Genomic DNA, 144,179 nt, shown 5'->3' with positions numbered 1-144,179 from the left:
GGATGTGCTGACACCAAATATTACAAGACGCACACACCTTCTTGTTTGATGTTGCAGCAGGACACATGACTGTTAAGGAGAGAGCCTGTTTGTTGATGAGACAGAACATGTCAGCCTTATGTTTTCACTGTATTGAATGTAATGCTAGAGCATGTGTTTGCCAATTTCTGTTTTAAGCATATTAGAGCTGTAATGTGGGTTACAGCCGAGGAGCTGCTTTCCACAACTTTCTTGTTCCCATCTTAAAAAAGCAAATAATAAGAAACGGGAAAACAAAACCCATGTCTTTGTAACATCTGAATGGAGTGTGTTGGTCTCCTTTCCACCATCCATGTATGGTCAGCAGGATTAATACTCCGGCCAAGGTGAGGCCTTGTGACATACAGGCTTGTATTCAATGCAGTGTTGAGCGGATTGTTCTGTCAGCACAAGGAATTCTCCCTGTGCAATCAAATGATATCTCCCTCTGCTTTCCCTGTGTGACCCCTAAATCTGTTCTGGGTTTCCCCATAAACCTCCGGAGCAGATGTAGGAATGGAACAGAGCAGTGGTTCCCCATGGGCTAAGTACTGCAAACCCATTTTTTTGAAAAGCCAGGCCATGGAACCCCTTCTTTTGAAAACACTGATATCTCTGTGGTAGTTTTTGTTATGTGAATGGTGCCACCATACCCTTCAACATGTCGCAATGCAAAACTGGGACGTGTGTTTTCCAGGCCATGCTCCCGTGTGAGCCACATGACCCATGCAAGAGCACAGCCCCCCCCCCCGAATGGGATATCCTGGACAGTTGATGAGTATGTGCCACGGACCCCCTGGGTGGGTTTACACAGACGGCCTGGGGTTTGTGGACCACCGGATGGGAACCACAGGTGTAGTGTGTGTGCAGGGGTGGGGAATCCCACAGTGCTAGTGCTAATGTTTGCAGTAGTGAAACTATTTTGTTGACTACTGCTCATACATACTGGTTTCTTTCCCACCTCTACCTCCTTTTTTACATGGCACATTACATGGCAGCAAAAATACTTGCCACTCTGCTTACAGGCACTGGAGTTCCACACAAATTCCCGATGTGCTACATGCACCACTATTAGCACACCTGCTTAACAACTCTTCTGCATTATGAAACAGATGAGCAGTGACAACTGACAGCCAGTGACTTGAGATACAGTGACTTGTGCATTGGCTTAGATAGATAGATAGATAGATAGATAGATATATAGAGATATAGATAGATGATACATAGAGAGAGAGAGAGAGAGAGAGAGAGAGAGAGAGAGAGAGATGATGATAGATAGATAGATAGATAGATAGATAGATAGATGATAGATAGATAGATGATAGATAGATAGATGATAGATAGATAGATAGATAGATAGATAGATAGATGAGATAGATAGATGATAGATAGATAGATAGATAGATAGATAGATAGATGATAGATAGATGATAGATGATAGATGATAGAGATGATAGATAGATAGATAGATAGATAGATAGATAGATAGATAGATAGATATAGATAGATGATAGATGATAGATAGATAGATAGATAGATAGATAGATAGATGATAGATAGATAGATAGATGATAGATTAGATAGATAGATAGATAGATAGATAGATAGATAGATAGATAGATAGCCCAAGACATGACACTAATGTTCACTGAAGTTCTGGGGCTGCCATATTTTGAAGAGCAAAAAAGAGGACACATTTGCCGACTTCTACTTTTCACTATGGATCACCATGATGACTCTCATTTTACATACCCATGAGAAAAAGACTGTGTTCTGGAAAAAGAGAACCTATAGCAACCCTATCTACCTCACAGGGTTGTTGTGAAACTAAAATGCAACTCAGATCTCCTTGAAGGATGGACAAGATACAAGTATAGCACATTCACTGTCTCCTGGATATAGCAATGCCCTTTGAGCAATCATATGAGGAAAGGAGACATGTAAATCTATGCCTGCCTTTGAGCATGTCAAATTTTTGAGCTGCAGAACTAAGCAAGCCGGAGGGCACTGTTGGTCTGCAATGTTGTCATTTTTCCTTTGAGGGAGGAGGACAAGGAGCAGGGGAGAAAGAGACATTTTATCTTTTCCACCGAATTATGCTCTAGTCTGCTAAACATAAAACAGAATCATGTGTGTAATTGGAAACGTAATGCTCAGCTAGCAGTCGGGACAATCAATGGCTTTGTCATCTATTTACCATGAAAATGCTTCAGAAATGTAGGATGAATTAATATTCAGACTACCTTGCAGCCTGGCCAACATTCCAGACACATACAGAAATAGGCGCATAGGCGATGGCCACATGTAAAATCCCAGAGGAAAAGCCCTTTCATGCTTAGCACCATTACACCACACACCGCTCCCCTTATAAGGCAAACAAAAGAATGGTATGTAGACTCCCGACCACAGGCTGTAATAATGTGCAGATGCTCTGCTCTTTTCCAGCTTCAGACCACATGCATCTGCTTATTTAATTCAGTTGCAGTAACAGTTGTAGCCCTCAATTAATGTTCTTAATGTTCCTAGAATGCTTTCTCCAGAATCTGCTCTGTGTGAAATACTAACTGCCTGAATGCTTGAGTTTTTCTACACCACATCCACCCTGGAAAAAATTCTGGGAACAGGCTTACTGAATGAATGAATGAATAAATAAATAAATAAATAACCCTCTGCGCCGAGGTGTTCAGAGCATGACTGTCCTCTGATGAAAGCTGCCTTGCCCACCTAGCTCATTAAAGACAATTTGCTAAGAGAAAGTAGATTGTATAAATTAGATCAGTAGAAACCTGACCAAATATGAGCTTTTAATACACTGCTAAGTCGCTGTTGCAACCATAAAGTGGGCCTGATTCAGGAAAATGCAACCAGTGCTGTGTGGCAGCGGCTGAAAACACAATCCTTTATTTTACTTTATTATCGCTAAAACATTTATATTGTGGAATAAATGCTCTGATGAGGCAGCAGGCAAAAACGGCAAAAATAAAAACTATTTTAAACAGCAGTTTAGTCCTTTTAAAATTAGCAATGAAACAACAAAAATTTTGGAAGGCGTTTTTTGAACTAGGCAAAATGACCAGCCAAAACCTCTCCAGGCGTCCTCCCATGTATATGGGGGAGCACCCTTTAAATGCCCTGTCTGCAATCCAGACCAAAAACACTGTATCCAAAAATATCCAAAACTAGAATTGTAGCTCTGAGGCCGCCTGGAAAGCTGCGGCTGCTGTGCTACTCCACACGTCAGCTGTTAGGCAAGGAGGCTGAGCAGCCTAAGCAAAGCCGCGCTGTGCCTCCAGTCTCTTCAGGGTTTCCTCTGCCCTCACTGATGCCCTCTTTGGGCTCCAGGGACAGTCTCCTTGCAAGCCACTAGGACTCTCCAGCTCTATCTGCAGGAGTTGAATGTATTTGTTTATTTCCTGGTGCCACATATATATGTGAGAGTTGATTGAGGCTGTACTTAGATCTGATTCTAGCACTCTTCCTGGCTGGAAGTGCTAGTAATAATGCTACTGGCTGCAGTGCGGCTGAAACTAGCTAGTCATGGGGGAGGGGGGCTCTGTGCCCACAATTTGGGACGTAGCGTTATCTGGACATTGGCTCCAACAAAGGCGAGTCATTGAGGATAAAGCGAAATGGGATGATTTCGGTGTTACATTGTTTCCAGTCATTATATTAATAAATCCCATAGCCTCCCTAGACCACCAGCACCCCTAAAAGCAATATGGTGGGGCTACCTCCAATAATGAGAATGATGACAGTAGAACTCACTTTATGTTTATTGACACTTTATTTTATTCAGCAGACATGTTGTTCTTTTCATATTTATTTCTTTTTGTTGTTGTTTTATACAAACATTGGTCCGTCATACATAACGGTGTAGAACAAAAACAGCAGTCTTGCCGCGGCACCTTAAAGACTAACAAATTTTATCATGGTATAACATTTTTCGGTGGACCAGAACTCACTTCATCAGGTGCACGGAGTGTCATTCTCCAGTTAACACCAATGAAATGCCGAAGTGCAGCCAGTGACAATTCAATCAGCACTTAATATATATGCAAAACGACCCTTCGCAACGTCAGAAATCGGCGATGACACTCTGCAGGCGGCCCTGCTCCTACACAGAGCAGGTTCCTTCGCAGGGATTCTTAAAATCAGCTTTGCAGCTGAGTTGCTCTCACTCTTACCAGAGAGGTGAACAGCACGATCCAATATGCGTTTACTTACTCCTGGGGAAATTGCGCACAGGATCCCATCTCGGGGAGGTGAATCTCAGCGTTCAGTGAAATGGGACGTCACGGTATACAGAAGGGAGGGGGCGCGGTGGGCAAAAAAAGCCCCAAACCCCACCTCTAGCTCGCAGGAGCCCGCCTGCCTGCCCCTTATGGACCCTTTTGCGCAAGCGCGGGAGGAAAGAGAGGCGGGCTGCCGCGTCCGCCGGCGCTGCGCGCACGCGCACTGGACTGGGGGGATAGGCCTCGCTCGCTCGCCTGACTCGGCTCCGCCGGAGGGGCGGGCGGAAAAAGGGGGGCGCGCGCGCGCACGGAGGGAAAAAGAGAGAGAGAGAAGGGAAAAGAAAAGAGGCTGCTCCATGACTCCCGGCCCTGAGAGCGCGGGCGCGCGCCGCGGCCGGAGCATGAGCGGCTGCCGCCGAGTGTGAGGGGCTCGCGGGTGGGGAGGGGCGCCGGGTTCCCTCCCCGCCCCGCCGAGGGAGCCGGGAAGCGAGCGATGGTGCGGGGTGGCCGGGGGGATGGAAGCTGCGGCGCGGCTGAGGCGAGGCTGCCCTGCCGCCTCCGCCCCTTCCTCCTCCTCCTCCTCCTGCTGTCGGCGGCGGCGGTGGCCTCCGAGGCTCCGGGGGGGTCCGTCGAGGCGCCCCTTCCCGGGCCCGGCCTGAGCGTCTACATGAGCCAGGAGGAGGTGCGGCGCCTCATCGGTGAGTGAGGGGCGGCGGCTGCCTCTCCGCGTGCGCGCCTGGCTGCGAGGGGGGGAGGGGCCCCGCGGTGTCTCCGTCCAGGCTCGGCTTCCTCCGGGAGGGGGATCCCGAGAGGGCCGTGCGGCGGCGGGCGGGGGGCGTCTGGCCAGGCACCCCCTTCCCCGCCTCTCCCCGCCTGGTCCTGCCTTCGTTCCTTGTACGGCCTTGCTCTGCTAATGCCGCTCAGCGACTCGCCTGCTTGCCAGGGCTTTATGAGAGGGGGCTGGGTTTGGGTTTCGGGGTGGAAACAAAATACGTGGCTGGGGGAGGGAGAAGGGGGGGACCTAATGGCTTCAAATGTGCTTCACGGTGCACATTCCCAAATCCGCGCTTTGCAACTGCCCGGGTGAGGCGCTGACATTCTCCACCCAAAAAGCCACCCCAACCACTTCATGGTGGAGGAGGAGGGAGCGGGAGAAGCCTAGAACCAAGGCCAGCAGCAGCAGCAGCAGCAGACTTTCCTTGGCGGGTGGGTGTGTTTTGCAAATAGGGACGGTCGCACTCAGTTCAGACTCAAGCCCTTTTACGTGCTACAGGGGTTGGTTTCTGGTACTGCTTGTACAGTGCATACACAATAAATTATTTTATGCAGCTGTGCCCTAGAAGTTCATGCTGGGAGATGCTAAATCCTTAAGACTTGACTTTATACACTTTATATGTTAATTTGTTTATCTTGTTCCTAGCATATTGACTGCTTTATGAAACATACCAAAATATGGCAGATTTTGCCTACACTCCAAAGTGAACAACACTGAAATGCTTAAGTAAATGTGTTTTTGGATGGAAGGGTCAGTGATGGCCTTCATTTTGTCACCCTAGTCCTCCTTAAACCTTGTTAATGGAATACAATAAATTTGTGAAATCTCAGTCTAAAACACAAGTCACAGAAATAAAATTTTACGTGCCATAACACATCAATTTATTCTGATATGTATTTTCAAAAAATGAATTTGAAAACATTTGAATGGCACATTGTATATCCAGATACCTATTATTGAAGCTGTTGATTTGTACATGAAGTAATGAATATTCGCAGACTCTTACAAAGACATATTTTACTCAGGAGTAAGCAGTCCTGCGAATATGTCTGCAAAAGTTACAAGCTCAAAATAATAATTATTAACTCATTTGTTCAGGTAAACATTAATGTTCCTCCCCCTGTCTCTTCTACATTACAAAAATTAAAATATAACTGTCTGGTTTTCTCTTTGAAATGCTTACTTGCCACAGGTGACTAGACAAGTGTATATTTATGAGTCTCTGGTTAACTAGATGTTGGGATGGAGAGAAAGGATAATTAAAGTAAGCAATCTTAAACTGAAATTTGCCAATACATAAAGGAAGTTTGATGTAGGTGATTTTATGTCTGTCAAAGAAAGAAACACTTTTTCACATTTTGTTTATAAATTTGCTACAGTATAACAGTGTTCTCTATACAAGTCTTATTTTCATAGCTTGGAAATTTATATTATTAACAACATTTAGTTTTTAGCCAGATGCTTGTCTTTAGATCAGCTGGCTTGCTCTCCTGATGCTGCCTTAAACTAGGTAATTTGTCTGAGGTCACAGAGGCTTTCTATAGTTTCTAGGGGGGCTGAGAATAGGTTTTGACCAGGATGTCATGGAAGAAAAGAACCACTTATGTGGAGGAAGGTGCTAATCGTGATTAAATAAGAAACTGACAGAAGATGGATTCATGTTAAATTTTGTAGGATGGGTATACAGTGGTACCTCGGGTTACATACACTTCAGGTTACAGACTCTGCTAACCCAGAAATATTGCTTCAGGTTAAGAACTTTGTTTCAGGATGAGAACAGAAATTGTGCTCCGGCGGCGTGGCAGCAGCAGCAGGAGGCCCCATTAGCTAAAGTGGTGCTTCAGGTTAAGAACAGTTTCATGTTAGGTACAGTCCTCCGGAACGAATTAAGTACTTAACCTGAGGTACCACTGTAACTGCAGAAAGAGGGGTGTTACAATGTGTTCCTATATGTTTGCCTGGCAGTTCTACTTGATAGGGTTGTGTATATCTCAGACTCATCGGATTGGGACTAGGTACACACAATGTCTTGTGGGAAAGTTTTCACAGTTGTGAATGGATAAAATATTCTTCATAGAATCATAGAGTAAGAAATGACTGAAAGAATGATCTAGTCCAGCCTCTTGCCATGCAGGAATCTGCAGCTGTCCCATGTGCGAATTGAACCTGTGACTGTGGCATTATCAGCACCATGCTCTGACCAACTGAGCTATCCAGTGGTGTAAATCCACTCCAGTCTTGTGTAGGTGTACACAAGGCACTTTAGGACTTCCCAGTTAGACTGATGTGGCAACTTCAAATGTTCATAACTTCTCTCTTTTAAAGCTATCAAACAATGGTTGCAGGACACTATTTTCTCTGGTAGGTCCCTAAGATTATTACAAGACCTCCTTTACTCACACCTTTGTAATCCTAGTAACGTAATTGTCTTCACTTTTTCAAACTTACCGTATCTACGGAACAAGGATGATGGAAATCATTACAAAACCAGAACCTTTAAGGTTCTAAAAACAGCTTGGGGGGGGGGGTCCAGGCATGTCAGTAGTACTTCTGCCTGTACATCGCCGGTTGCCTGTTCCTGTTGCATATCTATGCTATTTACTTCAGCTATAACTCTGCTTTCCTGGGGACTTGTGCAGAGAATATTGTATCACAGAGAAATTATAAAACAAAAAGTGAAAAGGCTTGTTTTCTTTATAATTCTTGCTATAGTTGTCGTAGCCTCTCTTCACCTAACATTTTCAAAGCCATCCTATCTCTTAGTTGATACATTGCAACTTACCGCTCAGATGGTATTGGGGAGTCTTCTGGTAATAATGTACTGCAAAGTTTTAATTAAAGATAGGTACAGTATCTAATGATTTATGCACAGGTACTGAAAGTTGTTTCTGGAGTACTTGCAGTTTCCCTTTCAGCAGCTTTCATTACTGAATACCCAAACAGCTTATAAAATGCTCTTTTGGGGGGCAAAAGCTGGGAGGGAAACTCAGAAAAGCTCTAGCATATGTTCACATCTCTTATCACTGCCTGATAAATTGTATCCAAATGCCCACTCAACTGAGCTGTTTTAACCTGATTTTCAGCTGTTCTCTTAACCCATGGCAGTCACCTGGGCACCACATTCTTGCCTCTCCAGTGGAAAGGCATTTCAGGGTGCTGCAGTTGTTGAGAGACTAATTTATTGAATTGGTGTGTGAGGAAACAGAATATTTGTTGGTGTAGCACCAAACAATGGTTTAGCATTCTAATGTGTGAAGAGAGCCAATGCTTGTTAGGTGTCTTATTTTCCATTAAGTTTGAATAAAGTGCTGAATAAAGTACCGTACTTACGTACTATCTATATTTATTGTTCTATTTTGATCTGAAAATATGGCTGTTAATTTGAATTAAGTGCTTCTCTTAACAAAATATGAAGATACTGCACATTGAAAGACTTGCAGCTTTTAGTGTATAAGGCTAAGGTGTTTTTAAAATCTTTTGAATACTTAACCTTTTGATTTTTTGTATGTTACCATCTCATCAGTTGTATGGTCCTACTTGAATATATCTGCCTGGAGTTGTGTGATATATTGCAGAACAATTATTTCTTAGCTGAAAACTGTCCTTTAACATAGTGCTCAGGGAGAAAAGATGACTATGCAGTAACAATTACTGAAGGCAAAAACAACCTTGAGGAAGGAGCTTACTTTGTTAAGTTGACTGTCTGTATCTTCTTTGAGGATGCTCCAGCTTATTAAATATCTAAGTCTGAGATGGTAGAGACAGATGCTAAAATGGCTGAATATGTTTTCCAGTTGTACAAAGGAGCTGTGCATGATACAGATGTGTTTCACGGTTCCCATTGCTCTTGATGAGGCAGCCTATATCCATCTGGGATCACGAGGCAGAGTGGAACTCAAGCTTAGATAAAGATCATTTTGTGCAGATTAGAGTGCCTGGATAAATTCCAGAGGCCAAATTGTTAGGGCATGAAGAAAATTAATGCTGGCCAGAACTTCATTCTGATGCCCACAAATTTGAAATATGCTTACCAACTCTAGATGTAAAAGTATGTTGATGCAGCAGAATGAATCTTTGGCAGTATTTGTTGTCATGGGATGAGCAATGACACACCAGGACCTGAAAGAACTTTAAATCTTTATTGTACTTTTGCTCTGAATTGTTGTTGTTATTTAGTCGTGTCCGACTCTTCGTGACCCCATGTGCCAGAGCACACCAGGCACTCCTATCTTCCACTGCCTCCCACAGTTTGGTCAAACTCATGTTTGTAACTTCGAGAACACTGTCCAACTATCTTGTCCTCTGCCGTCCCCTTCTCCTTGTGCCCTCCATCTTTCCCAGCATCAGGGTCTTTTCCAGGAAGTCTTCTCTTCTCATGAGGTGGCTTGCTCTGAATATTCATGCCTAAAGAATTTTGAAAGGATGAATGTTTACTATATTTCTGAACACTCAGTAGTCTAATAAAATATATCATTTTACTAATTCAGTGCTGATGGTTTATTACACTGTCGTGATTTCTCTCCCCCTTCATGGTTCATAAATTTTAGTGCAGTGTGCTGTTTTTGAGTATGTTTTATATAATGTGGACAATTGCTTTTAGAGTCGGTGCCAAACTTCAGAATTCTCAGACACAGTCATTGGATTTTAAAGTGAGGACTCCAGAAGGGACTGGAGGCTCTAAAACCTTTTGTGTGCTCAGTTACTCTATGTGATGGTGCCTACAGGATGCAGTGTCTAGTGTGTATTTTCAGTAAGTGGTTCATATTTCTTCTGGACCTGTGAATGACACTATAGGGGTGGGAATCTACTCCTGAAGGACTGTAGTAGATGCAGAGGTCTCTAAGTCCCTTTGTATTCTTGGTGACCTTGTTCAACCCACTAAAGTGCCTAGAGTAGCATTCCCCAACCTGGTGCCCTCTAATCTTTAGGACTACAGTTCTCATCATCCCTGACCATGCTTTATGGGGCTGATGGGAGTTGGAAGCCAGTACAGCTGGAGGGCACTAGGTTGGAAAAGCCTTGTCTTGAGTCTGATTAATAATTACTGAAATTTGAAGAATAACTGATTGATTATGAGATGTCCAGTGGTTGTCTTTGTAATTAATAATGGATTTTAAAATTTGAAACTAATTTGTTATGCTTTGCCTTCAGATAGATTGTGTCTGTACAATTCTAGCTATATAGCCCAGCAAAAACTAGCATGATGCTTGTGTGCACAGTGGTGTCCTTGAGGTTCACTTGATTCCCATGAAACCTCTAAGCCTACCCCCTCACTGTCCCCCTTTTCTCTTTGGAAAAAGTACATAGAGCTGAAGAAGGAAGTTGTAAGAGGTGCACTTTCTCACTTCCTCTTTCAGCTCTGTGTTTTTAATGGTTCCGATTAATTCTCCTTGACTTTTATTCGGATTGCTTGGAAAAGTGAAGTACATGTGTGTGCTCTGTCTCTTGATTTCAGGGGGCGGGGAGTGATTTATGGAAGTCAATTCCCCATGTTACGTATCTGACATGCAGTAAATATTTTGGTCAAACGTACCCATAGGCAATGTAACTTAGATGTGCGAAAAAAGAGCAAAGATAGGGGCAGCATAATATAAGACAATTTGATATCTGCTTGCCTGTTTTTAAAAGATGCAAAAAGCAACATGAAATTAGTCAGAGTTATCTAGTTCTTAGATCCAGGATCTCTTCCTTAGCTTCCTTTAATTAGCTGTGAAAGGCTGTGTACACACCATACATTCAAACTTTAATCTCCCTCCCCCCAAAAAAGAATCCTGGGAACTGTAGTGAAGGGGGCTGAGAATTGCAACTGTCTTCAAGGTAAACTACAGCTCCCAAGATTCTTTGGAGATGAGAAATCTGCTTTAAATGTATGGTGCACAGCCTAAATGATGTAGAATGTCTTCTATTTAGCGTGATTTGTTGCAGCGGGCACAACTAACAACCCTGCCCTAATACCTCATAGTAAACAAATTTATTCAGTCATGAATTGCATTGTAGTGGATGGGAAGAGAAACAAAGACATTCTGAAGGGTCCCTTTGGCACTACTGTGGCAACTGAAGACATGAATTTTAGCTACATTAGGATTTTTGTTCCTATGTTTTGTGTATTCAATAGTATCCATGAGAATTTATATTTGTTGTGTTTCTTCTTAGTTTGTGCCAGAAGTTCTCAAATCTCTTGTTACATTTATGTCTCAACTACGAAACTTGGTGAAGCTCAAACAAAATCAATTGGTTGGGAGCAGCATAAATTTTCATGATGATGTAAGCCCCAAGGAAACAAAACCGAGAAATCAGTTGGCTGCTGGCCTTGCACAGCATCAAGTGAGAGAGGAAAGGGACATATTTGTGCAGTTTCCACCTTCTCATACCATAAGATGCACACATGAACTGGATTGCAAAATAGAAGTTGGAAATACCTTCTGCTCCATGAGAATAGAATTGTGAACTGTTAGGATCGTGCCAGTTCCTGTAGGTCAGTCAGTGGGTATTAGCTCTTGCTATGCATGGTTGTTGGTAAGATGTGAATTGTAGCAGAATATGTAAGTCAAAGGAAGGTGATTAATGTAATGAATGTGATTTTGTGCATACTTGGTTAAGAGGAAAACTTGTATTGCATGTTTCCAAGTCCACATACAAAGGCTTTCTTAGAAAAGTCCCATCTGAATGATTATGGATGATAGCTTAAATTTCTGATAACGCATTCCTAACTTTTAAAAAGCTACCCACTTTCTAAAAAGAAAGGTAAACTGGCACATAGAAATTGTTTTAATTTACAGGAGACACAAGGAACATAAGCATTAAAGATGAAGATAATACTAGAATTTCTTCTAGTAATTCAAACTCTGCTGAACGTTTAGAAAATGAAACCCACCAATTGTCTGTCTTGCTCCTCAAGAGGGGAGTTCTCACAAGAGCCCCTCTTAAATAAACAAAAATCACTTTCCCATGCTAATTGAGGAGAGCTTTTTGTATTTTCTAAAACTGCAAAGATTTAAAGCTCTTTTATGCAAGAGCCCCTTGAAAAAGCCACGGTTTTGTTAAGGCTTCTAGAGTGACATGATCCAGTTTTGTAATGAATACAAGGGTTCCTCAGCATCCTTCATTCTAAGAATGAAATCCCTGCCTCTCCTTGTCTGCTTCATAATGTGTTATGTTAAAATCTTTAAAGAATGACCTTGTATTTCTGTGGTATGGCATAAGCCTACCTTCTTGTTCTATGCTTGATTTAATTTATTCTCTCTGGTTTATGTCCAAGTGTGGAGCACAAAGATATATGTTAATGTGATTTAGGGTTTGCCTGTGCAAAACAGTGTTTCCTCTTAAAATCTAAAGCAAAAAAAAGCAGGCCTTGTCATGTGGTTTGCTTTAAGTTAGGTAAGATCCAGTAACAAGAAACTAGATCCTTGAGCCTTAAGCTTTCTATATATGAGCTTGCTTAATGGGGTCTGCAAGTCAGAAGAGTTTTAAAGTAGATTTGTTTAGTTGATTCCAGAAAAGTTTTTCTTTATGCCAGTTAAATAACTTACTCAATTATTATTCTGTTGTTTTGTCTGCAGTTGATCAGAGAGTCTGTGTACACATTTCCTTGGACATTCATAACTTTTTGTAGTGTTTTCCTTATCTTCTTCCATACTAGACATGACTTAGCCCATAGTTACGTATTTCAGAGCAGCTTTTTAAAACAACAACTACTACTACAACCAAACATTGACACACACCCCTTAGCCTCATCAGAGCTGTGGGGAAGAGGAATGCTTTAATCCTTTGCTCCTGCTGTGGTCCCAATTGGAACTGATGTGGGATTGGAGGAGACTGCACCATCTATACACAATAGCAGGAAAGTTTCCATTGATGCTAAGGACTCATGAATCTATTCTACCTGAGATTTTATCATTTCCAAAGCCTGGTTTGCATGCTGTTTATAATAAAGGTTTATTCTAGGCTTATTGCTCAGAGTGCTCCCATTCCACAACAAGCCAGGCTCTGGCTTGTTTCCTCCCCCATTAAGGAGTAGAGAAGGAGGTGTTTGGGTGGGGGTTGTAGTTGATTTTAAACATTCCTTTAAATGTTGAAGGTAAATTGGGTCAAACTGACTTAACTGGCACTGAATGTTAGATTTCTTCCTCTTAAACAAGTAATCTTTATTTCTTGTTTACTAAATTGCCTGTGGCTGTAGCTTAGCTTTTAACTTCATTTCCATCCCCCTCTTTGTTTTAAACATGTTTTAGGTATTGATGCAGAACTTTATTATGTGAGAAATGACCTGATCAATCACTACGCTCTGTCCTTTAATCTGCTGGTACCAAGTGAGACGAACAGCCTCCATTTCAGTTGGCATTCCAAGGCCAAGGTAAGCACCAACTATTATTTTATGTAGATGAATTAAGCAACAGTATTTATTGTGTGGCACTGGAGGGCTTAACCAGGGTGGGTAACCTAAGACTGAAGCTACATGTGTAAGGTGTGCTACAGCTGGTATAACACACTGCAGCTTTGTCTGTAGCAGTTGTGGTGGGGTTTTGAGACCCTTTGCTGCCTGGAGCAGTTTCATGGATTCTGTCCACCCCCTCTTCAGCTTCAAGCATGGAGCTGGGGGAAGAAAGCAGAAGTCCATGAACTTGTGCAGAATGTGCAGCGTGTGTCCATGATCAACATCCCATTCTTAAATATTGTCCATTTGGAAGTAAACTCCATTGCACCCATAAAACCCCAGTGTACACTTACCAGGGAGAAAGTATCATTGAACACAGTGGGATTTATTTCTTATTAGACATACACTAGGATTGCACTTTAGAAGTATAGTGTGTGAGAAGGCTTTTCTCTTCATTTCATAGGCTTGATTCAAATGACTTGTCCTAAACACAGTTTGGTTTTCATGAATGAGCTTTAGGCTTGTGTGCTGCTTCATCTTTAAATACATAAGAGTCCCTCCCTCCCTGTTTCTCAGTAGCTATAGTTTGCCCAATTCAGATACCTGTAAACCATAATTTTGCCTTGAGTTCAGGATTGGAAACCATACAACATGTATTAAATGGTATCAGTACACACATGAGTCAGAAAAGTTGTTTGACATTTAAAAGGATAGCTGGCTTTTGGTTTTAATATTTAAATATAATTCAAACTGGTATTTTGGCATCCAACTTAATAAAGCTGAAATATTAACTGTTCTGGCAGTATTGAAAACTAGGTCTTTAGGTAGATCTCTGGGGGTGAATGGAAATGTGTTTTTCTGGCAGAAAGTGATTCCCTCCTGTCACTTTGTATTGGTCATCTCCACATCTTGATATGGTTTAGTATCTGTTCTGCTTACAGATCCCTTTTTCTGGTTTTGATCCAGATTCTACCCTTCCCCCTAATAATTGCTTGGTTGAGATGCACGTAGATTAAGGCAATGTCTGATTTCATCCTCTGAATTTACCTTGTTCATTTTTGTTGGACACTTAGCAACATGCTTCTGATAATTTGGTTCTTAATTTATCTCAAGTAGAAATCAGTGCAAATACATACCCTTTTAGTGAGCATATTTTCTTTTTGGCTTGTTCTGCACATCATTACAGATTGAATATAAACTGGGATTTCAGGTTGATAATCTATTGGCTATGGATATGCCACAAGCAAATATTTCTGAACAAGGAGAAGTCCCTCGTACTTTATCAGGTAAGAAGTCTTTCATTACACAAACTGTAATGCTATGTGCTGATGGGGATACCTTCACTGCCTTGATTCATGTGTTGGTAACCTCACGGTTGAACTACTGTAATGTGCTTCATGTGTTTTTTCTTTTGGGATTGATCTGCACACTGCAGCTGGTGCAGAGCACGTGTGACCCAGTTGTGGAGTGAAGTACCTGAATGTGCAGATATTACTCACATGCTGAGGGAATTGCCCTGGCTGCCAGTTAGCTACTAGGGTGTGCTCAAGGTCAGCTATTAGCATATGATCCTTGGAAGAAGGAATGTAACGTCTGTAATAAAATTAATATAAATCCCTGGACAACTCAGGTCCAGGTTTATTTAATGGACCGCCTACCCATGTATAGGACTGTAAGATCACTTTGATTCTGTGGAGAAATTTTACTTGTAGCACCAAACCCTACAGAATATCACAAGGCAGTGACCCCAAAATGGACATTTCCTCCACCTATTGCACATGCACCGTGGAATGCCCTTCCTTCTGAAATACAGTGGACCCTCTGGATATGAACTTAATTCATTCCAGGGGTCTGTGCGTACCCCAAAAAGTCCACATCTAGTGGGTTTACTGCATTCGCAACCTGAAAGTTACATTACCCAAAGGTAATGTAACCTGAGGGTCCACTGTATGTGAAGCACCATCCCATCAGTTTTTTCAGATGTGTTGAAAAACGTACATCAGGCTTTCCCTGACTTGTAAAACTGGACCCTGTTCTTCCAAGATTTCTCTTATCTGTTTTCAAGTCTGTATTTTTGAGATTTGCTTAGAGATTTTAAGTATTAAGCTGTTTGGGGGGGAAATATAATAAAAATAAGCTAATTATACTTGGAGTTGACCTATTGAAATGAGTAGACTCAAGTAACTTCATTGATTTTAGTGGGTCCGCTTTGAGTATGTTAGTTGAAACCCTATATAAGCCATTGTCAAGTTTCAAATCTTGGTTTCTTAATCTTTGAAAAGAATTCAGTGTTTTATGTGGATAGGTAAGTTATTGTCCATGTGCCAATTTTGAAATTCCTAGTTTTATGAATACAATGTTTATAAAGTCAATGTGTTATACCTGTGTGTTGGGGGGGGGCATTTACATATTCATATATTGAAGGTGGTCTGTATATCACTATTTTGTACAATAAAATTAATTTGAAAAGAAGGGATTAGAGAAAAGGATGATTTGAATATAAACCGTAGTTTGTTTAGCCGAAGTGCGGTTTGTCTAAATTCAAGCCAAATTCATGGAAAATACAACTGTCAATAGCTCCTAATTCTGTTGGTTATATACTGTCTCCAATATCAGTGTTAATGTTAGTGGCAGTGGCTGAATAGCAACCACTGGAAAGCAAGAGTGAGTGAAGGCTGTTGCACTCATGTCCTGCTTGTGGCCTCTCACAGGCATCTGGTTAGCCACTCTGGGAACCAGGATACCAGACTAGAAAGGACTTTGGTCTCATCTAGCAGGGCTATTCTTAACTTTCTTAAGGAACAGGAAAGGAGGAATCAAGAAATTGTGTCAGTTTTTAAAATTAGTTTTAAAAGTTACCCTGAGAGCATTTTTGGCTAAAGGTATAAATGCCTTAATTTTTTTAAAAAAAGCTGTAACAAAGGAATTAATAATACTCAGGAGTTAAGGCAGTTTTGCACTGCTGATTTAAAGTGTGTGGTTTTTCATTTTATCATTTAAAAACATGTATGTATGTGGCTTTTCTATTTACAGTGTTTCGGGTGGAACTCTCTTGCACAGGCAGATTAGACTCTGATGTTACGGTACTAATGCAGCTCAACATGACCGTTAATGCTTCCAAAAATATCACAGTCTTAAATTTCAAACGAAGGAAAATGTGCTACAAAAGTAAGACATTTTTATTCACTGTTCATATTAAAGGGGCAATACAGCTTTGTAATTTTTTTCACTTGCATTGCACACAGCTAGAGTCCCTCCACCACCACCCTTTTCCTCTTCTTTCCCTTCCCACCCAGCACCAGAGAAAGCAAGTGTGTAGGAGCTGCCACCAGTGTTGGGAGCTGTAATTTGCCTAGTTGGAAGCAGACATTTCAGATCTGTTTAGATTGGCTTTGAGAGTACTGGACAGACCTGATTGAGCAGTGTGAGGTGAGGGATGTTGGGGTCAGGGGTGTACTGGAGCAGAGAATGTGTCAAAAAGAGCTTCCAATAAATGTGGACAAAAGAATTTCTACAAAGCTTAAAGAAAGTGCAGATGAAAGAGAATATAATACCCAATAACTGCGGTGAAGACTGTAATTGTCTCTAAATGCCATACTCTATAAAACATGGGAGTTTTGCTGCAAACTTAGTAATATTGGCCTATTAAGGGGTTGAAAGAAAAGCACAAACTTTTGAAAAGGCTTGGCCACTGTTTACTGATTTTTGAAAACATTGTTAAATGCTCAATACTAACGTAATTGATTTAATATATTATGAAGTTCCAATATTTTCTTCTTTGACTGCAACTTGTATATTATTTTTGTTGAATTTTAAAGGAATTTTTTTGTATATTGTGATACGATGTTTAAACTTGTTGGCTTATTGTATGTTTGTAAAGATGTCGGCAACATTATTTATTTAAACCCTTTTTATCCTGTTCTTTATTGCAAAAAGCAATTCCATATTCAAAAAAACAGCGTAAAAACCAACATGAAATGGCATAAAGCAAGGCAATCCCAAACTGATGCAATCTGACAATACATTTCCGCAGAGGTCTGGGCAAATAACCAAGGCTCTACGTGGCGTGGAGCTTCCAACAATGTGTGTGCCAGTTGTATTTCAGAGGGAAGGCAATTCCAAAGCTGAGATGCCACCACCAAGAAGGCTCTCCCTGCTGCACTTCTAGCTAAACCTCAGTAAATTTATCAAGCCCAGGCAATCTTGGTACAGGGTCTGGCCTTTAAGGGGAGCAGGTGATTTTAGGGCTTTGCTTACCAGTACTAAAACTTTGCAGCAGTATCTCAGTAAAAGGGATATTTTGTTAACCAGAAAGGATCATTACTAGCATTGGGAATGCAGGAAATCAATATTTAAACCAAGACGCATGACTGGAAACAGAAGCTACCTATAACCAATATGCTTCAGACCTCTAGAAAGGTGGAGACCTAGGGAAGGGTTAACATAATTGGCTACATTTACATGGCCTGAGAAAGTGTGGGTCGCACGGTGGATTTGAAATACAGTAAATAAATTTCTTCTTGATAGCATCTACTCATGGGTATAAATAGTTGCAGTGATTACAGGAAAGCTTGAAAGTTAAATATTGTGTTCCCATGAAACACAAAGGATGAAATACAAATGTATCCATGTGCTAAATCTACCCCCGTTCTGTTGTTGGGTTTTACATCTGAAAGTTCAGCTTATGCTCTTTAATGGGCACATGTTTAAACGAGGGTCAACCATCGGCAGCTAGCATTGTATTTATTTTTTATTTCAAGGCAAGTAAAAGGACCAGTCTCCATGCTACTGAAATCTTGTGGTTGGTGTTACTATGTGGTATGTTACTTCCTCCTTATAGTAGGTGAACTACATTGAATTCTTAGGTTTGCCAGATCTTGATAGACTTTTTTTGATCTGGTATTGATAGAAGATGGAATAAAGTGTTCTTCTGTCCATTGTCTTGGTATGAAAAGTAAAACTCAGAGGAAAAGTGATATCAAATATCCCTTTTTATCCCTTTTGTCTTTAGAACCTGAGCTAGAAGTAAAACCACCAGTATTGGACAAAAATAGCAGCAAAGCTATTTGTAAGTAAATGTGTTTCGTATTTTTAAATGAAATATACCTGAAAGCATTATTCGTATGCAGCATACAGGAGAGGTTGAGGATCTTTGTCATTTTCTTTTAAAATCATCAGTCTACATAATTCAAACACATTTCTTCCCCTTCTGCTGTTAGATAAGGAAAATTGGTCAGTTTTTTAAGAGACAGACTTTTTGTTCATTAATGGAAATTAAAAAGTATAAATGCCCAGCAGCTTGTACTTTCGCATTTTTGTATTTCATGCTTCTTTTATTGATTATTGTGTTGTGAACCAGGTACTCCACCAAGCAGATCTGTAAGAGATTAGTTTTGCTATCAGCCTTTTTATGCAATGTATTTTTGAATTTGCATGTTACATGGCTGAATATTTTGGTATATGAATTGAATTCCTGTGAACAGTAAATAGAGAGAAGGCAACTTGCTAGTGAAGATATTATATTACAAAAAAACTCCATTGGCCTTTTGGTGGAAGCAATTTCATAATTTTTTCATGTTGAGTTATTAGCATAATTAGCTGAGTTCTTTGTAGTGGAGGGCATCTCTCTGTCCTTGGTACTCATCAGAGTCTTCTATTTTTGTACTTCAAGGAAAACAAGGCTTAGAGAAGACTTTAATGTAGAGGTTTTGTATCTAAAGGCTATGATGTTTAGTTTTTCTAGGCATCTCTTAGTGACTGTTTTCAATATTTTATATTTAGACTTCTAAAACTAATCTTGGAAGTCACTTTTTTCCTTCACCATAAGCTTAAATTATATACTGCAGTATAATAGGAAAATAAAAATAAACATGTTACTTAGTCATTTGTATGTGAACTTAGCTGAAGCTGGCAGATGTTATATCCATTTTGTTGCAGTAATGCTTTGCTCTTCCATTTCAGTTGATCCTGTAAATGCAGCTCCCACCACTTCTACGCGTGTGTTTTATATCAGTGTAGGAGTTTGCTGTGCAGTCATATTCCTGGTAGCAATAATACTAGCTGTTTTGCATCTTCACAGTATGAAGAGAATAGAATTGGAAGACAGGTAAAGAAAAAAACATGGACTTCAATTTTCTTTCCAGTTTTCATGTTTGAGACGTTATATGGACTTCTTGATGCACTAAAGGTAGCTCCTAGGCTTTGGCAGAGTTGACATTGAGAACTTAATGTCAGTGCAGTATATAACATATTTTTCAATGTTCCCAGATAATGCAATACAAGACTTACTAAGTTATCAGGCTGCTAGCGATGTTGGCTTAATACTACCTCAAGTTTCAAAGGCAGTATGTCTCTGAATACCAGTTGCAGGGGAACACAAGTGGGAGAATACTATTGCATTCATGTCCTCCTGTTTGTGGACTTCACATAGCCATCTGGCTAGCCTCTGTGAAAACAGGTTGCTAGCTACATGGGTGTTGAGCCTAAGCTAGTGGGGCTGCTCTAAGGGACTGGCATATTCTGTGAAATAGATTTAAGATTAATCATAATAGATTCAAAATAGCACTGGTTAAGGAATGCTGATAGTTCTTGGGATTCTCCCACCCCTAGATTCTCTCCATTTAAATAATATTCTTAAACTTCATTTCCTTACTTACAATCTGCACAGCCCTAACAGTTGGACTGAAAATGAAGATTCTTGGAGCAAGGGGTGATTTATTGGGGTGGGGGGAGATCCTCTAACATCACTGAATAATACTTGAAAATATGTTTTAAAATGTGTGGCTGTTACTCCTTTTTAAAAAATAGATGCATTTCTTTATTGTGGTCGTAGTCAATCTACAAAGACAGGTGCAAATACTCAATAGAGGTCGTCCCCCCCAAGTGCTATATATGCACAGTCCAACTGCTTTTCTCTGTTGGGGACATAAACAAGAACATTCTGACTTCTGTTGTACATATCACTAGCTAAACTCTGGAAAAATGCTTGGCCCAGTATAGTTTCCCTTACATCTGTTCTAATTTATTTGAAACCTATAACACATCAGAACTCAATCTACAAACTTAAAAGTTTGGACTTTTCTCGCTACGCTACAGATTTTGTCCTTTTCGGCAAGATTTGCAATAGTTAAAGGGTTAAAGTTGGAATTGCTTAAATTACGGTTGATTTGATTGAAAATGTTATTAATCAAAATGCTGTTTGATTTCTTTTTCGTGTTTTGATATTCATTTAAAGTATTACAAGCTTTTGACATTTTTGCTATATTCAGGTTGAGATTTGGAGAAGTCTGGGTTCGTTAATCTTTTTTAACTGCACAACTGAAGTGGTATCTTAGCCTCAGCAGAAGTTAAATGGTTGAAAATTAGAAAATGATTGTGTTTTCTTTTCCAAAACAGCATTAGTGACAGCAGTAGTTCTCAGGGCTTATCTCAGCCCTCAACGCAAACAACACAGTACCTGAGAGCTGACACACCAAACAACGCAACACCAATTACTAGTAAGTGTTAATCTAATTACAGATACCCACATACCTCAACTTTCTATGTATGAGTGTTAGTCATAGTGATCTAAGAGATCATACTGATGTTGACTAGCAGGAAAATGTGTGAAAAGTCTGGAGTTGGCATCCTAGTGACCTTTGTTTCTCTGGGCTATAAGATCACAATACGGCACATTGTATGAGAAACGGGATTCTCAGCCCATAGAGAACCCTGAATTTTTTTCAAAGGCTCCTCCCTGATTCTCCTATATAAATGTTCAATCCCCCTGAAGGAGCTAACACAGGGATGACATGGTTTTGCCAAGTGCATGTAGCTCTGCCTGGAGTGTCTGTTTCATTGCTAGATCTCAGCCTGCACTTATTTTCAGACTGCTGGAAAAACACTTAATGTGTACGGGTAGGATGATGACCTGCAAGTCATTTTTTCTGTGTGTTCTTCTGTGCTGCCTCAGATTATTGACATGTCCATGCCCTTCTCCTTTGTGAGACTGCAGCAGACACTGTTGCCATGTGTTCAAACTCTTCTCTGTATATCTAAGGACTAGAATGCATAATTGTTAATTTTCACCATACTTTTAAATTGGTTGAATCAATTGACTTGGATCCTAAAATAAGTTAACTTCAGTAAGCTCATGAAGGACAATTTGCTGCCCCCACCCGTATTCCTGCAAAAAGACTGGGGGATCCCCCTGAATGATGTGGGTTCGGGCGTAGGGGGAAAAGAAATGTTTCCTGTCCCATTACACTCTGAGTGCCCATCCCACAATTTCAAGAGGTTCCCAGAATGTAGCACAATACTACAAATGGTCCCAAAGTGGGTTGAATGATAGCATCCATCATCACTGTTTGTGTAAGTAATAGGGAGCTTTCTTATCAGTGGATTTGGCTGTGTTCTAACTTCATTGTTAGAGGCAGTTGTTGTTGTTGTTGTTTAGTCATTTAGTCGTGTCCGACTCTTCGTGACCCCATGGACCAGAGCATGCCAGGCACTCCTGTCTTCCACTGCCTCCCGCAGTTTGGTCAGACTCATGCTGGTAGCTTCAAGAACACTATCCAACCATCTCGTCCTCTGTCGTCCCCTTCTCCTTGTGCCCTCCATCTTTCCCAACATCAGGGTCTTTTCCAGGGAGTCTTGTCTTCTCATGAGATGGCCAAAGTATTGAAGTCTCAGCTTCAGGATCTGTCCTTCCAGTGAGCACTCAGGGCTGATTTCCTTAAGAATGGATAGGTTTGATCTTCTTGCAGTCCATGGGACTCTCAAGAGTCTCCTCCAGCACCATAATTCAAAAGCATCAGTTCTTCGACGATCAGCCTCCTTTATGGTCCAACTCTCACTTCCATACATCACTACTGGGAAAACCATAGCTTTAACTATACGGACCTTTGTTGGCAAGGTGATGTCTCTGCTTTTTAATATGCTGTCTAGGTTTGTCATTGCTTTGTTAGAGGCAGTATGCAATGCTAATTGCAGGGAATCACAGATGGGAAGATTACTGTTTCACTTGTGTTCTGTTTGTGGGCCTCTAGATGGTGTTGGGCTATAGCCTCCATCATCCCCAGACAGTGTGGCCAAATATTCTGTGCTACTGTTCTTGGGGCAACAGTTCCTTAGACTGCACTGCTGTTAGTAGTTTCTCTTTGACACTTCCCTATTATGGGGCAGCAAGGTAACCATTAAGATGTGCTAGATCAGAAACTGATTGAAAGGACAATGCCCTAGCAATTTCATACAATTAGGATAATGTTTGATTCTAAAAAACCTCAAGGAGGTTTCGAAAAACAGTAATATCTATGAGTGTCTAGATCGTCTGAGCCCATTAGACTAGAATGGAATACCAGCAAGAAACGGTTCTTGGAAGTAAAGGATCAGTCTCTGCAACTGCAGCTCTTTGAGACATTGGGAAGAATTGGGGCAGGAGAGTATTTCGTTTATGTAACCTTTCCTCCTGCTGAAGAGACCTCTCAGTTTGTTGCTATGAATGTTCCAGATTGACCAGCTGCATAAAGCTTCGCCCAGTCTACATAAACAAAAGTCCTTGTGAAAGGCGTTGGAACATTTCTTACTAGAAACCAAAATAATTTTGAGATGCTTTACTTTACCAATTTTTAAAAAATTATAAACACAGGATTCACTTTTCATATAGCAATGTCTTCTAAAGCCCAGAAGAGGGCAATGTGTTTGCTTTCTTGTTTGTTTCAATCTTGTAATGTGTATGATACTCAGTAATTAACCAGAAGATCATTATTCTTATTGCATCCTGTGGCAAAACATTAAATACTTACAAGGTACTATCCAGGGCCATAGGTTTCTTTTCCTGCATGTTTTATTTGCAGCATACTTTCATCTCTAGAAAATGATGAATACTCCTATTTACATTTGGTATTTATATTGGTATTGTTTGGATCTGCTGGCTCCTCAGGTTATCCTACTTTACGAATAGAGAAGAATGACCTTAAAAGTGTAACGTTGATGGAGGCAAAGGCTAAAGTAAAGGACATAGCAATCTCCAGAGAGAGGATAACATTAAAAGACGTTCTTCAAGAAGGTACGAATAAACAGTTCCTCATATGTGTCAATATGCAATCAATCAGATGATATGCTTTTCATTTTTCTTGGCCTTTTCTATGGATTGTTGATACCTCAAATGACTGGTGGTAGTTATAAGTAGAGTGGATTGTTTAAATAGCCAACAAAAAAATGGGCATGTTTCTAACAATGATGTCTAAGAATGGTTCAGCCATTATTTCTAATCTAGGCTAATGTGTCTGATAAGTGTGCAATTCCATTTTTAAGAGGTTAGGTGTGTAGGATTATGTTTTGTACATAATGATTTTATCCATACTGTTTTTGAAAAGCAATACCATATTCATTGCTGCTTATCCTGGGTATAGGGAATATACATCTTATTTCCCCGAAATCTTGGTAATGTGCTTAATGAAACTAAACTGGGGAAAACAGGGCCTCGTTTTATTTTTTCCTAATCTTCTGGTCAGTCTTGTAAACCAGCATATTTTTTAAGGTTTGATCAGTTTCTCTACTAATCTGTGGGCTACATTTTTGCAGGTAAGCTTACTAATCCACAATGTTAGCAAAAGAGGGTTTCACGAAAATGTTAAAACTTCTATTGCTTATGTTGGCAATCTCCCTTTGAACTCCTCTAAACTAGATTGACAAATAATGGTTCAAGTGCCAACTACAAAAAGGTTGATGAAATGCTGAACAAAGAGGCCATGGATGGATGTGAAGTTTCATAAGAGGAGAGTCCACTGCTAACCTTGATTTCCCTTCACTGTTGATTTACTGAATGTGTATACAAATTTCTGTTGACCTCATTTTCTTCGTTCATTGCTCTCATCCTCAGGCACATTTGGTCGAATTTTCCATGGAATGCTAATAGAAGAAAAAGACCCTACTAAAGAAAAGCAGATGTTTGTAAAAACAGTAAAAGGTAGGCTTTCAGCATGACTTTTGTTCAGCGTTAGGCAGGTTATAGGATAGTCATTGCTTCTGCAAAACAGTTCTTTCTTAGATGTATTGAAAAATGAATGTTGGGGCAAAACCTCTTCCACAATCGCAGAATTCCAACAGGTCGCGTTCTAGTAATTTTTCTGCCTCTGGCTTCAGTTTATTGAATTGGGTGTGTATATTTCAGGTATGTATTTTGAACCAAACATGGAGACCCCCTAAGAAGTAAAGAGGGGGTGGTTTGGTGAGCTAGTACATACTTGGGAGACGGCTGGCTTCCATTGAGCCTTGGGAAAATATATGGTTGAGGGAAGACCATTCCATAGTCTAGTAGGTTAGCTCTGCAGCTTGGGAGATAAAAGGGGACACAGGGGGAAAAAAAGGCCTGAATGGTAAGTAAAGAGGGACCGTAGCACTAGCTAATTTTTGTCTAGTGTGGAATGTGAAGCTCATAGCCCCGAGGAGAGAGGAAGTTACAGGTCCCAACATCTAAAAATGAGTGAACTATTTTGAATGTTCAGCTGATTGCCAGAATTCACTGGTCCTTTTTCACATGAAGCTTCATCTCATGGCCCCTCATCTCAGTCCCCTCAGAAGTTTTGTGGAAGGACAAGGAAGGCAAGCCACTGCCTTAAGTTTATTATAAAGATTTAGTGACCACAGACCGTGGCTGAATGCAAGTTCCCAAGTCCAGATTCTGGCATCTCTTTAAAAGATTTGGAGTATCAAGGCTGAGGGAAAGACCTTGGAGAGGTACTACTGGCCATAACAAAAAGTTTGTGAACTACGTGGATCGTCGTTCTAAGGCAGCTTCATATGTTCCTCTCTGTGATCTCTCCCCACAGTCTCTTAAAAGGGACTGTGACAGCCTTTTCCTTTTTACCCACCACACTGCAACATTTTGTCAATTTCATCTTAAGCTATGTGACCCATGCTTAAGTCCTATTGAAAATAGTGGGACCTAGTTCACAAAGTCTAACTTAAATCCCATTGATTTCAATAGGATTTTTAATGCAATTAACTTGGTCTGGATCTTGTTCATCAAGAATGTTTAATATCTTAGTATGTGATTTTGCTATTTGAGGATTTTGGATTTTATGTGTGTCTGTCTGTTAGCTGTTTTTTTGTTTGTTTTTTTGCCTATGCAAATTTGTTCTAACAAGCTTTTGGCTTTTTAGATCAGGCCTCAGAAGTTCAAGTGACAATGATGTTAACAGAAAGCTGTAAACTCAGAGGTCTTCATCACAGGTTAGCGCTCTTCAAAATGAAAGCAAAGTTGTTTTAATTTGTATTTGGGAATTTGATGGCTTATCACCTAAAGTTTAGTTTCACAACAGTCTATTGAAAACAGTTATTAATTATTGCTTATTCTGCAAAAACACTTCACTAGACTTCAGTTTTAGTCTTCATGTGAGCCATCTTCAGTGGGCAAAGTGCAACTTGAAGGTGCCTGGAATTGAAGTGTACTTTGCATATGCTTCATTCAAGAATTCTCAAATAACGAATTTGGCCTATAATGCAATTGCGAAAAGCTATTTGGCTATGATTGCGAGCAGTGTTTGTGCTTAAAAAAGGGGGTATACATTTTCCTAAATTATAAATCAAGGAAATGGGATACATGGTGGTAATTGTGCAGTACAATGGACCCTCTGGACACAAACTTAATTTGTTCTGAGGGTCCGTATTTACCCTGAAAAGTCTGCATCTTGAAGCACCGCTTCTGTGCACGTGCACAGCGTGATAGAGTGCTTCTGCGCATGCGCGCGCAGCAAAACCCAGAAGTATACACTTCTGGGTTTGCCGCGTTCGCAACCCAAAGGTTACATTAGCCGAAGGTAACGTAACCCTAGGGTCCCCTGTACAATTGTGGGACTATTGGTTGAACAGCTAATGGAATCCACCACCAACCAGAACTATATTTCTTTCAGAAATCTGCTTCCCATTACTCACGTTTGTATAGAGGAAGGAGAAAAACCGATGGTACTCTTGCCTTATATGAACTGGGGGAATCTCAAGCTGTTTTTGCGACAGTGCAAACTGGTAGAAGCTAACAATCCTCAGGTAAGAAGTGGCTAATCTAGAATATAAAATGGTTGGTCACCAATTTAGATTTAATTAAAATTCAAACTGTCAAGATCATGGTGAATTTCCAAGGGATTCATAGGTATGAAAAACTCATTCAGTAGAACAGCCTTTGCCAACCTGGTGCCCTCCAGAAGTGTTGGACTGCAGTCCCATCGACCCCAGCACAAAGCTCATGGGAGTTGCAGTCCAAAACACCCAAAGGACACCAGGTCAGTGAAAGCATCAGTAGAGCCTTAGAAAACAGACATGGTAACAATATTTTAACAACAATTTGCTTTAATGTTTCATTCTCTGCTTAAATACATGTTGCTTCTTAATTACAAACATAGAAAAGTAGTGTGATAACAAGGGGAAGGCTGAAACATCAAGTGTAATCCTAATATTCCCAGTCCTGCTAGGGCAGCTTCTCAAAATTGTCTTAATCTCTTCTGCTTCCCAGATTAGGAAAGCCAACATTTGTGTTTTCAGGGGCCACATTGTTCTTCAGAGGGCCACCAGCATATGTTGGGCCATTCCATCACAAGAGGCTTGTGACACAGTAGATGTCATCTAGCAGGAAGAGCTTCACAGTATGTGCTTGTTTACATACTCCTGCATCTCAGGATGCTGAATTATATGCCCAGTGCATATAATCAGACTCCTGTGCCTTGTGAAAGCTAGAACCGAGCAGATCACAGTGACTTGCACCTAACACACAAAGGGTTCTGTTCTCCCTTCTCACAGAAGTGGTAGCAGGAAATGCAGCAGAAATTTTGTTAACTCTGGTTTTTGCCACTATGAAAGCAAATTAGATATGGTGTCCCTGAGTTTTGGGACAAGCACCAGCAGTTTTCATTTTATTGGAAGGACAGCCTCTTTGGATCTCAGTTTTTCAGTGAAAATTGACAGTAAGAAAAGCTTGTACTTTGGACAGGTAGCAAATAATGACTAAGCTAGGATTTTTTATTCAAGCATATTTATTTTTTAAAAAATTAGCTCCACCTTTTCATTTCAAGGAGGTTTGTAATTGTAATCTCTATTTCTATAGGCAATTTCACAACAAGATCTTGTACATATGGCTATTCAGATTGCCTGTGGAATGAGCTACTTGTCCCGAAGAGAGGTCATTCACAAAGACCTGGCTGCTAGAAATTGTGTGTAAGTACTGAAGTGTAAAGGGCTAAAGACACTCAGTTGGGGGCAATGTAAAATGCTCCTCTAACAGGTCTTCTGTCCATTCACTGTACAAGTCACTCTTTCCCATTGCAAGCTGATAGCTGCACCTGCAGCATAATAAAGAGATGCCTGCAGAGAGCACCAGAAATCAAAGTATGAGGTACCACAGCACTAGAAGAACTTAGTAGGTATCGGCCAGCATCTACCATATTTGTGGAAAATATGACCATGTTGTTTTAGGTTGCTTATGCAAATGAATTGTTGTCTTTGTTTGCAATTATTCCATAAAAAGCCAGTTCCAAATGTTTTCTCTCAATATAATGTGACAAGAAACAGAAACTATGCTTGAGATATTTTAGATAGGGGGTGCTTTGATTCTTAGCATTTGGGCCACTAGGGCCACCCCCCTTGTCTTAATAGGGAAAGCTAAGGTTCACAGTTGCCTTTATGCAATACCATTTTTGGGCATCTGTCCCTCATTTGTTAAGAATTTGTAGTAGTTGACCGTTGGCAATAGGCTACATTCCTGCACATGCTGGAGCAATGAAATAGGAAGGTATCACGCTACCAATATGCAGTTTGTTAGGTTTTTATTTAAAAAGAAAAAAAAAGTTTAAAATGACATCAAAGTTCTTGATACATGTCTTACTCCAAATTGTTTTTGCACTAGGCATAGTAGGCTAGAGTATGTCTAAAAATGCATTGTCATTTCCTGAGTGTCACCTAGGTAGTGCTGCAAATGTGACATAATATGACTGTAAAGAGCTTAACTTACCCATCTAAGTGGTTGTCTGTGTGTATTTTAATATACAGCATTGATGATGCACTTCAGGTGAAGATTACAGACAATGCCCTGTCCAGAGATCTATTTCCCATGGATTATCATTGCCTCGGAGACAATGAAAACAGGCCAGTGCGGTGGATGGCTCTTGAAAGTTTGGTTAACAATGAGTTTTCCGGCGCTAGTGATGTGGTAAGTTAAGATATGGTAGCAGGACAAAAACATAGGGCAGGAATCAACTATTGAGTGCCATCAGGCTTTGGATTGTTCTACAGCACTTCCTCCCTCCTTCCTCCCCCCACAACCCCCAAGATTGGCTCTGGGTTGGTCAGGAGAACCCCAGAACAGCAAATGAGGAGAGGAGATGTGGGAATCGTTCTGTCCTGCAAGTCAAAATGCTTGCCTTGATTGAACAATTGCACGATGTAGAATTCCTCCCGTGTATTTTTAAATTAAAACAACAATGAGAGTTGTAAAAATCTTCATACAGAACAACTTACTTGTTAGGTAAGTAGCCTTTGGATAAACAGCAAACCCACACTGAATATCCTAGTATTCATTTTAATAAGTTAAGTTTGAGGAGATTATAGAAAAAGAAATTTGAGGCTAACAGAACTGGCAGTGGTATCCAGCGTTGATCATACCCAGGGTAGACCCATTGAAATCAGTAGGCATACTCTAGGTATGACCACTGGAGTTTAGTGGCATGATAATAGGAAATAATACACACACCACAAGTGTTGAATCCTTTAAAAATATGTGCAATTCATATTGAGACATCCACCACAGTTTTGTATTTTGAAGTCATAGCTGAGTAAAAGCAGTAACACAAATACCTCTGGTAACTATTTGTAGGTCTGATAGGCCATTTTATGCCACAGCAGTTTGCTTTCAAGCTTTATTTGAAATAAAAGATGGACTGAGCCCCTTATTTGCAAGAAAGTGATACTTGTTTGAAAGAAATATGAAACATTCCTAAAATCTAACCAGTTATTATATGTGATACTCTTTCCAGTGGTCTTTTGGAGTAACCTTATGGGAACTGATGACTTTGGGACAAACCCCATATGTAGATATTGACCCCTTTGAGATGGCAGCCTATCTAAAAGATGGATACAGGATAGCTCAGCCAATCAACTGTCCTGATGAATTGTAAGTGACTGTTAGAGTTGCATAATAATTCTTAAGATTGTGTATGTAGGTGGAAAAGAATGTCTATGATTAGTCGGTGCGAACTAATAAGAACTACTGTGTTTGAAAGGATTATACATTCTACATTAATTGGACTTCATTTGGGTATAGGAGGGTTCGGCACGATGCGCTTGTGCATGGCAACACGTCAATTGGATGCTCGTAAATGGGAGGCTGCCTGTATGTTGGCATTTCTATCCCTCTGTGTCTTGAAGACTGGGAAATATGGTGTGATTAGTGAAGTCCTCAGAAGTGATCAAAAGAATGACATTAGATACATGCAGTAAAGTGCAACTCATACTCTTGACTCAGTGAGGACCATGTGGGGAACAACTGAATAGGTGGAGAATATGTCCTGTTTCTTATATGTGTGATACAAATTACTGTGGCTGACGTTGTAGTAGTCTGTGGTTCCTCTTCCACTTGTTCTGTTGCTATGGAATAAAGTTCTATCCCTCCATTCATTGCTGAAGTGCTTTGTCACAATTCATGGTTCCTTCTTTTGGGGACATAAGCAGTTAATCTCAGTCTTAAATTGACTCATACTGATGCTAGTGGTGTTTCAGGTTCTTTTTTATCATACTCCTTGGAACTACTCTGTTAGGAGTTGAGGCTGCTTTTAAAAGGAAGATTGTGAAGTTGCATGTAATTTTACATTTCCTAAAACCGTTCATGCATACATGCACATATATAGCACTAAATCTTCTGAGAAATCATTACAGTTTCTTACTTAGTAACCCTCAAAAACTATACTAATCTGACCACTTGAGGCTTAAATTTTGAGCCTGTTATGCACTGAAGCAAAACTTAGTCATTAGATCCCTATCCTGGTTCAGTTTCTGCCCACTGTATTCCAGAGGTAAGCAGTTATTTTTAAGTCTGTGCTAAAGTTAGTTTGCTATAAGCTGCTGATAAAGATGTTTCTAACAAAACACATAAATTTAAAGTGGATGTTAAATATCTTGCAAAAACTTCAAATACTGAAAAGAAAAGAAATCTGAAAAGAACAGAGAAGATAAGCTGTGTTCTTTAAAAGGGTAACCAACTATGAGACATTAGGTTGGGGAGTATCTTCACTAGACGTCACCTGCCGTAGATTTCTAATTTTCACCCAGGTGAAAATGTGAAATACTTTCCACGTTGCTAAGGTCTCCAATACTTACCACACATTAAAGCGTGTGGCAGGGGATGAAAATATCACACTTTTAAATACCTTTACTTACTGTGTGTTAATTTGTTGGAAGCTGCCCAGAGTGGCTGCGGGTAACCCAGTCAGATGGGTGGCATATAAATAAGGAACTATTACTCTGTTACTAAACCTGTGGCCAAAGGGCTTACCACTTGTGTCAAGCTTACTTACCTTTGTTTGTTTTTTTTTTTTATCGTCCAGATTTGCTGTGATGGCTTGCTGCTGGGCACTGGACCCCGAGGAGAGACCTAAATTTCAGCAGCTGGTGCAGTGCCTCACCGAATTCCATGCAGCATTGGGAGCCTATGTCTGATGCCAGGCATACACACTCTGCTCTACTTGGAAAGAGACGCTGTGTCCATGTAACAGTGAAACGTGGCGTTTGCATCTATTTATATACACTATAACGTCTATCTAAAACACATTATTTGGAAGTAGGCTTCACTGATTTCAGTGGATTTTTCACACTGGGATCAGATCACTGGGATCAGGGAGCCCATGTGTGAAGCAGAGACACTAACTAGAAGATTGCCTTCTTCCAAAATCACTGTGCCTTAACAAAGCAGTCTGGCGTTTTTTGTAAGGTTAGCTTATATTCTACTTGTCACTTAAGTGGAAATCAGACATTTTTAATTTCCCAACCTGAAACATAAGTATAAGAGACTGGAATGTGAATTGGATGAATTTTTGGCACTGTTAAAGAAGATGCAAACTTAATTTCACAGGTGCTTGAACTGATGTATGGGGGCATTTGTGTAAAAATCTAAAGTAGCAAAAAGAATTTCTCCTTCCCCCACACCCCAAAAAAGACTTGTGCTGCAGCTTAAACTATTTAAAATGACTTGACTGGTTTTGGTGTTCAGGTTTGTAGTTGGAATAGCCTTTTTTTTTTAAGTATCCATTGCTTTTTTTTAAAGACGACAGCACAATATGGTTGGAACCACAAGTGGCCTTTTTATTATGTTTTAATCCCATTCTTAAACAATGGTTGGGGGGGGGCGAAGCTTACCTCCAAGATGCATCATTCCCCTTTTAAAAGTGACAGACAGTTCTACGAAGCTGTTTCCAGTTTACCTCAAGAGTAAAATGGAGCCTCATGTTGCAAGGCTAAAACCGCTTAGAGGTTTTTTTCTGCAATCAAGCGGTATATAAATTTTATGGAAAAAAGAAAAGTGCTAGAGGCCTTCAGAGAAGTGCCAAAGCAGCCCTCTATTAAGAGCCTTTCACCTCGGACTGTAGAATGCAGATTTTCTTGTTAAAAAGGTACTGGTTTATGTGTTTAGGATTTTTTATGACCTGAAAAGGAATTAAATATATAAATATATAAATATATTTGTAAATCCGCATTTGAAGAGTAAAAATATCTGTATATTATGAGTTAATGAGAAACTTCATCCCTGATATTGTGGGGTTGTATCAAGCTTACCATGTGATTATGCATTAATCAGCACTTGATGCAAATTCTGGGGATGGCTGTAAAGCCACTTGATCATCTCTTGAGCATAGAAGCCGTCACAGATAATGAGAAATGTTATTTCTCTGATCCTGTACTGATTTATTATGCCTACAGAGTTAACGTATGCTGATTGCTGACTCAAGTATTTTTTTCATATATGAATAACTGCTCTGCCTTTTGTTTGAAAGGCTTGCAGTCACATGGCACAGATGAACAAACTTTGAAACTGTAGACTGTTATGGATAAATCATCGCTATCATGAAACACCTACCCAAATGAGGCTGGTCAAACAGCTCAGTCTGGGCTGTGCCACTGTGCACAGAAAAGCTTGCAGGACCAGCAGAGGCATGCATATATCTGGTACTGGCCTGCTGTTCCACCCTCATCTTATGTACATTTACTTTTTCCCCAGTGTCTAACCCTCAGTGTGTTTACTTGGTGAATCATCTTCAGTTAACCTTTCCTTCAAATTTCCTATACAGTCGTACCTTGGTTTTTGAACAGCTTAGTTCTCAAACGTTTTGGCTCCCCTGAGCGCTGCAAACCCGGAAGTGACTATTCCAGTTTGCAAACTATTTTTGGAAGCCGAACATCCGACAGGGGTTCCGTGGCTTCCGATTGGCTGCAGGAGCTTCCTGCAGCCAATCAGAAGCCACGCTTTGAGTTCCAAACATTTTGAAAATTGAACGTACCTCTGGAACGGATTCCATTCTACTTCCAAGGTATGACTGTATTAGTGGTGCCCATGCTAGAATGGCCACAAAGGGATGGATGAACAATTCATGTTGAAGATACAGCAAATAGGTGCTGGAGAAACCTCAAACTAAGTGGAAAACAAATGTGATAATTTTGACACAGCACTGTTTCCACACATACCTAGAGAAAGCAAACAGAAAAAGGGAGGAGGCACCGCAAACTGACATCTCACAATATCGGGCGTTGGGGAAAACAAACTCTCTTACACTGCTCACTCCTCCTCCTGGTGGTCGGCTGCTACCAATTCAGGCAGTTTGGGTATTACAACCCTATCCTCCAACCACCAGCCAAAGGGACACATTGCAGCTAAATAACTTGTTGCTGCCACAGGGACTGCATTATCAACACTGTACTGCCACCTATGGCTCAAGCAGTGTGCTACAGTAATGTCTGCTGCCACCACTGGCCGAAGATCAGTATTACACCAGCAAAATACAGCACCATCAAACAAGACACAGGGCTCATCCACACTTTAGTTTGGTCAGTGTTTTATTTTGTTTGCCTCATGATTTCTAGGCAGAGGTCTGGGGTTCATTTTTGTTTTCATTTGGTCCATTGCTTTCGCCAGGAAAACTCACTGTTAACTGCTGAATCGAAACAAGTGTCAATCTGCAGACAACCCGAGTGACATTTGTTACAATTCAGCAGTAAATGTGGTTTTCCTGGCCAAAGCAGCTGGGCAAACGAAAAACCTCCTGGACTTGTGCATAGGGACCTGTCCCTTGACCTGTGGAGGAGCCCGTAACTATATTGCATCAACAAGATGGTTTACTTTCTAATATTACAATACAGCAGCAACAACAAACTGAGGTACCTTACGCTGATACAGCACAACAAAGAACAGCAGCAAAATAATTCAGCAGTCATTTCAGACCTCATCAGAAAATTGAAAGAAGCTCTGGCAACTGAAATTGCAGCAGAGTTGAGACAAGAACACCTGCTTTGGAAACTCCAAACTTTCAACCAGACAAGTGCCAATAGCACAGAACCTGGGATACCTATGGACTACGCTTATACACAGCAGCAAAGCACTTTGGAGTGATGGAAGTTGTTATCCAACAAAAACTGGAGGGTCCACAGATTCCTAAGTCCTGCTGTAGCTTCTTACTGGCTTTCAACTGGAACAGGAGCCTGATCAACATCTTATCTCTTAATCCTCTTTCCTGATATGCAGCATGTGCCAAAGAACCACAGAACAGAACAGAAGTCCCCAGCATCATCACCTGGGACTGTCCCTTCAGGAGGGGGCAAATTCACCTCCTAGGCCCAAAAGTTTCCTTCGTTTGAAGGAAGCAGTCTTTTTTTCTTTTCTTTTTTAATCCTTGAATCAGAAAGACAGGGGGTCCTATACTTTGTAATTGCAATAGGGAATATATTCTGATTTTGTACATTTGTTGTGTACATATATTGTACATATATTCTGATTTTGTACATTTGTTGTGGTATAGCAGGGTTGTAGAACAAAATTCAGTGAACAGGAGGAGAGAGATGGAGCACATAGATCTATAATGGTTTACTTTATGTACTATGAACAAGGATCCAGATCAGAAGCTGTATTAAGTGAGTGCTTTAGAAGCCTAATACATCTGAGAGCATTTGCAATTTGTGGTTTTCCAGAGTAATGAATGCTCATCTAAAGCTCTAGTCAACATATTTTTCTATTGCCTTTAATAGAAATGGAGCTAGGCCAACATTAAGCACTTCTGAAAAATTCCATCCTACGTGGTTAGTTCTAGCTCCAGGGCAGCAATGCTTCTTGAGAATGAATTATGTACGTGAAAATTGCACAATCCATTTCTGGCAGTTCACACAATGGCATCCAGTCAACTTAAATGAGAAGTCCAATCTGTAATTGGTAAACTCCTCTCATTGTTGATTTATGCCTTTGATTTTAATACCTGAAGCAAATTGGCTGGTACAGTCTGAACATGATAGAAGAGTTTATTCTGGTTTTAATAAGACATCCAGAAAGGTGCTGAAAGAAAAATGAGATCCCAAAAGTCTGATATGAAGGATGAGCAAAAAAGAAATATCACAACTGAAGTCAAGTGAGACTAGCTTTGAATTAAGCTGTCAAATAGCAAAAATATTTAACTGCATGCTGTGCCGGAACATTGGGCATATAATTGGCAAATGCTGTTGGGAGAGGCTACCAAGTGGGTTAAGAGTTTGTGAGAGGTGGCTTGAGAGTATGTTTGTTGCTCAAGTAGATAGGCTCTCCAAATGTGAGCCAGTTGATCCATGATGTATGGGAGATACTGATTTCTGTTAACCAAGTATCACTTAAACTAAGGTTTTGATTCCAACTACAACTACTTTTTTGTCCCATGTGGATGGGCACTTAACTCCAGCTACTGCCTCATCATTATCTCTGGGGCAGACCTTGGGTAAAAGACGGCACCAGCCCTTCCTCCCTTAATCTAAGATGCCCATATTTAGGCCATTTAAAAATCCCTTTTTACTGACACCTTTTCAGAAAACCCCTGACGGCTATCTTTTTTGTGTTCAGATTCATATACAGCTCAGTAAGGCTGCAATAGGGACGCGGGTGGTGCTGTGGGTAAAAGCCTCAGCGCCTAGGGCTTGCCGATCGAAAGGTCGGCGGTTCGAATCCCCGCAGCGGGGTGCGCTCCCGCTGCTGGGTCCCAGCGCCTGCCAACCTAGCAGTTCGAAAGCACCCCCGGGTGCAAGTAGATAAATAGGGACCGCTTACTGGCGGGAAGGTAAATGGCGTTTCCGTGTGCTGTGCTGGCTCGCCAGATGCAGCTTTGTCACGCTGGCCACATGACCCGGAAGTGTCTTCGGACAGCGCTGGCCCCCGGCCTATTGAGTGAGATGGGCGCACAACCCTAGAGTCTGTCAAGACTGGCCCGTACGGGCAGGGGTACCTTTACCTTTAAGGCTGCAATGCCTAATGTGTTGATTATACTACACTGATAAGTAACAATCCAAATTCTCCACAACCTGAATTTTATTTAGATTGCAATCAATTCTTAGTGAGTTGGGAATAGTCTGGTACTCTTAAGGGGATGATTTGTTGCAGAGTTGAAAATGCAATAATATACCTTATTTTTTACCCAGTATAAAGGCAACCTGCTTCTCTAAGAATTGTTCTGTTGGTAGCACTTCCATACCAGCAGACGTTGGCAGAGCTCCCTCCAGCTCCTGGGGGTTTGTATTGTACCTTTAGTAGGTTCACAGGTCACCTACTTGTAGTCTCCGCTATAGTTTGATGCATTTCTACTTAAATTATAGAAAATTTCATCTATACATATAAATGAGCAGTGGTGCATGATAGATAGATGATAGATAGATAGATGATAGATAGATAGATGATAGATAGATAGATAGATAGATAGATAGATAGATAGATAGATAGATATGTGGTCATTGTACTACTGAGATGCCCACAAGATGGTAAGAAGGTGCGGATGTGGAACTGTGCAGGTAGGTTGCATTGTAGCGAGTGAACAAATTGCCAGCCTCAGCCTCGTCATAAAGGGCACATAGCCACCGTAGTTCTGATTCTGTATTGAAGATTTGTTTCTGCATCTCATGACGTAGCACAATTTGGAATGGTTTTGTGTGTCTTTTTGTTTTCTTAGTCATTTGAGCAAAACACAGTTTTCTGCTCGTTTCCTGGCTAAATTTTCCCTGCTGCCAATTTTTCATGAGCAGCTACTTCCAAATCTTACCAATAAGCAAAAATCAGGGAGTGCCTGTTAAAAACAAGTTGTCCTTATCTCCAAAGATGACTCACAGGCCACAGCACTGGCAGTAACGGATTCAGAACTCCAGAGCGCTGGGTTTTGCAAAAACAGCATGAATTGGGACAAATATGGGGAAAGGGTTTTGTGTGTGTAGTTAACCCAGCTCCACCTAGGCAGCCAGATGACCACAAGGCTGATCAGCCAGTGGCAGGTAGCCTGGCTCTTGCAAGGACATTCTGGGTTTGCCTGACAGCCCATCTAGTCTAATAGGTTCTTTCTGCTAGTCAGCCAGATGCCACAAAGAAAAAGCGGGATGTGAAGACCATAACCTTTAGCAGTTGCTCCCCAGCAATTGGTATTCCTTGGCACATTGCATGGGTACATGCATACCAGATGGTGCTTGTGGGCATCACAACACCTTTGAGGTCTTCCCTGGCACCTACAGAGCCATTGAGCTGCCCACCACTCACCTCCCCTCTGGTTCTGAGGTGGTGGGGATGGTTACTGTCTTCTCCCTTGAGAAGTCCATAGAGCTGAAGGAGGAAGTTGAAAGAGCAACACTTTCCCATGTCCCCTTTCAGCTCAGGTTAATACTTCTAGATCCAGTTTTTTGCCCATATCTGTCAGGCAGGTGGCTGATCCAGGGAAGGTGGGAAGAGGTTACCAGAGGCAGTGATGCCCATGGCTCTCAAAAATCCATAGCATTCTATATAGCCATCATGACTAGTAGCCATTAATGAACCAAGGTGACTTGCTTGAACGTTTCTGCAGCCGTTCTTATCTCTGCTTTCCCCCACATTGAAATAAAAACAGAGGACATTATTAGCCTAGTATTGTGGAAGGCCTCTATTATGCAGCCTCTAGTCTAAGGGCTGGAAAAATCCAACTCACTTATGAATAATCAGGCTCTACAAATAAGTTGACATGATTTAACAGTAAAGGTTTTGCACTTTGGTGGTATTTCATCAGTTTGTGGGGGGCAGGCTGGAACAGCAACAAATTACTTCCTGGAAGTTCCCTTAAAAAGGTCGGTCCATTTGTTCTGAAACCTCCGCTACTGTGAGACAGAGTGGACAAGACTGGACCAGATGGATAAATGGTGTGACATGGAATAAGACACACGGTAAGCTGCATTATGTACATAGTCAATGGTCTATGTAGCTCAGTTATTGTCTAAACTTGCTGGCAGACACTCTCTGGGGTTTCAGGCAAATTCTTTCCAAGCCATAACTGGAGATGCCAGGGATTGAGTTTGGGGTCATCTGCATGCAAAACAGATGCTGTACCACTAAGCTGTGACCCTTCTCACACAGGTCTGTGCTCCTAAGAGACACATTGGCAATGCCTGTTTGACTTCCCAAAAAGTGCATGACCCAGGAATAAAAAACATTACCAAATACATCGAGATTCGTTGCCTTTTCCCCCTTCGAAGTAAAACAGACCAAACTTTTACCACAACTTAAACTTTGTAGACTGGCAGGGTCACATGCTGCCAGTGGGCAAACCATGGTTGAGGTGAACAGGGACTACAGCCCAATCACTAGGTGTGTTCAGGTGTTTGCCTCAACAGGCAAAGGCTTAACATGTGGCAGGAGCAAGCCCTGCCCCAACCTCCTTGGGTACATCATACGTCCCCTCAGTCCCTGACCTCAGTGTTGCATGGGGAAGGTCTGAACATGAATGGGCTCCTCTGTAAAGTTGAGGACCCTGGATCCTTGACCATGTAGAAGGTTCTACCCATAATCAAGCAAACATGGGTAGAAGACCCCTGTAAACCTTATTCAACATGAAGATGCAGAACTTTCCCTGTGGGGCAGCTGATATGGGAACATAGATGGGCTTTCACACCCTGCCCCACCTGTGTTGTACAATAAATACGCACCTCTTCATGTAGAAAAATGACATGTCCAGAAGGCTAGGCTAACATTTGTTGACTTCTAGTAAAGGTAAAGGGACCCCTGACCATTAGGTCCAGTCGTGGCCGACTCTGGGGTTGCGGCGCTCATCTTGCTTTACTGGCCGAGGGAGCCAGCATACAGCTTCTGGGTCATGTGGCCAGAATGACTAAGCCGCTTCTGGCGAACCAGAGCGGCGCAAGGAAACGCCATTTACCTTCCCGCCGGAGCGGTACCTATTTATCTACTTGCACTTTGACGTGCTTTCGAACTGCTAGGTTGGCAGGAGCAGGGACCGAAAAACGGAAGCTCACCCCGTCGCAAGGATTCGAACCGCCAACTTTATGATCAGCAAGTCCTAGGCTCTGTGGTTTAACCCACAGCGCCCCCCTTGTTGACTTCTACCTGGCCCCATACAGGATGTCTTACAAGCCTCTTCTCTCCTCTCCTCTCCTCTCCTCTCTCTTTCTCTTTTGCTTTTTCGTGTCTTGGAAGCTATTTCAGAGACAGGAGAGGTTTACTGCCCCTTCTCTTTTTTTAGGATAGGATGCCAGTGGCAACTAATTCTGCTACTTTTATCAAGAGGATCAGGGTCCCGCCGTCCTCTTCTTTTAAGTGGAAATTAAGACGTGGGCTTTTTTGAAATTAAGAAACATTCCTTGCAATGATAAATTACCCCATAAATCCATTTACTCCTAGACAGCATTAACACAGGAAATTGTTATAGCAGAGGGCCTGACTGAAAGAAAGGGCTATTATTTTAGCCTATTCAAGGAGAGGAAGCATTTGTAGCAGCTGATTGATTGCTTTAGTCTACAGAATATTCAAAAGCCATTGCTCTCTGTCTTTGGTTCTCATTTAGGGACTGTGTGACTATTAGCTATACTAAGGAAGAATACATTAAATATGACATGTTTAGGATTCGTAACTGATTAAACAATAGGGGGGGGGGGTCAAAGCAAGCAGTTCTTACCATGAAAGGAATCAAATACTGGATCCCTCTCAAGGAGCATCCACCTATAGGAATGAGAAGGGTACTTTGTGTGGTGATCAAGCTTACAATTGGCAAGGGGGAAAAATCAGGACGGTGAAAACCCAAGGCCTCCAAAAACATCTGTCCAGGCTGAATGCATGGGCAACAAAATAGCAACTCAAGTTCAGTATAAATTAATGGAATGCTGTCCAGATAGCAGTCAAAAAACAAACTCCATGTGTACACTAATGACGTCTGAACTGGCAGTGAAGAAAGAAAGAGAGAAGGAAAAGGAAAGGAAAGAATTTTTGATTGTGGACAGCTCAGAGGAAAGCTCGCCTGTGTGTTGCCAGTCAAAAAGACAAATTCCACAGTAGAACATATTTAAGACCATTGCTACATTTGGAACATCATGTACGTACACTACAGGAGTTTTCTTCTGTAGAGATGCAGAAAATGGTGTCTCAAACGATCAGTGTTCTAATACCTTCCCTATGATGGGAGATGTAAGGTGTATAGGAGGTGGTTTGTAAAATGTCTGCTGTGGGGAAAGTGAGCTGAATACAGCGGTACCTCAGGTTAAGAACTTAATTTGTTCTGGAGGTCCGTTCTTAACCTGAAACTGTTCTTAACCTGAGGTACCACTTTAGCTAATGGGGCCTCCCGCTGCCGCAGCGCCACGGCCACACGATTTCTGTTCTCATCCTGAAGCAAAGTTCTTAACCCAAGGTACTATTTCTGGGTTAGCGGAGTCTGTAACCTGAAGCGTCTATAACCCGAGGTACCACTACTAGAACGAGGTTGCCTCATGATATTGATGGGAAGTATACTTAGGACAGGTATCTGCACACACTGCAGATCAGGGGGATAGATGCAATATGACTGGGCTGCAGCAGCTGTAGCTTCCAAACAGTTCCAAACGGCTTATGTAGATGACCCAGAAAACCTGGAATTACACACTGAGCAAAGTGACCTTTTCATGCTCCTCAGCCAATCAGATTTTGGCCTCATTATGACATCACGAGGCCAAGTTAGTCAGGGGAAGAAAAGATAATATTAAGAGGTAAATATTTTTGCAAGTGGTGCAAAGAAAAAGAAAAAAATATTTGCTTTTCAACACTGCAGGAACAGTTGCTTTGGTAGCTAGAACTGACCCAAAGCTCTTGCTTTAATAGCATTGTGGTGTGGTGTGGTAAGCACCTGTGGTTTGTGCTGGCACGTCAGTGGAATAAATCATTCTGCAACAAAATATACTTGCTTAAAGAGGAATGATGTGACCTGGGATAACTTGGCACCACAATAACTTTTTGATACGTTATAGGTTCTAACACTATGATCGTACTTGTCTTTGGCATTGGCTGGGTATGTTGGCTGCCAATCGGATATGCAACCAGCATTCAACTTAGTGCTCATTGGGCTTGTTTGTGCACATCCAACGGGCAACTAAGTCTGGCACAGTCACAGGCAAAATACACAGCATGCACAAAGGCTTAAGAGATGAGGTGTCAATCAGGCTCCTTTTCTACCTAAAAGCTGAGAAGCTACAGCAGGACTAGGGAAAGTTGTTGGACTGCAACTCCCATCATCACTGACCCTTGGCCAAGCTAGCTGGAGCTGATGGGGTTTTTTTTAATCCCAATATGCATCACTTAATTCTTGTTTACATTCAATTGCGTTTGTCATTTTTCTGGCCCTTCACCCAGTTTGGAGAGCTCATTTTGGAGCTTCCCACAATTCCATTTCATTTGAAATTCATTGAATGAATGGGCACCATCAGCTAATAGGGAATTTCACTGCTCATCCCTAACTAGATTATTTAAAAAGCACAGGCCTCAATACTACTCCTTGGTGGATTCCATTTTTTGACATAAATAATGATTTATTCCTTTCTGCTTCCTTGGGCTCCAGTGAAGAATAAATCATTGGCATCCATCTGTCTCGGGAGACAATGGAAGAGTGCACATTTGGGGGTGAGATCAAGCTGTGGGCAGTTTCAGCGCCTGCTGTGGCTGTAGAGACCGATGCGGAAGAGACATGCTTTGTTAAAGCTGGGGCAGGTGAAGACATCTAGTTGTGCTTCTGCAGATGCACCATGGCGTTCCTTCTCTCTGTGCTCCTCCCAGCGGTTATTTCTCTTCTGGTCTCTGCTATGGATACACAACTTGACTGTCTTTCTCCAGATGCTTTCCCTCACAAGTATTTGCATTGCACACTTGGGGTTTACTGCAGTTTCGGATTAGAGGGAATAGAAGGGAAATGTGGCGGCAGCTGACTTGAGAATCTCTTACACTATTGGCCTACCTAGACTGGCTTGGGGAGGGGGGAGAGTAAAAGTTCCCCATCTGTTACAGGCTGGACGTCCTTGAGATCTGTGAGTGGGGTTGCATATCCTCTTTGTGATGCAACGTGGTGTCTCTCCCTCCAGCCCTGGAAAAAAAGATGATGAACATTATTGAGGAATCTGAACCTGGCATCTCCCCTGAAATCCAGGTGGCTACTAAAAACAGAAGAGCTTTGGGTCGCTTATGTCTCATATCACAGCTGCAACGTTTTCTGGAAAGCAGGTGTTTCGACAATGTGCAACAACTGAATGCCAGCCTTTATGTCATTTGTTACAATGCAGTTGCCACCTGGTGCTTACTCCTAGGGTCCTGCAGGACTGTGCTTGCTCCAGTTGGGTCTTTGGTAGCGCTAGAGATAAGATTGTGACGAAAATGAGGTTGTAAAAGTAATGGCAAAGGAAAAGCAGGAGCTGCCAAGAATCAAGAAAGCAGGAAGCCTTTCAAGCTGCCAACCAGCTGGGGGTGAGCAAAGAGAAGAGGCCAGCAAGATATTACAAAGCTGCTGCACCACTGGGATAATGAATCAAGTTGAGAATAAGGTGTGATTTGACAGGCTGTCATTTGATGCAAAATCAAGAGAATATGGCTGTTTTGCAATTGGCTGGGGCTGGGCTTGACATCAGTAAATATGTTTCCCCAAAACACGGTTGATGTCTATCAGTCTTCTTAGGTCATAAGATTCAAATTCCTTCTCTGTAAGACCTACTATCTGCTGAAACATGGATGGATGAGTGCCTCAGCATTGCGTCAGATTTGTGCATAAGAACACAAAAGAAGTGCAGGATATCAGTCACCTCATGGTGCTGTATGGAACAACTGGAACTGTCAAAGTAAGGCAATGAATGGATAAAAAGAAGACAGAACTCAACTGGCTGGAACTCCATAAAACTATGATGGGAATCTCATATACTAAATACTTTTTAAAAACATGATCACAAAGGGTCTAAACTTTACGAAAAGGAAGGCCAACACTAAAATCTGAATTATAAAGAATGAATGTGGTATATGGCATTTTGACCTTGTCATCATTACTGATAAATTTGCTATAAATTTAGGAAACTTGTATAAGGTTTCTGCCACTAATCTGTAGGATATTTTGAACTATCAAGATGGAATCCAGGTTATCCCAAATCTATGGATAAACCCATATCTATGGAACAAAAGGTTTTAAAGAGGCTTAAACCAAATACAGTGGTACCTCAGGTTAAGTACTTAATTCGTTCCGGAGGTCCGTTCTTAACCTGAAACTGTTCTTAACCTGAAGCACCATTTTAGCTAATGGGGCCTCCTGCTGCCGCCATGCCACTGGAGCACGATTTCTGTTCTCATCCTGAAGCAAAGTTCTTAACCTGAAGCACTATTTCTGGGTTAGCGGAGTCTGTAACCTGAAGCGTATGTAACCTGAAGCGTATGTAACCTGAGATACCACTGTAGATCTCTGGGACAAGATGGTTACATTTGGGAATTTTATAAACCATGAGAAGGATGTGCTTGTTCCACACCTCCAGGTGCTATTCAATTATATTCTGGGAGGTGTTCAAATCCTGGAGAGTTGGGCCAGTCTGGTTGTCTCCTGGATGTAATGGGGAGTTGCATCTTCACCTCAGGCAGCAAAATACTGTGCTTGACTGTGCTGACAAAGGCAGGTGCTGAGAATGCCTGGGATTAGTCACTCTTGGCTTCTTTATGCAGGTTCTGGTCTTTGGGAGATTACAATTTAAAAGACGTCAACAGAACCAGTTTCACTATTGTGTGCTCATTGAGGAAAAGCCATAGCTGCTGGAGAGAGAGAAAATGCCTCTTGCAATTTAATTGTTGATCGAAAATTCCTTTGTTTGCCCATTGCGATAACAGACAGGGTCACTTGTCTTCTTGGAAAAAAAACATTGCTGTACATGGCATGTTGGCTGAAGGCAACATCCCCAAGGGGAGGAAAAGAAAGCCCTTTCTCCTGATATCAAGTTCTTTTCAGAGACACTTGGGAAAGCAGGAAGCAAAACACTTATTTTGGCCTTGTGCTGTGGGCACAAGCTTATCGGGCTGATCTTTTCTATGGCCAGGCTAGAACGTCTGGTCCAACTCAGGGAAGGACATTTCTCATGGCTGTGCTGTGGTATCTTTTCAAGAAGGCCCATTATTACCGGCTACAAACAGCAAAGCTTGCAGCTGCCATTCAGGCGAGTTCCCACCCCCACCCCATTGGCTGATGTTAATATAGCAATACAGTGGGGGATTTTAGACTCTGGGCTTAATGGTCTTACAGAGGCTCTAGAAAGTCTCCTGTATGGTCTGAGGGCATGTGATGTGGCCAGTTTGCTGAAGCTAAAGTTTGCTGAAGCTAAAGGGGTTTAGGTCTGGTTAGTGCCTGGATGGGAGGCTACTTGGGACACCATGTACACCATCTTGGGTTCTGTGATGAAAGAAAGGCAGGCTATAAATGTAGTAAAATAAAATATGTAAATAAATTACTTCATTTACTTCAGATTGTGGCAAGCTAGCCATGCTGCACTTAAGGGCCTCCCTGTTTATTCTGCTGAGTTGTGCACTGGACTTTTGCCATAGAGGCCTGCCCAGAGCATTGATGTAGGTTACTGTGTAATTGTTGTTGTTGTTTAGTTGTTTAGTCGTGTCCGACTCTTCGTGACCCCATGGATCAGAGCACGCCAGGCACTCCTGTCTTCCACTGCCTCCCGCAGTTTGGTCAAACTCATGCTGGTAGCTTCGAGATTTGAGAACACTGTCCATACATACTGTGTAATACTGATATTAAAAAAGGTATGACTCTGTCTTTGGTTCCTGGTGTACTTTTGCCTTTCCCCCACCATACCACATGATAAGAATTAAAGGTAAAGGTACCCCTGCCCGTACGGGCCAGTCTTGACAGACTCTAGGGTTGTGCGCTCATCTCACTCTAGAGGCCGGGAGCCAGCGCTGTCCGGAGACACTTCCGGGTCACGTGGCCAGCGTGACATCGCTGCATCTGGCGAGCCAGCGCACGGAAACGCCGTTTACCTTCCCGTCAGTAAGCGGTCCCTATTTAACTACTTGCACCCGGGGGTGCTTTCGAACTGCTAGGTTGGCAGGCGCTGGGACCGAGCAACGGGAGTGCACCCCGCCGCGGGGATTCGAACCGCCGACCTTTCGATCGGCAAGCCCTAGGCGCTGAGGCTTTTACCCACAGCGCCACCCGCGTCCCACATGATAAGAATTAGCTGTAGTGAAATTTCCTTATTTTGTGGCAACCATTATATTGTAGCAGGTCAGACCTTGTATTAAAGAATAGGAGGAGGTTTGCCTCACTTATTAGAGCCCTGGCCTAGGAGATAGGAGTCCTGAAAGATAGTTGGATGTGTCATAGGAGATTCATTGTGTGTGAATGGACCTGGTCTGCCCAAAGTGGTTGGTCACAATGGCTATACATTGCCTCCAAGATCAGAGGCAGCATGTCTTTGAATATCAGATACTAGGGATCAGTGAGAGAGGGCTATTGAGTGGATGAGAACGAAAATCGTGTGCCAGCAGCGCAGCGGCAGCAAGAGGCCCCATTAGCAGAAGCACGCCTCTAGTTAAGAACAGTTTCAGATTAAGAACGGACCATCGGAACGAATTAAGTTCATAACTAGAGGTACCACTGTATTGGGGGTTTTTAGAGGTCAGGTTGGGGTTTTTTGGTTATGTTTTGACTAATGGTCACCTTCATCTGCCCCAGCTGCAACAAAACATATTGCTCATGTATCAGTCTCCACAACCATAGCAGACACTGCAACCTTCTAATAGGTTGACTTCACCCACAAGGCACACTCCTCCATTTTCTCCCGAGACAGACAGATGCCAGCATACGTTTTGATAGTTAATTAATTCAGTCTTTAAAAATGTGTATTTTAAGTCTCCTAGAGGCTGACTTTCATTAAAAGAAAAGAAGATGGGCCTTTGGTCTGATCTAGCAGGGCTCTTGTGTTCTTATTGTCCAACAAATAGTCTGTGGATGGTTTAGAACTGTTGGGTTTAGAACTTTCTGGCATCTGGAAATTCTCAGTTTATTCTCTCTCCCCTACTTTCATTTTACATCAAGAAATGTGCTCTAGAGTGATGATAAAGTACACAGCCCCAAATTTGCAGAAATAGATATTAAGTCAACTATTACATTCTAATCTCTTCTTGCAATCTTGGCAGAGCCTTGGAATAGCTCATTGTATCAAAACACCAATAAGTAGTTTACCATTGTGATCAGATCCCTGGAAGGTATTAAGCAGTTGGCAGAAACACAGATAGGTGACAAAAGCACCAGGATAAACAAATCATGAGCAAACAAAAGCAGTCACTGGAAGAGTGATATAAGTCAGGAAACATTCAAGGCTCGTCCATTCAGGGCATGCTTTCTAGAGGTGGTTCATCTGCTCTGCCGCTTTCCCCTGGGAAAACCTGCTGTTTACCGCTGAATCATAATAAACCAAGTTTTCTGCGGGTTGACATTCGTTCTGATTCAGCGGTAAACAGCAGGCCTCCCCGAGGAAAGTGGCAGGACAAAAGAAAAAGCTCTCAGACCTGTACCTAGAAATTACAGGTCAAGAGGAAGAAAACATGAGGCAAGCAAAAGTGTGAACAGGCCATAAGTAGAGAGTCAACTATAAATACAGCACATAATAATAAAATTGTATAATTTTGTATTGTAAACCACATGATTTATCGCATTTGAAATGCCGCCTTCCAGTATTCCATTGAAGCTACCTGAAAGAGCCTTTCCTATCTATTTAGATGTCCAATATGTTGAAGACCATCTCAGAAAGCCTTCTGTACACACTTGTTCCCTGGAGAGGCCACCCAGTTAGCAAACATCCCTCCTGTTCCCCTCCCCGCCCTCGATATTAGTTCCACCTCCATTGCGTGATTCATTTGTGTGCGCGTACGCATATGCGCACACAAAAGTGTGCACGCAGATGAGAGATTTATGAGGGGACTTGAATTGGTAGATTGTAGCAAACTGAGGAAATGCGCCCGTCTGAGAGCAAATGATAAATCAACAGGGGGTTTGAATCAGAAAATAGTCTGTCAGCGATGGAGGAGCAGGAAGCTGGGCAAAGAGAGGGTTTTTTGTGTAAACAGTGACTGCGAAATGAGCTTCTGAAGCTTAAAAATAGAGTGGGTGAAGTCAGGCAAGAAAGCATCAGCCAACCCAAGTGATTCAGTTCACTGCTGTGCTTGCTGTCTGTGCTTAGGGGGGAAACAGCCTTCATGGATACAGTTGCTGGTCTGGGAGACAAGTTGAACAAGAGGTGGACATCGAGTCTCATTTTGCTTTACGTATTACCACTCCTCCTTTGGGTCAAGCTGGAGTGTGACCAAGAGATGCCAGATATATCATTCATTCCCCACTACCACAGTAAGTTGGAAGCTGTGTGTACAGACATGCTGGGAGTTAATATGAGCCCAGGGAGAAGGCAGGCGATGGCTCTGCACACCAGAGACAAGCGGCAGAGCTTCCTTGTTTAAAAAGTCGTAGAGAGAGAGGCCTGTGTAGGTGTGTTACTTTCTGCTGTCATGGAAATCCAGGTAGCAAAGTGAACCATGCAGACAGAAGGCCTCTGGAACTTAGAGACATGTGCTGCTTCTAGGTAATCCATTCATTGACCATTCATTCTGATATTTTAGCATGGCAGCACCCACACTGTGGAACTCCCTGCCTGTTGACATCAGTCAGGCTTCACTCTATTGTTTCCAGTACCTGCTAAAACCATCCAAAGCCCATCCAAGCTCATCCAAATATGTTTAATTTCAAATATTTGGAATGCTTTTAATTTAAATCATTTATTGGCAGTTTTAATGTCTTTTTGTGCATGTAAACCACTTTGAGGTTTTATTTGAGGTCAAAAGGTACATAATTTTTGCTAAAAATAAATAAAATAGTGCAAGCTGCCTACAGAGCATTGCTGGCTGCATACAGAGCATTCTGTTATATTTGTTTCAATCAACTCATATCCCACACTTGCCAGTGTATTTCCGTCACAAAAGTCTGATTCCCCACCAACACCTCAAAAGTGGGTTTTATTCCACAAGAGTATCAAATCCTGTTCAAGTGTGCAACCTAAATTTGCCAGTATGGAATTGAATCCCACCCACAAAATGCTGATGGTCTAGAAGCGCCCTAAAGGGAAGAAAGGAGGTGAACAGTTGTCCCTAGAGCTGGACAGTTGGAGTGGGGTGAAGAGGTTGGGTAAACTTCCTCCTCTTGGCCTGGTGCACCATCTCCCCTCAATGAAATATTTCCTTGGGCCAACAATTTATTCTCCCTCTCCCTCCCTCCCCCCCTCTCTCTTTTCCTCTTTCTCTTTCTCTCTCCCTGTGTGTGTGTGCAATAAGTATGGTATGCCCTTATAGACAGAACAACCTGTTAATATGCATTTAGCATATGCTAAACATACACAACTATTTTAAAAATACAGGAGCTAATCGGCTTTGTGTTTATCCTGGAATCAGCAGTGTCCCAGAGAGGACTGAGTATTTATTTCAGGAATGGGATCAAAATCCTTTTGAATTTTCAAATACAAATGGTGTTATGTATTCAGTGGTCTGTGTTTGCTTGAGCTTGAGTCTGGACTAAGGATTCTGAGCCCCTGTGTTCTGATTCAATACATAATATCCAGTCACAGAACATTTCAGGATTTGGGCTATTGCCATTGGCCCTTAAACTCTGAATTATGATTCGCAGCTTGGGAGTTTAGACAGCCAATCATGTTGAGAGTGGGAGTGGCCCAGGTCTTCAGAAAGGTATATAAGCAGTTGCTTTGCCCCTGTTGTCCAGTTCTATTAGTTCAATAAAGGTTCTTGCTGTTATCACTGTGTCTTGCTTCATGGGAACCCACCTACACTTCAGATGGGATATTCTTCACTCCATGAAGGCCATCAGGTTGGGTCATGTTTTGCTTTTTCCTCCAACACATTTGCCAACACAGGTCTCCACAGCAGCCCTGCATCATCTAATGTGTCGGTTCTCATTTCTTGGAAAGCAAGAAGCCACACCCCCCCCCAGACCCTTCAAGGGCAAATCCTTGATGAGTTTAAGCTGCCACGTTTTAATCTCCATTGTTTGACAGCTTTTGACGTCAGTTTGATGGCTCAGGGGGCTTTCCAGAGCAATGTGGGCAAGCCTCCACACAAGCCTGCTTGTGGAAATGCCTTAAGACCAGGAAGATCTGGGAGCTTGATGGGCGGGTTACTGCATAAAGAGCAGCAGCAGAAGCACCTGTGATGCTGATATCAATGGCACGAAAAGCCTCAGGGTCCTGTTTGATTCTTAACTTGGCAAGATCAGATAGTCCACATGTTAAAAAAGAAAAAAAAAACCTCTACAATAACAAACTTTACTATCCCATTACAGCATCTACCTTTTGATAAAAGTTTCCTCTAGATCAGTAACATGGTGCGTGCTTGCCTGAGGCCACAGAATGATTTTTATACTTTATTGCACAATCCATTAATTTTAAAAGTGCACTTAATTCTGTATGCAGTGCTGTGAACTGCCACTCGAGGGTATCTGCTAATTTATCAGGAAAGGCAAGCTTGGCTTATCCAACTGGCTTCCATTCATTTTCATCAATGAGCTTCCAAACATAAGAGAATCACATTTTTTAATTTTTTTTATTAAAGTTTTTATTGGTTTACAAAAAGACATGCCTTGTCTCTTTTTTCAGGTTGTACAGTCTTTCTTACAAATCAATTACATTTGTTGTGATACATTAGTGTTGAGTACAGTTTAAGGTTTGGGAAGAAGGGGGGGGAAGGGGAGGCTTATATTCTTTTGTATAGTGTAAATGTGGGGTTTTGTGTCAGCGTCAACTGGGTAGGTTCTCTTTCTATTCGTTTTTCACATTTCCTTGGTGGTGAGAGGTATTTGGGGGCAGTGTGTGGTTGGTTGTCTGTAGTTGGCTGCAGTGGGGTTTGTTTGCATTTGTGATGGGGGGGGAGGACTCGTTGGGTCAGGTAAGCCAGATTGAATCGTATGCTGCCGGTGGATTCCTGTTGCTGTCTTGTTGGGCTATAGATGTGATAAAGGGGAGCCATACTGGGGTGAAGGTGTCCTCTTCTATTTGTCCTCAGGTCAGTCTCAGTTTATCTGTTAGCTTTCTAGTAAGGCCGTTCCCCATACAATTTGATACCATTGGTCCATATTTACTCCTGACAGGTCTATCCAGTGTCTAGCTTTGAGGCTTCTGGCTGCTGAGAGTAGGTGGGTTATAAGCTCTGTATAATGTGAGTGGTCATTATGATCTTGGAAGATGTTCAGTAGGGCCAGTTCTGGGATGAGTTCTAATACCTGTTTAGTTGTTTTGCATATCTCTTGTAGGACTGCTATCCAGAAGGGTTGGCTTTTAGGGCATTCCCACCACATGTGGAGGCATGTGCCTGTGGAGGTGCTGCTTCTCCAACATCATGAGGTTCCTGGGCGTATCAGCACCAGTTTCCATGGCATTACGTACCACCTGTAGGTGAGTTTCAGAGTGAGTTCTCTTCTTTTGGCTGATACAGACTTAAAGAGAGGTTTAGACCACATTCTACTCCATTGAGTGGGGTTAATTTCAAATGCTGGTCAACACCAGCATTTGAATTGGGCCTGGAAACTGACTGGCAGCCAGCGCAGTCAGTCTAGAATTGCTTTATGAAGGAGCTAAGACGCCTGCTCCTTGGGAGAAAGGCGATGGCAAATCTAGACAACATCTTAAAAAGTAGAGACATCACCTTACCAACAAAGGTCCGTATAGTTAAAGCCATGGTTTTCCCGGTAGTGATGTATGGAAGTGAGAGCTGGACCATAAAGAAGGCTGATCGCCGAAAAATTGATTCTTTTGAATTATGGTGCTGGAGGAGACGCTTGAGAGTCCCATGGACTGCAAGAAGATCAAACGCATCCATTCTTAAGGAAATCAGACCTGAGTGCTCACTGGAAGGACAGATCGTGAAGTTGAGGCTCCAATACTTTGGCCACCTCATGAGAAGAGAAGACTCCCTGGAAAAGACCCTAATGTTGGGAAAGATGGAGGGCACAAGGAGAAGGGGACGACAGAGGATGAGATGGTTGGATAGTGTTCTCGAAGCTACAAACATGAGCCTGACCAAACTGCGGGAGGCGGTGGAAGACAGGAGTGCCTGGCGTGCTCTGGTCCATGGGGTCACGAAGAGTCGGACACGACTAAATGACTAAACAACAACAATCAAATATTCACAATGATATAAACTGTGCTGTTAATACTATGAATTTAGAGTAGTTTATACATAGGGTGTCAAGTAGGGCTGGGAGAAAACTTTCTGTGTCTGAAATTCCGCAGAAAAGCTGCCAGTCAGTGCAGATAATACTGAACTAGGGGGACCAATGGTCTGACTCATGATAAGGCAGCTTCCTATGTTCCTACACACTGCCCTTCCCCAGGCTGGCCACTGGGCCTTGTTAGACAGAAAGGGCAATAAAGGACTTCCTGTCTGGGGTGAGAGTTTATCTGGGCTGCAATGGTCTTCCTGGCAGTGGCATGTTCTGGTGTGCTTGCCTGCTCAAAACTCTGTTGCATTACTCATGGCTCCCCTCTGACTGCAGCCTTCAGCTGAACCCTGATGTACGGTTGCCAAATTCAGTGCAATGCAGGACAGGGCTCCTGTGTCTTTGATAATCACATGGAAGGGAGCATGGGCGTAGCCAGGATTTTTGTTAGGGGAAGGCGGAACCTCAGTTAGCCATGTATTTTTATTGATTTAGGGGGGCAGTGGCCCCCCCTTGCCCCCCTTTGGCTATCCCCTTGGAAGGGAATCTTTTTGCACATGTAGCTTCTTCTCCTGTCATATTTCTTGTGCTCATGGGAAAACTGCTCTTGCTCCAATTCTTCCTTTTATATTAACAGTACAGAAGCCGCATCATGTACTGACAATCCAAGGTGAAGTGTCACTGTAGATATATCCAAAAGTACCCTGAACATGTGTACACATCCATAGCAGAAAATATATAATTTTTCTAATTTGAATAAATCAGATCTTGCTGCCTTTTCCCACTGTCCAACTCTTGCTTTCTGGCACTTATTAAACACCAAGTTACGAAACAATTCTATTCAATGGGCTTGAACTAATTTAGCGATTTCAGTAAGATGATCCCACCACATCCACTTCTTTGGAACTTGGTAGATTTTTCTCGATAGCTTCAAAACAACCAAACAAAGGAGAAAAGCCACTGATCTCATACTTCCCCCCACCCTGTATAGAAAAGAAAGACCACCAGGCTCCCAGGAGGGACGATAGCCTTTTGACCTTAGTCACAGTGGGTGGAAGCGGGTGGCTAAAAATAATTGTGAACAAGCTAGGCCTTTTCTATTCTTTTATGCCCTCAAATGTACTGGGATAGTTTCCAGGCTTGTGTGTTTGCATCACAGATTGGCTTCTGTTGTCTTGGACTGGGCTGGCATCAGTGATGCTACAATGTGCATCCAGTCCCTTTGATCCACGTTCACTCCGTGCAGCTGCACATCCATCTGCCTTCAGATGGGCCAATGGACAGATGGGCCGTCCACATTCCAGGAAGAGCCACCCCAGTCCTGGATTCCCCCATTGCCGCAACATTCTTAGGCTTCTTTCCTTCTAGATACCAAAGGAACACACACAATGCCCATGGAGACAAGCAAGAAACACATCGTTTTTCATTGCTGAGGAGGGCAAGAAAAATACGGTGCAATCAACGCACTTCTCTGAGCAGCGGGGGCCAACCTGACCAACCCCTAGGTATGCCCCTGAGGCATTTACTGAGCAATGTTGATATCTTCCATTGGCAAAGAGAAGAGCTAAAGTATTTGTTTTTAACCTGCTGCTCGTCTGTTTCCTATAGCTAATAGTAAAAATTTTAGAGTACTGTCTGCTTTTAATCAACAATTTGCTACATGCCAATAGATTCCAAGGCCTGCTGCTGAAGGCACACTTAATATTAATGCTGTTTGGGAGGCTTCTCATAGGCATCTGTGAGAAAAGAATATTGTACTAGAGGGCCCTTTGTTTTCATTCAGGAGACATCTTCTTTTATTCTTAATTCTTTTCCTTCATTGAGGCACAAAAGTGGAGCTCACTGTGCTCAATGGATGTGGAGATGACCTGTCATGGCCCAGGAGTCAGCTTCACCTGCTGAAGGTGGAGAAGGCCCAGAAGTGACTCCCATCTGCAGCTGATCAGCTGGCAAGGACACAGAGGAGAAGGCATTGATGAGAACTAGCTGGCTTCAGCCTTCTTAAGCAGAGCTTCCAGCAGCAGCCAGGTGCTGCTAACAATGCTTGTGCTTCAGGCCCTACCTTGCTGCTTCCTGCTCTCCATCTGGACCCTTGGCTCTGTGATCATCTTGATTCCCTGACCTCTGGACTATCTGACTTCGTATGTGGATTCTGCTCTCAGGCAAATGCTCCTTGGAGACTCCTAGCCATGGGACTCAGATGGGCCTACAACATGACCTACAGTTTATCCTGGTTTATTTGGGACCTCTGGTAAATCTAGCGCTGCAGTGCTCTGTAATGGGTGTGTCAGAATAGTAGAGTCAAGGCTTCTAGGATGCTCAACTGAAAACAGGAAGTTCTTTGTTTCTGTATTTAAATGTCATTCACTTTTATCTTGGTTCCTTAAAAATGCTATTTCAGTGGAGGCCAAGCTGAGATGATAACAGCAGAAGTGGACTGTTTCCTGCTTAGCATCAGTGGTAAAGACTGGGGACATCTGAAAGACCCCATTTCCTAATGCTTCCATTGGCTCTCTTGGCCAATTCTGTTCTTGGTCAGTGTGATGCACGCAACAGAGGTCTGCCCTTTATTTGCCTTGCCATTGTTGAACTCTCCTGGAATGTTGACTTAACCCTGCCTGTTTGATAACTGGATGTTCCTGTGACTGAGGCCATTGCATCTCAGCAGGCCTTATTCTAAGTAATAATTGAGTAAATCAAATGAAAACCAAACATGGGCTTGAAAACCATACAGTCTTTTAGTATAGTATATGTGCTGCCGAAGCAAACACAATACCCATGCAGTCTTGAGGATCTCTTGGACAAAGCAAAAAGGAACACCACAAGCTGTTTACAACTGGCCATGTGCTATCAAGTATGGAGGTAATAAATTCCCACTATGGACCTGGTAGAACATGCTCTACTGCACTGGAAAGAGGTGTCTGTGCAAGATTGCCGTATTTGAACTTTGCATTTCCCATGACGTAGCTGTGCTGATAACGCTACAGGTGAAACTAATGTTGGGGTGTAAAATATATAATTACACCTTAGGCTGGTGCTGACATTGACCAGGCTTTTTGAAAACAAGAGTCTGTTTGTTAAAGTAGGACAGATGCTGGGCTCTTTTTAATGAATTGTACACTGTTGTTTTTAAACCTTTTGTTATATTTATTACATTATTAATGTAATTTTATATATTTGTATGTTGTGAATACATCGAAACAGGGCCCTGTCCTGGCTTCTAATCCATAATTGACTTCTGATTTCTGCTCTATGATTGAAACTGAATCTCCATTTGCAAGCTGATAAATTATAAGGATCAACATTATTGTTGAGCGAAAAAGAGAAAATCTTTGTAACGAATTATTGTGTTATACGTATCTTTATGAGTTTGAGCTCTCTGTTAGAGTTTGTAATCTCTACTTGAGTTTGTATTTCTTGTCAGAATACATACTTTTGAACGGATTAGTTTTTGTTACTATTGACTTGACTTGTGAGTAGGGACCACTCCCACTATTGAAACTTACATTGGCCTGAGTTCTTGGTGTGCTTTTTTCTTGGTATATTTAATAACAAGAACTCCAACTTATTCTTTTCAGCCATGACAGCTGCATGGTAGAGAGATGATGTGAGGTATGTTACAAATACACTCACAAAAAGCAAAAACAACAATAGGAAGAACCCTGCCCCCGCAATTGAAATGCCCTACTCCAATCTGCTGGTCCCTCCCCTCTAATATATCTTTCAGAACCTTCAGGTTTTGCCTGACTGTGGAACTATTGTGCAAATTAAATGGGAGGAAATAAGCACATACAAAATTATGTACTTCTGCCTCTATAAACACAAAAGCATACGTCAAACTGCCGCAATCATATTTCAGAATTCTTAGGGGGAAATATTTGGACTGTGCCACAGTGCCTCTTAGAAGGGCACCAAATCCACAGCAGCAATGAGCAGCAATGACACCCACCTTAGCAACTGGATAAGCCAGTTTGCTCTTTGATTGGATGGGCCCAAATGTATTCTCTTTAGCACAGCGGTGGAGACTGGTGGCTGTCCAAATGTGGTTGACCTCCACCTCTCATCAGACCCAGCCAGCATGGCCAATGGTCAGGGATGATGGGAGCTACAGTCCAACAACATCTGGAGGACCACAGGTCTCTGCTTTAGAACACATGTGGGGAAGCTGTGGCCCTCCAGATGTTGCTGAACCATCAATGGTCGGGGATGGCACAGCATCATCTGAAGGGTCGTAGCTTAGCACCCCTGCTTTAAAAATTCAGGTCCTATTTTATAGGCACATGAGTTTTCTGATAAATAGTTCAATATTCTAAATAAAAATGTATAAATACATTTCCTGAAGAGCATTGATCATGTCAACTTGAACCAGATTCTCAATGATTATGTAATTCAGCGGGCAGATACTATGAGTGCTGAGTTCCAAGCTTTCTGGATCCCTGTAAAAATGGTAGGTCATGCAAAACTGGGAAAATTTTATTCTTCCCCAACTAGGTATTGCATTATTTGTTATATTACTGCCTAGACTGCATTTAGAACCGCTTTGATTTCCCCTTTGTAGATCTGTTAGCTGCTGGTCAAGCATTCACATTTATTACCATGGATTGACTTGCTGTTTCCATGTAGAATATTTGATCCTTATTAGACCCATTTCCTAAGAAGAAGAAAAGCGTCCTTCTGGCTGCCTTCTCTGCCACTCCAGTTCCAAGCCTGTAAGCCTTGCCTTGCATTGTCTTTTCATCTCATCCAAACAATCTCTTTCACCTCAGTCAGATTCAAATTTCTGTTTATCCTTCTTCTACAGCTAAGTATTTGCTCATTTGCATTTACAAGTTGCTTGCCATTCAAGCAGTGGAGGCTGTTCCACTAGGGTTGCGAGGACACAACCTCCCACAGAGAATGTCAAGCAATTTTTAACACACATAGTCCCAAAATTCTCCATGCCACACACTATTTCCTGTCCCACATGCATCTTATACTTCTATTTGAACTCAGAGAAGCTCTGCAAACATTTCTGCCACTCAGCAGTTATCTGGCAAATCTAATCTCTGGTAGGGCTGCCCCCACTACATCTCTGGATTGCTGTCATCAGTCCAGGACAACATGGCTTTTTGTGATGTGTTGGCTATGAAAAGGTGGTCACTGTGGTGGTCACTTATTGAGGCTCCATGGGGAATCAGTCAGAATATTTCTTGGTTTTTCTGTGCTATCCCCGATTAACTGTGTGGATTTACTTTTTTGTGGAAGCAACGGAAAGTTGTTTCTAAAACAGGGAATACGACTGGTGCCTTGTAGTGTTTATCTAAATGAATTGCAATCAGCTATTATTAGATATTTTAAAAATAAAGCTATTTCAGGAAGGAGAAAAACAGCGAGTCATTTCATAGATGTTACAAGCAGCTCCCAATCCAGCGAGCTATATCTGCAAGGAGTACGTTTTTCTTCTTCCTTAATAATGGCTCTCTGGAGGAACAGGGAGGACGCCGCGGCTACAGGAAGCTGGTGACTGGTGTCTGTTTCCACTGAGGTATGGAGATGCTACTTAGTCTTTCCAGTCAAGAGAACAATATTAAAGGAAAGACACAGGCAGCTACATTTAGGGAAGATCCTCCCAAACATGCCTCTCCTTGGAAAAGAAAAAGGTGGGGGATCAAAGGGTCAAACGACAGGAAAAGTCGAAGTGGAAATGAGATTTTGCAAAGCTTGGGCTTGAGTCATAGGTTTTCCCATGCTATTTGATAGGGAAACATAAAGATGGATGGTTTTATTGACTTCTTGGCGCCAGTTAGAGGAATGGGCAGGCTTGATTAGAGTAAGAATCAGACTGCCTCTCAAGGAAATTCAGGGCAGGTATATAATGGGTGAATCATCATTTACTGCACAGTAACACCTCTCGCCAAGTCTCCATTCCAGAGAATATTGGGCATACCTTAAAACTGATCTACACCTTCAGAATAATTGCATGGCATAGACTGTTGGGGTTGAACCAGTTCAGGGTGCAGGTGGGGGAAAGTGCATATTCAAACTCGCACATCCAAAGAAGTCATTTTTTTCATGAAGGTTTGGTACATCAGGAATGTGAAATGCACAACGTACCGCAAAAATGTATATATTAGTCAAAACTGCATGCAAAGTGTGTCCATTAGGAGAAATTCACTTTAAAATGCTGAATAATTTTCATAAATATTTTTTTATGCAGAATTTTAATTTCTGCAGAAATGTAGAGAACTGAAATTAAGGTTGGAAAAATGAGAAAACGAGAAAAGCCGAAATTGTCAGATTCATCCATCTCTATTTCAGCAGTCCGTACGTAGTCTCGCCGTGCCATCCTCGGACACTGGAAGGTCCTGAATTTTATGTATGCTCATACAAAGCTACCACCTGTTGCGGTAAAAGCTAAGGGCACATTGCATCAACACGCCCTCTCCTGAGCAAAATCCTTTAGAGATGCTCCCAAGCCTAGGTAAGGCAGATGGTTATGGCACACTGCTGTGCTTTTACTGGGTTTATGAACTTCTTTTTCAGAACATTATCAAAGTAAGTGCACAGAATTCCATTGATTTCTCTTTCACTCAGTTGTGTTAGAATCTAATTTTTAAAAAGTGAATGTATTATAGGCAAGTAAATCTATGTTTCACATTTATGCTCCCAACAGAAGGGAAAGGTCTCCTGACCTGATATGACAAGCAACTGTTGAATCTACCTCAACAACCCCACAATCCTGGGTTGTTTGGACTTTGGGTTAGCCCAAAGTATGTATCTGGGTTGGAACCTTTTGCAGCTCCACGACAGCAGAGATGGTGGCTGTAGATATCCTAGGATGATTCTATTTGTGGGACTTGGCAGCTATTCCTTTCGTTGTTTGAGAGATTGTGAAACACTCAAAGAGTCTCTGGAACATTTATTGCTTAGCACCTGTACTAGCAGACGAAGACTGTCAACAGCGCCAGATTTAGGGCATTGTGGGCGGTTCCCATTCACAGGGCACTGAGCCGAGGGGGCACAAAATAATAAAGCCAATGATGATGATAATAATACCAATATATGGATAAATATATGGGTAAACTGTACCAAAAGGAATCAGTGTGAAAATAAGAAATACTTAGGTCCTTGCTCAGGGCGCCATATTACCAAAGTCTGCCCCTGCTGTCAGGATTGAGACTTCCATACCTGCCAAGTGCCCCAGAAAAAAATGGGACATCCTATTTCTTCATGTGAGAACACAGTAGCCACTTTGGGTACTGCAATCTTGTGCTATGCTCCTGCCCTGAAAAAAGCACTTGGGTGGGGGGAGAACGAGGCACGGGTATCATCAGTGCCGGATTTACGTATAAACTAAACAAACTATAGCTTAGGTCCCCACTCTCTTGGGGGCCCCAAAAAAAATTAAAGGGGAAAAAAAGCTGGATGTACATTTCCAATTGTATTTCAGTTCAACAATTCCTTTGATAAAATACATATTTTGTTATGTGCAAATGGCTTTAGATACCTATTAGGTCCATAAATTACCATATAGCATATATTCAACACAAAAAACAGTGACAATTTGTTGTTGACAAAGGACAGCTGGACGTATAAAGGGCCCCATTACCTTCAGTAGCTTAAAAAGGTAAAGGTACCCCTGCCCGTACGGGCCAGTCTTGACAGACTCTAGGGTTGTGCGCTCATCTCACTCTAGAGGCTGGGAGCCAGTGCTGTCTGCAGACACTTCCGGGTCACGTGGCCAGCCGTTTACCTTCCCGCTAGTAAGCGGTCCCTATTTATCTACTTGCACCCGAGGGTGCTTTCGAACTGCTAGGTTGGCAGGTGCTGGGACCGAACGACGGGAGTGCACCCCGCCGCGGGGATTCGAACCGCTGACCATGCGATCGGCAAGTCCTAGGCGCTGAGGTTTTACCCACAGCGCCACCCGCGTCCCTTCAGTAGCTTAGGGCCTAATTAAACCTAAATCCAGCCCTGGATAACATGACTCAGCTGAGAGCACATCTCAGAAGAGGCACATCCCAGTTTGGGGTCTGAAAAAGTTGGACGGTATGGACTTCTAGGAAAATAAGGCAGTTGTTTTGTCTCCTGCTGCTTTCCTGTGTTTGTGCTTGCTAGTCATTCTCTGTTTCCTCATTTGCATTAAATAACTCGCAAAACAGATCAGCAGGGACAGGAAGATAGGCAGACTCTGCTGACTCAAGGCAAGCAATCCCTCAAAGGGACTGCAGTGTCAGGCCTGAAGTGAGAGGAGGAAGGAGGAGGAGGAAGAGGAAGAAGGGGAAGAGGAAGCTGTACAAAAGAGGCTTGAGCAGGACGAGAGGGGAAATTAGAAATCCTTAGTCCATAGACGGCTTTCTACAGAAATTGAGGTCTATGGAATGAAAGGAAAGCAGTGTGGTTTGAAGAAGGGCTGTCAATGAATTAACCCATTTCCCAACAAAACGAGAAATGCCTAGGAAGTCAATGAAATAAACAGAAACAGGAAATAAGACATAAATAAGGGGTCTTACATTCAACTTATACTTTTCTATAGAAATGGAGAAGTCACCCCTTAGAAATGGTGAGTCAATATTTCCTGCAATCTTTTGCAGTAACTTTGTAATAACAATGCTGATTAACCACCCTGAGCTACATTTGGAGGGGCATTTTCCAAAGATTCTTCATTACTTCCTAAGTACACAAAAAAACCAAAAAAAAACAAAAACCATTACATTATTCCCAGAGGAAATATAGATTACAAACATACTCTCAAATATATATGAGAAAAATTACTGCATGTCAAGATCCAAGTTTGGGGCAAGTACTTTTTGGTGTGGGAACCCTAGCAGAGATTTAAAGCCACAAATTATGGAGCTAAGTAAAATGTGGAAATAAAGACTGTTAGATCTTTAAAATATGCCCTTCTAAGTGAGTTCCAAAACGTTGTATTAAAAAAATTATTTCCAAAGTTTCCATCTCTCCCCTTGCCCCTGCATAGGAAAAGACCACATATTAGGTACATTAAAAATGGTTTACTTACAAACTCTCCAAAGATCAGATTCATGTGCTTCAGAAAAGTTGCACAGGCAGTAAATCTTAGCTTAGTTACAAAGTAGTGAAAATTCCTAAATTATTGGTATAAGAATTTCAAGAACTGTGGGAGCCCTGCAGTTGAGGTGGAGCAACCAGCTGAAACCTCTTCACACACTGAGCTTCTCAGGTAGACTGAAGGTCAACAATACGCTTGGTTGCCCATTTCCTCCCAAGATGACGGAAAGTGGACCTAGCTAAACCTGGCAGGACAGCTTACTCTATGGTATTAACCCCTTCATGCATTAATTTGATTGAAGCATGTTAGTTATATGAGGCTGGTTATCCCAAACAGCCTCCCCTGGCTCAGATGTTATGGAGAAGTAGAGCTAAGTGTAATCAGAGGTATTCTTCCAGGCACCATGGCCTTAATCTGCTCCCAAATATGATCTGCTGTTTAATGCAATTCACCTGAGATTTCCTGCTTAAACTGAAGGAACAAATCCTTTATAACCATTATGTGTTCCTTAGCAGGCCTCAGACCTTTGCACACCACTAAGCCTTCATATGCAGAGCCTTCACAAGAAGGAAAGAGAATTTATCAAGTGCAGGTAAATAAATTAAGTTGTATTTTTGGAGTTCAAGACAACTTTGCTTATGTTCTGTTAGGGCAAGTTATTTTTGCCTCAATTTGTGCAACTAGTTCTTGAGGTGAGGCAGGAGTAAAGGACTAGTACGCCATCTTTAGTAGATGATGTCCCATACACACCTCAGTGGAAGCAGAGTCGCTATTCGACTTCCAACTTATAGCAGAACAGCAGTGATTAGGTTCTTCTATATTGTCCACATCTGGAAGCCCCCATCTCCCGACTCACTAATAGCCAGGAACACTGTGAGGAAAGCACATGAAGAGGTCATTGCTCTGCTGTACTCTAATCAGGCCTCAGCCGGTCTACTTCCCCCAGTTTGGGATGTTGCACACTTCACACAAGACATTGACAAACTGATGAAGGTTCAGAGGAAGGGTTTTTCAGATAAGAAGCTTTAGATAAGATATATTTGGAATGCTAAACCTATGAAGAAATGTTGAACCAACTGGGCATATTTACTCAAGAAAAGAGTGAAATGAGAAAGTGATATTGTCCCTTGAGTCTTTAGAGTCCAAAAGAAAGCGCAAGGCTGAGGCCGGCCACTTGTTTTGCAAGCAAGGAGAGAAAGGTACTCTCCTCTAAGGCAGCATACACACATCATATATTTAAAGCACATTTCATATGATTCTTTGGAAAAACTATAGTTTACTCCTCACAGAGCTACAATTCCCAGCATCCTTAACAAACTACTTTATCAAGATTCTTTAGGAGCATAGTTTAAATGTACAGAGTGGTACCCAATGCCTTTGTTACATTAGCACAAGTATTTGCACTTGCACAACAGAACTCCCACCCCCATACGCGCCAATTTCTTCTCCTTGCCAAATATTCTCCAGAAAGCAAAAGCCAAAACTGATTTAGAGGGCACGTGGGTGGAGCAGAGGAGAAGAAGTTCTATTGCACACGCAGAAATCCTTATGCTAACGGAGTGGGTGACTTTATGCTATTTTGGAGACAAGCCATGGTGTATATGCAGTTTAAGATTTCACTCCCAACAGTTTTAAACCTCTGTTGTCACCAGCTGCGTCCCAGCATGGATCATTTGTTTGTGTATGACCAGCCCTTGACATTCCAGCTGCTTCCAGATTGGCACTATTTACACTGTGGGTAAATAGACCACACTGCCTAGGGCTTGCCGATCAGAAGGTCGGCGGTTCGAATCCCCGCGACGGGGTGAGCTCCCATTGCTCCGTCCCTGCTCCTGCCAACCTAGCAGTTGCACAAAGTACAAGTCAATAAATAGGTACCACTCCGGCGGGAAGGTAAACGGCGTTTCTGTGCGGTGCTCTGGTTCGCCGGAAGCGGCTTAGTCATGCTGGCCACATGACCCAGAAGCTGTACGCCGGCCCCCCTCGGCCAATAAAGCGAGATGAGCACTGCAACCCCAGAGTCGGCCATGACTGGACCTAATGGTCAGGGGTCCCTTTACCTTTACCTAAACATATACTGGCAAATTTAGGTTGGGCAATTAAAGTGCTTTTGGTGCTCTTGTGCAATAAAAAAAATGAAATTGAAACAGTACAAACAAGGAAAAGTACTGTTTTATTTTGGATTCAATGTTTGTAATTTTTGTTGTAATTTTGCATTGAAAATATAAAAAAATATAAAAAAATAAAAAGAAATTGGACATGACTTCAAGGAAACTCATGAAAAAAATACATTGGAAATGTGGGGTAAAAAATGCATGACACAGCATTGTATAACTTCCCCACAAAACAAATCAGGAAAAATGTTCAGACATTGTATGACCTCCCTACAAACTTCATGCAAGAAGATCAGAATGAATGCACAATAAGCAGGTCATCTGTAAAAAGCTCCATTCTCCTCTAATAAAAATCCAGGAAACCCCAAAAGTTGTTGAACTTTTTTAAGGAAACCCCCAACCCAGACATAGCCCTATCCTCCAACAACTCAGGTTTGCAAGATTACAGGAGAGGTTAAAAACAAATTTTAAAGGGTTTTTTTTTGGCTATGTTTGAGCTGCACCCAAGAGTACTAAAGGACCTTGACAATGTCATCTCGGAGCCTGTCTATAATCTTTGAGAATTCTTGCACATTTTCAGTATTCTCTCCCAGCAAAACCTTGATACACATTCTGTGTTTCTGTGAAGGATGTGCATTTTGGTCTTCCAACAGGGGATATTGTACTAAAAAATAAGGGATGTGTCGAATATTTGCATGTAAACCGGTCCAGCATGAAAAGGGGACTTTCAGGCAGGACTGGCTCTACCATTAGTCAAAGTGAAGCGGCCTAACATGGCAGATGATGTGGGGAATGGCAGTGAAATGTTGGAGAGCTGATCTGTGTATTCCATATGGCCTGCCCTGTGCTTTCTAAGCCACTCTGCTGCCATTAGGTCTGCTGAAATAAGATCCAAATACCAGTCTGTTCAGCTTCTGTACATGGAATGAGAGGGCCACCATCTTGTCCTTCGACTTGGGCAATAAATTGGCTTGGGCTAGCCTTGCTCTCAGGGGTGCTGACATGCTCCACAGACACACACACAGAGAGAGAGAGAGACAGGCCTATGCATTCCCTCTAATCATCTCCTCATTCACAAATAATAAGATGCTTTAAAAAACTCCTACATCACAGATTTTACAGCTGCCTTCCAAACTTTCACACAGCACATGCGTATGTTGCCCATACGCACTATCTCTGAGCGGAAGAACCCTATCAAAATATTTATTTTTAAAACTCAGAGTGCAACTGTTTGCTTTAGAAAACCTCTTGTCACAGGACACCTGAGACCCCTGATCCCTCATGAGACCTCCTGTGATACATTATCTGTCACATGACATCTGTTATAGTTTGCTTCCTGTGGTAGAGATAAAGAATGAGCACCTCAGGACACACAATCTCCTGGGAAGTTTTGCTGAGTGAGTGCCACTGAAATGAACGTGAATTCTTGCACATCTCACACTTATTTCAGTGGAGCATGAGCAGGAAAACTTCTCAGTGGATGACTGTATAATAACAACAACAACAACAACAACATGCCCATCCGGCTGGGTTTCCCCAGCCACTCTGGGTGGCTTCCAGCAAAATATTAAAATACAATAATTCATCAAATATTAAAAGCTTCCCTATACAGGGCTGCCTTCAGATGTCTTCTAAAAGTCTGATAGTTGTTTATTTCTTTGACATCTGATGGGAGGGCATTCCACAGGGTGGGCACCACTACCAAGAAGGCCCTCTGCCTGGTCCCCTGAAACTTGGCTTCTCGCAGCGAGGAAACCACCAGGTGGCCCTCGGCGCTGGACCTCAGTGTCCAGGCAGAATGGTGGGGGTGGAGATGCTCCTTCAAGTATACTGGGCTGAGGCCATTTAGGGCTCTAAAGGTCAGCACCAACACTTTTAATTGTGCCCGGAAATGTACTGGGAACCAATTTAGGTCTTTCAGGAGCGCTGTTATGTGGTCTTGGCAGCCGCTCCCAGTCACCAGTCTACCTGCTGCATTCTGGATTAGTTGTAGTTTCCGGGTCACCTTCAAAGGTAGCCCTACATAGAGCACATTGCAGTAGTCTTATGGCTGCCTAATGTCACGTCATTTGCATTTGATGATCACTTCCATTATTCTGTGCGCATTCGCACTGTGAGGTGATGCAGAGTTCATCACAGAGACGCATGTCAGTTCTGCTTTTTGTGATTCCTCAGAAAAGTGCTGGTGCGCAACAAGAACCTCGAAGATTCTAAGGAATCAAAAAAGCATATGAGGGCTTCTGAAAATGACGTGTACAAGAAGGATCATATGGGAGAAGGCAGTTCTCAGTGTATTCTGATCAACGCCAGTTAGCTCAGCTGGTTAGAGTGTGGTTTTGATAAAGCCAAGGTCACGGATTCGATCCCCATACGAACCACCTGCATATTTCTGCATTGCAGGGGGCTGGACTAAATGACATTAGGAGTGCCTTCCAACTCTATAATTCAATGGTAGACCATTTGAAGCTTTACAGGTGAAATTATTTCTTTAGTACCATGTTAAGTTTCACTTTCCATGTTCAGGAGTAGAGTAGTATGTCTCTGAATACTAGTAGCAGCAGAAAGGACTGCTTGTGGCTCAGGAAATAGGCCCAGCTGGCTGACTTACAACCTAAAAAATCATGTCTGCCTGGCTTTATTCAGAAAAATGACCATGACCGGAAAAGTCAGTGCCAGTACTAAGCCGAGAGTGAAGTGGAAGGATGCATTGAATGAAATGGTATAAATTAAAAAATAAATAAAATTAATGAAAACAGCATTTGCAATTCTTGTTTCCAAAACCCAGTTGGTGGCCTCTCTAAACAGCATGTACTGAATACTGTGAAAATGCTGCTGTTGTTGTGGCCAGGGTTCCCTCCCAGAGAATAAACACCAGTATCTTTTCTTGCTCCAGGAACAAGAAATATTATTCTTTCCTGCAGCAGTGCTGGCTGGTGCTGTTAACGCCTTGTAACCTGCGCCTGCGTGTGCCTACACACGGTGTACCCATTGCATAAGCCTGAAGGCCAAGAATATCTCAGAGGGAAGGTCAGGTCGGGAGAAGGGAGTGAAACGTGGCCCAAAATCCAGCAGTTGTCCAGTGATGGATTAAAAGCAGATGGACCAGCCAATAACAGCCTGGGTCCTTAAATACATGCAGGCCTGGATACACAAAGCTCTGTGTGTGTGTGTGTGTGTGTGTAAATTAAAGCGGAAGAGAGGGGGGAATCTGTTGATCATTAAAGCTTCCTGGGGAGCTCTGTCAAAGACTGCTGCCAGCTCTATGGCCTTTTACCTACTTTGGAGAAAACATCCAACTCATAAGTTCCCCCTTCAGTTCCTCATAATTCCCTCCATTTCTGATCATTGGGCTGAGAGGGCTGTTGATTGTGTAATCAAAACAGCACCACACATGCTGACACACGAGGGTGGTATCAACAGCCTTAGCGGGTAAAACCCAAGTTTTTCAGAAGTATAAAAATTCTTTTTAAACAACCCCTGAAGAGAAATTCAGCACTGCCCATCTGGAGTCAACTCATCCTTCCAGGAATGCCCATGGAAATGGTTTTCGCATACCATGAAATGTGTGTACAATCTGTCTAGCTTCAATGGCCTGTGTGGTCCACAAGGCAGATGCTCCTGCACTGAAGGAGCTAATCTGAGCTGCCGTAAAATGAACTTCAGGCACACATGGCCCCCATAGACAAAACCAGTGAACGGTTATATTGGGGTAGGGGGTTAAGGTGATGTATTGGATATGCTGCTGCATGGCAACCCCATCCACAAACTGTTGCCGCTGCATTCTGTCCTAGCTGCAGTTTCTGGACCAAGTGCATGGGCAGCCTCACAAACAGCACATTGCAACAACCCAAAACTTGCACCAGAGCCAATGTGGTGTAGTGGTTAAGAGCGGTAGACTTGTGATCTGGTGAACCAGGTTCGCGTCTCCACTCCTCCACCTGCAGCTGCTGGGTGACCTTGGGCTAGTCACACTTCTCTGAAGTCTCTCAGCCCCACTCACCTCACAGAGTGTTTGTTGTGGGGGAGGAAGGGAAATGAGAATGTTAGCCGCTTTGGGACTCCTTAGGGTAGTGATAAAGCGGGATATCAAATCCAAGCTGGCAAAAAGCACTCCAAGAGACCAAGGCCACTTGAGCCTCCATCATCATCTGGGACAAAAATAAATAAATATGGGTATTTCCTGCTCTGTGTGCTGCACCAATGACTATTTGAGACAAATCCATGGTTGCCATGAAGTCCTAGTGGTGACTTCAGCATGGCTATTGGCATCATCCAGGAGCACTTACTGGGCTCCTCCAACACAACTGTCGGGACCATCTCAGCTAGGGACACTGTGAGGCAGCACGTTGAGCAGTATGCCAGCAGCATGTCTCTATGGCCCAACACCAGGTGGAGGGGTCTCCTGGGATGGGGGATGGAATGCACCAAGAACCTGGTGGGCAAAGGTGAGTCAGAACAACTCTACCCAGTTTGCGTGCCAAATTACCGTATATTTCCGTGTATAAGACTAGGTCTTTTTTTAAACCAAAAAAATAGGTTTAAAATTGGGACTTGTCTTATACATGGATTGTGCTGAGGGGTGTTTTCTTAATTTGGAGTCCCCCAAAATAGGGGGCATCTTATACACGGAAAAATACGGTAGCTGCCCTGTTCTGGTCCTGCAGAGGAGTCCATGGGACCAGACAGGTCAGTAGTAGCACCACAGACAGCTCCGAGTGCACAACTTGAAGTACTCATGAACCTACCTGGACACTGTGATTGTCAACAGAGGCCCTTCTCCGGTGCCTCCTCTGTTGTAGGTGTGGAGGATGGCAATTCCATTTATGGAATGCTTTACCCAGGGAAACTTTCCTGGCTCCATCACTGTCTGTTTTAAGCACTGGGATAAAAGATTTCTGTTCACCCTTTTGTCAGTTTGGAGATGCTACCATGTTGAGACCCCACTCTTGCCTTTGTTTCCCATATTCAGTCTGTATTCAAGTCCTGCCACTTCTGCTTTTACATTGCAGTGCAGAAATATGGCCTTTCCTCTCTGTACTCTTGGCAAAAACACTCACCTAGACAACCAAAACCTTTTCTTCGCTGGACATTTGTTGTCCCACCTTGATCCCTCATGCTTATTCTGCACTCTGCTGCCAAAATCATTCACCTTTTTTCCTTATAATCATGCAACCTCTCTCTTTAAATTCTCTCATTGACTTTCTATGTTCCCAGGTGCAGCACAAGCTCCTTGCCTTTACCTTAGAAATCCTTCATGTGTTATTCCCACCCCTTATCCCTCAGCTCCTATATCTCTATACAGGTCTGCTCCACCAGCTCCACCACCACCCACTGCCCCAAGGCTCCCTCAAATGACTCCACCCCTTCTTCCCTGCTGCCCTTTATGCTGTGCTGCCTCTCAGAATACCTATGTGATGTGTGAATATTAGACTGTAAGCTCCTCAGGGCAGGGACTTGTCCACTTGCACTCTGATGCTGCAGTATAAATAATAATAAGATATTATAACTTGAGACATCAAGATACTTGCATGCTGAACCCAACATTGTGTCCAATAATTGTTCATGTTCCAGATTACAATCCTGATTTCTATGCACTTTAACACCCTGAATAATTACATCAACATGAAGCATCACTGTATTGCTCTAGTTTCCAACTATTGGTGAAACATCCTGGACACATCCTTTTTTGCTGATGACTCATAAGGTGAGTGATGGATAATGAAGTAAAGGATAGCCTTAAGTTGTATTCCAGGTTCCACTCTGGGTACTTCTTGCTGCTGTTGTTTTTCTTGCAAACAGTTGACTCACACCAGGTGACACAATCTTTTGGGTAAAGAATGTTTGCAAAGCATAGAGAACATGAGCCACCATCTCAAAGGGGGAAGTAGCTGAAGGAATAGCAATAACAGAGTGTTGGGAGACTTCAGCCTATTCTTCAGGGACCACCAGTATTTTTAAGGCTGGTGAGGGCACAGGGTGACCAGGTCATGATTCATATTGCTTACATTTCGGGTGTATTATAAGTGCTGTTTCTTGGAAGAATGTTTTACATGAGATTTGGGACATGTCAGGATATTACATCTCTTTGGATCCAAAGATTATTCCTTTGGGTTATTGTCCCAATCCGCCAGCCCAAAGAAGGGCTCGTTGCAGTTGTTTGCTGCAGAGGTGCCAAAGAAAGGATGTCAAAAATGTCAGAGTGATAAATTCACCTGACTGGTTAGGCCACAGGTGGCAACCATCCAAAGGTTACAGTCAGCTCCCCTCTCTGGGCCAAGAGCCCAGGGTCCACAGATAAGCCCAGCATCAAAGCAAGCCTATTAGCCTATATCAAAGCAAGTGAGTATAATATATAAGCTCATTCTTGCAACAACATCCAATTAGTTTTGGGGTTATCTTGACTACCAAGATGGTGTTTGCAGGCCTTCCAGAATATTTTACTTTTGATTCAACAAAGTTACCTAAAAGGCAGAATTGAACCAATTGATTTAGACAGTGCTTTTCTTCTTCTTCAGGATACGCAGTACCAGCACCTCTTTTGGTTGTTGTTAAAAAGTTTGGCACTTACTGTGACAACTTCATGGTGAGTACTGGCAGCTATTTTTCTAAAAAAAAAAAAAGCAATGGATTTAGAGATCATGTAATTCATTTGTAATATTGCCACACCTCTGACAACTTCACATATACCAAAAAGATTTGGGGTATTGGTTTGGCTTTTTTAAAAGAAGAAGATGAAGAAATTGAAAACTTTTCAAGGAGCTACTGTAGAAGTCAGGAAAATAGATGTATTGAAAAAGAGTCTGTTTTCATAATTTATTGGAATAATAACTATATAAATGAGATACAGCAATACATTTTTCTCTCTATATTGTTGAAAGTTAGAGATGATTACTAGTGGATGCTATATGGTATTACAGACTCAACGGCCATTATGATAGTTATTTATGAACGACTGTTAAAATGTTGCTATAATTTATATGCAACATTTTTATTCATAAAGTTAATAAAAAATAATACCTGCTTAGGTAATGGAATAAAAAGAAAGCTATATGCAATCACATTTGATATTGTTGAGATATCACAATCACACATCTACTTGAATAAAAAAGAGAAAAATCAAATAACTAGTAGCTTATTGAAGAAAGTATTACAGAACACAGAAACACTCATTTGCCTTGACTGTGGCTATGTTTTTTGCATAACCTTCTCTGGAGAGGTGTTGAGCTCAGCCTGCTGGCCAATCTGAGGCTGGGAGTCTAGCTTGCTATGCCCTTCCATTTCCAGGGTCCAAACCTCTGGGAGAATATTAGCCTATGTCTGAATTTACCTTTCAGCACACTGCCAGACAAAAAGCAGCTATAGTTGGCACATCTCCACCAGCACTACTTGCCACATTCAATTTCATCTCCACTTTCTTTTTGCACATTGTGTCAGTAACAGTAAACATCACATTTTTCCTATGCTTATGCTTTCCTTCCTTTTGGAATTATGGGCATTTTATTTGTGAAAATAATAATTTCACTCACTCATCATCCCCCTCCAAAGTTGCCCAAAAGGTAGTGGTGACAGTCTCTGAGGACCAACAGACTTATGACAAGGGGAAATTTGCATATACAGTGGTACCTTGAGTTACAAACGCCTCAGGTTACAAACACTTCAGGTTGCAAACTCTGCTAACCTGGAAGAGTTACCTCAAGTTGAGAACTTTGCCCCAGGATGAGAATGGAAATTGTGTGTCGGCGATGTGGCAGCAGCAAGAGGCCCCTTTAGCAAAAGCACGCCTCTGGTTAAGAACAGTTTCAGGTTAAGAACGGACCTCCAGAATGAATTAAGTTTGTAACTAGAGGTTCCACTGTATATCCCACCTTTTTCTCCAAAGAGCTCAAGGTGCTTTACATGGTTCTCCCTCTCTTCATTTAATCCCCACAGCAATCCTGTGAGGTAGGTTAGGATGAGAGGCCCAAGGAACTTCATGGCCAAGTGGGGATCTGAACCCTGGCCCCCAGGTCCTCTCTGAAATAATAATAATAATAATAATAATAATAATAATAATAATAATAATAATAATTAATAACAACAATAATAATTTATTTATACCCCACCCATCTGGCTGGGCTTCCCCAGCCACTCTGGGTGGCTTCCAACAAAACATGAAAATACAGTAATCCAGCAAACATTAAAAGCTTCCCTGAACAGGGCTGCCTTCAGATGTCTTCTAAAACTCTGGTAGTTGTTCTTCTCTTTGACATCTGGTGGGAGGGCGTTCCACAGGGCGGGCGCCACTACCGAGAAGGCCCTCTGCCTGGTTCCCTTTAACTTGGCTTCTCACAGTGAGGGAACCGCCAGAAGGCCCTCGGCGCTGGACCTCAGTGTCCAGGTAGAACTAAACACTGCCTCTTAATAATAGATAGCACCTCATAATGGAGCAAACTGCTTCTAAGTGGCCTTCTGGAGTCTAGACTTCTTGAAATCTTAACACCCTTAACCTTAAGGGTGTCCTTAATGAGAAGTGGTCTGAAGTGTCACATTCCAGCAACAAATTCCTGCACTCCACCCTGCTATAAGAAAAGTATTCAATCCCTTCGGTGTCCTGGACAGGGGTAATATCAGCATTAGGCATGATTACTGACATCCAGTCTCTTCCCAGACCCAATTCAAAGTGCTGGAGACCCTTCACACCTTGGGAAGAAGAAGAGTTTGGATTTGATATCCCGCTTTATCACTACCCAAAGGAGTCTCAAAGCAGCTCACAATCTCCTTTCCCTTCCTCCCCCACAACACTTTGTGAGGTGAGTGAGGCTGAGAGACTTCAGAGAAGTGTGACTAGCCCAAGGTCACCCAGCAGCTGCAGGTGGAGGAGCGGAAACGCGAACCCGGTTCCCCAGATTACGAGACTACAGCTCTTAACCACTACACCACACTGGCTTGGGACCTTTCCCTACACATGCCTACTCGGACCCTGAGATCATCACCAGCCCTTCTTTGAGTCATGCTGTGTGGTTTTAGCTCTGTAGACCCCCCCCCCCCATTTTATCTGGTTTAGACCTTATTTGTTCTAATGATGTTTTCTCTTGCTGTATTTTTGCACTGTTCTATTTTTCACTTGCTAGTTTTATTCCACGAGTGGCCTAAATAACTTTTTGTTACAGGCAGCTTAAAAATAAGGCAGGTCAATCTATCCAAAGTGGGTTGTTTTTTTGCTCTCTGTATTTTTATCTGTGATGTTGTTACTTTTAAATGATGTCCAAGTAAAATCAGGATTTCCTATCAGAGGGGAGCACATCCCTTGATTCTGTTTCATTGTTGGCTTATTGCTGTGAGAGCTTCCCCTTCTGCTCAGAGTGCTACCAGCACATGCAGAAGCACCGATAGTGTCGCCCTGTGGCAAGACAGAGAGCCCCAGCTTAGGAGGAATTTGGTTTAACAAGGCAAGAAGCAGCAGCCCCTGGGGCACTCTAAAATGTAATTGCACCAATAATCATAAATTTTCTATTCTGCTGCTGGGTACATGCCTGCATAACTTAAGAAAACTGAATAAAAAAAGGAGCTTGAAACTCAGTTAAATGCAGTCTGTTGCATTTAAACCCACAGGCTACACAGCTTGACCTGCTAAGGCTTGAAAATGGCGAGGTGTGTGTTTGTGTATATATATGTGTGTGTGTGTGTATCCACACCCATACACCCCCCCCCCCAAAAAAAACCCCACATAAAGGCACAAATAAGAATATGAAATTTGTGAAGAATGAGTGTAATTCTTTCCTCTCTTCCCCTTGCCCTCCCACCCTGTCATCTTGAAGTTTCTTCTTCGACCATGTTGGAAGATTCAGGAAGACAAAAAACCAACCCATTTACCCTGCCTGCCTTTCTTTCCACCTATTGCCTTAGGTCCCTTCTCCACAAAAGTTATAGCTATGGATGTAAAGATAACCCAAATTCCTTGTGATTCAAAGAAAAACTGGAGACTGTCACATTTTAAAAGTATTGCTATGAAACTTTTTTTTTTTTTACATCCATAATTCATTTTACTTTTCCCAATCATGGAGGTGGGCAAGGAAGTAACCGGTATACAACCACAGAAATACTGGAATCTTGATAAACATTGGAACCAGCATCAATTCATATTTATATAGCTCCACTTCCTGACATGGCGCTTTATAAAGAACAGGTTTTGCAGGCCACGGGTCTAGGAGCCTTACAGTCTATTCAGCTATGCCTCTGGCTTCTGACATTTCACATGGCATTCCTCACGTACCATCAAGCCTATTTCTATGGCCATGAGGGCTAGCAGCTTGCTCTTTATACATATAAAATGCTATGAGGCTCAGAAAGCAGAATTCTGTAATCACTCCCATAGTATGTGCTTTGGTATATGCACATTCCTAGTTATTGTTACCTTAGCTATCGCTAAAACGTCCTGCGGTCAAGCAAATATTTTGTACTGATACATTTATTCAAGAGCTCTCATGCCAAGTGTGCTGACAGGGCAGGCCACCTTTAAGCAGTTTGCTGGCAGTGGAGGGTGCTTCTCCCTGAAAGTTTCCTCTCTACACTTTATTCTACCAGCCTGTGGATACTTTCAAGGGAGTATTCCTGGACCTAAAGGGACATACTGTACTTTCAAGTAGACGTGCATCAGAGCAGGCTGCATGCCCTCTGTATCCCTGTGGAACTGGTTGCACTTCAGGAAATTCAGCCTGGGTTTATGCCTATTATTGCACTAAGGTATTTATAATGTATTTTGCTTCCTTATCAGGGTGTATGTTGGCCAGCACAAACTGGGAGGCAAGCTCAGTTCACCAGAAGGTGGATGAGGGTATGAATGGGATGGGAGGTGGTTGATGAAAAGGGAGAACCCAGGCAACAAAATTGTGGCCCTAGCGTTTTTCAGGACTGCTTTTGACAGTCCTCAGCCCAGTATACCTGAAGGAGCGTCTCCACCCTCATCATTCTGCCCAGACACTGAAGTCCAGCTCCAAGGGCCTTCTGGCGGTTCCCTCACTGAGAGAAGCGAAGTTACAGGGAACCAGGCAGAGGGCCTTCTCGGTAGTGGCGTCCACCCTGTAGAACACCCTCCCACCAGATGTCCAGGAAATAAACAACTATCTGACTTTTAGAAGACATCTGAAGGCAGTTTTTAATATTTGATGTTTTATCATATTTTTAATATTTGGTTGGAATAACTTCTTCTTTTTTCTGTTTCTGCAGGCTGTGTACACATCATACATTTAAAGCACATGTCTCCTCACAATCCTGGGAACTGTGGTTTACCCCCCCCCCCCCAGCACTACAATTCCCAAACTAGTTCCCAGGATTCTCTGGGGAGAGTTGTGTGCTTCACACGTGTTTCAAATGTATGGTGTGTAGGTAGCCTGTCGCTTAAAACTCAGAGCCCATGACACACATAGTTCTCTAGCCAGAATTAGGAACACAGGGAGCTGCCTTTCACTAGGCCAGATCATTGGTCCATACAGGATCATGCAACTAATACACCCCGTTTCCTGCTGAGGTGGCTTCTCCATTTTCCAAAGGCCCCCCACAGGGATACTCAAGAACCGTCTCAAGGATGTAAGAACATAAGAGCAGCCCTGCTGGGTCAGGCCAATGGCACATCTAGTCCAGCATCCTGTTCTCACAGTGGCCACCCTATTCCCTGTGGGAAACCAGCGAGCAGAGCCTGAGCTCACGAGGACTCTCCCTTCTTGTGGCTCCCAGGACACAGCAACTGTCATTCAGAAGATTGTGGAGACTCTGAAAGGAGGAAAGATTTAGCTTTCAAAAAGCTCCCCACCCCTTATAACTTGCTTTTGCCTTTTTATTACTTTAATCATTTGTGCTCACTGTTTTAATATCCCTGTACAAAGTGCTTTGAACTCCTTCCTGAAAAGCAGTATCTAAAAAAATCAGAAATAAATGGGGAAATACTTCAGCTTTCTTGACTGCTTTCTAACCCTATTTCCTGCTGCTGAAAAGATGTGGAAATCGACAGGTAGGTTATTGTCTAGAAACAAATGCATCACATAATAATTAATTGACCTAGCATGTAAGGAGGTTAGTAGGAGGTTAAATGGATGATCACAAGAACCAGGGTAAAAATTACAAGATGGAAGGATATGCCCCACAGTTTCCACCTCAGGTTTGTTATGTGGCACATTTTGGTATCTCACTGTGTCCTATGTTGAAATAACCACAGGCGGCTTATTTAGCCTTCAAAGGGTAAATGGCAACTTCAAAGCTAAATGCTATACTATTCAAGCATTCAGAAACAAGGCTGGACATTAAAGTATGTGAAAGAGGGTGTGGGTGGGAGGTTGCTGTTCACTTGTCTCTCTGGTCTCTCTCCCCAAATGCCATCTAAGGTCACTTCCAGAAGTTCTGTTAATAGAATCATAGAATTGTAGAGTTCGAAGGGATCCCAAGGGTCATCTAGTCCAACCCCCTGTGATACAAGAATTGCAGCTAAAGAATCCCTGACAGATGGCCATCCAACCTCTGCTGAAAAACCTCCAATGAAAGAGAGTCTACCACCTTCTGAGGTAGTCCCTTTTACAGTTGAACAGCTATTTATTTCATAAAATTTATATACTGCTTGATTGAATACAGTGGTGCCTCAGGTTACAGACGCTTCAGGTTTCAGACTCCACTAACCCGGAAATAGTATCTTGGGTTAAAAACTTTACCTCAGGATGAGAACGGCGCGGCGGCAGTAGGAGGCTCCATTAGCTAAAGTAGTACCTCAGGTTAAGAACAGTTTCAGGTTAAGAACGGACCTACAGAACGAATTAAGTTCTTAGCCAGAGGTACCACTGTATAGGTTAAAAAAATATATATACTGCGGTAGAAAAAACTCACACAAACTTTCTAAACATCTGGGCAGGTGCCGGAGAGAATACAGTAAAGGCACCTCTCTGTTATCAATGCACAGAGTTCCGAAGTGTCGGTGCTGCCACACTAAATAGAGTTCTTACAGATAGGGGGCAACTAAATAGAGTTCTCTAATAGAGTTCTTACAGATAGGGGACCCCTTCATGGATCACTGCCTTGCCGTGGCGAAGGGGCTTGAAGAACTCAAAGAAGCTATGAACTATGCCGAGCAGGGCACACAAGATGAACAGGTCATAGTGGAGAGTTTTGACCAAACGTGATCCACCTGGAGGAGGAACCGGCAAGCCACTCCAGTATCCTTGCCAAGAAAACTCCATGGACAAAGACAACAGGCATATAAAAGTTATGACGCTGGAAGATGAGCCCCTCAGGTCGGAAGGCGTGCAACATGCTACTGGGGAAGAGCGGAGGGCAAGTACAAGTAGATCCAGAGCTGATGAAGCGGCTGGGCCAAAGCCGAAAGGACGCTCAGTTGCGGATATGCCTGGAAGCGAAAGGAAAGTCCAATGCTGTAAAGAAAAATATTGCATAGGAACCTGGAATGTAAGAACCATGAACCTGGGTAAGTTGGAGGTGGTCAAAAATGAGATGGCAAGAATAAATATTGACATCCTGGGCATCAGTGAACTAAAATGGACGGGAATGGGCGAATTCAGTTCGGATGACCATCACATCTACTACTGTGGGCAAGAAACCCGTAAAAGAAATGGAGTGGCCCTCATAGTCAACAAAAGAGTGGCGAAAGCTGTACTGGGATGCAATCTCAAAAATGATAGAATGATCTCGATACGAATCCAAGGCAGACCTTTTAACATCACAGTAATCCAAGTTTATGCCCCAACTGCTGGTGCTGAAGAAACTGAAATTGACCAGTTCTATGAAGACTTACAACACCTTATAGAAGTGACACCAAAGAAGGATGTTCTTCTCATTATAGGGGACTGGAATGCTAAAGTAGGGAATCAAGAGATAAAAGGAACAACTGGCAAGTTTGGCCTTGGAGATCAAAACGAAGCAGGGCAAAGGCTAATAGAGTTCTGTCAAGAGAACAAGCTGGTCATCACAAACACGCTTTTCCAACAACACAAGAGACGACTCTACACATGGACATCACCAGATGGGCAGCATCGAAATCAGATTGATTATATTCTCTGCAGCCAAAGATGGAGAAGCTCTATACAGTCAGCAAAAACAAGACCTGGAGCTGACTGTGGCTCAGATCATCAGCTTCTTATAGCAAAATTCAAGCTTAAACTGAAGAAAGTAGGAAAAACCACTGGGCCGGTAAGATACAATCTAAGTCAAATCCCTTATGAATACACAGTGGAAGTGACGAACAGGTTTAAGGATTTAGATTTGGTGGACAGAGTGCCTGAAGAACTATGGATGGAGGCTCGTAACATTGTACAGGAGGCAGCAACGAAAACCATCCCAATGAAAAGGAAATGCAAGAAAGCAAAGTGGCTGTCCAACGAGGCCTTACAAATAGCGGAGGAGAGAAGGCAAGCAAAATGTGAGGGAGATAGTGAAAGATACAGGAAATTGAATGCAGATTTCCAAAGAACAGCAAGGAGAGACAAGAAGGCCTTCTTAAATGAGCAATGCAAACAAATAGAGGAAAACAACAGAATGGGAAGAACCAGAGATCTGTTCAAGAAAATTGGAGATATGAAAGGAACATTTCGTACAAAGATTACCATAATAAAAGACAAAAGTGGTAAGGACCTAACAGAAGCAGAAGACATCAAGAAGAGGTGGCAAGAATACACAGAGGAACTATACCAGAAAGAAATGGATGCCTCGTACACCCCAGGTAGTATGGTTGCTGACCTTGAGCCAGACATCCTGGAAAGTGAAGTCAAATGGGCCTTAGAAAGCACTGCAAATAACAAGGCCAGTGGAAGTGATGGTATTCCAGCTGAACTATTTAAAATTTTAAAAGATGATGCTGTTAAGGTGCTACACTCAATATGCCAGCAAATTTGGAAAACTCAGCAGTGGCCAGAAGATTGGAGAAGATCAGTCTACATCCCAATCCCAAAGAAGGGCAGTGCCAAAGAATGCTCCAACTACCGCACAATTGCACTCATTTCACACGCTAGCAAGGTTATGCTTAAAATTCTACAAGGAAGGCTCAAGCAGTATGTGGATCGAGAACTCCCAGAAGTGCAAGCTGGATTTAGAAGAGGCAGAGGAACCAGAGACCAAATTGCAAACATGCGCTGGATTATGGAGAAAGCTAGAGAGTTCCAGAAAGACATCTACTTCTGCTTCATTGACTATGCAAAAGCCTTTGACTGTGTCGACCACAGCAAACTATGGCAAGTTCTTAAAGAAATGGGAGTGCCTGATCACCTCATCTGTCTCCTGAGAAATCTCTATGTGGGACAAGAAGCTACAGTTAGAACTGGATATGGAACAACTGATTGGTTCAAAATTGGGAAAGGAGTACGACAAGGCTGTATTTTGTCTCCCTGCTTATTTAATTTATATGCAGAATACATCATGCGAAAGGCTGGGCTGGATGAATCCCAAGATGGAATTAAGATTGCCGGAAGAAATATCAACAACCTCAGATATGCAGATGACACAACCTTGATGGCAGAAAGTGAGGAGGAATTCAAGAACCTTTTAATGAGGGTGAAAGAGGAGAGCGCAAAATATGGTCTGAAGCTCAATATCAAAAAAACGAAGATCATGGCCACTGGTCCCATCACCTCCTGGCAAATAGAAGGGGAAGAAATGGAGGCAGTGAGAGATTTTACTTTCTTGGGCTCCATGATCACTGCAGATGGTGACAGCAGCCACGAAATTAAAAGACGCCTGCTTCTTGGGAGAAGGGCAATGACAGGCCTAGACAGCATCTTGAGAAGTAGAGATGTCACCTTGCCAACAAAGGTCCGTATAGTTAAAGCCATGGTCTTCCCAGTAGTGATGTATGGAAGTGAGAGCTGGACCATAAAGAAGGCTGATCGCCGAAGAATTGATGCTTTTGAATTATGGTGCTGGAGAAGACTCTTGAGAGTCCCATGGACGGCAAGAAGATCAAATGCATCCATTCTTAAGGAAATCAGACCTGAGTGCTCACTGGAAGGACAGATCGTGAAGCTGAGGCTCCAGTACTTTGGCCACCTCATGAGAAGAGAAGACTCCCTGGAGAAGACACTGATGCTGGGAAAGATGGAGGGCACAAGGAGAAGGGGGCGACAGAGGACGAGATGGTTGGATAGTGTTTTCGAGGTTACCAGCATGAGTTTGACCAAACTGCGGGAGGTAGTGGAGGACAGAGGTGCCTGGCGTGCTCTGGTCCATGGGGTCACGAAGAGTCGGACACGACTAAACGACTAAACAACAACAACAATTATGGGGCACTTGTAAAAGTGTCAATTCTGCAGATGGAAGTAGTTGAGTAGGTACATATGGGGCAAGGCCATCTCATAGGTAAATTGGTTCCAAGTTGAGTTCTTACCATCAAGAAATTCTTCCCAACATTTGATCAGCATCACCTTTCTTATAATTTGGATCCATTGGTCCTACCCTTCAGTGCAGGAGAAAACAAGTATGTTCCCTCTTCCATGTGACAGCCCTTTAGATATTTGAAGATGGCTATCATATATCCTCCCAGTCTCTTCTTTTCCAAGTTAAACATACCCAGCTCCCTCAACCATTCCTCATAAGGCTTGGTTTCTAGACCCTTGATCATCTGAGTCGCCCTCCTCTGCACACATTCCAGCTTGTCAATATCCTTAAACTATGGTGCCCAGAAATGGACACAAGACTCCAGGTGGGGCCTGACCAAGGCAGAATAGAGCAGTACTATGATTTCCCTTAATCTGGCCATTATATTTCTGTTCACGCAGCCTAGAATTGGATTTAGCTATTTTTGCTGATGCATCACACCACTGACTCGTGTTAAGCTTGTGGTCTACTAAGACCCCCTAGATCCTTTTCACATGTCCTACTGGCAAGCCAGGTGTCCCCCATCTTATATTTGCGCAACTGATTCTTCCTGCCTAAGTGCAGGACTTGGCATTTGTCCCTATTGAAATTCATTTTGTTAATTTGGGCCCACTTATCCAACCTGCTGAAGTCATCTTGAATCCTGTTTGTGGAGAGGTTAAATGATGTTGCATTAGACAAGTGTTTTCCCACACTTTCCAATGTATTTTCCTGACACTTTCCTCACAAAGTCCAGGTTTTTTGTTTGTTTTAGGGAAACAGGTGCAAGAGCTCCATATCAGCTTTTACCATGCAACCTGAATTTGCCAGAATGCGACTGAATCCCACTGGAAAATAGTGCCCCTAGACTGCAATCCTTACCATGCCTACTCAGAAGTAAGTCCCACTGAAATCAAGCAAGCAGGGTTAGGATTGCAGTCTTACAAACCTATGCCTATGTGGAATGCCCAAGAAGTCCCAGTATTTAAAGGTTTACTATGATCACAATCATTAAAATAATTTTTCCTTGGGTTATTTTTTTGAAGACTCTGGTGGACCAAACCAGATGTTACATGGCAGAAGCATATAACAGCATCCTGACTTTTAAAACAAATTATTTAATGAAAAGCAGCCATAGAAGGCTGAAGCTGGGAGTGTTGAAATGGAAGCAGAGGGCTGCTTAAGTCTTTCCCCCCTGACTGCTTTTTTGTGATTAAACTCACAACAGCAGTACTCCAGCTGCTTCTCCTGCTGTGCGAGGTAAAAATGCATGGGGGGGGGGTGTGTGTGCTTGGGTGGGAAAAGCAGAAAACCCTCTGCTTCCAATTGCACACACACACCTCTATGTTCCAGCTGGTTTTCACTTTAAAAGGAACCCTGAGACTCCTGGACCTGCCTGTTTTGTAATGTATAATTTGGACCTGATTTGCTTCCACTGGAGGGTTATATGTTCAGCTGGAAGATAACATGTGGAATTATAAATAGTCAGTGGGGGTGAGAGAATGTGTCGATTTTCCCAAGCTTAAGTTCAGTTCTCTACATTTTGATGATTCCCATTTATGATTGGGGGGGGGGGGTTAGTTCTGATGAAAATTCATGATCATTTTTTTGCAAATTTCCCCCTTATACACATTTTGTGGGCAATTTTCCGTTACACAGATTTTTGCAAAGCAATTTTTCCAAATACAATGCATTTATGTATGTAACTTTCACTACTAGATGTATTTACATACAAACCTTTACCCTAGTATATGCATTTTTGTACACACTGCTTGGCTGGAGGACAGTGTTGTGAAGTTCAAAGAGGTGCACATTTTGAAAGACTGCTGTGTTTCAGTTCTTGTGTTTAATAAAGTGTGAATTAGGTAGGTTTGCCTTTAGGTGCAAAGTGAATCTTCCTCATCCCTAATTCCTGGAAATTGAGGGGAACTGATAAACTGGAGAGAATCCAGAGGATGTAACAAAGATAAGAAAGCGTTTAAGAATAAAACATGCATGCAATTTTTCCAAGGACACAACAGGCTTTTGTTAGATGGAGAGAAAAGTACATCAATGGCCGATGCAGAAATGATGTAGGATAATTATTTCCCATTACTGCAGGCAGGGCAACAAGTCACTGATTTAAGTGGCAATGTGTCGGTTTTCTTTAGAGGGAGAGGTTTATACAGGAGATATAAGAAAATTTGAGTAGGAAATGATTGCTGTCCTGACTCCCAACTGGCCATACGCTTTGTTTGGGGAAACTCTTTGTGGATAGGGGAGAGAAAAACAGGCCCAGGATTTTTTTCTATGGCACATCCAGGGATTTTGAGCTTGGGTTCTTCATTTACTATATTTATTATAGGTTTCCTTTGGTTGTTTACATTTTGCAATAACGTTTTGCCATTTATGAAAAGGGGGAAAGAGGAAAATAAGCATCCAGGTACAATCTCTTTCATATCATCCTTGCCTTGCTCCCAATTTGCAAGCCTCAAATAGTTAGCTTTCATCTATGGGACTTATCTGTCATGGTTTGCCAACACATGCACCTACAGAGACATTCTTTTGTACCTGTGTGCCCACCCCCAGCTGAAATTAGGATTGGGTTCCCCTCCCCCAGCATAATTGTAGTGTGGGAGGGCATGCCAAAAATGCTCCCTGTTTTGAGGTTAACCTTAAAATAATTCCATTGACTAAAAATTCTGAAGCCAAATTTCAGCGTGGGGGGCAGGATGGGACCTTGTGGGCGCCAGGCGCCAACAGGCTTTCCCCCCAAGCCTAATTGCTGTGTGTGCTCGTCAGTGAAGGTTTATCTTCCAAGAAATTAGTCTATAGTCTCCAGGAAGATCTCCTATCAAATCCCGTGTTGGGGGGGGGGAGCAAACCCTTTGCCCCACAAACTAATTTCTGGCAAGGAGAGTTAATGTGCACGCATGTGTGTGGTTTTGATACATATGTAGCTGTCATGCGTGCCATGTGTGTGTACACATTTGTGTGTGGTTGTAGGGTTTGCATGGTGACTATGAGTTTCTCAGGTTTGCATATGTGCCCACAGGCTCTTAAAAGTTGACAGCTCCAAACCATACACACTTATGAAAAACTGGAAGGGTGCAGCAGGTTCCATGGCTTATAGTTGGGAAATGATTACTGTATTTTTCTGTGTATAAGACAACCCCTATTTTTGGGGACCCCAAATTAAGGAAACGGGAGGAGATTGCCCAGAGGTGTTGAGCTTTGGGGGGGGGGGGATTACTGACAAATGCTGACCCGCCTGACCACTTCTGCCAATCGCACACCTCCCCAAAGCCACCAATCGTCTGCCCGCTTGCCGCCAGCAGTCGCCAATTGCCCACCCAATTGCTGCAGTAGCAGCCAATCATCAGCAGGCCTTGCCACAGCCAACAATCACCCACCCAATCGCCACTTACAATCTCCTGCTCGCAGCTGCCACCAGTCGCCTGTCCCCCCTGCAATATCCATGTATAAGATGACCCCCAATTTTTAACATTTTTTAATAATAAAAACCATCGTTCATACATGGAAAAATATGGTATTTGGAACTTGGCAGTGTAGGATACTCAAGTTTGAGGTTATTTCATGCTGAATTTGGGGTAAAAAGGATAAGAAAGGAAAGGGCTTATTCCAAGCAAGTTAAACACATGACAAGGGATTTTGGAAAGCTGCCCAGTGGTGTGCTTTATTCTTCTGTAGATTCTGCGGAAAAGATTTCTCTGTTTGTACTGCATCTTTTATGAAATTGTTTGTGCTAAGTCAAGGGGAACATCTAGTATGTGCCATTGCCCATGAGTCTTGCACTCCATTTGTAGCTTCACTTAAGAAGGCATTTTTTGTGGCCAAGTTTTCATCCATCTGCCATAAAAATCTCTTTGACCCAGAGACCTTAAAAAAAGCAAGAACTGGGGGTGGGTGGGAACCTATTTTAAGAACTAGTTATCATTTAACTTTGAGTGGCTAATATTTCATTCTAGGGACATGGCGTAATAGGAACATCAAGAGGCTGAGATCTTGCAGGTGGTGATCAAGATAAAAATGGGTTTCAAGTATAGTGAAAGGATGATGAGATGAGCTTTTGCTCGAGAGGGAGAGAAGATGGACACGTTTCGATCTATTCCAAAAGCTGCAATGGAGATGATGAATAACTGTCCCCCATTACTGGAGGTAGGACATGAGGTGGTAGTTGATGCAAGTAGTAGGTTGGTTGTTTCATTACAAGTTGACTTGAGAGGCAGAGGAATGGGAGTAGGGAAAATGTCACCTTTTGCTGTCCGTCTTCAGGGGTTTACTGAGTTCTTGGTAAAGGATAGGCTTGGAGGACAAGTTGTTCTTACAGAGGCTATGGAGGGATAGAAAACCAAGATACTAAGAGACTGTGGGCAGGAGGAAAGGGGGCAGCAGGCTGCCTGAGCTATGGAAAAATTAATGCCATATAAATGGATGTATAGAAGCTGAGATTAAGCACTGAAGAGTAGCAGACAAAGCTCCAAGTCTCCTTAAAGATTACTTTGTGGTGCATGAGCTTTCATAAGGGAGCACTCATGGGAATGCCATTTTGTTGGTCTCTATTTAACTACTCCATACTACAGTGGAACGGGGGAGGACCCGCAATCAAAGGGTCCATATCAGCTGGCTCACTGGAGAAGTTTACCAAGTGTCACCATTTTCTACTAAGAAGCAGCCTGAATATAACTGGGGTTTCTTGATCCAGATCTCCCCATGAGACAGGAGGAGGGAAGAGACCTCAACTTGTAGGTGGAAAATGTTACTTAGGGGCGGGGGATGCTGTCATTGAAAGCTTTCCCCCTTTTTTTAGCTAAATACAAACACACACAATGCCCTGCCAGTAGAAAACTAATACAAGAAGGAAAAGGTCCTAGCCCCTCCTCTCCCTGATCTGCTAGTTTTCTCCTTGCAAGCGTTTGCTTATTTAAGATAGCAGAGTTCCCCCACTTCATTTTGCTATACTTGTAGACACAGATCAGGCAGCCCAGAGCCACCTGAGCCACGTTGGGGAGGTTAATATTTAATCGAGTCGGTTCAATCCCGTTGGCCGCCCGGAGATGAACATGCCGGGCCGCTCGCGGGGTCAGGCCTCCGTTGTGTTAGTGCCTCTCGAGGTAACTGCGGGGCGACTGGGCTTCCAAGCAACGGGAGAAAAGAAGCGCCCACCGGCTAGGTTCGCCTCCTTGGACCATGTTGTCTGCAGGGACAGCGGCCCGCCTCGCTCCGAGCTGCAGCGAGCAGCCTAGGCCACGGCTAGGCCCTTCTCCGTCGAGGCCGGCCGTGCGTAAAACAGCCGGGGGAGATCGATTCTTTTGCGCAAACGCCCCGTGCCACGGGCGCCACTCCCCGGCCAGGGGCCTTTGGAGAGCCAAGGGCTGGAGCCAAACCGACCGCAGGTCGAAGCCTGACCTCGCCCATGTGGAGGGCGCATGCCGTGCTCCGGAAGACTGCGAGCGGCCTCGCCCACCACCCCACCGACGACGCTTTCACAAGAGGCCCCGACGGCAGGTTCAGCCGGAAACCTGGGAGAAGAAGCCGGAGCCTGCAGCCCCACGTCTCCCCACGGAGCGCGCGGTTTTGGAGCCGAGGAACTCGGAGGGAAGGGATTTTCCGGCGCTCCCTCCTGAGGGTCTGACTTCCTGCGGGGTTGATCTCTTGGGGAGGGATCGAGAGAGAAATTTTGCCCGTCCCCTCGGAGAGCGAAAAGCTCCCACCTGCTTTTCGGGCGGGAAGCGCCGTGTGCCCGGTGGCGCATTTCCCAGCGCCTGCTTTTACGCACTAGAGGGAAAGAGGGAGGAGAAAGAAAGTTTCATCATCGCTTCGGAGTGCGCCGCAGAGTTATAAAAACGGCACGCTCCGCGCTCTTTCGCCCGGGCAGCTTTCCGTACTGGCTCTCGGGGAGGTTGCGAAGAAGGCAGGCACCTGAGCGAGGCTGTTCAGGAGCGCGGGCAACGCGGGACGGGCTGCTGAGGCTCCGGGCTAACTCGCCCTTTGTCTCCCGAGGAGTCTCCAGATCGCGCCGAGCAGACCATGGGGATGGCGCCGGAAAACGGCAAAGCGCCCAGGATTGGGAACACCTGCTCCGCGAGCGTCTTCTGTAACATCAAGGTAAGGGGTCCCCCGGTGCAGCTTTGCTGCTTGGGGGATGGTGCAATGGCTTGTTTCTCATTCATTACTTTGAATGAAACTGTGTGTGTTTTTATGTTCGGGCTCTTTTTTGGAGTTCGGCTTCTGTAGCGCACGAGTACTGCCAGTCAGTCCGACTCCCGGTGCCAAGGAAGCGCTTGCACTCAGAGCGACCTCCGAGCGCATTTAGGTAGAGACTGGACCGAGTTCATCTCGTGGTCGTGGATTCCACTGACAGCAATCTGTTTCAGATTTAAATTCCCAGAGTTGGATGCAATCCTGTGCCCACTTACCTGGGAGTAAATCCCATTGAACTAGGTGGAATGTAATCCTGAGCAGCCCTGCATAGGATTGCACGGTTGAGGCTGCAATACCGTTTGCATTGTACTGCGCAACCCTGACTATAGGAAAACCATGTAAATTGCACCGGTGTTAAGTTACCCTATTCCAAACTCTGGGCGGAATTTGACCTGCAATTCCCTTTTTGCCAGCTAAGTTCTGCTGACTTGCCAGGTCATGAGATGGATTGAAAGGGATTTGGAATAGCCTCTCCTTGCCCTGTCCCATCCCTGCCACACACCCTTTTTTGGACTTAAACCAGCATAAATTATGTTGATTTAAATTCCACTGGTTGAACTCCAGGTTTGGATTGTGTGTAAGCCTCACTGAATTACTTATGGGTGAACATGGATAGGACTGGGGAATAAGGCTGCAGTTCTATGCACACTTACTTGGGAGTAGTAAGGCTCACTGAACACAGTAGGACATATCTCTGAATAAACTTGCATAGGGTTGTGCTATTATTTTGCAGTCCTGTGCACACTTACCTGAAGTAAATACTAAATAACTAAATGGCAATTATTTTTGAGTTAAACAAACACTGAATATATTGCTCCAGTTGCAACACACTCTGGATAGGGATCATAAAGTGGCAAATAAATTCTCCATTGTACCTGTAACCAACATTTATAGTGCTCTCCCTTCCTTATTGACAAACATCTGGCTTTATTTACCTGCACCTGAGTGCTTTCACCCCAATCCACAGATTTGTTAACCTGGAAATCAGTGGGAATTGATTTTTAACTCAAAGACCATGTCTTGGATGGTGCTGTAAATAATTGCTTCTCCTCTGGAGTGGAAGCCATCCTTACTTTTGCCGTCTGGAAATCTTGATGTTCCTTGGTGTTGCTCTTTTAATCCTCCCTCTTTTACCTCTCCCCTCCCCTGATTAGAGATGATACTCTGTAAATGGATGAACCTTGTCTCTTGAACATGTGTGCATTTCCCTGCCTCATATGTGAGTAATAATGACACTCAGAAGTACCGTATTTTTCACTTCATAAGGCGCACCTACTTTTTTGGGGGAGAATTCAAGAAAAAAATAATGCGGCTCTTGGGGGCTTTTGCGGGAGGTGGGGGAAGTGAGAGAGCTGCGCTCTCTCCCGCAAAATCCAGGGATAGCCACGCGAAGCCTTCCCAGGGCAGCGGGATGAAGGCTCCCCGCTGCCCTGCGGAGGCTTTGCAGGCTACCCCAGAGCTGCTCAGGAGCTTGACGGGGCTGGTGGGGGAAGCCCAGCTTTCCCTCACCCCCATCCCCAAAGAGCAGGTTGGGGCTGGTGGGGGAAGCCCGGGTTCCCCCCCAGCCCCAGGGGTCACACATTCCCTCCATAAGGCGCACAGACATTTCCCCTTAGATTTTAAGAGGGGGAAAGTGCGTCTTATGGAGCGAAGAATACGGTAAGTAGCGGTCGTTATTGCATGCTGTTGCCTATCCAGAAGATTGAAGGATGCTGTCTTTGCAGAGGACAGTCTGGCTTAGCAGCATATTCCTCTTGCTAAGAGAAGCAGGGCAGCTGCTAACCAGCTGGGGAAAGAAGTATAGCATCTGATCCCCTTCCTTAGCAGTCGGTGGCCACCAAGGAAGTTCAGAAATGAGAAAAGGAAATAAAAGCGAAGCACAATGGCTTTATCGAGAGGGAGGTCTTGATACAGTGCTGTGGGGCATGCTGTGTTGAATGCGTGTTTTGCACTTGAGTATTTTTTGTAACGGGGGGGGGGGGGGAGCTTTGTGGGGCAATCTGATTTGGGACCATGCTGTGGATAGGGAATTCTAGTCTCTGGGCATGATGATCTTATTTGGGGGGGGGGCACACACTCTCTCTTTAGATGGGAATGTGTACTATTTGGCTTTGATTGGACAGTGTTGTCGAAGCTACTAACATGAGTTTGACCAAACTGCGGGAGGCAGTGGAAGACAGGAGTGCCTGGTGTGCTCTGGTCCATGAGTCGGACATGACTAAATGACTAAACAAGAACAACTATTTGGCTTACTTCTGCATTAGGGGGCCTTCCTGATTATTCTGCTGAATGGAGACCTGGTCTTTTGCCCCAAAGTCCTGCCTTGATGGCACCACTTATGAGAGCAGGAGGGAGTTAACCCCCTCCTGCACATTATGGTCCTGGTGAAAATTGCTCCCTCAGGTGCTGTTTACACGGGGAAGGAAACTGGTACTGGTGCAGTTAGCAGCTCTCCCCACCCCCCACCCCCCGGGGCAAATAGATCACAAAAGAGGGAGGGGGAGGATTAAGTGCTTCCATATTGCCCCCCCATGGCCCTTGTCTGGATCTTTCCCCCACCATTTGACTGCTCTTTTTGATGGCACAAGTGCAACCCATGCATGTAATGTAGCGTGTAGTTTGGCACCACTGCAGCCAGATGCATGCATGTATCAACAGAAAGCACCAATAAAATGATCATTATGATTTATTTATTTATTTATTTATTTATTTATTTATTTATTTATATTGATGGGACTTGATCCGAGTGAGTGCTCATAGCTTTGCATCTATAGCATCTTTCTTGACCTTACAGGTCCAACCAGAGCGGGAGATCTCTGGAGAGAGAGAAAGTACCTTTAGCTGGGCAAACTTTCCCACAAGGGAAACTGTTTCAAGAGGAAACTTCCAGTTTGTATGAATAAAGGATACAAATAAGAAACGAAAAAAGTCCTGGTGGGAGGAAAAAGAGTTTCAAGGGAAGCTGTTGAGATTAGTAGCATAATCCCAAATGAGAGTGGAGGGATAGAAACCTGTTTAGATTGAGAGCTCTTTGGACAGTGATGAAATTGCTGTAAGCTTCCCTGTCCAGGGACAGAGTTGGGTACAGATAAATAAACACTTGTCATCCCAGGGAACTGGTCATGGGTGTAAATACATTGCAGATGCCCAGAGAAGCACAATCCTATATTTCCTTCCTTGAATGGCACAGCAATGGGGACATATTTTTCCAATGAGTCTCACTTGCACATTCCAGAGCTGGTGAAGAGGTGGAGGCAGTTGTATGTTGGCCACTAACGTTATGCAACCGTGCTGTTTACAATCTTGACAATAGCATTGCAGAAAGGGTTTTTATCAGCGTTCCCATAATAAATGTGAGGTTTCATGAGGCAGGCTAGCCGATTATAAGTGCTTTGGCTGGCTCAGGGCGTGCAGGGAGGAAAGCCCTCAAGTGAGAACAAATATTCCCTGCCTTGAATTTTTCTGGGTCAAAAGCAAACACGCTTGACCTTTTTCCTCCCTTCCCATTCTCAGAGTTGGGATAGGCCCTACAAAGTGAGCATACTGGTGCGCTTACCTAGGATAACTCTGTAGGAAGAAGCACCTTTAATCATTAATATTAATATTAATAACATCAATAAATGTATTGCCTGTCCTTCACCAACCCCAAGTTGCAGGGCAGTTTACAAGAATTCGGTATTAAAACTAGTTACAATAAATTACAGTCATAGGAATAGGGTGGGTCCCGAACACACACTTCTCAAGTGTCAAAGGGCAGGGTAAAGAGGTGTGTTTTCAGCATTTTATTGTTATTATTACTGTTCATTTTACAGCTTTCATTTTTTAAGGGGAAAATATTCAAAGCCGTTTATAGCCTAAACTAAAACATCAAATTAAACAATCCAGAATAAAATGTTACAAAGTCAAAGTATACATTCAAAGCAACATGTTTAACAGGGAACTAAAATATTATCTTAAAAGATTTCAAAATAAAACATTACAGAGGAGGTCAAGTACAGAATGCACATTTAACGTAGCAAAACTAATGAAAAAGCAATTATCCTAAACATTTCAAAAGAAAACGTTACTAAAGGGAGTCAAATATAGAATGCACATTTAAAGCAGCATAATTACCAAGAGGATAAAATATTATCACAAGTATAGAACATACCTCCTGCCGTTGCTGCAAATTGTCCCAATGATGGTTCATGGCAGGCGGCGGCTGTGGAAGCTCAGGCTTGATGACCTGGGTCTACACTAAGACACAGCCTTTTGCGGAAAGCTGCACAGTGAGGGTGTCAGGCAAATCTCTCTGGGGAAGGGAATTCCACAGCTTAGGGGCCATGGAGTATGGCCTCTCTCAGGCCACCACTATCCCAAACTACTTCCCCTACCAGGTCAAATGAGTTTGCTTTGTGTCTGATGCAAATGTTCTACACAGGGCCTCTGGAGCTAACCCTGTACTCTGTGACTGAACAACATCATGGTCTTTGTAAAATGATTTAGAACTTGAGCAAAGCTTGTAGCACCAAGCCAGCGGACAAGAAGTTTGTAAATAAACATATATTTGCCATGAGCCCAATAGTCAGTCACTTGCTGTTTCACAATACCTTCAGCTGCAGTGGGTTTATCTGTTACCTTTGCATTTATGGTTGCTGCATTTTTATCTTGCCCTCCCCCCAAGTATGTCATACGTAGTTCTTTTCTCTCCCCATTTTGTCCCCAGAGCAAGGCTTTGAGCTAGATCAGACTGAGAGTGTTGCGAGAAAACGATAGGCCATGAGTGGGCATTTGAACCCGAGTCCCCCTGGTTCTAATCCAACTTTCTGCTCACCATGCTGGTTCATCTGGACCTTGATCCCCGTGGCTTTTATACGAAAGTGGGGTGCAGGAACCTTTCTGAAGAGGACCACATTCCATCATGATGAACCTCTCAGAGGGTCGCATGCCAGTGGCAAAAACTGGTCAAAGGGTGGATGTGATCCATATCTTTAGTACAGTAGGCTGCATTCCAGCCAAGCAGAAGTCAGAGGCTTCTGCATAGTCACCCATGTATACGCCCCACACACTTCTCTCCATGCAAGCAGTTTAAGGACACATTTCAGCCAGGCAAAGGCACTTGGGGAAGTCAAGAGGCTGGACTGGTGAGGAGGTGTAGCCTGGGGAAAGCAGGCTTGGCCTAGAAAGCTGCATCTGCCTCCTCCCCCCGCCCCCGGCTTGAGGTTCCCTACTTCTGTTCTACACCCACTCGATTTGTGGAAACTTCACCTTGTCATTTCTGAATGGGGTCATAGTCACCTTTCAAATCCCACAGCAGTTGTGTTTCTCCACGGTTTTGTGTGTGTGTGCACGCCTTCACATGTGGAAACATGCTGTTTAGTCTGGCAGCAGGACCACTGCAGAAATTCATTAGTATTCATTAGCCAGCATGCTAAGTTTGAAGCTTTCCCTGGTTTCCCATCGTAAGAATGAACGCTGGTGTTGGCACAATGATGATTTTGCTACCTTTTGTTGTTGTGTTCCATCGGCATGGCAAGTTTGCTTGGGATGGGTTCTCTCCACCCGGCAATCTGTTTGCTTGCAAGCCAAGCGGATGGAGAGCAGCAATCCCGTGTTCCTCTCCGTTATGACAACAAGGCAGCCCTGCCCCTGGCGGGATGATGTCTGTGTGGAGCTGAGGTTTAGTCCTTCCTTTGTCTTCCCCAGGCGAGAGCTGGGGCAGTGCCAAGACCCTACCTGCGCAGACGTTGTTGGCTGTGCCAGAGAAACTAAACAAGCAGCGTTACTTTCATAAGCTCCAGCAGCAGCTGCTAAACATTGCTCTGGTTCCGGTACAAGGCATTTCTCTGTTAAATACACCCCTCAAGCTCTGGTCTGTCGGCACAAGATAATGGAGCTCCTATTTGTTTTATGGCACGGTGTTTACAGAATGCCTTTCTCAAAAGTTACTCCAGAAATAACAAACAGCAGCCTTTTCAGAGAAAGGCCTCTGTGCTGAGTATTTCTTTCTCTCCCCCCCCCCACCCCCCCACATCCCGGTTATCCTTCATCTGCTGTGGGAGAGGTTGAATCACTTCCACATGACTCTTGAGGTGGGAGCTCAGAGGCCCCTAACTGCTGATGTTTAGCCACAGCTAGTGATGGAGGAGGAGGAAGAGAAGGGAGCTGGTACCGCTAGTATCGTGGTCCTTAGATATCTGCTCATCATGGCAAATTCATAGATAAGAAGCTGCACGGAGACATTTGGGAGCTTCTGGGGAATTGGCAGCTGAAAGTAATAAGAGTTGCTGAGGAAGTGGATTGTTAACAAAAAAAAGTAAAGGTAGATTTTTTGGACCGTGATGAAATATCCAAAATCTATTTTAGGACAATACCCTTTATTAAACTCATCTTGTGAATTAACGTGCAAGCTTTTGAGTTTTAAAAATATTCTTCCATCAGGCTGGATGGCTAAGAAAGTGGCTTAGGGAAAAGGGAGAAACTGAGCTGGCGGTCATGCCATGAGTCTTCATCTGGTCAGAGTCTTATGGCCCAATGTGGGAGGAGGGAGCCAACCTCCTCATTCGAACATCTCCTCCTTCTGCCCACATTCTGCCATAAGACTCTGACCAGATGCAGATTCATGGTGTCTTCCACGAGTTCCTTCCACTTTGCTTTGTTTTAATTTAGCCTGGTGAAGAGTTTTGGGAAACCTGAAAGCTTTTGCTCTTATTTTGTAAGATGGTTGTTGACCTAATAATGGAAAACCTCAGTTCAGAATTAAGCAACCAGAAGTGCCAGATCTGATTAGAGGTTCATCTCCATTTCAGCATGGGAAAAAGGGGAGACCATTTCGAACAAATGCATTGGCTGCTATTTTGTTTTAAAGGTTCAGGAAAGGCGGGTTTTGATCAGAGAATGGTTAGGATTGCTGGCTAAATCAGCCCTAGTCCAGCTTCTGGAATGGTATCTGTGTTAAGTCTCTTGCAGCAAAACCAATGTCGTACCTTCAAGATCAATACATTTTTTGTGGCATCAGGTTTTGTGGCCTGCAGAGTCCACTTTATCAAATGTATGGAGCATTACCCTCAATTGGCAATTATGTAGGTGTGCACGTGTGTGATAGACACATTCAGATTCATAAAAGTATACAGTCTGCAACAAATTCAGTTAAGCAGCCATTCACACCAGCAGTCATAGATGCTCCTATCTAGGCATTGCCCATCTTAGTTCAATATGTGTCAACAGAGACAGAAGCCCATACTCAGACCAAAACTGTGTATATTTTGTACTGAAAATCTAAAATGTGTTTGCTAAGGAGAAGTAAATTTGGTGACCTATATACACTCTACAAATCAGGGCCAGGCCGGGTTCCAGGGCCCAGAAATCCCCAGTGGCACACAGGGTGGGACAGGGATCCCTGCATGGGGGTGCCTGGTTCATGCCCCCTCAAAATCATGTGCCTGGGGCCCCCTCCACACTATACCCCTGGTCGCAGTTGAGGGTGGGTTTGTCAGGGAGCAAAATGCAACAGGATGAAGTCAAAAATAATGTGGATCTCTGGTTTCCGAGTGTCCCAAATCTTTGGGGGAATTAAGACCAGAAATTCACTGGTCATGTGGAGTGTTGTGAGGAAGGAAGGGGGGGGTCACTGCTTTTTTAGAGGAACAGGAAGCCTTGCTTAATCCGACTTTGCAATATCACTTGCTTTGTAGTCTATGGTGGCCAGGAATTCAATGATGGCCAAGAATTCATAGGAAGCTGCCTCATACTAAGACAGACTGACAGAGCGGGGGATAGATCATTCCTTCTTCACCAGTCCCCTTGTTAGAAGGACACTGTTTACAAGCATAAGCTCCATTTCCATGCCTGGTCATAAAGAACACCCCTGCTCCCCTCTCATGAGACACTGAAAGGCAAGAAGCTAGTCTCTTGGCTGGCTAGTAAGTTTCCTTGGCTGGCTTACTCATTTCAAGAAATGCATCCAGTCATTGGAGTGCCAGAACTGATTGTAACTGTTCCACAGTTGGGTCAGGCTTGCAAGAAGCCATTCTTCTTGTCACCCATGGGGAATGAGATTCTCCCCCACCCGCACCCCAATGATAGTGCAGTCTCATTTCTGTGAATGGGAAGAGAGCTGCTTCCTTTGTGGCTTGTCTAACATGGGTATGTAGAAGACAGGATCACTATTAAAACCCTCTGGAGACTAGTTCATTCTGTTAATTTATTTGCAAGGTTAGCAAGCTCCTTGACCCTCAGCTCAAAAAGGTTTCAGCTGAAGCATTTAAAGTAAGGATGAGAAGTAATAATGGCCTTGAACCCATTCATAGGTGTTGTGTGCCTGACTGGCGGAGTTGCTTCTGATGTCATTCCTTGGATTGTACACATTTTACTGAGGCTTGGAAGCCGGATTCCTTCCAGGTCTAAGAAATGTCAGCCTTTGCTCAGAGCAAACGTGCGGCACTTGAAAGGATGTTGCAAGGCTCCCTTGCTGCCTTTTTACCTGGTTCATGTAATGTTGGTAGGAAAGCAGAGTGTTGATAACTTCGTGATTGAATCAGGATGTAGTGTGTGTTTATCTTGGCAGCAGCACCAAAAGTGGGGGGTAGTTTGGAGGAGGAGAGAGCTCTGTAAATGAGAGAGAGAGCTGGTTCTTTTCTTCCTGCTTTTTGCCTTGCTGAGACAACCTGGAGAGAATAAGTCGGGAAGTAAGTCCTGTTGAGTTCAGTGGGGCTTACTCTCAGGTAGGTGTGCCTAAGTTGTGCAGCCTTTGCAAGCTTACTCAAAAGTAAGCCTCCCTGAGCTCCACAGGACTTGCTTCCAAGTAATTATGCACATGGTTACGACCTCATTACAGCAATGCACACTTATTAGGGAACAAATCCTGTTGAGCTTGGCGGGACTTGAGTAAACAGATTTAGAGTTGGGCATACAGTGGTACCTCAGGTTACATACGCTTCAGGTTACAGACTCTGCTAACCCAGAAATAGTACCTCGGATTAAGAACTTTGCTTCAGGATGAGAACAGAAATCGTGCTCCGGCAGCACGGCGGCAGCAGGAGGCCCCATTAGCTAAAGTGGTGCTTCAGGTTAAGAACAGTTTCAGGTTAAGAACAGACCTTCGGAACGAATTAAGTACTTAAACCGAGGTACCACTGTAGCTGCTTCTCTCGACCAGCACACCTTTTGGTGGCAGTTGCACATTAAAGAGGATGCTCTTGCAGAAGCATGAAATAAACCACTTATGGCTAGGTGACACAAACACACACACTCTCTGGCTGTGTACACACCATATATTCAAGGCACATTCAAAGCACATTCCCCCACCTGAGGGGAACAACCTTCAGAAATTACAGTTTCCAGGATCATTCCAGGGGAGAGGGGAGAAATGTGTTTTGAACATCTCGTCTACAGATTGTCCTGTTCTGTTTCGTGGGATTTTGCCTTCTTGCCAGCGCCTGGACATGGACAACTGCCAATCATAAGGCCGGAGTGACCCGCAAGTGCCCAAAGAGGGCAGCTGTTGCCAGCTGAGCCAGACCACTCAGGGGAAACAAGAACAGGCAGGCCCATTTTTCTGAGGGAGGGTAAGGTGGCTCCATGCCGAAATCTCACCAAGGAGTGGTCACCACAGATAAGACTAGCATGAGCAAATTAAGCAGCGGGAGCTCCTGATACTGTGGACAAGGGCATGGCCTCCAGTGTCGGTATGAGAAGGGAGGTTGCCTAAGTGCGTAGGTCAAGAGAAAAAACAAAAGGGATTTGAAAACGCAGAGGAAACTCTGGTAATCCCCACTCCCTGCGCTTATCTAGCACAGAGTAACAGCGCAAGTACAAAGAGCCAGCTATGGAACCATGCACACACACACGCACTCCAGGAATCCGGAGTCTGCAAACAAACTGGTGGATTGTTGGGTAACTAAACCAGCAGGGCCTTTATTGCAGTGATACAGCAGTAGGAACAGCGCTTGCTGAGGAGGGGAAGCCCTAATGAATAGGTGACAAACCTGAAGGAGAGAATTCCTTTGACGGTGCTTTGTCCATAATAGTCTTTGAGGATCAGGGAAGCAAACTTAACTCAGATAATCAGCACGACTGCTGTTAACTGCAGTTTTTAAGGTATTTTTTGATTGTATTTTAATACCATCTTTCCCCTTGACCCAACAAGCTTAGGGTGGTTTACATGGATTTTTGTAGGAGTGAAGGAAGCTGCATTATGTTGGTCCATCTAGCTGAATATTGTCAACACGTTCCTCCTTTCTTTTCTGCAGATGGACCCTGTGAGGCAAATCACAGGCCGTGTGAGACAGTGACTTGCCCAATGTCACCCACTGAGTTGGGATTTGAGACCCCAGCCTGGCACTCTGTCTTGGTCTTTCCAAACTACAGGTTCCCCACCCCTCATATAAAGGAATCTCACTCTTTTTTTTAGTAAAGCTGCAATCGTATGTGCACTTACCTGGAAATAAGTCCCCTTGTACGTACTTCTGTGTAGACATGCATAGGCTAAGGTATACCAGGGTCGACAACCTGTGGGCCACCAGATATTGTTGGACTCCAGCTCCCATCAACCCTGACTGTTGGTCATACTGGATGAGACTGATGGGATGGGAGTCCAACAACACTTGGATAGCCTACAGGTGGTTGTATTTTTCATGAGAAGGTCTTTAAAAAGGAACAGAAACAATAAAAAGGTTTGTTTCTTTATTTAGTCCCTTTCACACTTATTCTGCTATAGCAGAGTGACTGAAGAGTATAAACTGCAAACCAGGGGGTGCCCCATTCATTCGTCTTGCTAAGTAGGCAACCCCCTGTTTTGTTAGCCCCCAGTCTGAAATATGAGGATCATGACTACATGAGTTCACTAATCTGTCCATTAAACCCTTTGAGCACATGAAATGTGCAGTATAAATGTTATGTACAGAGGTACCCCGGTTGTCGAACGTAATCCGTCCTGGAAGACAATTCAACTTCTGAAACATTCAACAACCAAGGTGCAAAGGGAGAATTTCAGTTTCAATGGTGAAAATTGAACACACAGTGGAAGCCATTCAACTTCTGAGGTGCGTTCGAAAACAGAAGCAATTATTTCTGGGTTTTCAGCATTCGAAAACCAAAACTTTTGGCTTCTGAGACGCTCAAAAACTGAGGTATCACTGTATTAGTTGAGCCACTCAGCAGAGCAGATAGTGTACTGACGTTGCCCAGGGAGGCCTGGGTTCAAATCCCCACCCGACATCGAAGCTTCCTGGAAATCTTTTGGACCAAATCAACTTCTCAATCTAATCTCCCTTACAGGCAGGTTGTAGGGATTAAATGGAATAAAGCCACACATGCAGTGCTAAGCTTCTTGATGAAATGAATACAGTGGTACCTCGGGTTACGTATGCTTCAGGTTACAGACTTTGCTAACCCAGAAATAGTACCTCGGGTTAAGAACTTTGCTTCAGGATGAGAACAGAAATCATGCTCTGGTGGCACGGCGGCAGCGGGAGGCCCTGTTAGCTAAAGTGGTGCTTCAGGTTAAGAACAATTTCAGGTTAAGAACGGACCTCCGGAACAAATTAAGTACGTAACCAGAGGTACCACTGTAATACATTCTTAATAGCTCTTTAGAATATAAAGATTACACAGTAATTTGTTGTTAACAGGTTAGCCATAGCAAAGAAGCGGAGACACAAAGAAACCTGACTGGCACATCAGCAACAAATAATGCCCTGTACAATGAACCTTTTAAAATAACGGGGGAATAAGGCAGCAGCAAAGTTTCAGCCTTCAAAAATGGGGCCGATGAAGAGCAGTTTGGTAATCAAGGCAGCTGTTCAGTGCCATGCTCCTGGGTCTCTGCTGGTGTGGTGGAAAAGAAAAGAGGGTGGAGGCAGAAGGAACTCCAGGCAAGCAGGAGAACTCCCCATGTACCAATTTTCTGTAAAGCCATATTTCTGTACTGGTTTATCATAAAATATCAGGGTGGTGCAAAACAGTAAGACTTAAAACACTATTTAAAAACAATACAAATAATAATTAAAGGGATTGGCTGATCAGTCAAAACAATAGCAAACGCCTGTTTTTGTGAAAAGGCCTTCAAGAGATGGCTGAAAGTCAAAAGCAGGAATGGCTGCTGAATCTCTGCTGGGAAAGTGTTCACCACAGCATGGAACCAGCAGCACCAAATGCCTGACTTCTAATGGAGGCCAATTGAGTCTCTGTAATATGGCGGGCAGCTAACAGCTCTCTTCTGTCTGATCCCCAGCGCAACACTGGCTTGCAAGGAAGCATTCTCAATTTGGTTTCTTCTGGAATTGTCTTCCGTTAAAGGCTCACCAAAGCTTAAGTATGGTTTTTGGAGAAGTTGCCGTAAGTGGAATGCCACCAAGCCTGGTTTGCGTAGTTTCTAGCACTCAAGTCCAAATGTTGAATTTTCAGTAGTTCATCTAATGAAATGCAAAATCGCTCCCAAATAATTCTCTTGCAGTGGCCTTCTGCAGGCTGCTTGACCCTAATCATCCAGAGTCTTGGGGCTTTTCAGATCAGATCTCATCAGACACTGCAAAAACTGTATGGTAATAAAGATGTTGAGAAGCTTTTAACAGACATTTCCTTAAAAGGCCAGTGCTTTTTCTAAACGTTGACTTCATAGAAATTCCTCTCTTTCTTTTTAGCAAATTGATCTCTTTGTATAATAACCATCCCCAGCCAGGCTATAAATCACTGCCTTCCATGAGGTGACAACAGCTTAAAGAGTTTTCTCAAGTGTCTGGGCATCCCCCATTGACCCCAAGACAGTGCTCTGATACAATAGGATCACATGCACCACATCAGGCAGTGATTTGTTAGTTAGATAACATACTATAAGTAAGAGATGGTAACAAAACTGACTCTCCTGCCTTTACTGACACACACATCCTTGCAAACACTGAACATGGTATAGTGGTTGACAGTATGTCATTTAGGCTTAGTTTATTTAAATCTTTGCTTGCAGCCAGCAACTCTCTCTCAGTGCTGCTTATTCTTTCCTGTTTTTCCCCCCCTTCTGGCACAGTAGTATCTGGTAGATGGGAATTAGATATTTGTGGGCTTGGGCTAATGCAGGCACCCCCAAACTCAGCCCTCCAGATGTTTTTGGGACTACAGCTCCCATCATCCCTAGCTAACAGGATCAGTGGTCAGGGATGGGGAGTGTGGTGGAGTCTCCTTCTTTGGAGGTCTTTAAGCAGAGGCTTGACAACCATATGTCAGGAGTGCTCTGATGGTGTTTCCTGCTTGGCAGTTGGTTGGACTCGATGGCCCTTGTGGTCTATTCCAACTCTATGATTCTATGATTCTATGATTATAGTTCCAAAATATCTGGAGGGCCAAGTTTGGAGTGCCTGGGCTAATGCATGGCAAATTCTGCCCTTATAAGTGATTTGAGAAGAAACTACCACTTGCACCCATCAAACACTTTGATTCTCTGATTTAAATATGATCTCACAGCTACCGAGAGAGACACCTGGATCTCTCTGGATCAAAATAGCCTTATATTGGTTCACAGAGCTTACAGCAGTTTTAAAACCTCTGGAGTTTTTATAGCCAAAGTGTCTGTGATTGGCTTTTCCTGCCAAGGATGGGGGAATTTGTCAGTTCCTCCAAGTTTCAAATTTTTCTACTTTTATGTCCAGTTCTCCCCATTTCCATGTACAGTGTTGTGTTGTTGGGGTTTGCTTTTTTAAGTCCCTGTGAAAATTCATCAGTGAATTTCTCTTAATATACAAATGTTTCTATGCATTTTTGCCTAATGTACACATTGTTGCAAAGCAATTCCCCCTAATATAATGCATTTTTGTATCTTATTTTCACTAAAATGTGCATTTTTATGCACACTTTACCCTACTACATGGTGTACACATTCCTTGGCTGAAGAACTGCATTGCAAAATTCAGATAAGAGTGAATTTCAAAGATTGGCTGTGTTTCTGTTCGTGCATTTTGGGAAGTGCAAATTAAGTAGGTTTGCCTTTCAGCATGACTGGAATCTAATCTCTCCCTCCACCCCTAATTCCTACCTAGGTGTTAAGTCCAGGCTCTTTGTTTCCCCCCACCCTTCTAAAGGTAGTGGGATTCTATGTTTTTTTCAACTGGATTTTATTTATATAGCACCACCTGACCCAAAGAGGTTGCAAACTAAAATTCAACAAGGAGGAAGCAACAGAGAAATGGGAGGAAGTGGGGGCAGGGTAAAAAATAAAAAGGAAAGGAAAGTGTATTGTTTCAGATGTATGTGCTAGACAGAAACGTTTCAACAGGCAGTTGAAAGGCCAGAAAGGTGTGTTTTCGGAATGCCTTTCCCAGTCAGTTCTGGTAGGTACCTTTGTTACTATCTTGCTCAGTGCTAGTTTAAGAGCTTTTTTGTTTCCCAAAGCTTTTAACTGAATTTGTTGTCCCTGCTGATCTGTTTGTTTTACTGGCCGCTGTTCCTGTGGCTGTTTTAGAAATTGTTTTGCTGACTGCTGCTGCTGCTTATTTTGTTGCGCTGATTTCTTAAATAGCCTTTTGTCATTGAGTTTTTATGATGTTTTCTGTTAGCTGCTTTGGAGATTTGAGTGGGGAAAAGCAGCAACTAAACATTGGAAGTAAAATTATGGCCTTTTTAACTGGAGAGTTTTCAGAAGGCAAACCATTTGTGTGACATAGGATTAGACTGCACATCTGGATCCCATCTTATACATGTCTACTCAGAAGTAAGTTCCATTGAGTTCTGTGGGATTTACCCCCAAGGAAGTGTATATAGGCTTGTACCCCAAGTTAGTTGCATTTGGTTCCCATTATTTCAGTGGAACCTAAACTGAAGTCATGACTGACTTTTCACGTTGATGTTATAGTGGGACCTCAGTGGGACTAACTTAGGTTAGATTCGACCCAATGTGAAGTGCACTATAGCCAGTGTGGAGTCGTGATTCGACTCTGTCCAGAAAGAGTTCAAATCTCCATGCCGATGTGAACCGCCCTGAGTGGCTGGGGGCCAACCATTGTCTCTCAACTGAGCCTACTACACAGGATTCTTGTGAAGATAAAAGTGAGATCACCCCCATCCATATTGGCCATCATGAGCTCTTGGGAAGCTGGCTGTGTTGGGAACAGGACTAGACGGACCTTTGGTCCGATCTAGCAAGGTTCTTAAGTTTTTCTACTACAAATGCCACTTAAAAATTTAAATCCTCTGTAATACTGATTGTGTTTAAAACAGGCATAGTCAAACTCTGCCCTCCAGATGTATTGGGACTACAACTCCCATCATCCCTAGCTAACAGGACAGGAATGATGGGAGTTGTAGTCCCAACGCATCTGGAGGGCCGGGTTTGCCTGGTTTAAAATGTCTTGAAGGCTGTCAGTACATGCTTTGAGCTGCTGCCTACTCGTCACTCATACAAGCACTTACTAGATGTGGACTCATTGTATGTCAGCAATTCCCTTCCTGCTGTTTCATACTTGGAAGGTGGAGAAATTATAGTGCAGATAAGAGCAATTGCCTCTGGGTCTCATTTTGATGATGGTGGTGATGATGATGTTTTCAGGGCGATGAGAAGAAATTCAGACATTACTGTATTTTTCGCTCTATAGGACGCACTTTTCCCCCTCCAAAAATTAAGGGGAAATGTGTGTGCGTCCTATAGAGTGAATGCAGGCTGCACGGCTAAGCCCAAAGCCAGAACAGGGAGACGGAGCGCTGTGCAGCGCTCCATCTCGCTGTTCTAGCTTGGGGTTAGCTACACAAAGCCTCCGCAAGGCAGCGGGGTGCCTTCATCCTGCTGCCCTGCGGAGGCTACGAAGGCTGTACGAAGGTGGGGGGAAGGCTGCAACGCTCCCCCCCCCCAGCCCCAAAGAGCAGGTCAAAAGGAACCCAGCGGGAACTCCCGCTGGGCTCCGGAGGCTTCGGGTGAACGCACCTTGAACGCACAGAACGCACCTTGTTTTAGAGCGCGAGAACAAGGGAATTTTTCCCCCCTGTTCTCCCCCTCCTATGGTCTGGTGCGTCCTATAGAGCGAAAAATACGGTACCTTGCCCTGCCCTTTCCTGCCCCCTCCATTTCCCTATGACTAGATTTCTAGAGGGTTATGTATAAAAGTGCTTTTTATCTGTTAGCACAAAGATGCTAAGGGAGGCTCTTCTCCTTCGCTCCAGCTCCCTTTGTTCCACTCTTGACAACAGAAAAGCAGCTCAAGACTGGGCTTAACTGTACTGTTCTCCCCCCCCCCCCAAGGAAGCAGCCTGCTTATTGCCAGTTTCTCTGCCTTGGCTAGAAGATCCTCTCTTGTTCCAACCAGCACTGCTCTTTTGGAGTCAGGAGAACCTAGTTTGACTATGTTCCTTGACTCTCAAACTCTCTGCTTGCAGAACAGGAAAAGGAGGTTCTGCTTCCACTGGGAACCAATACCCTCAATTCTGACCTATCTTGGTTTTCTTTAACATTAACCCGTTCTGTGGTTACCGTAGGTGTGAGACGTGGCTTTCTGGCCAACAATGCCACAATAGCGCTGTCTGTCTTCTGCCAGACCTTCGCAAGCTTTACATTTCATAACAGACATTTATATGCAGTCTAAGGGTAAACAGACTTGTTGACTGATTCCCGTTACCTTGCATAAGCTGTCCGCTGAAGCCTTTATGACAAAAGAATACAGCCAGTTTTACATTATTGTGTATACACTGCATGCTGTCAGTTTGCTGAAAATAGACTCTGCTCCCATTTTTACATGTTGTCATAATATTTTATTGAGTCTAAATAGACAGGATCCAGATCTCCTTTCTCTTTCTCTTCGTGGTAATTGTGAATGAAAAGACAATGTTTTATATTAATTTGATTCCTTTTGTTGCCACGATCTTAATCTTTTTTTATTCCATGTAACTGAGGAGGCATATGTGACAGAAAGGTAGGAAACAAGAAGCTGCTATAACCAATGTCTTCCCTCTGATGTGAAGCCTCCTGGGACTTTTAATGCCATCCTGATAGCCAATGGGATTTGCTGTCTTTATATAGAATGACAAGGATGGGAAAGGCTGGACAGCGAGTGGGATTTGCTTTCTTTCAGATCTGCTGTCACCTATGACTCCACCTTTTGCTAGGCTGGTTTATTTTTAATATATGAAAAGGACAGCAGGTTACAGAAAAAGTAAGACAGCTCCCTTTCTGCTTTTCATTATTGGCAACCTATGCTCCTCAAAGATTAGACTTGCAGTCCTGGTTCTCATGGGGTCTTTGAGGTTGGTTCCAGTGCAAAAGAGCAAACTATTTTGGTGCATCAGTGTCAGACTAGGACTAGGCAGATACAGGATCAAATCTTCACTGAGTTGTGAATCGTGCCAGGTTGGTCGGTTTCGCTCAGCTAACTCAGGCTTGCTGCGAGTATGAAATGCAGCAGGGAGGGAAGAGCCCCTGAACATCTTTGTAGGATGGTTGAAATTAAAATGTGATCAAATAAATAAATAAAAGATAGCCCTATTACTAAGCAGTTCTCGGGCTTCTATCCCTGCATTAGCTTGGGAATAAGTCTCAGTCGTCTTAGTGGGGCTCACTTCTCAATAGGTATGCTGCATCTGCATTGCCCTGTAAGGCCACATTCACACCAAATAATAATAATAATAATAATGTTAAAGGAATGGGGGGGTCCCCCCTAAATCCTAGGAATGAATAAATATTAGGATTTTGATTAATTGGGATATGGATTAAGACACCAACTGCAGAGCTGTGCCTGACTTTTGTAATAGTCGTAATAACAATAATTTACTATTTCTATGCCACCCATCTGACTGGGTTGCCCTAGCCACTCTGGGTGGCTCCACACAAAAATTAGTAAAAACACAATACAACATCAAACACTAAAAACTTCCCTGATTTCCACTTTAAATAGACACGGCTTCCCTCAAATAATTCTGGGAGCTGTAGCTTGCTAAAGGTACTTGAGGGTTGTTAGGAAGCCCCTCTTCTCCCCACTGAGCTACAATTCCCAAAGTTCCCTGTGAACAGAGATTGGTTGTTAAACTACTCTGAGAGAGGCAGCTCTGAGGGCATATGGCGCCTCCTAACTCTCAGCACCCTTAACAAACCACAGCTCCCAGAATTCTTTGAGGGAAGCCATGACTGTTCAAAACTGCATCAAAGTAACTTTAAATGTATGGTGGGAATATGGCCTTAGAGATGATTTGGCGCTGTTTAATGTACTGCAGCCAGCCTGTCATAATCACATAATCAGGGCAGGTGAAGCCATTCAGAAGAGGGATTTATAAGCTGCTTATGCAAGCAGCCTGTAGATAGGATCATTCATCGGTCTTTAAAATAAACATCAAGGTGATTAACAGGTGGCTGAGGTAAGTACAAATGCATATGAAGTGTGGCTTCTTTTACAAAATGCCTGATGAATGTTGTCTGAAATTTGCCTGAAGTCACAAGACATGGCCTGGCTCCCTCTTGCAGGAGATCACTTTCAACAATGAAGAGGAGTTTAGGATCACTGTGCCATCTTTACAGATGTAGTGGCATTTTTTTTAAAAAAATGGATATCTTCCAGGTTTTCTGCTCATGTGTAACGTTGCAGCCTTGCAGGAATAATCCATTTGCTCAGCCAGCGTTATGGCTGAGCTAGTTAGCTTATAGTTTCCAGCTGCGGCAGCTCCTGTGATCTCTGGCATACATTTCAGGAGTATCACTTGTTCTTACTGTGTAGTTCAGGAAAGCCACAAGTGTTGCTTTGCAGTTTATGTTGCTGATGGAGAAAAACCAAGTACATTGGAAATGCCTTAGCCTGGAACAGCAGAATATGTCTTTGAGGAAACGGCGGTCAGTTTCTACAAAGGAAACTGTCAACATGTTGGGCTGCCTTGGGGAGTAGGAAAGATAGCAGAGCTCATGTATATAGCCCTACAAGGCCTACAAAAGGGATCATCTTACTTGTTTTAGTCCACCATTTTCCAGTTCTTACTTCCCTGACTTTCGGACTCCTTGTTATGTCCTCCTGTTCTTGATTTCACCTTCTCCAGAATTTTCTCTTCAGTCTTATGTGCTTGTCATCTTCACTGTCTTCACATCATCAATCCCTCTCAAAAGTAATTTGTGTGTCATTCCTTAAGGTTAGATCAAATGCATCACTTCTCATTTTGCTTTTCTGTTGTGGGGGACACACCAAGCAGTTTGCTACATAACAAAATTATTTAAAATGTTATGGGCAGCAAACAGCCTTAAAAGCATGATAGCTGAAACATCAGCAGATAAAAATCAGACCAGGAGAGTAAAAGCAAAACAGCAAAATGATAGAAAACTTATAAAGCATCAGTTCCTGAGCAAGTGGATGACAGTGATAGCTGAGTAAATATTTCCAGGACAGTTTTCCTGTGTGCTCGAATTTATTATCTCTTCTCTTTCTTCAGTGGAATACCCAATCAGTGTGCATTGAATTCACAGGCAGCATTTCATCTAGACACAGACACATCTAGACACATAGCTTCAGCAATGTTGGTGTGTTGTGCCCTTGGACCACGTCCTGGGACAAAGTGCTTTGCATAGATCAAAAGTGGAGAACCTGTTGCTTCCTGCAGCTCCCATCATCCCCAGCCAGTGGCCATGGTGATTTCCACCCATAGCCTTTCCATCCATCAACCTTGGCAAATACAGGAAACTCTAAGTTGGACTTTTGAAAATGGTTCTTACATTGCATTTTGTCCTGTTAGGAAGTTGTTCCCTCCCAATGTGAGTAATACGTTTTGTTTACTCTTAAGCCTGATTTTTGCAGTTTTATTTATTTAGTGTTGTAATGTATGCCCTCTAGATGTTTTTTGAGACTACAATTCCCATCATCCCTGAACATTGGTCCTGCTAGCTAGGGATTATGGGAGTTGTAGGCCAAAAACATCTGGAGGACCGAGGAAGCCTGGCCTAGGGAATGTAGACTGTGGGATGATTAAGGAATAAAATAAATAAATAGTCTCTGAAGCAAAAAGGGGGCTTGTAACTCTAAGCAAGACTATGACTTGTCTCCAGCAGTATGGCAGCAGAAGGAGTTGAGTAGAAGGGAAGGGCCTATGATTTCAGCAGTGTGCACTGGCATGCTGCACACTTGCATTTAAACCATAAAGGTAAAGGGACCCTGACCATTAGGTCCAGTCGCGGACGACTCTGGGATTGCGGCGCTCATCTCGTTCTATAGGCCGAGGGAGCCGACATTTGTCCGCAGATAGCTTCCAGGTCATGTGGCCAGCATGACTAAGCCGCTTCTGGCAAACCAGAGCAGCACACAGAAATGCCGTTTACCTTCCCACCAGAGTGGTACATATTTATCTACTTGCACTTTGATGTGCTTTCGAACTGCTAGGTTGGCAGAAACAGGGATCGAGCAACGGGAGCTCACCCCATCGCAGGGATTCGAACCACCAACCTTCTGATTGGCAAGCCATAGGCTCTGTGGTTTAGATCACAGTGCCACCCACGTCCCTAGTTTAGTTTATTTAACTATGGTTTAACTTTAAAGTGACAAGCATACCAGGCCATTCTCTTAAAGAAGGTGCTTTCTGAGCCTGTTTCTTCTCCTCCTTGTGTGTTTTTGGGGTGTGGCAAACAGTAGTTTTCCTTCCAATTTAAAAATGTTCTCTAAAAATAGATCAAAACTGTTAGTGTAGCCTACTGTGCCTCAGGATATGGAGAGTTTCCTTTCTGTCACTTGGGACTTAAGACTGCAATCCTGTATCCACTAAATGTGGAGGAAGCCTCATTGATCTTAATGCATCTTACATCTGAGCAGATATGCACAGAAATGTGCTGCTAACCTCCTGGGTCCTACATGCTGGAAAAGGCTTGTCTGCCTTCTGCTTCGCACATGTGCCAAATGAGACACTGTAGCATTTAGCTGGTGTGATGCTAGCACAGAATCTAATAGCATCTGATCCAAGTTTTTGTTTTGACATATAAATCTGTACTGTTTGCCTTCTCTTCATCTCTCCTCTCTTCTCCCAATTCCTTCATGACTACTGAATAGTAGCTGGGTTTAGGGTTGTATGAAAGTGGAACAGCTTCCAGAATGCTTGAGAAATTATGTTGGGGTTGGTTTTTTTTACTGTCATTCTATGAACAAATGTCATGCTGTGTTTTTGAAAGCGTGTACTATGAAGTTCCATTTAATACAGTGGTACCTCAGGTTAAGTACTTAATTCGTTCCAGAGGTCCATTCTTAACCTGAAACTGTACTTAACCTGAAGCACCACTTTAGCTAATGGGGCCTCCTGCTGCCGCCGCACCGCCAGAGCACAAGTTCTGTTCTCATCCTGAAGCAAAGTTCTTAACCTGAAGCACTATTTCTGGGTTAGCGGAGTCTGTAACCTGAAGCGTATGTAACCTGAAGCGTATGTAACCTGAGGTACCACTGTACAATACAAAACAGTATTTTCAGCCTGTGTGCTGGAAGAGAGACATGGACTCAGGAAACCCTGTTCTGTATTACGCAGAATAGTTTTTGGAAACGGTTGCCTTTCACTAGGGACTCTTCTACAAAGATAAACAGTGGGGAGGTTAATAGGCCATAAGATTGGAGTGCGTTTTATGTGGTGGTTTTTAATCTATGGTTTTATGTGATGCGTTCTGCCCACTCCTAGAAAATGGATGTTAACTGAGTGTTAAAAGAGACAGGATGAGAGTAGGCCTAAACCGTACCGCATATAATACTAAGTCAAGCAAATCCTAGAGAGGATAAAGGGAGCCTTTCAAAGTCACTTGCTAGTATAAAAAATGGGGTTTCTTGAAATGCATAAGGCCTCTGGACTTGAATGTGTTCTGTACTGATTAATGAATAACTTCCTAGTGTACTTCCTTTTAAACATAATGAAAATGTATTTCTGTCTCTAAATACACTGCCCCTTCAGTGTTCAATAACTAATAGTCAGGACACATCTGCCCTGTCACCGAATCATAGTGTCTGGTATCCTCATCAAACAGCTGCAGAAGCTTTAGTTAATAAAGGCATAACAAATGTTGCTCTCCTGGGAGACATTCCTTTCTCCCTAAGTAGTACCAGCCAGCTTTCAATTAAGGGAGAACATTTACATTTCCCCCTTCTTCAAATACTCCTGCGGTTGGTTTTCCTTATGGAAGATTCCAGAACTACATTAAAAAACAAACCAAAAGAAGACTTGCAGGCTTGTCCATTACAATTATGTAAGACTTAAAGCTGCCCAGCCACAGGCTTCCTGAGCTTTGCCTTGTGTCCTGGGCTTTAAGCCAGAGACTCCAAGCAAAGCTCAAAGCCCAAGGCATAGGCTGTGTCCACATTCCCATTTACTGCACACTCGCTGCGTTTCCAGTGCTGCCTCTGTAATCTATGATTGTGGGGTGTTATTCAAAATTCATATATATCCTGTACTTTGTTGTAACCTACTAAAGTCTGGTGTGTTCTTGCTCAAGCCATCTTCCCACTGACTAGCGTCTTAAGTTCATAGCCTAGCCATTTAAGGGATAAACACCTTAGCATAGGGGTAAGACATCCCCGCTCTGTCAGTGCCCTCCTGCTCCCGGTGTGTACAAAAACAGAAAACACAATGGAAGCTATGAAATACAAGAAAACACAATGGAGCTATGAAATAAATGGGGAGGGGAACATCATTGCACTTAAAGGCAGTATTGAGAACACACCCTTATGTGACAAGTACAGCTAGGTTGTACTGTATAAAAATCCCATGCTATGGAAAGAGTGCAACTGCAGATTGAGCAGCCTGAATCATGTGTGTGAAACCTTGCCAATGTCAACTTTCCACCTGCAATTCCATGCTTGGGAGTAAGCACCATTGAAACACTGGGGCTTGCCTCTGAGTAGACCCGTCCAATGGAGCAACTCTTGTAAGTTGTAAATACTAAGTAAATACCGGTACATATTTTTATTTTCCACAAGTGATGTTTTTAAAGTAGAGAAATATGGAAAAGCCTAATCATTTTTTAAACTGCCTATTATGTTGTATTTGCGTTCCTGGTCTATTACAGAAATGCAATATAAGGTTCCTCCTCTCGTCCTGCCTTCATTTCCTGACCTGCTTTCTCATGTTCCTTTATTGGTAAAATTACTGGTTGGCACATGCATTCCAAAAGTGGGGGTGGAGGACATTGGAGCCTGCCAGTCAGTCTTGCTGGGGTTGTCCCATCTCCAGAACTAGGGGACATGAAGTACAGTATTTGAAATTATGCTGTCTTCATCCTGTTTTCTGAACAATATTGTTTCTTTCACAATGTGGAGGTGGAGATGGGAAATTATTTAATTTTTGTTGTGTACTTTCGGATGTTTATTTATTGCTTATGACTACTTTTGTTATGTTTGTAATTGGGGTTTTTTGTGTTGCAAGCTGGCTGGAGCGTGGTTTTAACTATGGGAATAAGTGCTTTTTTCCTAGGAAAATAGGTGCCGGTACTCACCATAAAGTTGTTACAGTAAGTGCCCCACTTTTTAACAACAACAATAACAACAACAGGTGATGGTACCCTTGATTACCCCTTGTAAAAAAGCACACATGGGAATTATAAATGTATTATATGTGTATGAGATGAAATGGGTGAAACCCTGAACAGCAGTACTCCCCACTGCTAAATTCCCATCCTTGTTTGTTTTAACAAGCACCTATTTCATGCTCTAAACAGAGGCAATGAAGACATGATGCTTATGTCAAGCAGTAGTAATAATTGGAACGGGTACTCTCTTGTCAGTCAGAAGGCAGTGCCTTCAGCAGTCACAATGCATTTTCTGTCTAATGCTCATTTGCTTGTGTAAACCTGTCAATCAATCACATTTTAAATTACAAAAGCAAAAGACTCCCCCGTCCTCTTCATAATGCCTGTCACAATGTTTGGATCTTTTCTCAGTGTCGGCGCTTCCGGCGTGTGTCATGGGTGGGAAACTCAGCTTAGCAATGAAGTTGCTGGATTCTAAGCAACGTTGCATGAACAAGTTGCAAAGACAACCCGAGTGAACCCGGAAGGCTTCATTCAAATAATCGAGTCAATTGTATTTTGGGTTGTGAGTGTGGTTTTATATGCACACTATCGCTCTGGCAATATCTTGGCCGCACCCCAGGATCACCAGTCTGAGCATGCTCCAGCCCTGATCAGGGTGATTTCTGCGGCCTCACTTTGCCATGACCCTAATTCTGTTACCATTTTGCCAACAGGTGTTTGTTGCCTGCCATAGCCTTCTGCAGCTGGCCCAGCTCCTCTACAGTGCCTACTTCAAGAGCAGCCTGACAACCATCGAGAAACGCTTTGGCCTCTCCAGTTTATCCTCTGGCTTTATCTCCAGTTTGCATGAGGTAACTGTGTGAGGCATACCGGTTCAACATACGTCTAGTGGAACTGGTCAACCTGCCTCATTACTCCCTGTGTTTCCCTGAGCTTAGTTTAGGTACCTGTGGTTATGAGGTCATTGTTGATGAAGTAATAGAAGGATGATAGTTCACATTCCAGATAACCCAGAAGACCTTCTTCTACTGCTGCTTACATCATGAGTGTATAAGGCTATAGCAATAGGCTATACGAGGGAGAGATGGTTTTTAAGAAGGCAAACTGGATGCTGCCTTGGAATGACACTTAGTGAGGACAATTCCTTCTGAAACAAGAATCCTGGGAAGGGAGGGAGGCAGTGGGAAAGAATGATTTTGAGGCCTTGGGGCCTGCTGCTTTCTGACTGTTTCCCCGAGAAAGAGGAGAGTCTGACCTACCTTTCTGTGCAATGGAGTGCTGCTACACCCATGGGTTTAATAGATATGTGCTTTCTTCCAGGCCCTCAGAAGTGGTGCCGCATCTGGTGTGTAATGCTGCATTACACGTTAATTAATGCTATATTAAAAGAAGGTGAAACCCCCCAATTTGTTATGGAGCTGTGAGTCAGACCATTACAGCATCCCCTGCACCATCCAAAACGAATGTCTAGAACTTTACACACGGCGATAGCCTTTATTATAGCAGCACCTTTGTAGTACCCCCATAATTAAGATTATGTCAGTGTTTCCCATGAGAAATCCCTCTTTCCCCGGGGATGGAGTCCACATCATTCATGGAACCCAGCCAACAGCAACGGCTTTTGCTGCTTCGGTTGCGGTTTTGCTCTGCTTCCTTTGCCCTGCTTTCGAATCCAGGAGACCCTCCAACTCCAGTTCTTCCCCATTCCCTTTCTGAAACATTTTCTGCAGCCTCTGCTTCCCAGAATTCTCTGCATTGCACTTTAGCTGGCAGGTTTAGAGCCCTCTCCCCTTTCCTAACCTCTAAACCAGGCATCCCCAACCTGTGGCCCTCCAGATGTTTTGGCTTACAACTCCCATGATCCCTAGCTAGCAGGACCAGTGGTCAGGGATGATGGGAATTGTAGTCCAAAACATCTGGAGGGCTGAAGGTTGGGAATGCCTGCTCTGAGCTCTGCAGCTTTGGGGCTGCTTAATTTTCTCAGCTTGTAATATTGTAAAATTTTCTCAGCTTTTAATACACTAGGAAATTATCGTCCTGCGGGAAATGACTCCCAGCATCTTTTTGTCACTTCCAGCACAGTCTTCCCTTTGAAACAGATCAGGAGAGCAGAAGCTTTAGATACTTTTGTGCTCTGGGATCCAAAACTATCAGAAATGTCAGAGGCACATCTGCAGTGCAGAATCCTGCAAAGGGCCATTGACAGCTAGAGGTTAAAATGGGGACCATCTTGCTTTTGCTGCCTCCAAGCAGGCAAAGACAGCAGGACGTAAACAGGAGGTCTGGACCGATCCAAAGTTCTTGTCCATCAGATATTCCCATCCAAGAAGAGCAAAACAGTCTTAATACCAATGCAGCAGTGACTGCAATACAGTCTCCCATCTACTTACCCACCAACAGTAGGCTGCCCTTGACTTTGAATTTCTCCATGTGGTACTGTTTTGCAGTGGCTGGTGCTATAATATAGTTCTGGCTCTGCTCGAGCAGTTTTCAAGTTGGAACTTGGCCCCTAGTGACTCAATCAGGAACAGCTTTGATTTTTAAGCTTGATATTTGGCAAAGCACCTGGAGCCTGGCAAGCGACGCTATCAAATTCTAGGGGGGAAACACAAAATAGGTGTGTTAATTAAGCGGGGCTCTGCTGCGTTTGCACAGTTTGTACTGTCAGCGTGCGAAGAGCACTTGGGCAGAAATATAAAATGGATGGGGCCTGAAGGAAACATGAGCCTCTGGGCCTGGCACGAGCAGAAAGCAGAGCAGAACCGACATCCAAGGGCCCAGCAGTTAGCCATCAGGGTGAGCAGCGCTGGTTCACATAGCACTGCGAGGGAAAGCGTTTGCCAAAGCCTCACACTTAACTGAGAACATAAGACCAGTTAAACTGTGCTGTGTTAGCGTGACTGTCCATCTGTTTAGATTTGTTTCCCACTCCTTTCTCTGAGGGCTGTTCTAGAAAAATCACTCCCAGTGGTTCTCACCCTGTTGCTGCCTCCAGCATCAACCACTTCCAGAGACTTGAGAGGAAGCCCATAAACATGTCAATTGCTACCCACTTCTCTTTGAACGCCCCTGGGATACATGGACAGAATGCAAAAATCAAAACTGAGCAGTTCTTCAGGGCAAGCCCAACCACTGGACAGAGCGAGGCAGCTCTCAGGTGGCAACCCCCCCCCCCTAAATCCTCTAAGCTGCCTGGCCTGCCCCACTAAAGGTAGCTTGCTGCCTTCAGGTACAGAGAAGGTTACAGTCCTGCTGGTGGTGTTGAGGTAAGGTTCACCTGCCAGTCTAGTTGGATGCACCTTCTTGCCCTTTTAGGTCAGGGAGCAAAATGTCTTGGAGCTGACCCTGCAGTCCCCAGTGTTATACCTCTTGGGCTATCCATATTTCCTACTTTATTCAGGACTCTAAATCGCTGCTTCTGCAACTCTTTCTACCTAGCTAGAGAAGCAGCTACTTCAATGAGCATCTTTATGGACTTCTCCCTAAGTAGTAGGAGTAACAGAACTTGACCAGAGGGCAAAATAAGAGCAAATATTGATTATGCCCCATTATATCATGGTATATGTGTCTGAAACTAGATCACATTTTTAAACGTTTCTTTTGTCAAGTAGTGTAGGCAGCATCATTGACCAGGATTTACATTGAGATCTCTAATACTGAGGCTGATTTATTATTACTACTACTACTACTACTACTACTACTACTACTACTACTATTGTTACTTTAAAAGGTTCAAGGGCTGTACCTTTTTCCCTGTGGGAAAGATCCTGATTACTTTTTGTATGTTGACATTTTTTGTTGACGTTTTTAAAAAAGCATAGGGTCAGATTCAACCAACCCATTTGCAAGGGGCTGCTACCTCAATGAGGTTTCCCCCCCTCCATCCCCCTCCCCGTGTTTCCCCCAAATCTTCTTTCCCCCAAACAGTATGTAGGGTGAGGGAAAGGAGAGGTTGTTTCATAGGGCAAGCAGAAGTGTTTGTGCTGATGGAACGGTCTCCTTAAGGCTATGCTGAATTCCACCTATTGTTTCTTACCTTTTACCTTAGAAGGATTTCTATCCTGAAAAGTAAGGTAGAATTAATGGTAATAAATAGCTAAATAAATAAACAACATAAAAAGCTGCCTTGGCATTGGTTGGTCTAGCTCAGTATTGTCTACACTGATTGGCAGAGGCCTTCCAGGATTTCAGACCCTGTTCTCTCCCAGCCCCAACTGGAGATGGTGGGGATGGAACCTGGGAACTCCTAATTGCAAAAAGCATATTCTCTGCTACTGAGCCACAGCCCTTCCCTTCTTTGACATGAATGTGCAGGAGCCATTAAACAAAACAAACTCTGGTGCCCTGAAATGCTCTAACCAGGTCCTGAAACACATTGCTCCATTCACAGCAGGGGACACAGGAAATTCTTCAGTACTTTTATGCAAAAAAGATGTTGTCTTGTAGTTGGGAAACCTCCATGGTGTCCACTTTGTGGTAGATTCCTCGGGCAGTCATATATCTGTGGCCATTCCAACCCACAAGTAGTTATCTTTCCCATCCTTTCGGAATACATTTGCTTTTGCTTCCAGACACTTTCATACTTTTATATGGGGCTCCCCTTCCTGACTCTCTCTGGGATTATAAAGTTTTTCTCATTTATTTGTTAGATTGGTTCCAAAAGCCGCAAAACCAGGGAGGGGAGCCCATGTAAGCATATAAGAAAGGAAACTTGGGCACAATTACTGTAGTTTCAAATGTTAAATTAGTCTGAAAGTCTGGACCAAGCCAGTGCAATTCTAACTTTATGTAACCCGCACGTTATGGCTAACCATTACATCTCATGCAACATGTAAATGTTTTGAGACAACAAGGGAATTGGCTCATGCCAAACCCATAGATCCACATACTTCCAAACAGATTTTAAAATCCAGACCCTTTAACAGACACCAAGAGGACTGATTTGAATCACATGTCCACATTCTTGCGCAGTACTGACCATTCAAGAATGCATTCGGGGGGTGTTGAACTATGCATAGGGCAGATCCTTACTTTAGTGTAAGCCAGCATCTTCAACTGAGCTGTGTTGGCCTGCATTATGTGGGGAAAAAATTGGCGCCAATGAATGCTAGATTGTTTAGCAATAATGTTTGTTTGGGGCCATTATTGGTACAGGAAGATGTTTAAAATGCAGATGTTGCCACAGTCCAAATTTACACAATAATCTGATTGGACGTCACTATTTAGGTACATACCAATAAAACATTTGTGTTCCACAGAGCAGAAGTACCTTTAGCATCTCTTTTATTTCAAAAATAATAGAAATGAATGCTGTATGTGGATTTTTTTTTTCTATTGTAAATATCTCTGGTGAGGACATACTTACATCTAATGCTTGCATTGTGTGTGAGTGTTTAATGTATAAAATGAATTCCTTCATTTAAACGCTCCAGAGAATTTATTAAATACAATCTCAGAAATACATTTGCATTTGTTGGTTATCCTGCTGCTTTATTGCTTTTCAACCATAACAAGTGAATCATGGGCACTTAACATTTGGAAAGTGTCGTGTGTTTAAAAGAACCACGCTACCCTGCTTTTCCCTTTAAATGATCATAGGTATTGCTTTCACCCAGGGGAGTGTTCAACATAGGCATGTTTACTTTCGGTTGCTAGTGCATCAAGCAGTGACTTGCACGTGCGAATCAGCCTTCACAGATCAAATAACCAGAACAGATCACAGATAGGAGCTTCATATGGTCTCGGATGCAGTGCTTCCAATAGAATAATTTGCATTAATCTGTAGACCATCAAATGTTGAGTAAGCTTGTAGTATGTGAACTGGCCCTTAGCCCTTCTAATCCTTTGCTCTGAACTACCATCCAGTTAATCTATTTCTTTCTGCCTTCTCCACTGTTGTGTTCCTTTTCCAAACTGTTCTGTTATGTACTGAGTTGAATAGGATCCAAACTGCAGCAGTCTGATTGGTCCTAGAACAATAGGATTCAGAATGCAGCAGTTTGATTGGTCTTAGAACAATGCAGCAGTATGATTGGTCGGCAGGAGCCACCCAATCCAGCTCCAGATAGAAGTGAACCCACAACCTGATTGGCCTACAGGAGAATTCCGGAATTAGCCAATCATGTGCAGCCCATTGTGTAAATAATGTATATAAAGCAGATACTTTGAGGGGACTTTCCTCACCACTATGAGCTGAATAAAGAGCATGAAATCCACTCTCGACTCAGAGTATATTTCATGTTCTTTTTTGTTTGCCTTTGCTTTCGGCCCTCAATTGATTTTGGGTGGCGGATGCTGCTAACACAGACAACAAAGCTGTTTTAGATTCATTCTCCCTTCGTACACAATAACCTGTGAGCTATGCCTGCTATTTTCATCGTCCTGATTATTTACACTGCTGTTTCCCGAAGAGGCCTCACCAGCAATACAAGGTCTTAGATGATAAAGATGGCTGAACCACTCTTTCCTAATTCTGCAGTGACCCATCCCATTTCTAGCAAGCTAGGGGTTCGGAGAGCTCTCTTCTTGGCACTGCTGTAGCCTGTTTTAAGCTACACCCAGCCACAACACTTTGGTCCTACAAAAGATAAGTAGGAGATGTTTTACAGCCTCTATTCCAGTGGTCAGCAACCTTTTTAGGCCAGTGAAATTTTGAGAGAGTGCCAAATTTTGAGCCTGGAATAATGCCAAATGAGTACCATGATTTGGGGTGGAGGGGAAGCATAATTCAACACCAAATGACTGCCATAGGGCTATGGCAGAATGGTTGTGGCATCTGGAAGAGCAGAAATAGGATTGCAAAGTTACATGGGCCTACCCCCCACAAATAGCCATCCCATAAACAGCACTATCAGCCGCTGTCACTCTCACAGACAGGACACTTTTGTCCCTGTTCAGAACAGAAACATGGGCATATTTAAGGGGACATGTTCAGTGTAGGAGAGGCTGAGCCATGGAAACAGAAACTATGCAGAAAGAGCAAACAGTCTTTCTTGTGTTATGGATTGTTGAAAGGATGTTTACTGAGATCTTTTACTGAGACTGGCACTCGTGGGTGTCACGTTGCCAAACCCTGCTCTACTCTACCTGTAGCATTTTTCTCATTGGGGAATACCATGAAGCCTACCTCTTTGTATATCTTCAGGGGGGAAATTGCTACCTCGTACACAAAAAGCAGAGGTGGGCCATCCCAGAATAAACTAAACTCAGAAGTCAAAGCAGAGACACTGAGGTGCCTCCTTGTCTGGTTGGTGTCTTCTTTCAGGTCTGTTTTGATGTTCTCATCTGTGCACTTTTATGTCTCCACAGATCGGGAATGTTGTCCTCATCATCTTTGTGAGCTACTTTGGCAGCCGAGTTCACCGGCCTAGGATAATTGGCCTGGGAGGCCTGCTGTTGGCACTGGGGGCCTTCCTTCTCACTCTTCCACATTTTCTCTCAGCCCCATATCAATACACCACAGCACAAACCAGTATGTATATTTCCAAATATCTCTTATGCCTCAGCCCTTCTCTGCTCTGATGGCTTGGGGACCTTGTGAAACTATGTTTGCTGTGTCCTCATAGTGGCTTACATAAATTAATAAAACATAGGCTCCTATCTGCATGATACATTTAAAGCAGTATCATACCGCCGGGAACAGTCATGGCTTCCCCCAAAGAATCCTGGGGAATGTAGTTTCTTCAGGGTGTATAGTGCAGATGGGACCTTAGTCAAGGTCTATGCGACAGCAGTTTTGCTTCAGAATCCTTGGTAGCATAGTTCTCACAGTATCCTGTGAGGTATGTTATTCTCCCTGGGAAATTAAGCCTGCAAATGCAGTTGCACATTAGAGGCACTTGGCTTTTACCCATCCAGGCTTCCAACGTCCCCCGAGGCATGCTGCGGTCTCTGTGCAATGACTTGCCTGTCATGGGTGTGCCAAACCAGATCATTGCCAAGGGAGCCCAAGGCAATGAATGTTTTGGTTCATGTCTTGTGTCAGTGGATGCTGTTCTGCATCGAATTGCTTCTTTTAAAGTGTCACTATTATCTGACGCCACCAAAAATGTGCAGGGCTGCTACCTGATGATGGATTGCTTAGCATAGCTGCTCTGTGTTTGCTTTTGTCTCTGCCAGAATCCTGTATCGGGGAAAGCGAGGGGTTGGCTTTCACACCAATGATCATGTGATCGGCTTTGCATTCCCCCCACCCACCCAATTTCCTTTCATGCCAGGTAGCAAAGCCATGATCCCCTCTGCCCATGAATGGCACCGGCAGGTTTGTTGCTTCTGCTGGCACCAGCCAGCATTAGTTGATATGGTGCCAGGCATTTGTTTGCAAATCAGGCTTGTCACCATCTTCTCTGCAAAGAAAGAGACGTGTGAAAGGTGGGGGAACGATTCCTCCAGGAAGGTTGGCACATACATGTGGCTCCTTCAATACCTTCTAATCATATAATATAATCAGGTAATAACAACTCTTAGTTCTGCTGTCATGATATTTATCTGTAGCATAGCCAGGAAGTAAGCTTGAGAAACATTGTTCCCACTTGCCTTCCAAAAGGGGGGAAATCAAGGCGTCAAAAGTTGTTGGCAAGCTCAGGAATTGCATCCGAGTTCCCCTAAAACCTACACCACAGCTTCTCCGGTTGGAATTATGCCCGTGGAAAAAAAAGCATAACAGAATACGTCATGGAACTGAAGATCGTTGTGGATTTTGCAGGAAAGATCTTGCGAGTGGGATCCAGCAGGAGTTTGCTATCTAGCACATGGATCTGTCCTGCAGCATCTACACAGATTTTTACTTCTAGCCTAACATTTTCCCACAAGTGTTTCTCCATGGAATTTAGTCCAAAATCACAACCACTGTTATCTCCAGTGGGTTGACTGCTGCTGCAGAAATGGCCAAATGAAAGACCAATCCCAATGACAACATGAATTCATTGTAGTCAAAGGGAATAAGTTATCAGTTGTTGCAAACATATTGGTAACATTCTTGCTATATAGATAAGGTTCACCTTAAAAAAAATACACATACTCCAGACTGCATTGTATTCAACTAATTTTTACTTGAAGTACACCCATTGGGATGAATGAACCTAAGTTAGTCATGGTCATTGATTTTAATGAGACTACTCTGAGTAAAGGTTAGTTGGTCTATGTGTGCAAGATACAATGGTCTATGTGTGCAGGATGAATTTTCTGATGTTTAGATTTTTCACACTAAGACTAGACATCTTGAGAGATGTTTAGAAGATGTCCCAGTTTGCCACAATTATCAGAAGAGTCGATCTGTGAATGGGAAGTTCTCTGAAGGAAGTGCCTTGATTTTATCTCCAAAGATAAGGCCTCCTCCTTCAATGAAATGACTTCTCTTTTTATTAATGGTTAATCCAGAGTCAAATTAGTTTAATCAGGCAAGAGGGGGAGAAACTATATCTAATCCTTCTTAAAGAAACAACAGTTTTATTGTATTCCTATACAATGAAGTGGGTTGCAATGTTGAACAGGGTTTCTGATGGTCAAACTACCCATTACTTTATATGCATTTTTTAATTCAGTGATTGGGAGTTCACACGCTTAACAAAAACAAAAGCAGCAGTGGGCGCCCCAGTGCGATGGGCCTAGGGAGAAAGGTTTAATCATTTCCCCCATGTCATTTTCTTGGTAAAAATTACCTAAAACTGCTATTTGCTGCTACTTTTTATTTCAAATGTTCTCTTAACTTGTGCAGTACATTTATAGAACCCTGTAAGCAGAAGCTCTGCACAACAGGGTATTCCCCCCTCTCCTGCCCATGTGTGCCCCAAATTGGTGTGTGTGTGTGTGCATGAGAGAGAGAGAGAACCCCCTGAACAGCAGAGATGGGAGTGGGGATTGTTCCATCTGGCAAGCTGATATGTTAGTAAAGACAGAACATTTGTAATATGCCACCCATTGGCATTATTGCTTCTCAACACATTAACCTCTAATACAGTCTTACTTACCCTACTGCTGAGGAATAGTAACATGAATTCACATAGTAATATAGTTCACATTTATTTAAATGTAAAGTGCTTAAATATCATTAAATGCAAGATCTTAAACACTCACAGCAGTATATTAATTTGTATTGCAACAGCTAATGGGGTGGCTTCATTTTTATGGCTAGGCCCCTGGCATTCTCTTGTAAGAAGGTTTGTTTCTTGTTCTGAACCCGAAGCCCTCATTTACCATTTTAATATCCCCATGCGCAGAAATATATTACTCTCCACACACTTAGCCAAAGGCATAACTTAGGCCAGTTGTGTGTACCAGGGCAGGAAATAATGAAGCTCTCTGTTTTCCATTATGTCCTCCTAGATTTGCTTACCATTTGTTTATTAAGTGGCAGGAACCAAAGATGGGAGCATTTATGTAAACAAAGAAACCTCAAAACCTTGGTATAGTTGGCATTTCTCATCTCATTTACCCTAAACCAGTTTCACTTACAAAAATTCTATTTTGGCAGGCGATACGTTTAACAGGCCCCCCATGGCAATTGAATTTATGGAAGTAAATCTAAGATAGTTAAGAAGGTCCCTGAGTTCTGAAAATACATTCCAGCCTTGTGTAATAAGGGTTTTGTAATGAACATGTACAGGAATGTTTGTGGTAGTGTGGAGAAGTATGTGAAAAGTGATGTTGCATTAGCTGAAAGCCCAAAATTACCTGGTCAACATTTTTGTTTCAGCTCTTTTATATGATCAAAGTACCACAAGTCTTCTGGGCCACTCGTTAAGTGCTCTGGCTTGACGGGAATAGTGGAACAGTTGTAAAAACGAACAAATAACGAGGCACAAGATGTATGAGAACTGACATGTGTGGCAAGGAGACATCATTTGTTTTAATTTTGCATTGGATGTGGGTTCCTAGACGCCTCCAGATATTTAAGCATTGTTTTCTTCACTCTAAAAGGCACTTCGAGTACTCTGATTAATAGATTGGAATTGGTTCCCTGCTCCCCTGTGAACAGCTTGTTCACCATGAAAGCTAATTTGTAATTTGAAAGCACATAGGAGTCCTGGACAAACCACCCTTATTCCTCCTTCAATAATTCTCCGGTTGGCGTCTGATGTTTTCTCCTCCCCACACCCCCCCACAAAACACACGGATATAGGTTTGTTCAAAGCTCTTTCTGAACTTATCCCTGTAAGCACTGTTGTGGTAATACCTTGAAAGAAAAAAAGGTGATGACAGCTGCTAATTAAATTGAGGAAGTTTTACAGTTCTGACAGGTCTTCCGAATCCAGGAATGAGGGGTTGTTAAGGAAGCCTAAGGATGCGTTTCACTTGAAAGAGTTCCGTTGCTATTGCCACAAACTGTAAGGTGCTGTATACAAAAGACGTGGGCCAGGTACAAAGGACCACACATGGGCCTCTGCATGAGCTTCTGCATAGGAACATAGGAAGCTGCCTTATGGCACATCAGACCCTTGGTCTATCTAGCACAATATTACCTACACCAGGCATAGGCAAACTCAGCCCTCCAGATGTTTTGGGACTACAACTCCCATGATCCCTAGCTAACAGGACCAGTGGTCAGGGATGATGGGAACTGTAGTCCCAAAACATCTGGAGGGCTGAGTTTGCCTATGCCTGACCTACATACATACTGACAGATGCTCTCCAGGGTTTCAGGCAGGCTGTCTCTCCCAGCCTTACCTGGAGATGCCAGGGATTGAACCTGAGAGCTTCGGCAATCAAAGCAGATGTTCTACAGGTCTTTCAGCCTTCCCCTTCCAGCAGCTGTTCCAAAAGGGCCACACACACCCCAAGGTTGGTGCAAGAAAGGAAAATCAGCTCCCTCTCCAACTGCGTGTGGAAGTGCTTTGCATGTGTGTACATGGACCTGTCTATAGGCCAGCCATGGATCTAATGTCCCCTAGGCTATGTTCTGAATATGAGTTGCAGGGAATCACAAGAAGGGGCGGTGCTGTTGCACTCAGTCCTGTTTGTGGACTTCCTATATATATGCATCTGGTTAGCCAACGTAAGAACAGGATGCTGAGCTATGATGGACTTTTGGTCTGATCCAGGAGGGTTTTTCCTGTGTTCATGTTCACTTTTAGTCATCTGGGCCCTAAAGGTGCTTAGAAACTGGTGGGGTATCTTGATTGTCCCCATCTGTACTGCTCCCCATTTGTTTGCTGTGTACCAGGGTACCTGCAGTGAATCATGAGTGTGACCTAAGCTAGACCTGCAGGCAACATGTGAACTTGCACAGGCAACATCCCTGCAAAGTGATTCTCAAACTGAGATGCTTTGCTTTGCTGCTTATTTTTCTTTTGCAATGACAAATTATGTTTCCAGCACTAGACTTTAGATCAGACTTGGGTACAGTGGCCTGGGAGTTCCCACACTGTTTTGTTTGTTTGTTTGTTTGTTTGTTTGTTTGTTTGTTTGTTTTTCCTATTAATTTTTATTTTTTGCATCATCATGTTCCAAGATGCAGGTAACAAGAGCGCAAGTGCCAGAACTGAGCTCTGCAACAACAACGAATTTGTGTGTCCAAGCGCCAACGTGAGTGTCCAGGCCGAGGACAACACCATGTGGGCAATAATGGTAGTTGCACAGCTATTGGCAGGAATTGGGACAGTCCCCATCCAGCCTTTTGGGATCTCCTATGTGGATGACTTTGCTGAGCCAAACAACTCTCCCTTGTATATAGGTAAGCCCTTTCCCTGGGAAGGTGTACTTACTGTAGCAGGGTTGCACCTTGCCATCCAGCTTACATTGCCATGCTATCCATGTCTTTGCAGCAGGCGGAGCGGGGAATCTGCTGTTTAGGAAATGTCTTTCCATTACTCGCACTGAAGAGCTGCTTCTGATGCAGCTCATCGGTCCTGCAATGAAAATCGCAATGTTGGAAGGACTTGACAAGCCATCCTTAGTTGTGTGACTGACATGGCTATGTTGAGAGTGCCTGTTTTTCTTTCTCCTCTCAATGTGATGGTGTTGGAGTGATTTAGGGGTGCCCTTCTGTGCATGAAAACTGTAGTGTTTTCCAAAATGATTTCTTCTTCTAGGAGAGCTGAAGTAGTGCAGTAAGAGTCACACATAGCCAGGCATTTGCTGGGGCTCATGCGCCCTGATCCTGCCCACCGGGGCTAATACCTTGCCTGGATCCCTAGTGCACCTCTAACAGCAGTATTCTAGCAGCCACCAAACCTCCTCCTCTAGCCCTGCTTGCGAGTGGACTTACTTAGCAACTGCAGCAGCAGCAGCAGCACTATAATGGACTTGGGGGCAGAGTGGCTGCTTTTGCTCCAAGCCCATTACAGCACTGCCACAGAAAAAGACCTCCCTGTCACGCTCCTGGTTGGGCTTAGCCAGCAGCAGCGCCTGGTCACCCCACACGAGGGGGAAGGCAAGGCTGGTGGCTGCAGCAGCAACGCTATGGGGGTCACGTGGCTGTAGATACCTCTGCAGTGGAGTGGGGTAGGCCGGTCAGCGCTGGGGGTCAAGAGTGCTGCCTTCTCAGAGTCCCTCGAAATCTGGAGCTTCACCTGCATAGGCAGAAACTGTAGCAGGAGATCACAGAGAGAAGTCATACTGCCCGTGCTGTGGGGCAGTTTTGGTGCATAGCTGTCAACATTTCCCTTTTTTAAAAGGGAAATTCCCTTATTCCGAATAGGATTCCTCGCAAGAAAAGGGAAAAGTTGACAGATATGTTTTGGTGAGTTTAAAAAAAAAATATTTTCAAAAGAGGGCAGAGCTGGATTCAATTGTTAACTTTTTTTTTTTTTGGCGTGGAGTGAGAAATTCTCACCACTACCACCACCCAACCACCTTCCTATCATAGATCTTAAACCACTGATTTAAAGGGTAGGATGTTATGTGTATTTGTAGGGGGACAAACACCGCTTCCTACCCCTTTTTAGTTTCTGTTCCACTTTGTTCCTCCAGCTTCTTTCTAGCATTATCATCCCATCCCATCCCCCCAGAGTCAGAGGCCCCTCTAACAAGTGTTGGGGGCTGTCCAAGACGCTAGCAGCTTCCCAGTCCTGAAGAGGTCCTAGGCTGGCGCAGTCAGTTTGGGCTGTTCCTGCTCCTCTGCCAAGAGTGAAGCCAGCTTCCAGCACCAGAGCCAGGGGGACAAAGCAACTCTAACGTTTGATGCAGTATCCTGTTGCCACTGGCGCAGAGGATGGGCCTGCAACTCAGAGAAGCCAGTGTGGTAGAGTGGTTAGAGGACCTGGGAGACCAGGGTTTAAATCTCCACTCAATGCAATTATTATTAATAATAATAATCCGAAAAACATTCAGATTTGGCAGCGGAATTCTACTCTTTGAGGTCAAAATGTGCTCATGGTTGCTTTTTGAAAGGAAACTCTCCCATCCCACAATAGAATTCTGAATATCTCCATAAGAACAAAATAATAGCTTGCGGGATCAGGCCAATGGGCCATCTCGTCCACTATCCTGTTCTCACATTGGCCAACCAGATGTCTGTGGGAAACCCGGAAGCTGGGCCTGAGGACAAGAGCACTCTCCCTTCTTGTGGTTTCCAGCAACTGATATTCGGAAGTATTGTTGTCTCCAGCTAGCCATTGATAGCTGTCTCCTCCCTGAATTTATCTAATCCTCCGGTGTGGATAGAAGCCCAAGACCTGGCTCTACCAGGATTTCAAATGTTTCTAGTCACCTCCTGCTATTATGTAAAACTAGGCCAAGAAGAAGTCTGAAATGCAAGGTGAAGGAAAAAGTGCTTCCCTCAGTTCCAGAATGCAAATGATTTTATTTTTATTTTTTTATTGGCTTTGTTGGTGTTGGCCGTCCAAAGGTATTGCAAGAGTACTTATTACAGGAAAGGGGAAAGGGTCATAGAGGTTTGCAGGCACCAAGTACTGTAGATATCAGGGGCGTTTTCTGATAACGAGTTTCCCATCTGTCTTTGTAGATATGAAAAGAGAATCTAATTAGTAGATAATGTTCCTTTCTGGTGCAGAAGGGGAAAAAAACATAATAAGCATGATGATTAGCAAGCCATAAAAGATGGTTGAAATGAAACCACGGACCTCAGTCATATTGGTAGGCAATAAATCACCGCTATCAGCACTCGACAATTTGGGCCACTGGGCTAGCTGTTGTTTGGACAACTTTGCCTTGTGAATTGGCCCTGTAATCCAGGGATGGGGAATTTGTGGCTCTCCAGATGTTGTTGGACTCCAGGCCCTGTCAGCCCCAGCTAGCATAGCTAATGACCATGGATGTTGGAAGTTGTCTTCCAGGCTCCCTGTTCCTGATATTATCAGACAACTGGTAACATGAATGTGCTTCCTGGAAATTGTTTGAGAGCTGGAACACCCAGATTATCTGTGGCCCTTTCCTTCCAGAATGACCAGCTGATAAATAACAGTCCTGTGAGCATAAGAAGTTACTGTATATTGTGTCAGGCTATTGGTCCATCTAGCCCAGCTCCCCTGGTCGTCTCTGAACTGGATATTGCAAGGATTGAACTTTGGGCATTCTTACGAGAGGCATCCTCCGTCCCACTAATTTGTGGTGCCTCCTACAACAGCACCTCCTGTCTCCTGTAGTCAGGAGACAGGGGGTGATAAAGTAAAGCTTTATTAGTTCTGGAAATGACAGAGTCAAATATTCCTTCACTACCCACCCCTCAAAGAATGATAGCCTTTCTGGAGGCAGTTTTTCCTCAACCCCAAGTGCATAAAATTTTTAGCTGTCTGGCAGGTGACTTCAACTGGCTTTAATGGAGCTTTGTGTTGATAAAGTAAAAAATAGCTCATTGTTGCTCCGAGGTACGTAATCAGTACTGCACTGTTTTGTTGACCTATAGCCAAGGGCAACCCTTCCCTACAAGCGCTGCTATCACAGCACATCAATATTGTATTTGAACTGTCCTTTTGGACTTTAGCAGCAATTCTGATTAGGCTGTAATTGACTTCCGTGAGACTTCCTTCATTGGAGGTTTTTAAACATAGATTGGATGGCCATCTGTCATGGATTCTTTAGCTGTGATTCCTGCATGAAGCAGGTTGGACTAAATGACCATTTGGATCCCTTCCAACACTACAGTTCTATGATTCTAAGTAGCCTAACTTTCCACAGATATTGTCCTCTGGTCTTTATTGGGCTATAGTGCTCAGAATCTTAAAAACAACAACAACAACCATGCTTGAATACAATTTCCAGAGAAAACACATACCAGCAGAATATGGCAGCATCTGCAAAATAATGAAAAATCTAAGCTTTCGTTTTTGCAAAAGAACACTGGGAGGAAACTATAATAAAAACATTGGTATATTCTGCTAAATGCTATAAAAACTTTGGTGGTTGGAACAGGAAGCTTTGAACCTTCCCATTGTCGATACTTTCTCACTAAAGTATAGCTCCAGAACATTCCCTTTGGGTGACTCATCTCTCTGGTGGGTTGCCCTCAAGGTTTTTGATGGCAATCCTACACGCCAGCCTTCCCCAACCTAGCGCCGTCCAAATGTTTTGCACTGCAACTCCCATCAGCCACAGCCAATGGTCAAGGCTGATGGGAGCTGTAATCCAGCAACATCTGAAGAGCACCAGGTTAGGGAGGACTGCTAAATACACTTGCCTGGGAGTAAGTCTCATTGAACTCAAGGGAGGGGGTCATTTCTGTAGCTATATATAGGATTGCACTGTTTGAAAAAGGTATATATGCCCCAGAGTGGCTGGGGCAACCCAGCCAGATGGGCGGCGTATAAATACAAAATTTATTATTGTTATTATTATTATTAATTAGAGTTCTTAACATGGGATCAAACAATTAGTCTGTGCATTTCTGCACAAAAGTAAAGTGACATTGTGCAAATTAATTTTTAAAAAATTGGTTAAGTGCACACTTTCTGTATTTATGCAAATTTCAGAACATTTCTTTGCTCGTCTCTGTGTTTCTTCACCACACGATTTTCATGTTTGAAATAAATGGCAGGTGGAACAGCAATGCAGCCTCCCCCAACCTGCTGCTTCCAGATGTTTTGAACTACAACTCCCATCAGCTGGCTGGGGCCAAAGCAGGTTGGGAAAGCTGTTGAAAAGGATGTGTTACCATAGTCTTTATTTCACAAGCGTTGCTAGGGTCCTGTCTGAACAGTAGCAGCTGCTTTTCATTCAATAAGATGTGTGGAATGCAGAAATAGTATTAACTGTCTGGTTGGTTTTCAACACCATTCATCTTCTTGTTCATTTACTACAAACACTGTGTGGCTTAAAACATGCTTTAGGAAGAAATAAAATATCATCAGAAACATGGATGCAATGTCACTCATGCACACTTGCTTATCCTCTTCTCTCTCTCTTTCAGCAATCCTATTTGCCATTGCAGTGTTTGGCCCGGCTTTCGGTTACTTGCTTGGTTCTGCAGCACTGCGGATATTTGTGGACTATGGGAGGGTTGACCTGAGTGAGTATCTGTTCTTGCTGAGGGGGATATTGGACTCGTACACATTCACAGGTCCATCGTCTGAGCCACTTGATTATGGAAATTGAGTCATGGCCACACAAAGCACGCTACTGGTTCCCGGTTTTGTTTGAGGGCAGATTCTTGGTGTGTTGCTAGGTGACAGGCAAAGACATGACCTGACTACATACAGTTAGAGATTTTTCTGATATCCCCTACGTACCCAAAGACCAACATCACCACATATTCTTATCTGCAGATTAAAAGTCCTAAAGCAGCAAAAGGTTTTCAGGTATTATTGGAAGAATGTTAGAACCAGCACCACAAAGTAGTGGTTCAATTGCCAAAGTCGTTGCCCCATTAAGTGACCTGAGCATGCAGTGTGCAATGCTGTCACTTTACCTGGTCAGGAAGGCCAACGCTTAGAGCTGTGGTGGGACCTGTTGCTTCAGCAGTAGAGCAGCTCAGACTGGGCTGGGAGCTCCATCCCTTTTGGGTTTTTGCCAGGGCCTGATCTGAGCAGCGTATTTCCATGTGCTGCCCCTTCCTCCTGAGCAGCTTCACATGCTGCTGTCCATATAGTGGCCCTGATGTTCCTGTCTGGCTTGCTATCTCCTGTACACCTGTGACTCTGGGTGAATAGTGAGTGACTGTGAGTGCCAGCCAGGAACTCAGGCAGCTGGTATGAGGACCCCAGTCATGGGGCAGGGATGTCCAGATCTGATGGCCGATCATTTGCAGTGTGGAGATCCACTAGAATAGCTTCCTTTGCTCCTCACCCGAGGGAGACATCACATTCGGTGTCTGCTGTTGAATCAGGGACATTTGTTGGTGATAGTACCTGTGCAATGCACAGCAGTGATTCAGATTCACTTTGCACAGATCACATAACCATGTTGGCAGGGAAGTATCCTGAATATGTGATGCCATAATGCGTGTAGATGGAACTGTCTATAGAAACTAGATGGGTTTATCTCCATGCATGCAATGAACTTCATGCACTATTGTTGTTCTGTGGCAGAGTATGCAGGTAATCTGGAATGCAGGTAATCTGGCTAGATAGCTTCAGGCAGGCCATTCTCTCCATCTTTGATGCCCCCCCCCCCGATCTACACCATGGTGCTATTTCTTGCTTCACATATATTGCCTGTCATTGGGGTGGGGGTGGGGCAGGGTGATGACAGTCTAGGGCTGTTGCATCACAAATTTGCTTTGTACATCTGAAAGAGCACTGGACTCAGAAGATTGCTGCCTTAGGGTTGATCACTATTTCTACCTGTTCTCTCCAGCACCCACCCACCCACCGTGCAACAGAGGCTTTCTTCCTATATCCGTGTCTCTGTGCTAAAGAATTCTCCTGCATTGCTTCCAGGCAATCAGAGATAACAGAATGATACCTTGTGGAAGATAAAGAAAATAAGTGAGAAGAGAGGATGGAAATGACAGCGGGTTTCTTTTGCATGTAGACAGGCAGCTTTAATTACCCCTTTGTGGTCACCGCTTGATGATGTCGCCCAGTCTTGAGTGGGCCAGTCACGTCCAGGGAAGCTGAGCCATTGTTTTTGCCGGGCGTGGGCTCGTTTTTTTGCCTGCACACGCTTTAATCCTGAAGGGCAGGAAGTCTGGGCTGAGGAGCAAAAGGCTGGAGATGGCTGTTTATTCCTTCCCACTCGTTAACAATGTGGAGAGACACTTTCCATGCCAACCCCAGTGAAGCGTGGGCTCCTTTGAGCAAGGCCTCCTGCCTGGAGGATGTCCGCTCTCAGAGTGAAATGACTCGGCGTCTCTTCTCCAGAGTCCCTGGAGAGCGTAGACTCCAAAAGCCAGGCTCATTAAGACGGTTGCTCCATGGGGGTCAGTGACTGTGCTAGTGCCTGACTCTCTGCCAGCAGAACTCTGCCCAGCCTAGGAACAATGGGACAGGATAGTCTTTCCAGGAAGAGGGCAGCTAACATTTCCAGCTCCCCTGTCTGCACAGACTGCTGGGGAAACAGTTTCAGCAGGCATTAGGCGTCTAAAAGGAAAGAGGGTTGGTTTCTCTAATTAATTTTGTAATCGGACAAATGAATTGCATGTGCCAGCTCCTTCCTTTAAGCCCATATCTTGGCTGTCACCTGCTTAAAGCCTTCCCTCCCAAGAAACACCTTCTGCAGCACAGATGCTCTTCGGTTTCCACTGTGCGTTCCTCACCAAATGCTCGTGCTTTCTCAAACTTCAGAGGGATTGTGATCTGGAGTGGCAGCAACTTTCCCAATGCAGTATCATCTGGGAGAATGTACCCTGCCTTCACTAAACAGACATGTTCTCACGAACTGTAGCAGGTGTGCCCCCCCCCCCAGATGTTGCTGAACCACAATTCCCACCAGCCCCAGCAAATGTGGGGAAGGATGAAAGGAGTTGTAGTTCTGCAGCATCTGGAAGGCCACGGGTTCCCTACTCCTGAACTTACAGCTACTGGTTTTTAGAGCAGAGCTTCCTTAGGTGGTAAACCTCTCATTTATCCCAGTTTAGTGAAATGGCGGAACTATCAGTGTTGTGCCAGGCACTGAGATCTGAATAGCTCCAAAAACTGTCTCTAGCCAAAAATAAAAAGCTCCAGTATTGAGAGACTCAATACAGCAACAACAAAGGAGCCCAGCTCTGGTGAGGCAGCATTGCCGCTTTTTGTAGGAATCCTGAGCAATATTGGATGTGCCCTTGAAGGTGATTGGTCACATGGGAAGATGGATCCCCCAGTCCTGGAGATATTTGGGGATTAGTGATATCTAAAAGAACATGAATGATATTAATTACCTACCAGACTTTTAGAAGACATCTGAAGGCAGTACTTTTTAGGGAAGCTTTTAATGTTTGTTGCATTACTGTATTTTAATATTTTGTTGGAAGCTGCCTGGAGTGGCTGGGGAGGTCCTGCCAGATGGGCAGGGTATAAATAAATTATTATTATTATTATTATTATTATTATTATTATTATTATTATTTATTATCATTATCATTATCATCATTATCATTATTATTATTTGAGGCGCTAGGTCAGTGGAGGAGAACCTGTGGCCCTTTGGATGTTGTTGGACTACAACTCTCATCATCCCTGACCATTGGCCATGCTGGCTGGGGCTGCTGGAAGTTGGGGTACAGCAGCATCTGGAGGGCCACAGGTTCCCCTTCCTGCAAGGGTCAATGAGCTATCTTTCATACTCTGTGGGAACACAGTGCAGTACAGACCACCTAAATACAGTGGTACCTCGGGGTACAGACGCTTCAGGTTACAGACTCCACTAACCCAGAAATAGTACCTTGGGTTAAGAACTTTGCTTCAGGATGAGAACAGAAATCACGCGGCGGTGGGAGGCCCCATTAGCTAAATTGGTACCTCAGGTTTAGAACAGTTTCAGGTTAAGAATGGACCTCCAGAACGAATTAAGTTCTTAACCCAACATACCGCTGTACCAGGAAGTGGACTCACAAAGCTCTTTTTTAATTTCTCCATCTCTTTTCAGAGGATGTGCAGTTGGTCCCAGGAGACCAGCGCTGGATTGGAGCCTGGTGGCTGGGACTCCTCATTGCCTCGGGCTGCTTGGTGCTCACGTCCATTCCCTATTTCTTCTTCCCCCGGTATATGCTCAAAGGGAGGGTAAGTGTCTCTGCTGATGGTGAAGAGAAGGGCAACCCTTTCCAACTACAGCTGTTGAGAGCCAAGGGGCAGCAGGGCTTTTCCAAAGTGATTGGTGAACCCTTGCAAGGGAAAAATTCCTCTGAGGAACCTCTGTTGTTCTAGAGGGGAAGTCTCTTTGGCCCACTGGGAAGATGATGAGGGCAGGGCTGTCCTGGATTGGGCCTGTATTTTTCTATTTTAAACCATTTTCCTATTTGCCTGCTCTTAGGTAGCAGCTTGCTTGAGCAAGAACTCTTGTCTCGTCCCCTATTTCTGTACATCAGTTTTCTGATTTATTAATTTGGGCTCTTTAGGTGCTACAATAATCACTACGAAGAAAAGCCTGCCCTGCATGGGTTTGGCCTGCATGACTGCCAGTGTAGGGTCTGTACACTGCAATCACCTTATTCCACTGGGCAGAGCCTCTTGCTGTTGGTAGAAGCATAACACCTTAAATGCCTGCCTTGCCAACACAGGGGATATGCCTTATTTATTACCTTATTCTGGCCTGCCTTGTGTCTAAAGAATGAGCAACAAATTGAAATGGAAAAACTCTGTTTAGGGGTGCCATTCCATAGCAAGGAAGGCAGCATGTAAATACTCCCCTTGTATATATATACATATATATGCTTTCGTAGATTTTCACGGGTACAGGAATGCAGGTTTTGGTGTCCTCGGGTATCTTCCCGTGTAAAAGTTGGGGTGTCTAGGCGACGTTTCGACGAGGTCTCACTCGTCATCTTCAGGCTGGTGCTTTCGGCTTCTTGTAACTGGAACAGAGCAGGATCTCAGTGTTTGAGTTCCTATAAATACTGTTGAGGAGGTGTGGCCTCCTATGTTCTGGGCAGAGAGGAAGTTCCCAGGCTAGTGTGCCTTTTCTTCTTTTGTTCCTTAATTGCTTGAGGGATATCTTGAGTGATTTCTTGAGTGATATCCTGAGTACCACTTAGGTGGGTCATTAGGTGTGGATTAGTTGCTAAAGCCTTTGTGTCTTGACCTCTTGAACTTTGTGAAGAGTTTTTCTGAGAAGATGGGTGTACTACATTTAGTTGTGCTCTGGCTTGGCTTCGTGTATAGGGGCGAGCTGTGGTTTTGTGGCCTGTGCCAGCCAGATCTGTGTAGGGATTGCAGGGGGGTGCAGCATCCGGAGGTGCCACCATGGTTTGGCTACTGGATGGTGTCTGTAATTTATCTGTGGAGAGGGTCTGGGTTTGGGTCTGGTGTGGTTGATTGGTGATGGCGTTCTGTGTGCCTCTGGATCTGGTGTCAGTTTTTGTGGGGAGGGCTAATTTCCAGATGTCTGGCAAGCGGGATGTGTCGTCACGCTTGTTCATGTTGTGAGGGTGTTTCTCTATCTCGATGGCTTCCATGATTATTCTCTTGTGGTGATGTTCCATGTTAGAGAGCAATTTGGAATCTGCAAAATTAATTTCGTGTCCTGTTTCTTTCATGTGTTGGAAGAGAGAGGAAGTTTTTTCTTCTTTTTTGACGGCATTCTTGTGTTCTGCGATACGTGCATTTATTCGTCTGTTTGTTTGTCCAATGTACGTGGCTGGGCAGACTTTGCAGGGTATTTCATAGACCCCTTGGTTTTCCAACTGGATTTTATCCTTGGGGTTTCTGAGGATATTGGCTATTTTTTGGTTGGCGCAAAAGGCTGTTTTGATATTGTGTTTATGGAGGATTTTGCTAATTTTATCTGTAGTGCCCTTGATATAAGGAAGGAGGGCCATGCCATTGTTTTCTTCTGTGTCTTGGTTTTTGGGGGGTGTTTCTTTTTGGATTAGCTTCGTAACCCTGTTTTGCTGGTATCCATTGGCAATTAACACATTTGAGAGATTCTGTAACTCAGTTGTCAAGTGGTCTTTGTCAGCCAGGCGTTTGGTTCTGGAGATGAGAGTCTTGGCTACGGAGTTTATTTGTGCAGGGTGGTGGTGTGATTGTGCATGTAAGTAGCGGTTGGTGTGTGTTTTTTTCCGGTAGATAGTGTGTCCTAGGGAGCCATCAGGTTTTTTGTAGATTAGGACGTCAAGAAAGGGAAGTTGGTTGTTGGCTTCTATTTCCATAGTGAATTGTATTTTGGGGTGTAGGCTGTTGAGATGTGTGAGGAAGCTGTCCAGTTTTTCCTTCCCGTGTGGCCAAATTACAAAGGTGTCGTCAACATATCTGAGCCAAAGTTTGGGTTTGTGTTCTGACTTGTCTAAAGCATTGGTTTCAAAGTGTTCCATGTACAGGTTTGCGATGACCGGTGAGAGGGGTGATCCCATAGGTGCTCCTTCTATCTGTTTATATCTTTGTCCATTGTGGATGAAGTACGTGTTGGTTAGGCAGTGGTTGGTCAGGTCCAAGATGTATTCGGGGGGATTGTATTTGTTTTGAATGGCTGTCAAGGCTTCATTAATGGGCACTTGTGTGAAGAGAGATACAAGGCTTCATTAATGGGCACTTGTGTGAAGAGAGATACAACATCGAAGCTCACAAGTAGGTCATTGGGATGTAGGTTTTGCTTAAAGCCGAAAGCACCAGCCTGAAGATGACGAGTGAGACCTCGTCGAAACGTCGCCTAGACACCCCAACTTTTACACGGGAAGATACCCGAGGACACCAAAACCTGCATACATATATATATATATATATATATATATATATATATATATATATATATATATTTAAAGCCATTAACAAAGATGTTGGAAATACTATCAAGCATCCCAGTGCAGTGGCGTAGCGTGGGGGGTGCAGGGGGGCCCGGCCGCACCGGGCGCAACATCTGGGGGGGGGGGCGCTCACACTCGCAGCTCTCTGCCCCTACCTGGCTCACTCAGGGTTAGGGGGCGCAAATTACTTGCCTTGCCCCGGGTGCTGACAACCCACGCTACGCCACTGTCCCAGTGTTAGTCTTTGTCTTGCATATTCAGTATAGCTCTGACTCCTTTCCTTACTTTGAAATACAGTAAGAGGGGAGAAATATGCATCCTCATCTTAATCTCATATGAAGGCTTTTATAGTGTGTGTGTGTGTGTGTGTGTGTGTGTGTGTGTGTGTGTGCGCTTTCCCCTTTCTGTTATTACCCTTCATGGCAGCAGGAGAGCAGTTAATCATAGAACTGTAGAGTTCAAGGGACCATGAGGGTCATCTAGTCCAACCCCCTGCAATGCAGGAATCTTTTGCCCAATGTGGGGCTCAAACCTCTGACCTTGAGATTAAGAGTCTCATGCTCTCTACCAGATGAGCTTTTTCAGTGTCCCTCTCTGAAGGTGGACATAGCAGGCACCCCAAGCAGAGGGTGATGGTACAAAAACTAGCTCAAGAGCCGCCCCTAAAGTGTCCCAATCACTTTGTAAACCAAGAGGCAAAAGTTCTGCCATAGCTTCCCTTCGTATTCATCAAGTCAGTGTTCAAAATGGGGGTAAAGGTTGCAGCCTTGCCAATAGCCAAATCAAAGAAAGCTGTATGGAAGCAGGTGGAGTGTCATTTGTATTGTGGGCAAGGTCAGTTTTTTTCCAGATGAGCCAGCCTTTTTTGTTTGTTTCTTGCCTCAGTCTTTTTTGCTGTCACTGTTATGCTCGGAGAAGAACATGCACACCCCCCACAATAATTTCTCTTTTGCTTTTGCTGGGCCTGCTCCCAGGATCTGCATCCTGTTTCATGCTTGCTCTGCATGTTCAGGGCCTTGTTTCCAGAGGACAAAACGAACCATCACCCTCCTGTTCACACAAAAAAAAACCCTTCTCTTTGCTTCTGTCCCAGCAGGCGGAATATGAGGTGGACGTCCTGAAGAAGATTGAGAAGGCCAAGGCAGAGGAAGGATCACTGGTAGAATTTACCAAAAGTAAAGGCTTTTCTTACCAACTTTCAGCATTCATGCTACACTGCAAAAAAGGAACTGTTTAGAAATACAAGATCCCTTAGCACCCACACCTGTATCCTTATCTTAGCTAGCAGCTCTGTATGATTTTGTTATTTTGATGTTCTCCTGAAAGGCTTCTTGGCTGCAGCCCCTGCTTCTTTTGTGCAAAGCTCATCAGTTTAGCTACATATGACCATGCTGCATATTACAAGAAGGAAGAATCAAAGAACCTTTCTGGAGCAAACTCAGGCCCTATCTAGTCCAGCCTCCCGTTTGGCAGTGGCCAGCCAGCTGCCTCTGAGAAGCCCCTAAACAGGACATGAGGTTGTTTTCCAGCAACTGGCATTTCAGAGGCATGTAGCCTCTGGACCGGGACATAGCCCATAGACATCATGATTTGTAGCCATTGATAGCACTCTCTTTTTACAAAAGATATTGTTAATGTAAACCCACCGCAGTCTGTTTTTGATATGTAACCCTTCCCTAAGCATTTAGCAGAAGGCCAGTTAAGAAGCTAAATCAGTCCAGCCAAGGCATCACTGACTTTAGAAACAGAAGCCAGGTTTAACATGCCTTAATAGTCTGGCCCAATGGGAATAGAATTCCATGGGACTTTTTGGTGTAACTAACATTTATGATAGGGTAAGATATGTGACAACAAAGGAAAGGGCCTCTTAGGTACCTGCGTCCTATTTATTGAATGCTGTTCCCTACAAAGCAGGAATGGGGAGCCTGTGGCTGGTGGACCACAACTCCCATCAGCCCCAGCTAGTGTGGTCCAACAACATTTGGAAGGCCACAGGTTCTCTATCCCTGCTGTAGAGACTCACCTGGCACCCTACATCACAGTGCTTTTGGTGGTAGGCAGAAACTCTTTTGTACACCCATGTATTTTTAAAATGTGTATGTTTTAAGAATCTCTTTATTTTCCCCTTATAGGCTTATTGTTGTGTTTTGTGCTGCATCTAACCAATTTTGAACCAGCACGACCATTTTAAATGGAATGAAGAGCATGATAAAAATGTGTTAAATAAATGAAATCGTAAGAGTGTTGTTGTTGTTGTTTTAAAGCATGCTCTCTGTTGCTCATGCAACTGGTGATGCTCTCTCTGTGACTGACTTGTTCCCCTGTTTTTGCCTTCAGAGTTTCCCCAAGGCTTCCTGAGGCTGCTCCTCAATCCGCTCTTCATGTTCCTGGTTTTGGCTCAGTGCAGCTTCTCCTCCGTCATTGCTGGCCTCTCCACCTTCCTCAACAAGTTCCTAGAGAAACAGTTTGGCGCCACCTCTTCCTATGCAAACTTCCTCATTGGTGAGGGAATGGCACTGCCTCTCGACTAATCATGATTTTTAGTTATTTCAGCCCAAACCTTCTCAGAATAAAGTTATAGCCAGGTTACGTTCCTCAAGGCTTTGGAGCCAGTCCTTCTTGGTGTCATACCAGCTGGCAGTCCAATCTGATTGGAGGAGGACAGGGTAGGGCAGTCAAAGGCAACTAGACAATCATTGGCTATCTCTCTAGTCCTTGGGCCATGCATGGAAAGAATGGGTGCCCTTTAACCACACCAGGCAATGAACATTACTCAGGAGTCAGGGCAGACTTTGGTTTGGCAGAGCTCTAAAAGTTTGTGGGTGTTGGAGTCGTGGAGTCAAAAATAATTTAATTAAGGAAGTTGCTGTGGGGCCTTCTGCAGTTGGACAACGTTTGTGTGGGCGACGGTCAAGCATTTCCATCTATCCTGGTTGTGAATCAGCTCACTGTGCTTCCCTTTTCTTTTCTTTTCTTTATCTGTGTATGTATGTATCTGTATACTACACACAGCTTCCTCAGTTAAGTGATGAAGCCAAACTCTGCTTGGATAGACCCTTTGAGATAGGCAGGATAAACTAGCACCCTTCTAAACAAGCTGAGGGCCTGCAATGTGGGCAAACAGTTACATACAGTAATTCAAAACCGCAACAAAAGCATTCTGAAACTAGAAGGAAACACTCCTTCTATCTTGAATCCTGCCTGTAACATGGGACAAAGCTGTGCTGGAAGCAGGAGGTATCCTCCATCGAGTGGAGGCTGACCTTATTTACCCTGAACTTTTGTGATCGATGCCCCCACCATCTGCCAAGGCTATAATAAAAACTAGGTTGTGGGACATTGAATGCCAGGAACTAACAGCAGCAGCAGCAGAGAAAACATGTTCCCCTCTTTATTTTCAACTTTCTTGGGCATATGAAATTAATCACAATTATCATGGATTTCTGCTTACCCCTGAAGAAAGAAGGGCATTTTCACTGGCCAGGTTTAATTCAAATCCATCAAACCTCCTTTGGGGAAGGTTCTCGGGAATGGTGGAAGGAGAAAGAATTTGCCCATATGAAGACCACCTGCTGGAAACTCTTACTTATATGGTTCTTAAATGTAAACTATATGCTGATCTCCACCAGCAGTTTCTAGATCAACTCTGCATCCCCAAATGGAAACCAGAGTTGGAAGTCATACATTTTCTATTACTGGGGAATGATCAGGAGCTCATCAAGTTTATGGCTAAATATCTTTATTTGGTCTTTTTGTCGCAGAAACACATTGCAGGTGTCTGATCTCCCTGGAGACCTAGATATGTCATGTTAGACTGTTTTGCCTCTTTTCATTTGACAATTGTTCTGCGACATTGGGGAGGTGGTAATTCTGTATTGATTTACTATGGATGTTTGTATGTGATGCCACTAAAAGGTTTGATGATGATGATGATGAGTTACCCAGAACAAGTACACTTTTTCTGAATTACAAACACGAAGTCATTGCAACTAGGTGTTACATGCAAGATTCATGCAGACCCTCACAAGGAGGATGCTTCCCTTGGAGGAATCCCATTGCATGTAGAGCAGCCCCTAGGGTAGAGGCCAGGACTCAGTAAGAGTGACTCTGTGTTGGCCTCACCATGCAAAATAGAGTACAGTTCTATTCCAGCTTTAAGATTGACTTCATGCTTTGGCTAAAAAAATTAAGTTGCTTTCAGTTACGAACCACTGTCTCCCGTTGCTTCCTCTCCACCTCCCCTTTTTTTGCAGGATCTGTGAACCTTCCTGCAGCTGCCCTAGGAATGCTGTTTGGAGGCCTTGTCATGAAGCGTTTTGCTTTCTCTCTCAAAGCTATCCCACGGTTTGCCATCAGTGTGCTCCTCGTCTCCACACTTTGCTGCCTCCCTCTGTTCTTCATGGGTTGCTCTACAGAGAAGATAGCAGAAATTTATCCAGACAGGTAACACATTCTGCTTTCCATTAAGCACCGTGGGGTGGGGGTGGGGAATTAGAATTTAGTGCAGGGGTGGGGGACCTGCGGCCCTCCAAAGATGGTTGGACCACAACTCCCATCAGCCCCAACTAGCATGACCAGTGATTAGGGATAATGGGAGTTGGAGTCCAGGAACATCTGGAGGGACACAGATTCACCATCCCTGACTTTGAGTCATCCACTCTAAAATCATGGGTGCTCAGATTTCCCCCTTCACACTTTCCTTCGATAAACCCCAACAATTGCCACTGAATCATTTCTTCCTCCTTGCTGTTCTTTCTATTCCCCATGGTATTTCAGAGAGCGGGGAAGCTGAGTGGTAGAAAATGTTATTGGCACATTAAAAGAGACTGACTCCAGGTCACCTTCCATATAAAAGACTCTCAGGGCTTCCAAGGCTATGGAATTTCTCTAATTGAGGTCTCAGAGAGCTGATGGGGGTCAAAGTGGACAAGGTTTGTCTAAATGGCAGCTCTCAATATTGCACACATCCCATGTGATACTGACCTTGGATCGTACTTTGCACCTAGAATGTTTCCAGTTTTCATTCTCGTTTTCTTTTGACTGGCTTTTTTCTTTGTTCTGCTTTGGGTGTTCAATGGTGGGTTCCCCCCACCCTCTTTTTACTGGTAAGACTCAGCTCAGGTTGATTCCTCCAGGCATCAAATGTTTTCCCACCCAGGTACGTGAGTGTTTTGTCTGCATGTGCGTGTGAGTAATAATTACGACCGAGTTCACTGAAAAACCTTAGACGTATCTTGGGTGGGTAAGTCCTAGGCAGGAGGCCAGACTTCCAAGTGGCAAGAACTCAACAATAACAGACTGGAAAACAAAGGTTAATCACCCAATGCATTTTTTTAAAAAAAGTATCTTTCACCCATCTTCTTTAATTTCATTTTATTTTGCCTCTCTTTTTCTGGCAGGACATCAAGTTCCCCAGGACAGGCTCAATGCAACAGGATGTGCTCCTGCTCAGACTATCTCTTCCACCCAGTCTGTGGAGATGATGGCGTGGAGTACCTTTCTCCCTGCCACGCTGGTTGTACTGGTTTATTCAGTAATTCTTCCGCATCCCGTGTTAAGGTATGTAGTAGTACCGATGGAAAACTCCAGGGGCTGGTAAGAGGATCTGGAGTACTGAATGTCCACTCATTTTAATGGCCTCAAATCTAAATACAGTAGTACCTTGGTTTACAACCATAATCCGTTCCAAAGGTCCAGTTGTAAACCAAAACAGGTTGTATGTAACCCAAGGCGTGCTTTCGCCAGTGGGGCCTCCCCCCAAAATTGGTTGTAATCCCTCCAAAAATGGGTTGTAATCCAAAAAAAAAAAAAAAAAAGGGACACACACTTCCAGGTTTGATGTGGTTGTGATCCAAAACGGTTGTAATCCAAAGTGATTGCAAACCAAGGTACCACTATAGTGCTCAACATACAGAGGTGTTGCTAGAGCTTTGGGCTCCTGGGCCATTGAGTTATGCTCAGTATTGGCTCCAGTTGGCCTACCTGTTGAAAATAGTGACTTAGCAGGGAATCCATAGCTCTGTTGGAGAACACATGCTCCGCAGGTTCAATTCCAGACATCCCCAATAAAGCAGCATCTTGGGAAAAGCTGTGTCTGAGAATTTGAAGCGCTTCTGCCATTCGAAGTTGATAACAGTGGGTAAAAGGACCACTGGTTCATTTGATTGCTCCACTAGTAAGATGCTGTGGTATTACATGGTCTTCCAAATGCAGTCCAGGTTTTGACCTATAATGGCTCATGCCCTACATCTTCAAGAGGAAGCCTAATGTACCACCCCAATACTTAAGATCACCCTAAAGGGCCCTCTTAATAATATCACCAGTTTATCATTGGCACGCCACATACACAGCCAAAATTTGAGCATCTGTTGGAAGCCTCTTATGTTCCTTGTCTCATTTGCTGCATTGCTTACCTGCCTGTGTCACAACCTTTTCTACGTGATGTTTGTGGTTGCTGTTCTTGCGACCTAGGCTGAATCAGTTTAGATCAAGTATTAGCACGTGTACTTTTTTTATCTGTTCATTTACCTGTGTGCCCATATTCAAAGTATTGAGAAGCTCTCAGGGGGTTGGATCACAAGTTTTCAAATCGCACATTTGATTTTTAAAAGCACTGTATGAATTCTCAGTCACATTAGTGCAGTACTGCCTTCCTTCCACAAACGTATTCCCACGCTCCCCTGACGACCAAATTGCTGCTCTGATTGACAGCGGCTTTCCAGGCAGATGGTTTTCACATTGCCTGCTACCCAAGCCTTTTAATTGGAGGCGTCAGGAATTGAAACCTGTGGCCTTCTGCTTGCAAAGACCCTTTGCTCCAGCACCTTGTGGTCCCTCCCTGAACATAATGGATTCCCAGAAATGAAGTTGACTTTCTCCTCTGCTATTCCAACCAGATCTACACAAACTGCTCCTGTATCAAAACCAGCAATGGCCAGTCCTCAGCAAAGACTGGTTCCTGCCCAATCCGTTGTGCTTCTTTGCTGCTGCCTGTTATTTTCCTCATCTCCTTTGCTGCATTGGTTGCCTGCCTGTGTCACAACCCTCTCTACATGATGGTGCTAAGGTAAGTAGGCACAGTAGGGCAGAGGAGGGGGAGAGAAATTCACATTAACTCTTCCAATTCACATATCGTGAATGAATCGATATGCAAACCAAAAGACAGCTCTCCTTCAGAATCCACACCTTTGAATTTTGCAGTGCAGTTTGCCATCTAAAGAATGCATATGAAAATGCAGGTAACCGTGAAAATAATGCACAAATATCCATTCTTTTGCTGCAAAAAATAAATAAATGCTTGTGACAGGCAAAATTGTGTGCAAATGCAAATATCAGGAGAAATGTGGGTGAATTTTCATGTGAATAAAAAAATATATATCACAGACACATGGAAACTGGATGAATTAAATTCAAGACTGGGAAAAATAGAAAGTGAAATTAACAGAGTCATCCATTTGTAACTTAGGGCCTGAGCACATTTCACTACACAAGAAGATAACCTCTGCAAGACTTGCCTGTAATTTAGGGGATCCACAGGCTTTTATATTTATTTGTTCTCATATATTCCCCAACTTTCTCTTCATAAAATGGTGACACAGACACAAAAAAGAGGATTTTATATGTTGTGGTCTTGTTTGTGAACCACCCAGAGACCTCCAGGTATAGGGCGGTGTATAGAAAAAAAATATTTTAAGGAATAAATGTCCCAGAACCACAAAATATTAGTCAATTGCCCGTAACATCACTAACGTGGAAGAAAATCTGCAGTCCCACATTGCTGTTTGAATATGCTTTAATAAGGAAGGTTAGCCTTCAGCTGGCCTCAGAATGTTTTACCTGCCACCACATGACAAGGATCTGATTTATGGCAAGTGGCAAGTGGGCAGGACATTTTCAGCTTTGCTGTATGAAAGATCTGGCCGCTTTGAACCTTGCTGCATTGTGTCATGAACCCACAAAACATCACCAGGCTTCTTAAATTTCTCCCAGAGCAATACCAACTAGCTTTTGAGCCAAAAGTATCTCACATACTGTGTTTTTATCCTACTCAGGGTGGTGAATCCTGATGAAAAGTCATTTGCCATTGGAGTCCAGTTCCTGTTGATGAGATTGCTAGGTGAGTGTCTGCCAGGACCTGCAAGACTAATAAATATTAGTAATATATGAAGTAAATCCTGCTGTGTTCAATGGGGCAATCTATGACCTTTTAAACTGGGGGGGGGGGGAATGAATGGGAAATATTTACTGCATATATATCAAAGCATTGTATACAGGCTGATACATCAGCAGGATTCTAAATAACATTTGCAATATTTTAACGAAATATAGAATTAGATACGAATAGATGGAAAATTTAATTTGTACATGCATGAATTAATAATGAAAATAATGTAACCATGGAGAGGGTAGGGAAGAAAAGGGATTTAAAAATCCCATATTTTGATGTTGTATTGATTGTATTAAAAGTATGGAAAATGTTACAGTTGCATTTAAACTTTTCAATGTTTAAGATTATATGATGTTTGTTATTATTAAAAATTGATAAAAATATTTTAAAAAATAAACAATAAACTGTGTGTGTGTGTGTGTGTGTGTGTGTGTGTGTGTGTGTGTGTTACGGTGTTATATATTTTTGTGTTTCTATATTGCAAACCACCCTGTGGTCCTCAGATGAAGGGTGGTGTAGACATAATAATAATAATAATAATAATAATAATAATAATAATAATAATAATAATAATAATAAAATATTCTAGCCAGAGCTAACTGTGAGAGATGCAGTGGGGAGATGCTTTGTCTGCAATTGGATCCTTTTGGTTCTCACCCTTTTTCTTTCCTTTGAAGCCTGGCTGCCAGCTCCTGCCCTCTTTGGCTTCCTCATCGACTCCTCGTGCATCTGGTGGAGGAAACAGTGCAACAAGAGCGGATCTTGCACGTACTACGACAATAACTTCCTCCGCAGCAGGTAACCCACCTGTATAGTTTATCTCCCGGGAGGTGTAAAAAACCTGATGTGCGGAAAATCAACTCCCAGCAGAGCAGATGCAAAACTGGGGCCAAGTTACATGTTACGTTAGCTCCGCATCTATGCCCATTAAGTTCAGTCCCCAACCCTACACAAATTGCCAGTGCAGACAGATATGCTTTGGCTAGGAGTTTTTTTCCTAATGCAAATTGCTGGCACGAGGGTGTTCAAGTCCTCCACCCTCAAAGCTAGACTCCTCTTCCAAATCCTTCCACCACCCCCTGCCATGCTTGACAGTTCATGTTCAGAAAGCCACCTGCACTTAGGGCATAGATCTCGAGCTGAAGCACTGTCTATTTTAACCCTTAGGAATCAATAGGGCTGAAGGGTCAGCAAGGCAGCTCCCTGCTTGTAATGTGGCTTTGTTTATGTTGGAGCCCATGGCTGCAGTTATCCCTGCTGACAGCTGTTTGTCAGGCTTGCTTGGTTGCTGCCTGAATCTTCACGTCCTCTCTCCACCCTGCGCTCCGATTCTTGCTCTCTTAACCTGCGTGTGCAGCTGCATCATGCTGAGCCTTGAGGCTGTGATTTAGAAAGAAAAACTCCCTGCTGAACCTGAGAATTACGGAATGCATTGTTTTCATGGGAGACCCAATTATCTGAGCTCCTGAGGCCATCAATACGTGAACACATCTTGGCATCCTCTACGTGGTTCTTGGTTTTTTCTTTTAAAAAATTAAATCATTTTGGAAAGACTTACATGACTCAGGTCTACGGACCAGACTAGCGCACCAGGAATTCCCCCTGAGCCTACACCCTAGGAACCCTGCAGTCATTCCCTTTCCTTAGAAGAGAAATCTCCATATCAGTGCCTAAAAGAGGACCCCTTCACCCAGAGGAATGTTGCAAAGGCTTTTCTCTTGGATAGATGGGTGTTTGCCAACAACAAAATAGGATTTGCACATACGCGCCACTGACACCCAGTGGCATCGGAGAGCTGCCTCTGCTGAAAATAATAATTTGAAGCGGTGCCAGGCAATAATGAAGCTCTTCCTGTTGTGACCTCCCCCCCCCCTTTAATTTTATTTTATTTTGAGGCTAGGAAGTCTGGCTCCAAGATTTAAACTGGAGGAGAAGGGATTTCTCTCCCGCAGGGCTCTGACATCTGCAAACCTGCCCAAGCAAAAGTAATTTTTAAAAAGGCACCCCCTCCCCCCCGCAAAATGGGGAACTTGACTTCAGCATAGAGAAAGCAAAGATTGAATGCGCTTCATTGGACAGCCCCAGTCAGCTATTCTCTGTTGTTGGTGCTTAAAGGGCAAAGGTGTGCAACTCCCCACCTCGCTCCTGGCCTCCACAAAGGAGAACACACCCAGTGCCAGAAACTTCCTTTTCATGCAACTGCATGCATGTGTGAATTTGTCTGAAGTTTTCTAGAATCCAACTTAGCAGTCTGGGTACTTAGTCTACTAAGGTCCTATTACCATTCCACTTGCGTCCCTGAGGACTCAGTCTGTTTCTGGGTGCCTTTCTAAAACAGAAGGTTGCTTTCATCTCAAGGTCTGTTCCATTCAAGTTTCACTGTGTCCGCCTCCTGCTTCTCTTTTCTCTTTGGCACAGATACCTAGGCCTCCAAGTGGGTTACAAAATCATTGGCATCCTTCTCTTAACCGTCATCGGCTGGAGGGTGACGAAGAACAAGGAATACAACGTGCAAGACAAAGCCGCCGGCCTAGTATAGCGCCGCAACCAGACCCATCTCAATGGCCATTTAGTTCCATGCCTGCATTTACTAACAATACTCGGCCTTTGTGCCTTTTGTTTTTTTAAAATAAAAATAAAACTGTAAGGGAACCATTTCATATTAGCAGCTGGACTTTTAGAACTCTGCATTATCAGCATCTGCCATGGGTAGCTCAGCTTAAAGGGACATGTTGTCAAATGAAGAACAGGACTCTCAGTGACCAAGCACCTAATCAGTGTTAAAAGGAGCCAGTGCAGCCGGCTAACCTTTTCAAGAGGCAGCTGCCTTGAAAATCTCCCCAGGCCTCGGAAAGAAAAAGGGACAGCCAGCAAATTACAGCGAGGGAAGCCATCTTTGGGACTGAGAGTACGCACTCTGCAGCCCCTGTGACAGGCTCAACGTGTGGAGGATTCTTCTGAGGAGATAGGTCAGATGGGTTGGAGGAAAAGCAAGCAGGTCCTTTGGATGGGAATGGCACACAAAAACTGAGGAAGTTAAGAGAACCGTGTAAATAGCATTTGAAGTTGGTGAGGAGCGACCATTTCTGTTTGCTCCCTGTATGGACCGACTCCAGCAAGCATGTTACGTTATGCCAGCATTGACCAAGGTATGGAACAAGGAGGAGGGGCGGGGATTAGAACTCTGCTTGGGCCAGCTCACTTTCGTGCCTTCTCTCTTCTCCCCTCTCCTCCGTTACACAGGTAGAGTGGACGTAAATTCCACTCAATGTATAAAGTTAGTTGTTGTGATATATATATTGAATTTTTAAATAAAATAAACTTCCCCTGATTTCTTCACGCTTTTTATTGATCTCTATTTATTTGTGTATGTGTTTGAAGGAGTAGACTCCTGGCGTTCTCCTTGCCTCCAGGCCTTTCCGTTGCCATAGTGATGCCACGTCTGATCTTGGGATACATGGAATGGAGCTTATCAAAATTTCCATTCAGCGAATCCTCTCTAAAACAGATTGGCTTGTTTCAAATACAGGAAATTGCATCATATCTGATGATGAAAGTACCTTAGTTTCTTTATTTTTTAAATGAAAATACCTTGTGTTTCTTTACTTTGCCCTCCAAAAAGGGGGAAGGGGGGAGAATTTGTTTACATTTTTAAGGCTCAAACAAACTAACATCTTTAACATCTCTGATTTATGGTAGATTAGGTATATTGAAATTTAGCCATTATAAACCAAAGTACCACTGGGTGGCACTATAACCTTTTTAGCTCACAGGTCTACCCTGTGAGATAATGTTCCAGTTACAGATAGGTAGCCGTGTTGGTCTGCCATAGTCAAAACAAAAAAATATTCCTTCCAGTAGCACCTTAAAGACCAACTAAGTTAGTTCTTGGTATGAGCTTTCGTGTGCATGCACACTTCTTCAGATACACTGAAACAGAAGTTGCCAGATCCTTCTATATAGTGAGAAGGTATACCCCTCCCCACCTTCTCACTATATAGAAGGATCTGGCAACTTCTGTTTCAGTGTATCTGAAGAAGTGTGCATGCACACGAAAGCTCATACCAAGAACTAACTTAGTTGGTCTTTAAGGTGCTACT

The 144,179-nt window shown here is 43.4% G+C and overlaps 2 protein-coding genes across 4 annotated transcripts; both read left to right on the top strand.

The window, feature by feature from the left end:
- The first annotated feature begins 4,482 nt into the window (after window positions 1-4,482).
- On the top strand, window positions 4,483-32,139 carry RYK (receptor like tyrosine kinase). Of its 2 annotated transcripts, none has more exons than XM_028730911.2 (15): window positions 4,483-4,948; window positions 13,257-13,378; window positions 14,586-14,685; window positions 16,433-16,567; window positions 18,411-18,467; window positions 19,361-19,505; window positions 20,795-20,895; window positions 23,319-23,444; window positions 24,261-24,347; window positions 25,543-25,612; window positions 26,293-26,425; window positions 27,477-27,586; window positions 28,418-28,577; window positions 29,401-29,537; window positions 30,967-32,139. In XM_028730911.2, exons 1-15 carry the CDS (start codon window positions 4,744-4,746, stop codon window positions 31,076-31,078), a joined length of 1,800 nt encoding a protein of 599 aa, XP_028586744.2. In that variant the 5' UTR covers window positions 4,483-4,743; the 3' UTR covers window positions 31,079-32,139. The 2 variants fall into 2 exon arrangements, with proteins under 2 accessions (XP_028586744.2, XP_077786122.1); XM_077929996.1 differs by having other exon boundaries at window positions 20,795-20,896; window positions 23,311-23,444.
- A 51,536-nt stretch (window positions 32,140-83,675) lies between these two features.
- On the top strand, window positions 83,676-143,410 carry SLCO2A1 (solute carrier organic anion transporter family member 2A1). 2 transcript variants are annotated; one of them, XM_028730914.2, is made up of 14 exons: window positions 83,676-84,696; window positions 108,916-109,053; window positions 115,511-115,673; window positions 120,651-120,872; window positions 125,505-125,603; window positions 129,101-129,234; window positions 133,009-133,087; window positions 134,250-134,414; window positions 136,166-136,355; window positions 137,312-137,471; window positions 138,809-138,978; window positions 139,964-140,028; window positions 140,757-140,877; window positions 142,498-143,410. In XM_028730914.2, exons 1-14 carry the CDS (start codon window positions 84,619-84,621, stop codon window positions 142,616-142,618), a joined length of 1,905 nt encoding a protein of 634 aa, XP_028586747.2. In that variant the 5' UTR covers window positions 83,676-84,618; the 3' UTR covers window positions 142,619-143,410. The 2 variants fall into 2 exon arrangements, with proteins under 2 accessions (XP_028586747.2, XP_028586746.2); XM_028730913.2 differs by having other exon boundaries at window positions 133,006-133,087.
- Window positions 143,411-144,179: the final 769 nt, after the last annotated feature.

The sequence above is a fragment of the Podarcis muralis genome, chromosome 6 (assembly GCF_964188315.1).
Source record: "Podarcis muralis chromosome 6, rPodMur119.hap1.1, whole genome shotgun sequence".
NCBI lineage: Eukaryota > Metazoa > Chordata > Lepidosauria > Squamata > Lacertidae > Podarcis > Podarcis muralis.
Note: the sequence above shows the minus strand (reverse complement) of the source record. Positions and strands in the feature narration are given on the sequence as shown.

Bases quoted from the DNA above. Each gene is read 5' to 3' on its own strand.
- RYK (XM_077929996.1), top strand. From the start codon at position 4,744: ATGGTGCGGGGTGGCCGGGGGGATGGAAGCTGCGGCGCGGCTGAGGCG. The intron at 13,379-14,585 runs GTAAGCACCAAC...ACATCATTACAG, and splicing joins GTTGGCATTCCAAGGCCAAG to ATTGAATATAAACTGGGATT. The intron at 27,587-28,417 runs GTAAGTACTGAA...TTTAATATACAG, and splicing joins CTGGCTGCTAGAAATTGTGT to CATTGATGATGCACTTCAGG.
- SLCO2A1 (XM_028730913.2), top strand. From the start codon at position 84,619: ATGGGGATGGCGCCGGAAAACGGCAAAGCGCCCAGGATTGGGAACACC. The intron at 84,697-108,915 runs GTAAGGGGTCCC...TTTTGCCAACAG, and splicing joins GCGTCTTCTGTAACATCAAG to GTGTTTGTTGCCTGCCATAG. The intron at 115,674-120,650 runs GTATGTATATTT...TCATGTTCCAAG, and splicing joins ATACACCACAGCACAAACCA to ATGCAGGTAACAAGAGCGCA.